This window comes from Pelodiscus sinensis, chromosome 13, assembly GCF_049634645.1.
Source record: "Pelodiscus sinensis isolate JC-2024 chromosome 13, ASM4963464v1, whole genome shotgun sequence".
NCBI classification, from domain to species: domain Eukaryota; kingdom Metazoa; phylum Chordata; order Testudines; family Trionychidae; genus Pelodiscus; species Pelodiscus sinensis.
Genome location: NC_134723.1, coordinates 22,794,411 through 22,938,589, shown reverse-complemented (window position 1 = coordinate 22,938,589; position 144,179 = coordinate 22,794,411). Strand labels below are relative to the sequence as shown.

Genomic DNA, 144,179 nt, shown 5'->3' with positions numbered 1-144,179 from the left:
TTCCCTGATCCTTGATTTGTGACTAGATGGGTTCATGGCCGGTGTTTGTCCCCTTCAGGAAATAGCAAGGGAAAAATGAGACACTTATGTGGCAAAAATGGAGTAACTAAGTGTGAGTCAAAAGCGAGTCAAAGCCAATGACATCTAGGTCCAGTACTATCCCAACTGCAGCCACTGCCATTCCCTGTCTGGGACAAAATGCAGCTTGACTGTAGCATCTGCATAAAGCCAGGTCTTTATTTTGTCGGGTTTTGCTGAGAGAGCGCTACTGGTTTACTACACCCACAATGGTATCCACACTACACTGGCAAAACTGTGACATCTTTTGCCAGTAGAGCTTATTCTAGCCCTTCCGACTCAAATAAACTGTACTGATAAACAGTTATATCACAAAACTCTGTATCTACACTAGGGCTATTGCTGGCTATGTCAGTTGGAGATTACACCTCATCATGCCCCTAACCAGCTATGCCAAATGAATCCTGTAGTGTAGACCTGCCATAAGTCTATTTAATAGGCAGGCTCTGACTCAAAGATAGTTGGCAATAGAATGGTAACCCATTGGCATTGTCCACTGCCAATTGGCTCTGCCAGCAGGCCAGCCTGGATGCCAATGTCTGCTTGGACTATGGAGAGAGCAGGTTTTATTTATTTAAAAATTTCAGACAATCTGATGCCAATAAACTGAGCAATAAATAATCAATGTACATGACAATCTCATTACTGTTACCATGTCTACCCATTCCCCTTCCCTGCTTCTCTTTGCCACACTCGCTTGGTGCATCTTATTCCAATTTCATTATTAACTCTTAGTCTTCAGGGCAGGGACTATCTTCCTGAGCCTTTGCAAAGCACTCCACCAATGGCGGCCCAATCCTGACTGGCTCCTCTGGACATTAGTCTGAAATAAGAGAGAAAAATCCCCATCCTGGGATTTCAAACCATTGTATACATGTTACTAGGGAGCGCTCTGATATTTCGTGTGGAGCAATGGTTCTCAGACTGTGGGTCAGGGCCCTGTTTTAATGGGGTCACCAGGGCTGGTGTTAGACTTGCTGGTGTCCAGGGCTGAGGCCAGAGTCCAACAACCCTTGGGCTTCAGCTTCAACCCTGAGCAAAAGCCCTGGGCAGTAGAGCTAGGTCTTTGGCTATAGCCCTTGGTGGCAGAGCTCAAGTTACAAGCCCCCTGCCTGGGGCTGAAGCCCTTGGGTTTTGGCTTTGCCCCTTCTGCCTCCTCTCCTCAATCCCGGGTGGCAGGGCTTGGTCTGGCTCATACTTAAGTTCTGCTCCCCAGGGTCATGTAGTAATTTGACAACTCAAAGAGGGTCATGGTGCAAGGAAGTTTGAGAACTGGTGGATTGGTGGATTTAATCATCTTTACTCTTATCTGTAAAAAGAATGGGTACAAAATATATTCAGACAGTAGTCATTATTTTTTTTAATTTGATGGTGTTCCTTTATAACAGAGTACTGTATAAACCGGGGACACAGCTGGGAGAGATGCAGGTTAGGGAAGCCAATTTGCCCCAGGTTGCATAGTGAGCCAGTAGCAGTCAGAAAAGAACCCAGGAGTTCATCTTCCTGAACCTAGGATTATGCTACTTTCCCAAACTTAAGATCATTCTAGCTAACAAATAAGCAGAAGGATCTTTACCATCACATCTTGTGATTTGTGTAGAGTACTCTACTCTGCTGACTTCCCTATCACTCATGAGAAGGGCATAATGATACCAAAAAAGAGATCCTCCTCTTGATTCTTGCCTTGCACCTCGTGTATCCATTAACACCAATGCAATGCAAGAACAAAATGCTGCCCAGTCAAAGTGGTACCTTGGTGCATTCACTTTATGACTTTGTGACGCAAAACAATGGCTATGGAGCATCAGAATTGGAGATCTCTGTGGAAAAGAGCAGATCCCTTTCCAACACAGAAATACTATAAGTAAGGCTTGTAGGAATCTGTTCCCAGGTTCCCTGAATAAATTACATATTTTGTGGTTCTTGTAACATCAACCTGATACTGAGCTTTGAAACATCTGCTGTTGGGGGAGAGGTTGCACTGATGATATTAGAGGCCTCAATGACATTATCCTTGCAGTTATTTGGAGCACAACAGCCATTGTTTGCATATTTCACCCTGTTGTATCATCTCAATATATAGTACCTACAGGCCTGTACATGTGGGCTGTGTCTACATTGGTGCGATCTTGCGCAAAAGCAGCTGCTTTTGCACCAAAACTTGCCGCCTGTCTACACTGGCGGGGAGTTCTTGCGCAAGAACACTGACGTCCTAATGTATGAAATCAGTGCTTCTTGCACAAGAACTATGACACTCCCGCTCAGGAATAAGCCTTCTTGCGCAACTGTTCTTACGCAAGAGGCCAGTGTAGACAGGCAACATGAATTTCTTGTGCAAAAAAGCCCTATGCTTAAAATGGCCAGCAGAGCTTTCATGCGGAAGAGAGCGTCTACACTGGCAAGGATGCTCTTGCGCAAAAGCACATCTCTTGCGCAAAGGCACATGCCAGTGTAGACGCTCTCTTCTGGAAGAGTTTTTGCACAAGAACTCTTCCGCAAAAGAGTTCTTGCGCAAAATCATGCCAGTGTAGACATAGCTGTGGGGTGTGTGTGTGAAGGGTGCAAAAGCACCCCCATGGTTTCCCAAGTAAGCATGTTCCCCAAGGGAAGGCAGGAGTGCCATGCTCTGCCTAGCTGGGGGAAAGCTGAGGCTGATTTCCCCACTTACTTGGGGACCATGGAGGGTGCCTTCACACCTTTGAGTCCACATTTACAAAAAACACCCCTCTCACAGAAATTCCTGCCTACGGGTCTGACCTAATTCTACTCAGTCAGATAAAATCCCCTTGAAAGCAGTGGGGAGCTAGAGTAATCAATGCAGACTATTTGAGTGTACAATATTTATATACAGATTATGGATAATACTGGATGCTTTAATACTGATTCCCAGAGATCTAGCTCTCCTTCAAGCTTGATAAGATCTATGGGGAAAGGACCAACTTTTGTTCACTTGTTCTACAATACCTAACATATTGGAGTCCCAGTCCATTATTAGGGCTCTTGAGTGCTACTGCAATAGAAATAGCAATTATGATTAATGAACAGTTCAGCGTGTGAGTAAACCTATAGGGATATGGACATAACATCCTTCAGAGAGCCCACAGGATTATGTACAAAAATACACAATTCTGGTAACACAAATAATTATACAACCTAGCTCTTACTTGTATCAAGAAGATAATTTTCCAACTGCAAGAAATGGAGACAAATATTGATATGTTACTATTTTTAGAAAGCTACAATAATGACAATTATAGAAATGCAAACTTAAATTGTATACATCCCTAACACTTTAATAAACCAGATGTGTAATGATTATTCACCCACCACAAAAGGTGAACAACTCTAGGGTGGAGCCCTATAACTATTCTGCTTGGGCGACACAATATGATATCTAGAACAGGAAGTGAAGTGTATCTACATGAAACTGCCAGGGGTGTTGAAGGAGGCAGAGTTAAATTATCCAAATGGAATATGGTCAGCACACTAAAGCTCAAACACAAAGTGCTACCGGATCTGTAAGGATCACAGCAGGGTTAGGAGCTTTGTTTTTTAGATCTCATCTGAAAGATGTGGTGGCGGAGTTCCCTGGGCAGTGGTACAATGTGTCATCGGAGAAAACAGCACAACCTCATTGGTGTCAGTTCTTGCAGACTTGGAATCTTCCCATGCAAGCACTGACTCAGCCCCTCTCAGAAGACAAGGAAATCAGAGCCTGATTTGGTACAGAAGCAACAGACAACTCATTGTTTCTCCTTATGCCTCTGTCAGCCTAGCTCGGTGGGAGGCTGAAGCTGAAAGAACAACTGTACAGTCAGGAGCCTTTAAGGAAATGGAGACCAGCTGCAGGCAACTTTCTTGGCTTTATCCTCCTTTGCACTTACAGGGACTTACACCAATTGAATGTCTCCACAGGAGGAATCTGACAGGATAGGACCATTCACCTGGGTTTAGGATTGTGAAATCTGTCTTTTTTTCCCCTGCTATTTCCCCAGGCAACTGTAATCTGATTTTTGCAAGCCTGCCAAAGGGGTGGTGTTTTAAGATGGGTCATATCAATTACTTCCAGACTGGGCTTGCTCAAGGTGGCTCTGAGGACTAGTTAATGCTCATCTGTCGTGCTGAAAACTCTCCTGAGCTGCTTAACCTACATCAGAGCAGGGCCTTGGCATGCCATGTTAAGTACCTAGCTGCTGTATAGCATTTGCACTTCTTTCCATTGGTTACTTGTGTCTTCAGGAAATGGACTACATTTCCTTGGGATGCTTTGGATAAAATATCTCGTGTAACCTATCCATTTTAATGTTTCAGTCTGCTGGATCTGTGTATCTTATATTGAAGTATGTATCACTCTTGCATGTAAAGTTAGAGATATGGGGTATGGAATGGCTTATGATTTTAAATGTGCAAATAAAAGCCAACAAGGGTGTTTCCTTCAATGTCTGGGTGATCACCAGTAAACAGCTCTTTTGATCCTTTATGTCTTAGCAATGGTTGGGCTTAGGAAGTCATGTGACCTACCTAACTGGTAGGGGCTGACCAGGTAACTTTTCCATGGAAGGGGAGAATGTAAAACAGAGAATTCCCACCTGAAAGGGAGGCTATTTGAGAAGCAAAGTTTTCAGTCTCTTTGATCTTTGGCTGGCATGACACACCCAAGAAAATGAACCAGAGACCCCAGGGAGAAGGGACTTCCTGGCTTGGAGGTTTAGCTGAAATAAGAACAGTTTTAGGGTAAGTTTGTACTGAGGTTTTAGTGTTAGAATTAGCTATGCATTTTCTGTTTCTAAATTTGGAATCTATTTTGCTCTGCCTGTTTTCACTTGCAACCACTTAAATCCTACCGCTTGCATTAATAAAATTACTTTTATTTATTATCAAGCCCAGTGTAAATAATTGTTACCTGGGGAGCAATCATTGTGTACAACCACCTTTCATTGTTAAAGGGGACTTATCTGAATAATTTACCTGGGGAGTGGTTTCCCTGGAAGCTGGGCCCAAAATTGCATTTTCCTTGGGCCTGAAGAGTTTCAGTGTCTGTATTGCTCGGGGGGGGGATCTTAGTTCTGTACTTTGGCTGGGAAAGATCAGGAGATCTGGCCCAGCAGCACAGGGTGCTGAGAAGCCCCAGAGAGCAAAGAGCCAAGTATCTGTGGCTTTGTCAGTACTCCAGGAAGCACCCCCAACTGCACCCCATCACACTTAGTGCTGGGTCAAAAGGTTGTGTTAGAACAGGCATACTCTATCAAGAGTAAGTGAACTAAAATGTTTAACGTGAAGGCGGGGGGAGGCACCATGTTAGAGACATAACAGACAAATGTCATAAAGACGTAAGAGCTACACAACCAGTCAGAGTTCAGAGTTACCAGACTGGGCCCTACCACAATACAGATAAGAATAGGAGTCGATTAAGGCATTTTTTGTTCTACATAGGTTCTTCTTATCTTTCACATCACTATGGAATCTAAACCTCTTGCTTTATTGCTGCTTTTCTCCCAAGAGTTTTGCCACTGATTTCAGTGAATGCAGGATCAAGCCCTAGACATGCAGAAATTAGTCCTCTAGCCTGTTGTGGCTTCCAGCCTGGGGGAATGAAAAGAGAATTACTGAACTAGCAATAGGCACCTTGTATGTTAGTAACTTTGGAAGGCACTCAGATATCACAGTGATAGGTCTGGTGAAGAGCTAAAGCTTGGCTCTACCAAATGATAGCCAGGTTATGGCAGTACCTCTTTAAATTTTAGTGTTTCTCAGTGCTCAGTTGATAACGAGTAAGACGTCGTGTTGTCACCCTCCTATTTGTGGATCCGTAGATGGCTGACCAGCCCGATTCTGGAGCCACAGGTCTTATTGCAGAAGGGGCAGGTGCTGGTGGCTACTGGAGGGATGCAGGGCAGCTTTTACCACTCTTTTCTCCTTCTCCACCTCTCCTAATGTGCACTGTAGTGGGACCTCTCAAATTGCGCCACTCCCTCACAGATTACTGCTCTCCACTGGAGACGGTCCTGGGCAAGGTTCTCTCAAGTGTCGACACCAATGCCGCACTTTTTCATGTGTGCCTTCAACATGTCCTTAAATCGCTTCCTCTGGCCCCAATGCTACTGCGTCCTTCCTTCAGCTTGGAAAACAGAATCTGTTTTGGGAGGTGCCGATCAGGCATCTGGACCACCTGACCAGGCCAGCGAAGTTGTTGGGAGATGACGATAGCTTCAATGATGGTCATGTTCAACTTTTCCAGGATGCTAGCGTTCGTGCGCCTGTCCTCCCAAGGGATATTTAGGGTTATCCTGAGGCAGCGATGATATTGTTCAAGTGCCTTCAGGTGATGCTTATATGCTGTCCAGGTTTCCCGTGCATACAGCGGTGTTGGAGCAACCACTGCATGGTACACAAGGAGCTTTGTCTTGGCACTGATATCACAGTTCTCAAAGACCCTTCATCTCAGGCAGGCAAAATCCAAGCTTGTGCAGCTCAGGTGATGCTGGATTTCTGTGTCAATGGCGACTTTGGCCGAGAGATGACTTTCAAGGTACGGGAAATGCTCCACGTTTTCCAGCAGTTCTCTGTTAACTTTAATAGATGGTACATGAGATTATCCCGTCGGAGAAGGTTGATGGAGCACTTTGGTCTTTTTGACCAGATTTTAGTACTCCCAACTCTATTATAATAAAATAAAATTATACCAGTAACTTTTCTTTTGGATAAGGACAATCTGTTTCCCTTTTGTGTTCAGCTGCACCTTCCTTGCACCTCTCCAAGCTGAAAATGCCTACTCATTTTCTGATTTTCATTTAAACTATTTCAGATTTTGTTGTTAAAAAGTAAGGTTTTTATGTAATGACGTCTTTATAAATAATATTTGAATGGGATGAGCTTGTGATTGAAGCTCGGTTCATGTTCTATTTCCAGCTGTCATAAATTGGCTCCTTGACCCTAGTCAAATCAATCAAGCCCCATGCCTCAGTTTCCCTACATATACAATGCTGATGGGGAATCTTCACCTGCCACATAACAGCAAAGGGAGGTTATACTACACTCAAGTTTGTAATATGTTTTGCAGTCCTGTGATGGAGGATTCTATAAAAGTCCAAAATACTATTCATTTAGTAATATATTACTGTCTGAAAACAGAGTTAAGTCCCCTTTTAAGTAGAAACAAAATCTGTAGAGGTTCTACCCTGGCCTGTTTGAAATGGTGGCTGACTGGGATATGGTCTGATTGCAGTGAAGCAATTATTGCTCCCAGAAAGTCAGTGGGAACTAGACTTGGTGGAATAGATTCTAATCTCTGTTAGAGTGCTGTAAATTCAGTGAAGTTATTCAGGATTAACTCTAGAAAAATTGAGACAAGAATCCAGACCTGTGGGTGCAATTCTTGCTTGATTTTTACATCTGAGTAGTACAGAGTTTGGCCCTTAGCCTTCATTTCTTGATAAGTCTCTTTTTGATTTAGTGCCCAGAAAAAGGACACTTCAATTCATAATCCCTGCTATATTTAGTGCTAGTATAACTTTTCAAGTGATCAGATCCAGTCCGTATTTGCCCTCTTACTGGATCCCCCGGTTATTGATTCAGCTGCCTTCATGTGGGAGGGATTGTGAGTAAGACATTCTTGTCCGACACTTCCTTGGAAAGCTGAGCATTTGGGAACAAGGCGCTGCCAAAACTTTTATGGGATGGAGAGTGAGCTGGCATATTTCAGTCCCATCCCTTCAGCTCATCCTCCATCAAACAACCCTTCTCGCATTTCAGCTCTGCTGCTGCAGCAGTCTGTGTTCAATATTTCATGTGGCTAAATGGTTCCCCTTTAGGAAAAGTAAAAGCAGTTTTTCCTGTTTGTGAAATCTCAGCATTGCCAAGACCAAGAAAGTCTTGGAAATCCTGCATCTTCATTGCAGCCCTGGCTTGCAGAGCTCCACTGCCTTATAGGGTCTGAAATCCTCTGGATTCACTGAAGGGGTGGACCAGGAATGCTGCCTTTTCCTCCTTCTGGGTGATTCTAGGAGGCCCTGAAATGATGTCATGGTACATTTTAGGCTACAATAACAGGAACTCATCAAGTGTTTACACTGGCAGACGGGACTGTGATGTGATTTCCCTCCCCCCCATTTCACTTCCTTGGTATATCTGTTTCCTCCGATTAAAATACTACACTGTGACAACACTGCAGGAGGAAAGGGGGAAGGGATATGGAAAGGCACAATTTAAGCAGATGGCTCCCCTCGTGTCATTTACACACTATAGTAGTACAGCTGCTTGGACACAAGAGGCATCAGCACATCCTGCTGAGAGAATAAAGGGCACAGATTTTTGAGCCACAGGAACAACAACAACAAAAGAAAATAAAAATCATCCTAACTCAGAGGCCAGGGGTATAAGTCAATTGGGAAGACACCTCTATGATATTTGCCCTATTTATCTAGGGAGGAGGAGTTAGGTACCCACCCTTAACCTAAAGAAGTTATGAGCATGATAGAGCTTGGTGCAGTAAAAATGAAAGTTCCAGAGGCAGGGCCAAAAGATGAACTGGATACACATCAGGGTGGCTAGGTGCTGTACCACAATATGAGGCTGAAGAGTTAAGTTATGGGCCAAACTTTCAGGTTAGGGTCAGGCAGGGTTGGGGGATCAGGCTCCATTTAGATCATGGTTCTTAGCCTGCCCTTCCCACACTGCTAACGGGCAGAGAAAATCCCAGCTAAATAGAAGGAGGTTCTAAGACCCAGGGATTCCAATGTGGAAGGATGAGAACTGCTTGGATGAGCTTCTTTGAAATCTTTTGAGGTGTTCTGGTAAGCATTTGGCCACCCATGGCAGAAATCTTCTGAGATCAGCAGTTTTCATGGGCACAGGTGAGCTATCAAAGTTTGGGTTGCAATGAAACTAGGTCTGCAAATAGGCCCCTTCTAGTTTGACATCTAAATCCAAGCTGCACGGCAATGTCTTTGGATTGGGGTATTGGTAACTAGAGTATCACAATTAAAATTTGAGTTCAGATTTTGGCCAATTGCTAGATTCAGGTAATTGTTATCTTGAGCCTAATTCTCCTTCCTCCTACACCAGTATGACTTCATTAATGTCAGTGAAACTGCTCCTGACTTACACCAGGATGAGTGAAAGGAGAATTAGTCCTTTTAATTCAAACTGATTTATTAAATTCATTCTATACAAACTATTGGCGTAGCTCAGATTTCAAGTAATAATTATTTTTACTTATATAATAATAGATCTTTGCAATTTGCCTTTTCTGTAAATTATTTATTTGCAGTGTGAAATAATTAATTACTTTGGTTTTCTGGGGGTGTAACTGCAGGAATGGCCCCATAGCATGTGCAGGCCTTTCCAGTTCGGCCTGAATCTATTCTCACTCATGCTGATGTAGTTCAAAGATAACTGCAACAAAATCGATGATGTTACACTCAAGGCACTTTAGAATGGGATTCACAGAAGCTGGGGTGCTGCTATCCACAACCCAGCAACTATCAGGTTCTATTTTCATGTCTCAACATTTTAAATTAATTAATCAGTTGCCTCTTCAGCACAGACTGACTCTTCCGGCCTTGGACCAAATTCATCATCATCGTATTATTCCACTGACTTCATTACAGTTATATCTGGGATGGATTTTGCCCTGTGTGACTCCCTAGGAGGAAAATTGTGCATATAAATAATGTTACATTTCCTATAAATTAACATCAGAAAACTCTGTCTTTATCCAACAGAGTTTTGCACTCAGAGTGACGGATTTTTTTAGGCTGAGCAGCACTGCAAAGATGAAAGCTGCTTAGTTTAGAGAGGAGAAACGAGAGAATTCTCTTATGAAAAATGCCACATAGTAGGTATTGTGGGTTCTCCCATTTATCTTCTCTCATAATGCAAGGACAAGGGAACATCCAATGAACCTGCAAGGCAACATATTTAGAACGCATAAATGATATACCTTTTTGCACAACTCAAACACCTGGGCTGTGTCTAGACTGGCAAGTTTTTCCGCAAAATCAGCTGCTTTTGCAGAAAAACTTGCCAGCTGTCTACACTGGCTGCTTGAATTTCCGCAAAAGCACTGACGATCTCATGTAAGATTGTTGGTGCTTTTGCGGAAATACTATGCTGCTCCCATTTGGGCAAAAGTCTTTTTCTGAAAGACTTTTGCGCAAAAGGGCCAGTGTAGACAGCAGAGATTTCTTTTCCGCAAAAAAGCCCCGATCGCGAAAATGGCGATCGGGGCTTTTTTGCGGAAAAGCGTGTCTAGATTGGCCACAGACGCTTTTCCGCAAAAAGTGCTTTTGCGGAAAAGCGTCCTGCCAATCTAGACGCTCTTTTCCGAAAATGCTTTTAACGGAAAACTTTTCCGTTAAAAGCATTTCCGGAAAATCATGCCAGTGTAGACGTAGCCCTGTGGAACACAATCCCACAGAGTATCACTGAGGCCAAGTTCTTAACAATAGTTACAAAATAATTGAATCTCATATGGATAATATCCACAGAACATACGTGTATAAAAATCTCATGCTTGAGTGTATAAACAAACTATTAACGGATGGGATTAAGAAGACATTTTCTCTCTGAGCAGGTTATACATAATTGGCCATTTTAGCTATTTTTGCATCTTCCTCCAGCCTGGCATTAAGTACTAACTACTCTCAGGGACAGGATATTGGATTAGATGGACCATTGATCTGACCCAAAAATGGGGATTCCTGAGTTTCTATGTACAATGAAGGTGCTCCACTTTTATAGAGAAAACAGAACTATGTGAAGAAAACTGATGTACCATAACCTTCAGCTGCATCACCATTCCCAGCCTTAGGGGTTGTTTCAGCAGCTGGGAATATTGGTACACGGAGGCACTCAGGTTCTTTCCCCAGCCACTCTCCTTACGCTGGGAGCTCTGAGGCACAAAGGATCCAGAAAGGAACATGGATTAGGATCCTTTAAAAATGCCCTATTCAGCCTACAGAATTTCAGCTCAACTCACTATGGAAAAGCTAGAGGAAAACTCAGTGGAATAAATCAGTGCAAGAAAAGAAGCTGGATGGTTAAAAGGACTGTTCAGAGATAAATGCTGTTATTGGGTTCAGTCTAGTCTGTATCCCCTATAAAGCAGAGCATTACAGGAATGGAGACTGCACAGTAGAAAGCAACTACAAGTCTCTCAAGCATCTTAGCTACACAAACAGGTTAAACCATATAATACTACCTGGAGCTCTAATTAAAGTGCTTTTCATCCAAGGGCCTCAAAGCACTTCACAAAAGATAGTACTGTATTGTTATTCTTATGTAATGGATGGGGAAACTGAGGCACATAAAAGCATGACAATTTGTTTAAGATCACCCAATAAGTGAATGGCAAAGCTGGGTAAAGGACCCAGAAGGGTCCGCAGGTCAGAGTTCCATCTACATGTGGCCTTCCAAAAAATGTTCTGTGGGTGAAGAAAGAGAAGACAATGGGCTCTCAAAGAGGGAACACACTGCTGATGAACAGAAAGAGGCTAACGGTCTGCTTGAGTGAATGTCAAATGCAAACTAAAAGGTGCAGGCTTAATGTTAGAGTTGGTCAGACACAATTAACATTTGGGCTACATTACTCTACGGTGTCATTAATGCATGGATTGAATCTTAGTAAAGTTACGGACCTCAAAAACTATTGCAGCATCCAACTGCCAACTCAGAAGAGGGGAGTATGCCAAGAGAAGCTTACTGCCTCAGGGTACATCTAGCCTGCAGGGTTTTTCCGGGATACCAGAGGTATCCCGGAAAAACTCTGCCGCATTCAGGGAATGTGTTTGCTCTTCCGCTTTTTTTTTGTGGAAGAGCAAATGTGCTCTTCCGGAAGCTCTGTCTTCCTCATTCTACAAGGAAGAAGGGATTTTCCGAAAGAGGAGGATATTCTGAAATTTGACCCAGTGTAGATGGGCCAAATTTCGGAAAAGCCTCTTCTGAAAAAAAAATTGGAAAAAGGTGTAGTGTAGACCTAACCTCTGCCTGTCCTATAATATCCCACCTCCCTACTGCATCTTCCTTTCATTAAAAGAGTTCATTCGGTCAGACTGTTTGAATGGGTCCAAACTGATCTATCAGGCCTCATAAGTTTTCTTGTTTGCTAACAGTAGCCTGGGAGCCTGCTTTGTATTGTTGCTTTGGCATCCTAGGGGATGAAAGATGTAAGTGTAATCAATGGTGTGGAGATAATGGGAATCCCCCCATTATGGTGTGCAAATGAGTGTGGCTGGTGCTGTGTGCGATTGTGGGTGAGTGTAAACAGCTCTTTGTGAATGACTCCTAGCCATGTGATTTTAGGAATGTGCTGTGTATGGAGCTCTCTGGGCAATCTCTGGGCACGAATGTAGCAGGTAGGTAGTCAAAACCCTGCTGAGAGATTACCTCAGTCTAATATGCTTTACCAATCAATGTGTTTTCAAAAGGAATCAGAAATCAAACAAATTGGGATCAAATTTGGCTCCACGCTATAGCCTTGTAACCCCACTGAAGTCGATGGGCCAGATTTTGATCCCTGTTCCTCCCTTGGATATCTGGATTTAAGTTTATCATTAAAGTGGTGTAAAATCACTGTAAGGTCAAAAGTAGGCCCAGGAAGTTTACACAGGTGTAACTCAGGGAAGACTTTTGCATTTCAGCTAATGTCTGTTATGGTTTTGTGTATATATTTGTATTCTGGTCAGTTTCTTTTGAGCCTGCTGCTCAGAGTTTTGAGGACAGCACATGGTTTTGCGCCTCCTCCTGGGGCTAATGAACTAATTTAATCCTAATGGTTGGTTGTTGGTGGTGACTTCTTTGGCATGTCTGTTATATTTGCATATGGATGAATCATAATATCAGGGCGCACATGGTGCAGGCAGCTCCATGTACGTACCATATGTATCTCCAGTTACATAAGAATCTGCATCTTCATGGAAAGCAGGAAAAAGCCAAGGGAAGCAAGAGTGTTTCCTTTGCTGCTGCTTCGTAATGTCATTCTCTTTCTTTGAAGCTAATGTCAGCAGTCTGCCCATGTGAGTCAGCATTTGTGTCTGTGTCTGTGCTGGGGATGGGCCTGACTTTCAGAGATGTTGACCATCTGTAACATCCAGGGATGAAAATAACTTACATTTCTTACAGCTACAGTCCTATAGCAACCCCCACCTTGGGGGATTCAGAGTGAGGGAAGGTCATGATAGGATAGTTCCTGTAAGAAATTTAAGTGTGTGTGGGGGGGGGGGGGGGGGAAGGGGGTCTGAGAGCAGGAGGCTGGGGGTTTGCATGGGGGAGCTGAGAACAGGAAACTGGGGATGTCGAGGGTGGGGGAGCTGAGGACAGGAAGTACAGGAGTCAGGGCAGGGGTTGGGTTGTAGTGGGTGCAGGAGTCAGGGAGGGGGGTTGGGGAGGCTCAGGGAAAGGGGTGGAGGGCAGTGGCATAGCCAGGTGGGCCTGGGTCCTGACTTTGCATGGGCAAGAATGGGCGGGGGGAGCAGGACAAGAGGAATGTGGGGGGTAAGGCCTGGCCCCACTCCCCCGCCAGATCACCGGGGGAAGCAGGAAAAGTCCTGGCCCAGCTCCCCAGCCAGCTCTCTGAGCAAACGTGGGTAAGCCCCTGTGCTCCAATCCTGCTTCCCATGCTCCAATTCTGCTCCCCGTCTGGATCACCAGGTGGACCTGGGTGCTAAGTGGGTGGCCCACTCAGGCCCACCCATGGCTATGCCCCTGATGGAGGATGCAGAAGTCAAGGTAGGGATGAGAGCCCAGGGCAGGTATAGGGTGTGCAGGAGTCAGGGCAGGGGATGAAGGTGTAGAGAGGGTTCAGGACAGAGGGTTGAGGGTGTGTATGGGAGGTTGGGGATAGGTGGGTGGGGGAGCTTGGGGCTGGAGGTGAAGCTGCTGGGTCCCTGGGGTGGCAGCCACCTGTGTACTAGGACTGGCAGCGGTGGATCAGGCCAGGTTGCTTGTTCACCCAAGCACTAGAAGAACGGCTCTTGAACAAAAGGGGGGTTTTGTGCAAAAAGGTGCCATCTACACAGCGCTTTTTTGCACAAAAACCTCTTGCGCAGAAGGGAAAGGAAGAGGAAATGAAAATGAGAGCGCTGCATATGCAAATGAGCACTGCATTTGCATTTGCTCTTCCACAAGAGGCTTGCAGTATAGACATAGCAGTGTTGTCATGGACCAGCACCTCTGAAAATATATATACCAGCACCTCTGACGTATATCCATACTGGACCAGAGATGCTGTGCTGGAACAGCTTGTTTAGAGGGGGTACTGAGAGCCATTGAACCAAACTATAAACTCTTTATATGATGGAAAACACTTTAAGTCAGGAGTGCAGCAGCACCCCCACATCCTCTAGTTCCAGCATCTGTGCTGGACTGCACAATACATTGTTGTATGTGTATATAAGGAAGAAGATCTTCTGTCCTGAAAGGTCCCAAAGGTCAGGCCAAGTCTCCAGTCAGGGAGTGGAGCTTGCATATTCTGGGCGTTGTGCCATCTTGACATTTCATTGTCCTACTGCACGACACAAATACCACAATCAAGACATAAGCCAACAGGATGTTATCTACATAAAATCGTGCAGCAGGCTAATGTAACATATATTTGTCATTACTATCCTGAGACATAAAGGATTACGAGGCGTTTATCAGCCACCCCCTTAGTGATCATGACCCTATTCTTATCCTTGGCTGTCTCTTTTATTTCTTCAGATAAATACTGTTTGTTTTCCTCGAACAGTGGTGCCAGGGCAAATGAATGTAGAAGAGTCAAGAATTCATGCACTAGGGCTCAGATAGGAAAACTATGTGAAACATGGAAATAATGAATCCTATTAAATGTGGCTGAATGGGCAAGAGTCCCCAGTATCCCGTAGTTCACCTTTCACATCACAGGATCTCAGCATGCTTTATGGACTCCACTGGATATAGTCATTCTGCTGTCCCCTGCTAGCAGCTCCAGTCCTACCAAATGAGCCAGATAGGGTAAGTAACACTATGACTAGGCACTTATCAGCTTTTTTCATCCCAGTGGCTCAAAGCACTTGATAACTATTAATTAAGCCTCTCAGGCCATGTCTACATTATCCTAGAGCACTAGAACTAGAAGGGACCTTGAGAGGTCAGCGAGTCCAGTCCCCTGCCCTCACGGCAGGACCAAGTACCACTAGATCTCCCTGATAGATGTCTGTATAACCTGATCTTAAATATCTCCAGTAATGGAGGTTCCACAACCTCCCTAGGCAACTTATTCCAGTGTTTAACCACCCTGACAGTAAAGAAGTTTTTCCTAATATCAAACCTAAACCTCCCTTGCTGCAATTTAAGCCAATTACTTCTTGTCCTATCCTCAGAGGCAAAAAAGAACAATTTTTCTCCCTCCTCCTTGTAACACCCTTTTAGATACTTGAAAACTGCTATCATGTCCCATCTCAGTCTTCTCCTTTCCAAACTAAACAAGCCCAATTCTTCCAGTCTTCCTTCATAAGTCATGTTCTCTAGATCTTTAATCATTCTTGTTGCTCTTCTCTGGACCGTCTCCAATTTCTCCACATCTTTCTTGAAATGTGTCCAGAACTGGACACAATACTTTAATTGAAGCCTAATCAGTGCAGAGTAGAGCAGAAGAATGACTTCTCATATCTTGCTTACAACACTCCTGTTAATGCATCTCAGAATCACGTTTGCTTTTTTTGCAACAGCATCACACTGCTGACTCATATTTAGCTTGTGGTCCACTATGACCCCTAGATCCCTTTCTGCAGTACTCCTTTCTAGACAGTCGTTTCCCATTCTGTATGTGTGAAACTGATTGTTCCTTCCTAAGTGGAGTACTTTGCATTTGTCCTTATTAAACTTCATCCTATTTACCTCAGATCATTTCTCCAGTTTGTCCAGATCATTTTGAATTATAAACCTATCTTCCAAAGCACTTGCAACCCCTCCCAGGTTGGTATCATCTGCAAACTTAATAAGTGTACTCTCTATGCCAATATTTAAATTATTGATGAAGATATTGAACAGAACCGGTCCCAAAACAGACCCCCTGTGGAACTCCACTTGTTATGCCCTTCCAGCAAGATTGTGAATCATTAATAACTACTCTCTGAGAACAGTTATCCAGCCAGTTATGCACCCACCAAATAGTAGCCCTATCTAAGTTGTATTTGCCTAGTTTATTGATAAGAAGGTCATGCGAGACCATATCAAATGCCTTACTAAAGTCTAGGTATACCACATCCACCACTTCTCCCTTATCCACAAGAGTCGTTATCCTATCAAAGAAAGCTATCAGATTGGTTTGACATGAATTGCTCTTTACAAATCCATGCTGGCTGTTACCTATCATCTTATTATCTTCCAGGTGTTTGCAGATGAATTCCTTAATTACTTGCTCCATTATCTTTCCTGGCACAGAAGTTAAGCTGACTCGTCTATAGTTTCCTGGGTTGTTATTTCCCTTTTTATGCAGAAGATCAGTTCTGCAGTCAGTTTTCCAGGGTTTGATTTAGCAGTTCTAGTGAAGACTCGCTAAATTGAACTCAAAGGGCCCCACTGTTGGCGCTGGTACTCCTGCTTCTCACAAGAAGTGAGCGAAGCTGAAGGGAGCATTTGCTCTCTTTGGCCTGCCACTGTGTGGACAGCGCAGATACTCAATTTAAGATACATCAACTCCAGCTACGTAATTAATGTAGCTGGCGGTGAATATCTTAATTCAACCTTCTACTGTAGTGTAGAGTAAGCCTCAGAACCCTGGTAGATCAGCATTACTTTCCTTATTTTACGAATGGGGAAACAGAGGCATAAAAAGATGGTGTGACTTGCACTAATTCTTTTGGTGATGAATGGTCCATTGTTTCAAAGCATCTCATAGTCCTAGAGAGAATGCAGCAAACCAAAGATGACATTTCCATTTCATGGTGTAATGGAGGTAGCAAGGGCTATAACTTGGAGTTTTGTTTCAGAAACCCTTTATGGGTTTTATATTGTGGCTATGAAAGTCCCTGGTAACTGGGCAGTCATTGCAGTCTGTTTCTTCACACTGGGCCAGGCATGAGTGGACTAGTGCAGATTTACACTGGTGTAACTGAAATGAAAGTCTTGCCCTTCAGACTCTCTTATATTAATATACTGACATTTTAAATAATAACCCACAAGGACATGATAACTAGTGGTTAAAGCAGGGAATTTTGAGTCACTTTATCTGGTTTTTATTCTCTACACTGCCATTGACTTCCAGTGTGCCCTTAGGTAAGATTCTTCACCTATTTTCAGTTCCTGAGAGAAAAGGTACTATGGATAAAGTATTACACCAGTTTCGCTTAGTGAAGCCCGGGGCACAGCCATTTATTTTGCTGTAGCAAGCTGGTGCAAGACAACTTAATGGTGTGGAAATCGGTCATGCCCACAGGGCCTTATTCTGCCCTTTCTGATCTCCAACCATCTCAGTGGAATGGAGTTGTATAGGTTACGTGAGGCATAATTTCATCCTTAGGATTTAGGGGCGAAGTTAAACCAGCCTCCCACTTGCCAGCTTTGCTTAGGTCTCTGGAAGGAACTTTTTCTCACTCTCCTCTCCTTCCATTCCCATGTCCCATCTTGCACTGGCTTCTTCTCTGTCCCCTTTTGCACTCCTGCCTCTTTGTGATGTGAAAGCTGCTTTCTCTACAGCTTGTGGCATCTGAAAAAGCATCTCAGTATCATCCATTGCATTGACCTTCCATCTCATTTCATATCTCAGCCATGAACATCTTTCTTTTTCTTTTTTTTTTCAGGCCTGCTGCTGTTTAACCCTTTAAAACACAAGGGCTACCGTTTCTCTGGAAGATACTATAAAAAGCAAAATCCTATATGAAATCACCACTCCCACAGCCTCAGAAACCACTGCTGATCCATTCCTAGATGGTGCCAAACACCTCCTGCACAGCTCAAGGAAGTTGGAAAGTAACATATTTGCAAGAATGGGCCCCATATACATCCCATATGTGCACCCTGTGGTTTGAAGGGATTTCCCTTATATACAGGATTTACAGTTTGGTTCCGTGGCTCTCAGCACCCTCACTATACAAATTGTTACAGTGTCACTCACACACCTAGGCTAGATTTAGATGGAGGCATTTTTGCAGGAAAAGCTATGCCAATGCGTGGTTCACTGTCCCGTATCATGGCACTTTTTTCTAATCTCTTCTTTGAGTGCTGTGGAGGGAGCCCATTGTTCTTCACCATCCTATCAACAACTCAGATTGCAGAATAATCTATAGCAAACACTGTGGTGCTAAGGTTGAATGAGAGCAAATAAACAAAGGAATAATGGACGTGTGATTTCTGCTCTCCTTTCTGTTGATTTTTCCTAACTCCAGCCAAATAAAAAAAATCCTCAAAGATATGCTCTAAAAGGGTGTGTATTCCTATATACTACTACAGAAGTGCTCCTAGGTGCATAGTTAAACTTTTCCCTGAGAGGTGGTGGCTTTCAGCAAGAGAAGCACTCTAGTCAACAGCATTGTCTATGCTCCCGAGCAAAATACTTATACTGATATAGGTGTAGCGCCCCCTCTCCACCTGGTTACCTTCTTTTAGAGCCAATCTCCTTTCAGGTTCGGATGGATAGGTCTGGGTTCTTCTGGATCCCGCCACCTACTCAATTTTATTCTGATTAATGTACTTGGCGGTGCCTCCACCCCCCTCACTCCTTCCTAGCAGGGTTGCCAGGGCAGCTTGGGAGGAAAATTCTAGCCCAGGATAATCCCCACGTATTCGCCAGATAGTTGGAGACTCCCAGAAAATAACACAAACACATACACTATAATAAACACAATTATATTAAACAGGAGACAATTATAACAGAACAGGGTAAAACATTATTTTTAGGGTCACCGGTGCCCTGCAACTGTGAAGTTAGTGTCCCGTTGGTACGCGTACTTTGTTGGGGCCCTTGATGACTGTTGACCACACAATCCTTCTCTGCAGTGGTTTAGCAGTGGGGCTGACTAGGTCCAGTACAGCCCAAAGGACTCACAAATGGGAGAAGGCAGCAAATCCCTCCACAGTTTAATAGGCTGCAGGTAATAAAATCCCCAAACAAATTCCCTGACTTACTAACTAAAAATTGGTGCACTCACACACTCCATGAATGAGCCTCAGGTTGAGAGATGACTCAGTCTCTGCAAAGGGGCTGCTCTCTTCTCACAGGGGTCCTCTTCAAGCAGGAACCAGGCTGCTTTGGTCCCAGAATTTCCCCTCACCGTGAAGGGGTGCAGGGCTCAAGATGCAGACCACACAACTGCACCAAAATTCAAAACTATAGCCTCCCAGGCCAGCCTCCAGACCCACACAGCAGGCAGCAGCCCTGAACTTGCTGCTCGAGCCCAGCTGACCATGCAGTGACTCTCTCACCCAGGGAGCTGGAGAGCCAACTCCGCCTGGCTGGGGAAGCCTCCCAGCAAACTCCACAACTGGGAATCAACAGTGGAGACATAAACCCAGCTGAGGGATCCTGCCTTCAGGTCCCTAGAGGCTAGCTCTCAGGGGGAACCCTGCATGCAGGCCTGGGGCTTACTAGCTCCCACACACTCAGTCCTCCCCTTTTCCTGGCTGGCTCCAGACTCCCCTCAACAATGGTCTCTCCTTCCCCCTGGGAGGGGCATCTCACTCCCTGTGGGTTGCCGGGCAGACTCTGGCCCTGGTAGGGAGGGGGAGCCAAGGCAAACTCAGAGTGCCTCTCCCTGAGCTGCCAGCAGACAAAGCCCCGGGAATCCAAGCAATCTCCTTGGGGGTTACATAGGTCTGCAGCACAGACCTGGTCTAAGAACTTGTTTGTGTTATGGAATGTTTGTGTCCATGAGACCGTACTGGTGTAAATAGGTAGAAATGTAAGCATTGGTTAAGCATTTTCTGCTGGTAGCTTTGGACTAGGAAACTACAATGTTGCAAAGATGACTAATATAGATATATCTCAGCTCTCCATGAATAATGCAGGAAAGGGTTTACACTCTTTGCCTAATAGATCAGTTTATTTCAACAAAGTTCATTTCTTTTAAGCCCCGATCCAATTCTTATAGAAATGAGTTCTCATTGACTTTTGTGGGATTTGATTCTTGTTTTTGTGTTTAAAACCCCAGCTCTTGGAATCACATGGCTACACCAAAATCTCAGCATTTGTTTTTTTAAAAAGTAACTTTCTAGTGCTCGTTGTGCTGGATATAAACATGAAAAATGTGACCCCTACAGGTGCAAAAGCTAGATTAAAAAAAAAAGAATTATTTTTTAAAAAACACATGATTTTTAAACTAATCCCTCATTTGTCAGGGAAGGGTCTGACTCATTATTCTGGAATACCTGGAGCAATTCTGTGGATCCAGCGGTTAATACGAATTCCCAATAGGGGAAAAAATTCAAAAGTGGAATTGCAATGAAATGGTGACTCCCTCCTATTCAAAAGCATGGAGACAGATTCGCTGCTATTGTAACTCTAAATTCTACCAACAGAGGCTATATCTACACTACAGAGTTTTTTCGGAAAAACATCAATTTTTCCGAAAAAAACTTCACTTACGTCCACACTACAATCACATTCTTTCAACAAAAAATAGAAAGAACAGAAGAGTTTTTCTGACATTGGTAAACCTCTTTCTACACGGAAGAAGCATTTTTCTAAAAGAGCTCTTTTGGAAAAAGGTGTGTGTGGACAGGGAAGAGGGAGTTCTTTTGAAAGAAGAGGAAAAAGCACAGGTGTCCTGGTGGCCACTCCGTCCATAGTAATCACAGCTTAAATGCAAGATAGTCCATTCAGTGTGATTGCTGTCTTTCAAAAAAGCAGATTGCTTTTTCAATGAGCTTTGGCAGTGTGGATGCTCTCTTTTAGAAGAAGCTTTTTCGGAAGATATCTTCTGGAAAAGCTTCTTCCAAAAGAAGCCTGCAGTCTAGATGTAGCCAGAGAATCTGGCCCTTATTGGTTTAAAGCAAAGCAGCACTGACAACTCTCACAATTTAATCATGAGTCTTACACTATTCATCTTCAAGCCCCAACTTCTGGAGTCAGGTGAATATGAGAATCTCTGTTTTCATTTAAAAGTAAATTTCTAACTCACTTCATTGTGAAGAAAAGCATGAAACAATGGTCTGCATGACCTAAAGTCTTGAAAGCCAACTTCCTGCCCCACCCCCAGCATTTGTTATCTTTTAATAACAATCCCGTGATTTTTCAGATTGGCTTGTCTCATTATTTTGGAGTGCTTATGACTGCCAATGCTACAGTACAGAAGAGACTTAGTGAGGGAGCATCCCTTACATATCAGTGTACCAAGTGAACAAACTGAGTTAGGTTACCCTCCCCCATGGAGTCACACAACAGCACCATAGGCAATGGCTTTGGGTACATCTTGTGAGGGCAGATTATGACTCCCTAATGAAGGAGCAGGGGTTTTGGCTTGAAGAATTCATGCTTGAATCCCCATCAAGATTCATACAGATCCATTCTGAAAAGGATTGTTTTACCTTCTGCAGTTTCCAGCGTCTTCCTTACAGGGAGGGACTACAGAGTCACAGCAGCTTCAGAGAGGAGCAGCATGCCAGCAAATCATCATTCCTTCTTGCCACTGCTTTGAGGGTGTCTTTGTTCCTTTTGACCATTATTTGTTCCCTTTCGTGCCAGGAAGCCGAGGAAAGGATAGAACAATGTATCTATCTTTTTCGTAACTGAAATGCAGTCATCTCTGGGGTGGAGCACAGCTGCTTTTATATAGTACACAGTAACTTCACACATTGTCCAGTACAGAAAGGATCTGTTGCTCTCTCTGGAAAGCTGCCCTCAGCATATCCAGTCTTACTGAGGGCTCCAAGTTTTGGACATTTTCTCAGCAAAAGCTGGTGGGTAGCATAATTTGCTAAAAGCAGCTGTTGGGTGATGGAAGTGTACTGCTTTCTTAGAAGTTTAACCTCTGCAGAGGAGGCACGGGGCCTCAACTGTCCCAGCACTACACAGAACCCAGAAAACCTTCTAGCTCCTGAATGAAAATAGTCCCAATACCATCCACTGACTTCCTCACTTACATTCCACAGAGTGTCCATCCTTGGCCTCCTTGCCTAACTGCAAAACTCCCAAAGATTTCAGCTTTCAGACTGAAGCCCTTGCAGCCTCGGTATAATGACTCCTTATATACAAAGTCTTTGCATATCCACTCTCCCTTTCAGTAGTAAATTCCCATTAGTGCTGAAAACTGCTTAATTACCAGCTCCATTGAGAATAGAAGGGCAGAGATTATCACAGGGAAAAGAGCATACCAAATTATAAGTATTTGAGCATACAGAGCCCAGTTGTGTGAGGGGCAGAACACTCTCTGCCCCCTTTGGAACTCAACACCTTCAGTTCTCGCTGAAGGCAATCAGAATCATGTCCAAAATTCCTGGGACTGATCAGTTTTGCTTAATGATCATCTTTATCTGCACATTATCTTTTGCTAATGGGAGATGTGGCGTCTTGCAGGCTGGAGGATTTCAGGGACAGAATCCACTGGAGAGCTTCTACTTCTTCAAAGCACTATGCTAACCCCAGCTAATTTGCCCTCCCTTTCCCCTGGGAGGCAAAGTAGTGCTGGGGATGAGGGAGTATTGAATTTTACCGTCTCCAAAATATGTTTGTGGGTGTGAGACTGGGAGCCTTTCCTAGTAGTATAAACCCAGGGGATCTTTGTTCAAGAGAGATTCTATTTAGTGAGACAATCCTTTCCCCAAAAAATCCTCCCCCCTCAAAACTCCCCACCATCAAAACCAACCAAATGTAGATGATGGTGGTGTTGTTAAAAGAGGAAGCCTGTGCTCTCTATTTAGGCTAGAAGAACCCCCAAAAGCAAAGCTGAAATTAAGTAAGTAACACTGAAATTAAATAACTTAAACCATGAAATTCAAGATTTTGAAATAGTTCATGGTTTGGTAGGACCCTGTGTTCCCCCTAGGTTCCATTATAGCTGTCACAATACCATGATTGTGTGAGTTGCATAGGGATCTAGAAAACCAGAATGTTTCTTCTGTCACATGTATGGGATGAGAGATGAATGTGTGATGTTTGTTCAGTCAGCCACAGAGGTGATACTGCTGTTCACTAATCTGTACCGCAGTACAATCCTCTGCATAATAAAACCATGTTACATTATGAAATTGTTTTAACCTAATTTAGGTTAGCATAATCCCCTACAATTATTATGTCCCTTGTGGATGTGCACATCTGGAGTGTTGTGTCAGCCAGTGCATGTCCTCACCAGGCATGTTTGTATTGATTATTACAAGTGTGGATCATTGTGGGATGGCTTTTGAAGGCTAATACCATATTGTTTCTGTCAATTGCTGTCTACGCTGATACTGTGATGACCCAATTACAACACAGTGTTGCCAACTCTCATGACTTTTATCATGAGTCTCATGATAATGGTTTTCTTTAAAATCCAGCTTCTGGAGTCAAGTGGATATGTGATGATTTCAGCCTTCACTGTTAAAGAAAATGTAAGTTTCTAGCTCTTGGGCCTGTGGAGGAAGCTTCAAAATGAGACCACAGGGCACCCTATAGCAGGGATGGGGACCCTTTTTTGGGGCAGGGACCACACACAAGTCAACAAACAAACCAACCAACAAACAAACAAAACAAACAAACCAACCTACCTTCACTGACATGGCCCCCGAGAAGAGAAAGGCACTCCCCACATTCCCCTCACACACCAGATCTTAGGGGGGCCCAGGCTACTATATTTTGTGTGCTCCGGCCCCACAAGTGAGGTGGCAGGAGAGCGAGGGCTGCAGCACCAGTACAGGCTCCCAAATGCGAGGGTGGAGCCTCAAGGGCCAGATCCAGGCAAGCCGGAGGCTGCATTCAGCCCGCGGGCCTTAGGTTTCCCACCTCTGCCCTAAAGGCTCAAAAAGCAGAAGGCAAATAAAAAACACCAAATCTACTAACTTTTTAACATAATCTCATCTTTTTAAAGCCAGCCTCATAATTTGTGGTGAACCTGACTCATGAGTGTTGAACATTTGGGGTTGGCGGTGCTGTACCGCCCATGATTCTGTGCTGCTTGGGGTGGTGGTGTTATTTATTGACACAGAGAGGCACTTACACTGGCAGTATCTGGATTTAAGAGGCACTCCCATTGCTAGGTTGATGCAAGGCAGGTTACATCGGCCTAACCATATCATATAGACCAGGTCCAATGCTCTGTTAATCTGTGCCTATTCCCTGTCACATCTCAGGACGTGTCTCTCACTGCTGTGATTGATCTACTGGGGAACGATTTAGAGGGTCTAGTGAAGATTGCTCTCCCATCAACTCTGGTTCTCCACCTGAGTGAGAAGAGTAAGGGCAGTTGATGGGGGAGTTCCTCCTGTTTTTCCAGCACAATGTGGACCCTGTGGCAAGTTAGGGTACATCTAGACCACTTCAGAGCCAACCCCACCTCCTTATCTTCCGGGCATCCCTTGTCCTGTTTTCCTAATGCAGGAGCCAGGTCCATTCTTAGGCCAGCCTCTGATGGTCTGTCTGGTCACTCCCAGGCTGTCTGGTCACTCTGTCATGTCCAAGGATCGCATCTGTGTTTCTGAAATTTTTTTGGAAAAGCAGATGTGTTTTTTTCAGCATCCCTGTAAACCTTGTTCTACGAGGAAGAAGGGATGTTCTGAAAGAGGCTTTTTTTCTGACATTTGGCCCTGTGTAGATGGGCCAAATGTTGGGAAAACCTCTTTAGGAAGAAAAGCGGGAAAAGATACTTTTTCCCGACTTTTCTTTGTAGTGTAGACATAGCCTTAGATGTAAGACACATCAGCTTGAGTTATGCTACTGGCGTAACTCAAATTGCTTATCCAGGGGCGATGTGTCAGGGTGTATGAGGGAGCATGTGCTCCCAAATGCCATGGGCAGGAGTGACAAAGGCCAGCTGCTCATGGGGCCATAGTCCCTGGTCAGCCAAAGGGACAAGTGGTGGGAGGAAGGGAAGTGGCACTGGTAGCTGCAGTCTGCCTTTCCACTCACTGGCAGCGACGGGGGAGATGGAGCAATGTTAGGGTGACCATATTTGAACTTTCAAAAAAGAGGACACCTGGTGCATGCTGGTGCCACTGTGGCAGCGGTTGCTCCACTTGCACAGGAGGCCGGGCTCGGGAGCCGTCGAACTCGTCCCCGCACACACCAAGCTTGGGGCTCTGGCCACCGCCTTGTTGCTGCCGATACTGCTGCCCCCACTGGCTCTCATGGTGCGAGGGGACGCCGCATGCCAGGCTCCCGCTTCCCCGCCACACTGCCCTGAGACGTGGCAGCGCAGGCTCCAGCAGCACCGCCAACCATCTGGCAGCCTGGGCTGCTGTGGGGTCAGGAGGAGAGAGTGGGGGGCCAAGGAGGCTGCTGGCTGGGGCCCATCCTTGGGCATGAAGTTAAAGACACCGACAAGAGAAGTGGCATGGTTAGAACAGGAACCCAGGAATCCTGCTTCCTAGAATCCCTTCCTTTCCCCTGCCCGCCCACCGAGCACCAGCTCCCATGGTCCTCACAGAGCTGAGACTGGAACCTCCAATCTAACCAACAGACCCACTGGCCACCTACAGGAAAGGAAAGAAGCCAGAAGTTCTAACGCCCAGTTCTCTGCCCTCCCCTAGAACCAGTCTCCCCACCAGCCCTCCTGCTCTAACCCAATGCTCTCTCTCTTCCCCCAGAGCCAGGCACCCCCAGACTCCCTGCTCTAATCCAATGCACCCACCCTCCCCCCAGAGCCAGGCACCCAGTAGCCCCCCCCTGCTCTAACCCAATGCCCCACCCCTCCCACAGATCCAGGCACCCCCAGAACCCTCCTCTAACCCTAAGCCCTTTCTAGGGTTACCAGATGGTTTAAAAAACATACCAGACACACTTGATCTCAGATCAGAGGGGGAGGGAGGCATTGGCCGGGAGGGGATCGGGGGGAGCGAGGCTGGCCGGAGGAGATGGGGTGGGGGGAGGAACCGGGGGGGGGGCGAACTGGCCAGTAGGGAGCAAGGCTGGCCCGGGCGCATGCAGATCCTGGGGGTGCTGCCCGTCCTGCGCATGGTCCCGGCAGAGCTCATGGGCGAGTCCGATCCAGGGGATTCCATCCTGCACCCCGCCCCCCCAACCACATAGTTGCAGTGTGAGCGTGTCTACCAGCCAGGCAGTACGCAACTACGTACTGATACTCATGATAATAATAAAAACTTAATTAGAAAATACTGGACATTTATATGCCCGGTATTTTCTCAATTTGTTTCCCTGACAGAAAGCTCAAATACCAGACTGTCTGGTTCAAAACCTGGCAACCCTAGCCATTTCTCTCCTACAGAGCCTGGGACATAAATCTAGTGGGGCGGAGAGTAACGTGCTGGGTCTCACCAGAGCCGCTGCCACAGCCACACACTTTTCCCTCCAGGCGCTGGGGTGCATGTTCAGAGCAGCTATGAATGGTCCAGGCACGCAGCTCCATTGAAGGCATGTGCTCTGGCCCCTCCCTGATTCTCTTTGCAGGGCAAAAAATCCTGTACATGTTATGCCTTTTAAAAGACCTACATATGCTAACCCTGAGCAATGCGTCCCTGGCTCACTCTTGGGGGGAGGGGCGAGACTGCGCCGCACTCACCAGGGAGAAGCAAAGTGATTGGCCAGGAGCCAAATGAGCTTGGGCCACATGGCTCCATTTCCCCCACCTCTCCTGGCACCAGTCCCCTGGGCCGCATGGCATGGGGGCGGGGGTTGGGGAAGATGTGGTGCAGAGCAAGGCCAGGGAGTGGGTAGAGCAGGGGTGGGAAGAGGCAGGGCCTGGGGCATAGAGAGTTGTCCAGGCCCTTCCCTGGCTTTGGGGGGGCAGTCACAAGGCTGGTCCTCCCCCTCCCCCAGAGCTTCCTCACCCTTTGCCCCCTGTGCATAGCCTAGATTTGACTTTTCCCCTCGCAGTATAGACCTGGCCTCAGTAATGACCAAATGTGGCCTGTTTTTATTGTGGCTTGTGTGCTTTACTGTTCACCTAGAATCCACTTTAAGCAGAGGAGAGGCCAGTTGGTTTAGGTCCTTTCTAAAATGTCTTTAGTAAAAGTTCCTGTATATGAAGCAAAGTAGCTGGCAACTCCCTGGATATTTTTAAAGCCTCCAAAAATAGATCCACGTCTCAGACAAAATGAATGGAGCCAAGATTGGGATGGAAAGAAGCAGTGAAGCGTGGTTTGTCTGAAGCAGTTATTACTGAAATCCTCCTCCACCCCAAATGCCACTACCTTAAAGCATGAGCCAGTTTTCATTCCCAGCTGTATAGGCTTCTGTCTGAGCCTTATACCCCAGCGGGTTTGTTCACCTGTCAGGTTTCAATAAAGGCAGCCCAGGAGGAGCTGGCTGCTCCCCCTCCCTGTGTGCGTGCTCTTTGGAAAGCACAGGGCTGGGAACTTCAAGAGTCAGCCCTGATTACCAAATCGACATACCGACTTGTAAATCAACACAATAGGCCAGATCCCAGGCTGGTGTAAATCTGCCCAGTTTCATTGACTTCAGTGGAGTTGGTCTGATTTACACCTGCTGAGATACGGGCCTTGCATCATCGAATGTCAGAAACTTGTTCTGCAAGGTGCTGGAGCCAGGGGAGTTGATTTTTGTAGAAATTAGGAGCCTAAATACTTTAATGGATCTGGGCCTGAGTGTGTCTCAGGTATGGGCAGTGGGTGAAGGTACGGGTGGGGGGGCAAGCGCTCAACTCTGTCCCTAGCCCCGTCCCTTCTGCCCAAAGCCTACACCCCATCATGGGGAGATGGGGCGGTGCGTGGCCCAAGCTTCCCCAGCCCTAGAGCATGGGAAGGGCAGGTGCTCAGGGGCAGCAACACTCCAGCCCCAGTATGCCTACCGTAGGCGTATTGGATTTGGAGTATGGGTGGAGCCAGGCTGGTAGCTTGGGAAGGCAATGCTTTCCCCCGCCTACCATACCCGCCAACCTTGTTCCCAGGGGGTGCTCAGCACTAGGGATGTGAATGGGTAACTGGTACTACCTAAGAGCAGGGCCGGACCCGCCATGTGGGGAGGAGGGGAGTAGCAGAAGTGGGAGGTGGCTGCTCAGTGCACTGGGCCCAGGAGTAGGATCCAACTCCCCTATGCTTAGGCCTGCCGGCTCCTGCTGCCAGCAGCGCAAGGCACAGGGGCACTGGCAGCCGCAGTGACAAGCATGGGGTGGATGGGCAGAAGCTGTCCCCTTTTCCCTGATCCCCCATGCTTGGAGCTGCTGGCTCTGGCTGCCGGCCCCCTCATGAAGGATCCTGCTTAATCAGTGAACCAGTTAAACCTAAGTTGTAACAGTTAACTGATCAACTGGGATTTTACACCCCTACTCAGCACCTTGAAGAATAAGAACCTTTCATACGAACTGTCTTCCCACTGCCTCTCAGAGTTAAGATACAGTACAGTAGAGTAGGGATTGTGGAAAATGCAATGACACAGAGCCTTCCATTTATTTTCTCCTTAGATCAGAGTGGCAAATTAAAAGGCCCAGGCAAGACAGAAGAGAAATCTTGATGTAATGCGGAGAGAGGAAAGATACTCCAAGTGGCAGGGGGTGCAAAGGAGAAGACTCTCGCACTGAAAGTGGTTGTATAATAAGCCAGTGACAGATGAGTATAGGGAACCACATCAGTGACAGAGGAGATGTCAAATTTAGACCTGGTGTAACTGCATTGATGTCAATGAAATTGTGCTCACTTATACCAGGGTGTTATACCAGAAGGTAAGTCTTGGCAAGTCTATGTCCTGCTGAACAAAAAAATGGCTCATAAAAAACAAAGGCCCTGTCTCTGGTATGCTGTTAAGTTGTGTGCTACCTTTGTGCCTTCTGCAGCATGGAGACAGCTGGAGCCCAAAGTGACCCTTGGTGTGAGCCACAGCAGCCTCAGGGGGCTGCTCTAAATTATGCTGTGCTGCTAAACAGCTGCATTGAGTTCTAGTCATGTTCTTCAATCCATCACCAACCACACCTCATGCCAAGCATGTAAGGAGAGAGAGCATCATGAAGCTTGTTACATTGGTTCTATATGAAAAAGGAGACCTCGCCTGAGAAAGGAGGATTCTGGAGGAGTGATTCCGGCTCTGTTTCATGACCAGCATGGCATCAACGGGTTATAACTTTTGAGGTAGAATACTGAAGTGAAGGGAGCTGGTGGATTGTTTGAGGATGAGTTTGTGCTTCTAGATATGTGTGAGAAGGTAGCCAGTGGCATTTTGCACAGGCTGCAGTCACTTTCTGTGAAACAAGGTCTTGGGACGCTGTCATGAGAGCAAGACATTACAGCTCACTGTGAAAGAGCTTTCTAATGTGCTCTGCACAGTAAGGGGGGCAAGCCCCAGGGAGGCCTGCCTCTCCAGGCTGGGTAGCACCTAGCAGTCGAAGGGCTGGTTTGTCCTAAGTTTTACACAGCCCCAGACTTCAGTAAATGAAATGCATCTTTGTGCTCAGAGTGGTGCCAGTATGGCAATGGCTTATTTAACGGTCTGTTGAAGCTGTTGCTTTGGCAGCAGCTAGAGATGTAGGAGGAGCTTACTCTCTGTCTCTGGACTCATGGGCTGTATCCTCACTGTGCTCTTGGAGCTGCTTGTGAGCTCTGGCTGGGGCAAGGAGCTCTAACAATCCGTGAAAAAATGTACAAATTCTCCTGGAACTATCCCTGAGGAAAAAGCATCCAGCCTGTTTGTACTGAGATAAAAAAACAGAAGATTCCTTCTGACATTTTACCTCTCTGCTCAATGGTTAGCTAACACTTTATCTCCTCACACACACAAAGCACTCATGCTATCTGGCACCTTTCAAACCCCTGAAGACATTTTACACGGTGACAAAGTACATAACTGTCGGGACAGTCACCACCAAGCACAGCCACCTCGGAGGTGGAATATGACCATGTACCACAAAAAGCAATTTAGGACAGAAAGTGAAGGCGAATGCTTTGCCCAATTAAAATACCAGAGAAACTTAGGTGGGTGGAATAGAATTCCATGTAAATTTTCACCTGTGACTGTCATGAGATGTTTCCAGGCTTTATTCTAAATCCCTCTGATTCCTTTATTAGTCTCCCAAGTAAAGTTGTAAACTTAACATACTGTGCCACCTTCCATGAGTTGATCAATAGGATCCACAGGTGGATCTACAGTTTAAAGGTTCAACTAATGGAAAGTGCTATAGCAGTGAGTCACTCCCATTCTCTGGTAATGAGGGCCAAGGTTGAAAAAGCAGGTCTGATTTGCTATTGCCTTGCCTCTTGTGCCAGTTGGATCAGGTCATAAAGGATGAAAAGTGAATAAAGAGCTTTATTCCTCACTTCCTTGCACCTTGTGTCATCACTGATATCTGTGCAAAGTGCTTGCCACATGTGTCCCACTTAGAATGGCGGCATTTTACTTGCATTGTGTACTGACTTGGCAAAGGTTTGGATGATGACACAAGGCACGAGTAAGTGGAACTAAGGCTAAGTCTGTCCCAGTATTTGTGGCCACACTTTCAGTTTAAAGTGCTGCTGCTGCGGTTGTGCCTTAAACTTCCAAGTATAGATGCCTAAGTCTCATTATTCCCTTTTAATCCTTAATGACCTGATCCAACTCTAGCAGAAATCAAACATCCATTAACTTTCATGGAATTTGGATCATGCCCTTGTGCAGTGTGATCGCTTGCTACATTTTACCCTGTTTGGACAATGAAAACAAAGCTACGACTGTCCCTCTTTTCTAACCTGTTTCACTCTCTGGTTCTTGCTAACTAGCATGGTGCTGCAATGCTTGGCTTACAAAACTGCAAGGAAATGTTTTGCCTTTAACAATAAACCACTTGCACTGATAATGAGAACAATTCTCTCTGGGTCTTTTTTATTTATTTTAAAACATTATAAAAAACTTAAACGTGGCTTTAAACTAACCTGGTAATGTCCCTTTAACTAATTAATCCTCCACGATGAAATAGCTCAGAATTATGATGCTCATTTTATACATGGGGAAAGTGACGCATAAAGAGATCACACAGTCAGTTTACGATAAGGCCCAGAGAAGTCAAAAGACCTGTCTCCTGGTACTTGTCACATATCCACTAGAGGACTCTGCTTTAATAGCCTGATTTTTCAGAGCTCTCCCACATCTTCACTTTCCATTCAGTTCTGGATGTGGGTGCTCAGCAGGTCTGAAAACTGATCCACAAACTACTTTTGCTCCGGTCAAGCAGAGAGAAATTGACCAGGAGTAGCTCTAACAAAAAGAAGGTTACAGCAGTCGCAGTGCCAGGGAACTAACTGCAGCTAAAGCGTTTGTTAAGAAATTGGGTTTGTTATTGCAGCCTCTCCAGTGCTTTCATTTTCCTGTCTGACACTTCCTATCTCATAAAGCAGCCCGTTCTTCCCTCCCTTTCCAACCACAGCAGCTTTAGCGTAACTTGTGGGTCAAAGACTCCCAAGGGCATGTTTTATGCAGATACTTTCGTGGTAATTGATGCAAAGTCAAAGGGAACCGTTCCCTTGGCTAAAATGGGCTTTGGAACAGGCCCGTCATTTAATTTCACTAGTAAAAATAGGAATGAGGATCAGATAGTGGTTTTTCACACATGCCCCTTTTTAAATTATTTACTAGAGGATTTACCTGGTGTTGTCCAGGTCGGGGGGAGGGGGCTCAGAGCAGGAGGTGGGGGGACTGAAGGAAGAGGGTAAGTAGGAATCAAGCAGGATGGGGAGGGGAGGCTCAGAGCAGAGGGATGGGAGATATGATGGGGGCTTACCATGGCTGGTTATGGCAGCAAGGGTGGTGCTGCTCCAGCTGCGGGTCTCCCCGGGGGGCCAGGGTTGTGCTGCCCTGGCAGCTCCTCCCAGAGAGGGGAGGAGGAAGACTCGTGGCTTGTCAGAGGGAGTCAGGTCTGCACTGCTCAGGCCCCCTCCCCCTCCCGGCTAGTCGTTCCTAGAGTGGGGAGGCTTCCAAGACCCCCACCCAGTGGCTCCTGAGTGGGGAAGGGCTGGGCTGCCCAGCCCCCTCCAGCTGGCAGCTCCTGGCGGGCGAGGCTGTCTGGTTCTCCCAGCCAGTGTGCCCACCCCTCCCAGACTGTACCCACGGGGCAGGGCAGGACTGAGTCTCAACCGTGGTGTCCCCCTGGTCCCTACTCAGTTAGGCCCAGTCCAGCCTGGGTCCTGGTTCCCCTCCCCGATGTTTAATGGAGGGGGCAGGGAGTGGGGCCAGGCAACAGTTTTCAGTCCCCCCGGTCTCTACTCATGGGGGGTCCCAGGCTCTACTGGGTGGGGGGCAGGCTGCAGTTCCTGGCCCCTGTGGCATTTTCTCTGGGGAGGGGCAGGGCTGGGCTGTGGTTTTTGGTTCCCCTAGCATCTCCTGCAGTTCCCAGCCCCCTGGCATCTCCTTTGGGGGAGCAGGGCTGGAGTTGAGCTGCTTGGCCCCCCCCCAAAACTTTACTCATGGAGGGGGCAGCGCCAGGTCTGGACCATGATGCTCCCCCTGGCCCTTCTGCAGTTAGGCCCGGGCCAGGGTTGGGCCACAGTTCCCTTCCCTGACCTCTAACTGCGGGGAGAGGACCCGGGCTGGGCTGCGGTTACCAGCCCCCCTTCCCTCTATTTGTGGTGAAGGTGGGAGCGGGCCAAAGTTCCCAGCACCCCAGGCATTTCGTCCCAAGGTGTGGAGCTGGGCCACAGTTTCTGGTCTCCCTCCCAGTGTCTCCTGCAGTTTCTGACACCCCCCCCCCCCCCGGCCAACATCTTCTTGGGATAGGTGTGGCCATGCTGTGGTTTCCACACCCTCCTCCATCATATCCTGGGGGGTGGGGCTGCATTACCTGGCCCTGGGGGTGATACTGGGGAGCCACAGCAGTAGGGCTGGTGGCTGACGGGACGTCCTCTGCCTCCCATCAGGCACTGCAGCCAAGGGCTGGAGAGAGGCGTTTTGGAGAAGGGGGTCACTTATCTGGTCCTACAGCCGGCAAGATGGTGAGCCCGGTCTCAGCTGCTGACTGTCTTCCTGCTGTGGTGACCTTAGTGGTCACTTTGCAGTATAGCTCTCCTCTGACCAGCCCCCTCTCTTTCCATGTTCTGGAAAACAATTGAATTCCAGGCGCATCCCATTTTCCTGGCAGTACCAAACACTAAGCTGGCTTTACAGTAGGATAAGAGGAAGCTGCCTACCAAATTTGGTGGTCCTAGTTCTTACAGTTTAGGAGGAGTTCTTGAACAAACGGACTCACGGACGGACAGACGGGCAGATGCACATTTCTAAAATATATAGGTAGATGAAAATTTAACTCCAAGGCAGTATTCATCTTTGCAGACACCTCAATGTCATGGATTTGTTCAGTAATCAACATTTATTAAGTCATTTCCACACTTTAAAAAAATGATTTATAATCTTAGTAAAAAACAAGGGCTAGCGTCAAAGCTGGTCTAGGCAGGGAACATTGCTGCAGGCAAAGCTATTGTAAGTCACTAGCATCACTTGCGCCAGATCTGAATATTGTAGGGTTACCACATTTCAGGTTCCCAGAAAGAGGACAGAACAGGGACAGGATTCCTGCAGCAGGGGTATTCTCTGGAGCTGGGGGTCACTGTTGCTTCCTGTCATGGTGGAAGGTAAGGTGGCCAGGTATTTGGTCCAAAAGGGGAGACAACAGTGTCCAGTCAGATTTACTGACCGGAAACCCAATGTCTGTCAGGAAAGGGAGGCAGGTACATACCAGATGGATCATCACCTGTGCCAGCCCCTACTTAGTGAGGGTCACTTCCTACGTATCGCCAGCAGTTGCAGCTCCCAGCCCTGGCTCTACAGGCGAGACCCCCCCGACCCCGACCTGGAGCGGGGGATGGGAAAGCAGCAAGCTATAGGAGGAGGGGGAAAGAAGATGGATAGGGGCGTGACCTTAAATATTATCAAATTGGCAAGTGACAAGGCAGTTGGCTCTGGGGCAAACCTAGGACACATTGACAGCCTTCATTGAGCGCTTCCTTGCCCACCTTCCTTTGGGTGACCTGCTTTTAAAGGGACCGTTTCATTTTTGAGCCCTCCTGAAGGTGTCCCAATTTTTTTTTAATGGGCAAATTGTCCCATATTTTCTGTCTCTTCCCTCCCATCAGTACTGGTGGATCCTGCGGCTGGCCGGATCCTTGCTTGCCAGCCACTCACCCACCAGTGGCTGACGATGGGGATGAGTGTGCAAGGCTGGTGATCAGGCAAAGCTGGAGCATGTGCATGGGAAGTCAGTGAAGGCAGGGCTGGGGGAGGCAAGCCCCCAGCCACACCTCCATCCCTGCCCCTTCTGCTAGGCCCCATCCCTTCCCCACTCCTGGGAGGTGGGGTGGCATGCTCCCCCCTTCCAACCATGGGGAGGAAAGGGGAGCAAGCGCGTGCTTGCCGCAGCTTCCCCAGCTCCGGTGGAAGGCACATCGCACCACGCAGCCCGGCCAAGCCCAGCCCACCCTCTCAAGCACCAGAGGAGGGAGGTGGGTGGCCCAGGCCGGACTGCACAGTGCAGCATGCGCTGCCTTGTCCCTTTCCCAGTGCTCCGGGGCTGGAGAGGTTGGGCCAGGTCGGGCCACGCAGAGCACCGGGGAGAGAGGAAACAGGGCATGTGTTGTGCAGCCTGGTCCGACCCAGCTTCTCCAGCCCCGGAGCACTGGGGAGGGAGGAGGGCACATCACATGGCCAGGCCTGGCTTCCCCAGTCCTAGAGCACCAGGAGGGCAGGCTCAGGGGGCAGCAAAAGGCAATGGTAAACTAAAGGCAAACTAAAGGCAATGGTATGCAGGAAGGGTGCGGCCGGTTTCTCCCAAGGAGTACTGCAGCCCACTATAGCAAGAGTGGCCTGGCCAAACTTTTTTACTGGGGGGGGGGGGCGCAGTTTCTTGTCTCTAACACAGTGGTCCCCAACGCGGTGCCCGCGGGCGCCATGGCACCCGCCGGGGCATTTCTGCGCACCCGCCGACAACCTGGGCTGCCAACCCCAGGCGCACGACATGCACCGGTGCCTGGTGTGCGGCGCTCGGGCGGCCCCAGCCCCGGGGCACATGCGGGCGCGCGGCACTGGTGCCGGCCCCAGTCGTGCGGCTCGGGCGGCGGTGCCGGCCCCGGGTCCACGGAACAAGGCGCTTGGGCAGCCCCGGCCCTGGGGCACATGCCGGCGCCGGGTGCAAGGGCATCCCTGCCCCTGGCGTGCCCCAGGACACGCGGCCCCACCCCCTAGGCGCCCGGCGCGTGAGTGGCCGCGCACCCAGGCGCCCGGGAGCCTGTAAAGGTTGGGGACCACTGCTCTAACAACCTGAAGCCCATGAGGCTGTGGGACCGGCCACTCCTCCTGCTGGTCCATGAGTACAGTCCCTGCTGGGTTCTAGCTCTTGGCCAGCAGCCTCCTCCCCTGCATCCTCCATTTCCAGCAATTACTGGCTGCTTGCAGCAGTGGCTGGTGAGTGTGGGCAGGTGGTGGCTGGTTACACGTCACCTCTGCTACCCATCCATCGGCCCTTTACATGCTTCCCCTCTCCCTGTCCTGTCCCTGCTGCTGTGCCAGTTCTACCCCTCCCCACACACACCCATTCCCCTGCTTTTCTATATCCCTCCTGTGAGGGTGCAGCCTGCCCTCTGCACTGTGCAGAGAACCAGCCTCTGGTCATCTCATTCAGCTCACTAACAGCCTGACTAGTAGGCTGCTTCCTTCCCCCACTGTCGTACCAGCACCCAGGAAAAGCTCAAGATCTTCTGGCCTAGGGTGTTGGCCAGGAGGAGCCAAGCCCTGCATGAGTCAAAGTCTCCCATAGCACTGACATGGAGAAACTTCTCCACCCCTGAGGTAAGCTCTGGAGTGGCAGGGAGGAAGCTATTTCCAGGCTGTGCTCAAACCTGCAGGTCCCCAAGCAGGGATACTTACTGCTTAGCACCCTCTTCACATGCTGCCCCCATTCTAGATCTTACCCCCAGGGGCTGCTCTGTCCCATAGTCCCTCCGATCCCAGCAGAGAACCACTTCTCTGCTGGGCTTCGCTGAAGCCCCTGCAACCAGGTTCCTGGGTCCTGGTACTCAATGCATTCTTAGGGTTTATCCCCTTCCTGCCTGCACTGTAGCCAGGAGACAGGAGGCATCTGTATTATTCTGGTGGCCAGCAGCAGCTTGGAGGTGTTAGCTGTAGAACAGGGGTGCGGAACCTCTTTTTTGGGTTGGGGACCACTGACCCATTGAAAAATCAATCAGGGGCCACACATAAGTGAGAATCAAGAAACAAAACAAAGCAAAAAAAAAAAAAAACAACAACCCACAACTCTCATGGTCTGGCTCCCATATGAGAAGGAGAAAACCCCCCTCACAAATGTGGCCCTCTGCCGAAAAGCAGGAAGAAAAAGACACTCTCCTCAAGCTTCAGCCTCATGGGGAGGAGGGTGGAGGCACAAAGATTCAGGGCTTACCTCCAGGAATAGATTAATTCTTCTTAGGGCCTGGGGCTAGTACATTTGTGGCCCCCCCGGGCTCGGGGGGGGGGGGGGAGGCAAAAAGGAGAGGCTCACTGGTGCAGGATCAGCTGAAAACAATTCCCATCCTTTCCCTCCCATACAGTCTCAAAAGGCTGGTATTTGCCATATTCTGGTGTGCACCCTGACAAAAGTCTGGGAGGAGCCTGTGACCTTGCGTACCTCCCCCCCCCCCAAACACATGTTGCCTTGAGAAGGTGTGGCACCAGGTTTATCCCTGGGGCCCAGCCAGGCATGGAAGGTGGAGAGCACTGGGCAGGGAGGGTTGGGACAAGTTGATCAGTCACTCTTGAACGCATGTGTGTCATCTTTCCCGGTACAAACATTAAAGATAAGGTGATAAACAAAAAGACTCCAAATACGCAGTTTTTCTTTTTAACAGGCTCAGTCAACTTGATGTCAATTTGAATATTTGCACTGCATAGTTCTGATGGATTGTCACTGAACTTGCTTGAAGATGAGAATTTTACCAGGAGTCCTATATTCAGCAAAGGGAAATATGGTCACCCTAGGGCTCAGAAAAAAAACAGCAAGCAAATGGTCTGGTAGCACTTTATAGACTAACAAAACATGTAGATGGTATCAGAGTCAGTGTCTCAGTGAGCAGGCAGGTTCTGGCAGCTGTAGCTGCAAGGGAATGGACCAATTAGCTGCAAATGCAGATGAGAGACCAATCAGGAAGTGGACCAGTCAGGGGTCTTTCTAAGTTGCAGTATCTGCTCTTCAACAATCCAGAACATTTCCTGTGGTCTATTTATAGGGTACAAATAATGAGCTATCATCATCTCAATGTGTTTGGTTCCTAAATTCTGGCAAGATCAGACCTCACTTTATTTTGGTCCCCTAAATGTCTCCATGTGGCTAAAGGGGTGCGTGTGTTAATAAACAAATTAAAATGCCGCGAGAGTCAGCATTTTCCAAGTTTCTTCAAAACCCTGTTTCACAGCCCTTGTAACTGCAAAACTGGCAAGTTAGTGTATCATTTCTGCACTAATTCCAAGTTAATACATGATTCCACGCTCCCCCACCGTGCTGAGCACTAAAAACCTGGAAAAAGGAAAACGAATAGAAATAGACTCTCTGTAAGGGCCCTGTCTTCTTGTTCCTAAACCAGCAACACTTCCTTTCTAATCCAGATAGGAAGTGCTGGATTAGACTCTCGATATTAAACCCAAATGGGGTGCAAACATGAGCAGGTCATGGAGCTTTCGGAATGGTCATCTGCAAGGCATCTCACGGGGAATAATAATTCAGAGTATGTCTGTTTGGGGCCACTACAACGTGGCTACGTCTAGACTGCCATGATTTTCCACAAATACTTTTAACGGAAAAGTTTTCCATTGAAAGCATTTGTGGAAAAGAGCGTCTAGATTGGCACAGACGCTTTTCCGCAAAAGCACTTTTTGCGGAAAAGTGTCTGTGCCAATCTAGACGCGCTTTTGCGCAAAAAAGCCCCAAATCGCTATTTTCACGATCAGGGCTTTTTTGTGCAAAACAAATCTGAGCTGTCTACATTGGTCCTTTTGCGCAAAAGCTTGTGTATGAATTTATGGCCTTATCTTCGCTGCTAGAAAAAGTGTATTTTTTACCTCAGAGTAACAAACGTGCATGAGTTATCTTGAGGTGAAAGCACAGTGAAGACAAGGCACTTTAGTTTTATTACAAGGTAAACTAAGCAAGACCAGTATTATACCCCTGCCTACGGCTGGCCTCTCCTTCACAGTAAAACTAAGGTGCTTTGTCTTCACTGTGTTTTTTGCCTCAGAATAGCTCCTTGGCTACTTACCCCAAGGTAAAAACAAACAAACAAACCACCCAGCAGGCGGGGAGGTGGTGGTGGTGGTGGTGGTGGGGTGTATGGGTGTGTGTTTTCAAGAAGCAGGGGACATGTTGGTTTTACATGAGCAAGAAGCAGGGGATGTGCACTGAAAGCTTTATTTCCAAAGCTGAATGAAGAAGAGTAGATTTGTTACAGAAATTCAATGTACCTCTCCTGCGATCAGTACAGAGTTTCAGTATAAGTAACCCTGGACTGACCTTCCCCTGTCTTATCTTAAAGATCCAGCACACTCATCTCTCAGACTCAGGTCAGATCCAACAGGCTTTTTTCCCTACACTCACTGAGTCAATACTACCCCATTATAATTCTACCGGGGGGGGGGGGGGGGAAATAGGGTCAATAAATTCACCTGCAGGATGAATTTGGTCCAGACTTCCTATTCTAACCTGCTTCTGTGGAGCTCTGCCTCAATGCCCTGCTTCTGCATGCTATGCAGTAAAAGTGTGAGGAGCAGAGTCTGTAGCCACCATTTTTAATGATGTAAATCACCACTCCCTGCCTAACCTGTTTTAGCACTTCTGATTTATCTCCTCTAGCCACTGTGTTTGCAGTGAGTAGCTGCTGCCACAGTATCTCAGCACTGCCATTGTATGCTATTAAATCATACTGATGTGAAAAACATTTTCAAAATCAGTTTAGCCCCATGGCTTCTTTAGTTGGGGTTATATTAATAGAATTGTAGAAACATAGAGTTGGAGGGGATCTCAAGAGGTCATCTAGTACATCCTCTTGCTCTGAGGCAAGACTAAGTAAACCTAGACCATCCCTAACAGATGACTGTCTTACCTGTTCTTAAAATCCTCCAGTGATGGGGTTCCTCAATTTCCCTTGGAAGTCTGTTCCAGTACTTAATTATTCTGATAGGATTTTCCCCACTAATATATAAACTACATCTCCCATGCTGCAAAGTAAACTCATTACTTCATGTCCTGTCTTCAGTAGACGTGGAGAACGGATCCCTCTTTTTGCTTATAACAGCTCTTAGTATATTTGAAGACTATTATCATGCCTCCCTTCCCCTCCCCCCATCCAGTCTTCTTTTCTCAGTACTAAACATGCCCAGTTTTTTTAACCTTTCCTCATAGGTCATGCTTCCTGAACCTTTTATCATTTCAGTTGCTCTGTACCTAGGTATTCTGCACAGCTCCCTTCTCCCAACTCCCTCCTCCTTCCAGACTGATTCTCTATGCTGTCACTCATCATCCCATTTAAAGTCCTATCTGCCCACTAAACTCCCTGTATCTCAGCTAAACTTATACTTGTTCTTTGAAGTCTTGAGAAATCTCAAATGTAAATACAAGCATTTTTGACATATTCCTGTCCAATATTTACCAGTACAATGGGACACCCAGACCCAGAGGTTGAACTATGCATCAGAGTTCTCAGCGTGGGGGTGGGGCACTATCCTCTACCCAGAGCTTGGGAAATGCAGTATGGTCATTACTTAAACCCCTGCCTAAGTCAGAAATGCTGCTGGCTCTTCATAGTGATAGACCCAACAGCCTTGTTGTCCCTGCTCTGTGTTAAATCCATGTGCTAGGATGCAGGAAATCCCCAGAGAGCCCAATCCACTGGCACACCGGGTGGGAGTGGGGAGGAGGAGCAGGACGGAGATCACTAAATGTACTTGTGAGGAAATGTTAAAAATTATGAGCACAATATTTTAAAATTCTTCATATTTTATGTGTCAGAATAACACAATATTATCACATCAGTTTCAGTTACTTTGGTAATTTTATTTCAAAATATCTGTCAAAATATGTCAGTAACAATATGGGCAAAAATAAATCAGGATTTTTTTGCAAATAAATTCAGCATATTAATACAGAACAGTGAGTAATTCATTTAAACTACAATAGAGAACTGTATTTCCTACACCCCTAAGACGCAGTGCAAAGGCTTGAGAGAGGGATAGTAACAGAGGAGTTGAGGGACAGGGAAGGAGTCTGGCAGTGAACCTGGAGGGTTATTGTGTGTGGGTAAGACAAGGATGGAATAGGGGGTGGGGGTTGTTGGGGAGTTTGGGAGCCTCTTCCATGCAGACCCTGACTAACCCCTAGCCTAGGGCTACTCAACTTTGGAAGCCCTGGGGCTCACAATGACACTCACAGCACATGCCGAGGGCTGTAACTTAAGTGTGGTTGCCTATACATGCAAATATATATGTAAATATATACAAATAGCTTATTTCACATTGATGGGCATGAATAAAAGGTTAAGGCAAGGTCACACAACACCCAGGCCCCATTTAAGTCAGTTCTGCTGATATTCATAAAATGTAATATTTACCCATGATAGCACTTTTAATGAGCAATGAAAGTCCAGGAATCTAACTACTAAAACACATATCAACAGAAGACCATTATACTGACTTACCCTTGTGGAGCATGTTCCCAGTGGAGAGGCCATATTCAAAGGATCCCACCTGTAGGCCGTGTGTTGAGCCCCACGTAAACCCAAACCGCACTGCGGGCTGCAGACAAACAGGCCAAGGGCCGCATGTTGAGTAGCCCTGCCCTTGCCTCTCTCATTCACTCAGGCACATTTTGCCCTGTCCTCATGTGTCTTTACATCTCCCATGTATGGGTGTCCCTGCACCTCCTGCTCTCATCCCCATCTGTCCCTGTACCCCCACGTGGTCTTGCACCTTCCTCCCATTCAGTCCCTACCTCAATGTTGTCACCCCATTAGCTCCTAAGACCATGCTCCAGTCCTGTACTAGTCCTTCAGAGCCCACGTCTGTGACACTTCCCCCAGCAGCCCATGTGTCCTGTTTGGTCCATCCAGGGCCTTCTCACCTTGCCCTGCAGTGAGGAATGCAGCCTCTCTGACTGGCTGCTCTTCTGGTGCCACAGCAACTCTTGGTGGGTGAAAGGTGAAACTTCAGTGCCTCTTCAGCAGAATTCATAGTCTGCAGAGAAGAAAAATCTGGAGGGAGGGGGCATGAAACTGTGTATGTGCAAGGGTGACGAATTCCCCCAGGAGCATAAATTGTGTCTCCACTTTCTGTAGCAATATCATACTGGCTCTGCTGGATCTAGGACCCCTGCAACAATAGAGGAGGAAGCAGTTTTGGGCGCTATAAAATAAATTGTTGGTTAGATTTTATGCCTACCTGCCTTAAGAGCGTCTCTTTAAGTCAGGGATGGGGGGGGGGGGGCCTGTTTTGGGCTGGGGGCTTCTGATCCACAAAAATATCAGTCCAGGGCCACACACACAAGGGAGAAGCAACAAAACAAAACCAACCCCCTCACTGACTTGGCTCCTAACTGAGGAGGAGAAAGCTACTCCCTACATTCCCCTCTCACACCAGAGCCTGGGGGGCCCCACCCTAATCGATTTTGTGTGTTCCAGTGAATAAGGTTGAGAAAGAAACTGAGTGACAGAGACGCATGAGAGAGTCAGGAGTCTTCATTTCATGTATGCGGGTTATTCCTTTGATTGTTGTTTGTTTAGAACAAAGTGTCGCTAGAATGGACAGCAGTTGTGCTTTTTGGCATGCCTCAGAGGGCTGGTCACAGGCTATGGAACACTTAACATTTTGTTCATTGGTCACAATCTTCCCCAGGTTGATTGTGGCTTTGGTAACTATTTGTCAGCCTGTCTTAAGTAATGTGGGAGTGTGTATATATTTGTTTCAGTTCCTACGGGTCATGTGCCCAGATCACAAAAAGCCACCTGCACTATTGATGCCATGGGGATTGCGTACTGGGAATGTCCTAAAAGATCAGGGGTCAAAACTGAACTCCCCTTTCACTGCTATGGGGAGACCCTTCTGGTGAGGTTGAGGCCCATTGATGGGCTAGAACGGGGAGGAAGATTGCATTGTGCTGTGAATAGGGGCTTTCAATCTCCAAACTTGTCAGTTTTGAATATAGATTGTTCTATTTCATATAGGTTCTTATACCATACTTGTCACTGCAGTATCTGGCACCTGTTCCCCACACTGCCCCAAAATGGCCACTTTGTCCTTACTAATGATGTTATATCTTACTTTGGCTGCAGCATACCAAGGAACAGAGGGAAAGCTACATTCTACAAGTGCTGCAGCTTCTGGCTCAGTTTTAAAGGAAGCCTGCACAGGAGTCCAGTCCATTAATCTAGCCTGATGCTGAAGGCATGAAGAGCTATAGCAAGGGCTGGATTAGGCAGAAAGGGCATTTGTGACTAACTCTGGAATACTTCGGAATGAAAGATGCTGTAGAACATGTAAAATATGATTGTCACTGAAAATTGTCCACCCTGTGGGCTCATCTACACTGGCCCCTTTTCCGAAAGGGGCATGGTAATTTCAGAGATCGTAATAGGGAAATCCGCGGGGGATTTAAATATCCCCCGCGGCATTTAAATAAAAATGTCCGCCGCTTTTTTCCGGCTTTTAGAAAAGCCGGAAAAGAGCGTCTACACTGGCCCCGATCCTACTTTGAAGTAGGAATAAGATCCTCCGGAAAAGGGCGCTTTTTCCGGAGGATCGGGGCCAGTGTAGACGCTCTTTTCCGGCTTTTCTAAAAGCCGGAAAAAAGCGGCGGACATTTTTATTTAATTGCCGCGGGGGATATTTAAATCCCCCGCGGATTTCCCTATTACGATCTCTGAAATTACCATGCCCCTTTCGGAAAAGGGGCCAGTGTAGACGTAGCCTGAGTGTTCAGACCTTATGGAGGAGGCAGACCACTATGCAGAGGTTGAAAATAATAGTTTGTAATAGCTCAGTTAATCATCAGTGAAGAACAGCCCAAAATGGGTACATGGTAAATACAAAGGTTCTCACTTTAAGTGATTTACTGCCTGCACTTCCAACTTGTTCCCAACATTTCCTCCACAGCAGCAATTACTATGTTTTCTAACAGGGATTCTACACATTTTCTTTGTTGCCCTGTGGCATGTTTGATGGAATCATTAGCTTTCCCCTTGCACTTTTTGGTGGAAATTCTCCAACATTCCCATCTTGTGCACAAGAGGAGTTGACTTACAGTTCTCTTCCAGGAAGCTGCAAGCTGAAGCGACATGTTCGGATTAATCCATGATTTAAAATGAAATCTTTACCTACTTCCTTACACTTAAAAGAGGATACTGCTAAACTGCTTAAACTAGAAACAATAAATTATCATTACATAGGGAATGTCCTGCACCATCCAGGAGGATGCTCAATGCCATCCAAGTCTAATGTAATTTTTAGACTGAGCAAACTGGTAATAACAGTATTTTGAGGACTCTGGGCAATGCTATTCAATCTTTTCTATTTGGGTCCTAACAAGTGACAATTCTTCATTAAAACTCAGCCCATAGGTCTATAGACCAGATATCTCTTCTGTACCTTGTATGTGACTTTCACAGAATCCATAGAGGTGCCTGAGCTCAAGTCCCACTGGGCTGTGCTCAGCAAACAAACCAGAGCTGCAGGAACCCATTCTCTTCATTCTCAGTGGCTGGAAGGGTGGAAAGAAGGGGGAGGGAGACTCTTGGTGCAGCGTCCTAACTCCTGACATTTTTTGTGAATTTTTTTTGTAGGATTGTGGGCAATCCTACAACACAAGGCTGCTAGTGACTACAGGTATCTGTTCAGGCAAAGTTGACCCCAGCCCTGGGAACCCAAACAGAGAGAGGCTCATGTATGTGCCTGGCTGGACAGTTAGGCTTGGACTCAGGGGTGAAAATAAGCACCAGGACATACCAGTATACAGCCTAGGGCAACTACGGTCCTGTGCAAGATGAGGGGAGTGGCTTTGGACCCCCAGAATGTGCAGGGCCTCAGGCAGAAGGGGTGGGGCTAGGGGGCAGATTCCTCCAGCCAGCCTTTCATGTCCACCATAGCAGCAGTGGCAGACAGGAGCCCCAGGGCTCTGGTGGAAGTTTCAAGGTCCCAGTGCCCCAAGGCAGCTGCTCCCTTCTCCTCCGCATTAGCGGCCCCACCAATGGGATCCAGCAGCGCTGCCATACCCTACTGACAGGGCTACCAACAAGGGGGAGCAAAAGAAGCAGCGACACTGAAAGTGGCTGCTTCTTGCTGGTATGCCGCACCAGTCCACTTTCACCTCTGCTTATTCAAACCTGGGTAAGAGTCCCAAGTTAGGGAGCAGTATGTACATACCCACAGTGCCTCCTCACACACTGTGGCCTGTAGGTGGGAAAGGGAATTATACATTTGCGTATATATGTGAAATATTCCTTGATGGTGTTTCTTTAAAATCTGGAGCTACCTGTTTGATTGTCCTGGTGGTATCATGGGTGTCTTGCTCTCTAGGGCTCCCAACCACCCTGTCTAAATGGGCCAGATCATCTGGTCTCCCCCAGACAAGGTACAGAGTTGGAGCTACTGCCCCGCAGCACAGCAATGCAGACACTAAACCACTTCAACTCTGGGAGGACACAGTCTCAGGCTCAGCACCCAGGAAACAAACCCCCAAAAGGGATTAAATCCCCAAATAAATTAATCTTTCTCTGTGTAAAATTTTTACACAGGGAAAGTTTACAAATAAGATCCCTTTATCAATGAAAGGCAGATATGCACAGTAACTAGTTGCTCCCCCCAAATAACAGTTATTTACACTGGTCCTGATAGTAAACAAAAGTATTTTTTATTAAGGACAAAGAGTATGATTTAAGTGGTTGCAAGTGAAAACAGATAAAAGTAAGTTACTAAATTAAAATGGGAACCCCCTCAGCCCTAGTTCTAATTCATTAAGAAATTTATTACATACAGATTCTTACCCTAAAGAATTGTTCTTATTTCAGGCATAATATTTAAGTCAGAGACAAACTCATTTACTCTAACTTGGGTTTCCTACCCTCTTTAAAGTTATTTTCCTTCTTTGAGTGTGCCAGGTAGTTCCAGAAACCAGCTGAAGATAAAAAGCTAGTAGCTTCCCATTGCTTAAACAGACTGTCCCACAGAGTGGGAATCTTTTTGTTTAGCACTCTCCTCCCCCTCTTCCCATGGTAAAACACCAGATTCAAAACAGATTTCAGTACTAGGTGCTATGGTCACATGTCTTTCTAGCACCAATGGCCTTTGAGTTGATCACCAAGTTATTAGCCTTCTGGAGCATCAATAATAGTTCTCGTTAGCACATTTAAAATTATAAACAGATTCACACTTCATATTTCTAACTCCACATACGAGAATGATACATGCACAAAAATAAGATATATAGATTCAACAGACTGTAACATTCAAACTGATAGATTACAAGAGGTATTTTGTTTAAAGCATCCTTGAGTTACACATATTTATAATCATAGGTCAATTTTCATTAATCATGGGGAATAACCATCACAGGATCTACAAGGAGAGGCAGCAGATCCAAGGAAGGGGTCTCTCAGGAGGTGTGATGAAATATGAGACTTGGGGCACAATGGAATGAGTGTGTATGGGGGATAGAGCCAGGGAGAGACACAGAAGAGACATATGAGTGAGGAACACATGAGGTTACAGGGAGCTGGGGAGGGCGACACATGGACACACTGGGTGTGGAGGTCACAGAGGGGACTGGGGCAGATGAATATGCAAGGATGTGGGGGGCAGACAAGGAGGGATTGGGGCTGAAGGACATGAAAGGCATGGGGCAGGAGAATGTGGGAGCCTATGGGGATTGGGGCAGGAAGACACACAGAGGTGGCAGGGGCAGAGGGCAATTAGAGCAGGAGGATATGTGGGGACTTGGAGGGCTGATGGGGATTGGGTCAGGAGGACTGAGGATGTGGGTGCATACAGGAATTGGGGCAGGGGAACACACAGGGAGGTGTGGGAGCTGATAGGGATTGGGGCTGGGGCATGTGGGAATGTGAGGGACAGAGGGGAGTTGGGGTGGGGAACACAAAGTGTGGGGGGCAGAAGGGGATTCAGGCAGGAGGAGGTGGGGATTTGAGGGGCAGAGCAGAGGGGGAGAGGGGCAGAGGAACACATGAGGTGTGGGGGGCAGAGAGGGATTCAAGCAGGAGGAGATGTGAGGGGGTGAGGGGCAGAGGGGAATTGGGGAGGGGAACACTCGGAGCTGGGGGGCAGAGGGAAATGTGGGGACAGGCTGCGGACTGGGGGCACGGGAATTGGGCGGGACTTGAGAGGCGAGGAGACGGTGATCAGGCAGCGGTTTATGGACGGATTAGGGGCGCATGGGGCCCAGGAAGCGGAGCAGGCGGAGATCGGGGTGGGGTTGAGGAGACACGGCTCGTGGGGTGCCGGGCCCTGTGCTGGCAGCCTGTCTCCGGGCCGGCGGCGGGGCGCAGGCAGCGCCAGCCGGGGAGGCAGCCAGGGGCGGGGGCTCAGCAGCACCAGCCCAGAATAAAGGAGGGCGGCGGGGCCGCAGCTCAGGGGTGGGGTTTGCGTCGCGGGAGCGGCAGACGAGTCCCGTTAGCAGGAAGCGCGGAGCCCGCAGCAGAGGAGCCGAGAGCGCCGTGCCCAGCCCGCCGGGAAGATGCCGAAGACGGTGGGTGCCGCCGGGCCGGGTTGGGGGAGCGAGCGGGCGGTGAAGGGAGGCAGCCATCTCCCCTGCGGGCCGCTCCCTGGGCAAACCTTCCCCGCTCCGGCGGGCGCCGGGCTGGGGGCTCGGAGCTGGAGTGGAGCTAGGGCCTCTGGGGTGGGGGGGGCTGCACCCCCCTTCCCCGTATCCCCTCCCTGGGGCCGCTATCTGCTGTGCGGAGCGCCGGGAGAGGGGCCCTGCCGGGGGGGGGGGAGGATTTCCTTGTGTTTTACAAAAAACTTTTCCCCAGTTGAACTTCTGGGGGAGGCCGGCGGGGGTGTCGGGCCCGATGCTCCGGGCGCAGCTGTAGCCCGGAATTGCGGGGGCCCAGCGGCGGCAGAAATAGCTCCCTGTGGCTGCTGCTGCCCTGCCCCCGGATTCGTTCAGGGGCGAGCTGTGGGGCGAAGCTATTTCGCCTTCGGCCCGGCTGCCCGTTCCGCCGGCTCGCCTGTGAACGAGCCCATTCATAGGCGGGAGGGGCTACTCTGAGGCGTGGACACGAGCTAAAACGTGGGTCGGGCAGCCATGGTGGAGTAGGTGCGGTTCCTCCCGCCGGATGGGTTCATTTGCAAACTAACCAGCTGCGGTGACAAGAGTGGCTAGAAGTGTTCGGTGGAGGTGGTGGAAACTCCCTTCCCCCGCCGTTCCTATCATGCCGGTCAGACAGGCTTCCCAGAAGAGCGGGGTGGGGGGAGACGTTTCTGTAATGTAAATGAAGGAGTGAATCTCTGAACAGTCGGGCTGTGTTGGCCCAGTTTCCATTGGATGAGCTGCTGACTGAGATGACTGTCAATGAGTGATGGGGGTGGTCTGTGGGGTGGAAGTCAGGACTATGAGACTTGTTTCTGGTTGCCCTTGGTGGAGGTAGCTGACTAACTGCAATTCTTATCCTGAAATTACTCACAAGTACCGTATTCATTCTTTTCACAAAATATCTTCTTTCTGAATTAGACTTTTCTCCATCCCCCTCCACTGAAAGGGCCTTGCTTTGCTTACACAAGTGTACAAGCCTTTCCATAGTTCAGGGGTGTTAATTATTTCCTCAATACAAATGTACTGACTACTTTAAATGGAAGTATAGATCATTAAAAATCCATATTGGTACAGAGCCTCCAAGTATAGCTATGTCTCAGCAATGAGGAAATGTACCAGTTGGTGTCTTTATAACTCATAATTAAAGTCTCTGTTTGAGTTGCTAGGGAGCCTGGTCTCAACTTGATTCAAAAGTATTTCTTGGCTAGAAAGAACAGATTACTTGAGAGCATTTTGTCAAGTCTATACTTGACTTTTTTTTAAATTTATTTCTCTTGTTTGAACTCAAAACTTGTTCTTACTTTCCTCTATTGGAAAATGGCAGCATCAAGCTTGAGGTTCTAACCATTTTCCTGTAGCTAAAAATATAAGTTTTAATGTAGCTTGTAGAATTAGCCACTTTTTAACAAATTCAGGTATTGCATGTTTTTCTAGTTAAACTATCCTGAGCTTTTGAAGATGATGTGATTTGAGTTGAGTTCAGGTGCTTTCATAATACTTTAAGGCCCAGCAAATTCTTGACCATCGGAAATGTCATGGACCTTTTGTCTTGTACTACAAAGATTTAATGGGGGGACTCAGTGATTCCCAAATTGGGGGTCCTGACCCAAAAGGGATCACAAGATTATTGTGGGAGTAGTCAGAGGGTTGTCACCCTTACTTTTGCATACTGCTGCTTGAAGAGTTGGGCCTCTGTCAGCAGCTGCTGCTCTCTTGACTGCTCTGAAGGCAGCAGTTCAGAAATAAGGGTGGCAATGCCATACCATGTCATACTTGCTTCTGTGCTGCTACTGACACCAGCTCTACCTTCAGAGCTGGGATCCTGGCCAGCAGCTGCTGCTCTACAGTAGCCCAGCTCTGAGGGCAGCATTGCTGCCAGTGTCCGCTCAGAAGTAAGGGTAGCAATGCTGTGAACCACCCAACTCTTTTTTGGGTCAAGACCAGTATAATTACAACATTGTGAAATTTCAGATTTAAATAGCTGAAGTCATGAAACTTTAAAAAAAAATCTTAACTGGCCACTTTGATCAATTTCACATACATTTGGTAGGCCCTTATTGTACTGCATGAGTTCTTGTTTGGTATGGTTCACCTACACACAAGCTGTATCCAGATTTGTGCCATATTTTAATAAAGGGCTGTTGCAGTTTCAGAATTGCACATGTGCCCTAGACTGAATTGATATGTTCAGTCTGTTGCTTTTCTCTTTGCCCATGGGCTTGGTTCTAATTTCAGAGCAGTCAAATAGATGCAGATAGGAAAATCCAAGCACTTCATTGTAGTGCTTTATATAGTTAAGCAGCAGTGGTCCTGTAACACTAAAACAAAAAGCACTTAAAGCACCAAAAGGGTTGCCATGTTAGTCTTTAAACTTTGTTAACATCAACACTGAAGCAGATTTAGAAGCTAGCTGTTTAAACATACATGTAGCTTCCAATGAGCCTACAATTGCTTGCTTTGGTATGAGGGGGGTGAGAAGACTAATAGAATTTCACCAGACTCTCTCACTGTGCTGATGTGGTCGCTGGTCTAAGCATCTAAATACAGTTGGGTTACGTCTACACTGGCCCCTTCTTCAGAAGAGGCATGCTAATTTAGAACTTTGGAATAGGGAAATCTGCGGGGGATTTAAATATCCCCTGCGGGATTTAAATAAACATGGCCGCCACTTTTTTTCCGGCTTGGGGGAAAAGCTGGAAAAAAGCATCTAAACTGGCGCGATCCTCCGGAATAAAGCCCTTTTCTGGAGGATCTCTTATTCCTACTTGATTCCAGAGGATCGCGCCAGTGTAGATGCTTTTTTCCGGCTTTTCCCCAAGCTGAAAAAAAAGCGGCGGCCATGTTTATTTAAATCCTGCAGGGGATATTTAAATCCCCCGCAGATTTCCCTATTCCAAAGTTCTAAATTAGCACGCCTCTTCTGGAGAAGGGGCCAGTGTAGATGTAGCCTTGTTGTTGTTTTTTAAATTTTAGCCTGGCTGGTAGATGCTTAACAGAGCTATATAGAAATCACTGTTCCTTCAATTATTCCATCACTTTTCAGAATTGGCCAACTGGCACTAAAGTTTAGTGCCCCATATTAAGACGGAAAGCTCTGCTCTGTTAACCTTTGAACCATTGCTACCTGTGACCTTTGAGATGTACGTGGGATTTCTTTGTCAAGCATTCAGCACATTTCTGATCAAGGGAGAGGTATGGCTCCCAAGGGCTGGTCCCAAGAAGATTTCTTACAGGGGAGTTGTACAGGATATGTAGAAAGGACATTGTGAATGTCATTTGATCCTGCTAGACTTTCTAGGAGGAGTAGGGGGACTGCATCTGGCTTCACTGCTGAATTTGAGAGCTATCCTAAAGGAGTGTTGCTATTGACTTTTTTGTTTCACTCTGGCTCACCATTGTTCCTTGTTCTGCAAGATCTGTGGGATGCATGCAGTGTAAGTAGTTAGGATTATATGTGTGTTTAAAAAAAAAAAAAGGGCTATATACTCTTTTGTTCCCACATATTAGTAGATAGTTGGACTGTGTTAAAGTCTCCTTCTGAGTATCTTAAGCACTGAAGTCTGTTCCCCTTTTGTCAGTGGAGCCTTGCTTATTGGCCAAGAGTGGGAGCGGGTTTCATTGTGACTGGATGGTATTCCTGGGTTTCACTCTGTCATGCTTGGTAGAGCTGAACACTACACTCTGTTCCAGATCCCAACTGAGGAGAGTGAGCTGTCACTGTAAAAGTTCAAAACCTCCTTTAACTTTGAACTACTAGGGGTTGGGGGAAATCAGCTTAACTGTGTGGTAAGCTTTGCTCCATAGGGCTAATTTTGTGTATAGCCTTCTACTAAAAGGGGATAATAAAGAGTTAAATTTACTGTTGTTGACCCTATCTTGTAAATAAGAGGAAAGTAATCAGTGAGGGGGCAACCATGACTAGTAAGTGGGCCACATGTGGCCTGTGGACCCCTGCCCCATCAGCTCCCCCACACATGTCTTGTGCACTGGAGCTCCTCACAACCTACTCCTCCCTGTCCCTCCCAGAGCTTAAAAGCCACAATGGGAGAAGTGTGGACAGAGCGTGAATCAGCAGATTCTTGGCACTCAAAGTTCTGGGAGAGAGTTGGAGGAGTAGGTAGTGTGGGTTCCAGTGTGTGGGAGATGCATGGGGGGGGGGGGGGGCAGACTGAACCCCAATGAGCTGCATTTGGCCTCAAGGCTGCAGGTTGCCCACTACTGCTTTAAGTGGATTAACAGGTCTAGGGTGTCAAACATAAGCATTGATCCCACATGAAAGATTGATTTACCATTGGATGTTTTGATTTTTTTTTTTCTTTTTAGTCTGTAAAGACAGGCCAATTAACTTGTTGCTCATGACTGTTGTAAACAGCTCAGTAGTTAATAATTCTAAAACCTCTTATACTGTAGAGAAATTGGATTAGCCAGAATTTTCCTTTAATAGGAAGGCTTTATTTTTTTGTAGACTGACCACAATCATTTTCTGAAGGCCTGGGCTAGTGCTCCTCTACTTTTAGTGCTGCTAACACAATGTTGCTGGCTGATGAATGGAGTCCAGAGTACTAGCCTGTTAGTGTCCTCTAACCCAAAATGTCCATGCAAATAAAATTATAATGTGACAAATGTGGAAGCTTTTAATAAAGAAAATGGGGGTGGGAACACTTTCAGTACTGATTTGTCAGTCGAAAAATCCCCCCCCCTTTTTTTTTTCAAAGAGGAATTCAGGTTGTGGTCTTCGGATCACGATTTTAGATTTTGTCTAATCCAGTGGTTCCCAGCCTTTTCAGGTGGGGATCCATTTTGACAATTGAGGAAGACTTGGTGGCCCAAGGCAATTAAAAACAGGGGGAGGAGGGAGGGCAGAGCTACCTGGGGAGACACTTGGTGACCCTTTTGAAATGTAATGGAGACCCATATTTGAGTCCTGACCCATAGGCTGGGAAACCCTGGTCTAATCCAATGTAGTAAAACTGCTGTTAGCCTGTGTTCCTTTTGATTTAAACTGTTAATCTTTGACTGCTATCCTTTAATATCCTTGTGCCTTCTTCCTTTCCTTGCTGTCTTCCAATATTGTATATACTTTGTTTCCTCTTGCTGCCTCTTTTCCAAACAATACTGACTACATTTCTCCTAACCTTTCTTTGAAACACTGAATTTTCTTGCTCTTGCATTATACTGATACAGTAACTGCATACATTGTTACATATGTGCTAACTATTTTCTACAGTTACAGGATTTGTGACTTGACTTCAGGATCTAGTGAGGCAAATGTATGAAATGCACAATTAGAAAAATTCTCTGAACCCCCCCAGAGATGGTCAAATCCTGATGTGTTGCCAAGGAACATGCAAGGCATCCCAAATATCTTATTTGTGTGTGTTCTGTATTAGTTTCCATGATGAGGCTTCTTACAGGATGGGGAATATTGTCTAACTTTGAAAAGTGCTGTCTAAGCATTGATCCAGCATAACTGCCTGAAAGACTGCAACTTTAGTTTGCATAATGAGCTCGTCAGTTGTTTCTCTGCTCTGCAGTCTGTCTGATCAGACCTAAAATGATAAGGCTGCATTGAGAGACCCCAAAAAACTGCGCTTTTTTTTAGGGAAATCTGTTGGATTGCTTGAGTAATCTGGGAATTTCAAATATTTTCTCACTTTTGTAGTTTAAATTGTATCTAAAACAACATCCAGATATGGTACTTTTACCACTATATGCCCTGGGAAGCTGGAGGCAGAGCAGCTCTAATTGTCCAGCTGGCCAGAGCACTTCTGGGTTCCAGCTGGTGCCGGACTATCAGGACCACTGGATGCCAGACAGTTTGCGTTTTACTGTATCTGGAGATAGAAGTAGTAAGAAAATTGGGATAGAAGCAAACACTAAATCTTAATGTTACTCACAGCCCTTAATAGTTGTAGTGGGCAGAAATGTGGAAGCTACATGGTAAATGGTCAGATAAGCAAGGGCTAACTAACATTTCCAATTGGAACAACAGTTACTGTGATTTCTGGGCGCTGCAGGAATATTTGGGTTTTGCTCTGTTTCTGGTATATAATGTGCACAGCGTGGGTGAGATGAAACCGTATTAACTAGGACTGAACTCTGGCACTTAAGGAATTAACCCTTGTGTATTACAAAATCCCATTGATGGGTAGAAAAACATAGACTTGATTCAAAAATTTGATGCATTGCTCTACGTGAGCCAGCAGCAAGCCAAACTTTCCTTTCAACCTCTAGCCTCTGCCAGAGTGGCAATTTAGCCATTCAACCAAATTGTTGTTTGAGCCTAACAATAGAAGGGCTATTTTTTAGGGATAGCCTAACATTGATCAGATGACTTGGAAAAATAATTTTAAAACCAAGTCCAATGTCCCCTTTTTGGCAGGAAGGGATTGAAGGTTAACAGGAGGGAGAAGTGGCATTCCAGGAGCATTCTTCAAAACCTCCAAAAGACTGACAAATTGGTAGTGGTTTTTTTTGTGTGTGGCAAATGACCAAACCAGCTGACGCTACATTTTTGTTGTACATCTAACTTGTACTATCCAAAAGGAAATCCTTTTAAGAGACTATCTGGCTGGCCATGTCAAGCAGAGACTAGGGATGTCAGTATGCAGTTGACTACACAATTAACCGACAAGCCTGGATTTACTGGTTAATTGTGTAATCTGCTCTATCCGAGGCAGCAAGTGTGCAGTGTGGGGGAGGGAGGAGGAGAGGCAGGACCTAGCTTTTAAACCAGCTCCCCATAAGCACCAGATCCTACAGACCTGCCCTTCCCTCTGCCCCTGCACTGCTGCCTCTGATAGAGGCAGCAGCTAGGGGGGCAGGTGGGAGCTGGTGCACATGGGAAGCTGACTTTTAAGCCCCCTAACTGCTGCCTTGATCAGAGGCAGCAGTATGGGAGGGAGGGCCAGGGGAGTCTTCTGTGGAGCAGCTTCTGTTCCTGGCAGGACCAGCTTTGCTACAGACAGAGGCTGCTCCATGGGATGTTGTTGCAGCCTGTCTGGGGAGCTCAGGGTGGAAGGGGCACTGTCAGGGGCTGCTGCCACCCCATGCTGCAACCTCAGTATCAGAGGTGTCAGTGTAGAGTGGTGTGGGGCTCCCTGGGAGTGGTGCTGGGAATGCACTGGCTGCAGGCCTCACCCCTGGGGACTATTGAATGATCAAAAAAACTGCTAAGTTTTGATGTGGTTTCATGGTTATTTAAATTAATCGATATCTAACATCCCTAGTAGAGACCCTCAGTGCTAAAGCAGAACTTCAGACCTGTCCTTTTTGGGTAGTGATCAAAAGCTATCACCACTATAACTGATTCCATCCCCCCCCCCCCCCCCAGCCTCCACAGAAATGGTGAAAAATAGAATGGACAGAGAATGAATTCGTCTCTTCCCGCCTCCCCCATTTCTCTACTGTGGCTACCACAGAGTCAATTCTAGGTTTAAGAATATGAATGGCAGGAACTCTGAAGCATCCTTAAAAAGAAAGCATGGCTATGCTTTCAGAGCATCTGTTTATACCATAATTCTGTGAAGAAACAGAAAACTTAATTCCTCAGGATTGCTACGCCAGCACCTTTTTGAAACACGTCAGTTTTTTTTTCCCCCCTAACTGAATTGCAGCTCCAAGGAACTGACTGCAGGGGTTGAAGTGCTTTCTGTGTGTTGACTATTGCCTCTTCATTCACACCCAATTAATCCCCTCTGAAGTAAAGAACAATCTCTGTTTAAAGAAAATGAAGTGCCCCTGTTTTAAGATGTAAGATGACTTAATATGGGTTGGGTTTTTTCGGGGGAGAGGGGTCAGGAAATGGCACATCTGCCTCAAGAGGAAGCTCTCTGTTTCAGATGTCTCATGTCTGGTGTGAAGCAAAATCTTGCTGCACAGCTCTGCATAATTCTTTGCCCTGTGCAACTAGCAGGAAGTACAGCTAGTTAGCCAAAACTTTTTAACCAGAAGAACTCCTTATTAGTTTATTGTGACATTATGAAAGAACAGCTTTAAAAAAGAGCTGCTAGGATCTGAGCTTCTCTTCCATGTGAACTGACGTTCTGTGCTGTAAAACTTGTCTGAGAGGTGTCTTCTGGCCCCACTCCAGTTTCTGAAGGAAACTGGTGACTAAAGGCTTCCTCTGAACGTCATCTCCTGGACCCTTTCCTGGCTTGGTACCACTCAAACAGCCTTATTTGGCTGACTTTTTTTTTTTCTTCCTCTGTGCTGTGAAAGGGCCTCCCTGACATTTTTGCACAATAAAATTGCTATTTGAGTCTAATCATCTGTTGGCTACAGAGAGGCTGGCTTGGAGAAGGGCTCAAAGATTCTCACAGCCCTATGTCTGCACAGCAGTCAGACACCCATAACTGGCCTATGCCAGTTAACTTGGACTCAGGCTGTGTGGGGCTGTGTTGTTGCTGTGTAGACTTCCAAGTGTGGGCTGGAGCCCAGGCTCTGAGACTCTCCTGCTTTGCAGGATCCTAGTGCCTGTGCTCCAGCATGAGCCCAGAAGTCTACATAGCAATGGAACAGCTCAAGTTGACTGGTGCAGCCAGCCAACGGTATCTACCTCCCTGTCACCTCAAGCTTTCCCTCCTCCAAGAAGTACCATTCATATACTTTAAAAGTGGTCTACTGAATCCTTTGGGGGCCTCTCAGTGTTAGCCAAATAAGCCCACACCTTATTCAGGAATAATTCATGCCAGTTAAGTGGTTTGATTTTCCTAAGATGTATTAAAACAGCAGAAGATCTGTGGATAAGGTCCACTAAATGCCTTATTGGTGGCTTGTATTTTTACATTCATCTTAAAATTCAGGCTGCTCTACAAATACAAGTCTTTGGTTTTTTTTATTGTCAATTTCACAAAAGCACTTCTGTCATACCTTATTGAAAACTGACTTCAGCTGTGGCATTGCTAAAAGTTCTGGGTGTATATACACACACCCATCTGACTTGAATAGCTAATGCCGATTCTCTTGCTGTAATGCTTAATATATCTTCCAACTCCACTGCCAAATATTTGTGGAAAATAGGTCATTGGAGGCTGGTGATAAAACTATAGCTCTGGAGAGGAGGAGAATTGGCGGCAACTGTTCTGAATTTTAGTAACTGAAATTAAACAGGATTTTTAAGCTTTGAAATGCCATCCTACCCCATGTGTAGCTGCAATACCTTTTGGGGAGATTGAACTCTTACTGCCCAGGCATAGGAAACTTTAGTCTTCCTCTAGCTTGGTAGGTATCTCTTTATTGCATGCAAAGTTGGGTATTTGTAATGGCAATCTTGGTTTGGGTGTGTTTAAACTTGGTGGTACATGCAGATGAAATACCAGTCTGGATCTTTTGAGGGCTATGGGATGACTCCTGCAGGAATCTGCAGACTCCAAAGTTGTGCTAGTTGCCAAACAAACTTGTAAGGACAGTCTCTGTCCTTGGACATTTACTCTGTAGAACAGGGGTAGGGAACCTCAGGCCTGGGGGCTGCATGCAACCCCTGGCTTGCTGGATCTGGCCCCCCAAGGCTCAGGGCCATCTCCAACACTGGGGAGCCCAGCTAGCTGTCTGGCCTTTTGGCTGTGCCCCATTATGGGGCTGGAGCACACAAAATCTACTAGTCTGGGCTACCCAAGGCTCTACTTTGTGAGGGGAATGTGGGGAGTGTCTTTCTTACTCTGTTGGGAGCCACTTCAGTGAGGGCTTTTTTTGCGTCTCACTTGTGTGCAGCCCCAGACTCACTTTTTTTTTCTGTGGGTCAGTGGCCACCAACCCCAAAAAAGGGTTCCCACACCCAGGTCAGAAAAACAAATGTGGGGAAAGTAGACTGGATGGGAGTGTGTGGGGCAGTATTCAGCTGCTGTTCCTTCCACTAGCCATTTAGTAGCTTGAGAGGAGGAACTTGAATCAAGAGGTTAGTAGCTATGCAGCTCAGTGAAGGCGAGTGGTGGGGAAGAGAGCATGAAGACAATTGGGGGGGAGGATGGAAGAGGAGAAATTAGGCATCAAAACTGTCATCCTTGGATAGAGGGACAGTGTGTTTTAAGACCTAAGTTTAACATCAGCAATGCAAAAGCAACAAGCAGTCCTGTGGCACCTTATAGACCAACCGATGTATTGAAGCATAAGCTTTTGTGGGCAAAGACCTACTTTGTCAGATGTATGTACATCGGTTGGTCTATAAGGTGCCACAGGACTCCTTGTTGCTTTTGCAGATCCAGACTAACACTGCTACCCCTCTGATATCAGCAATGTAGTGCCATGTGAATTGCACAATATAGACTGGGCTATAAATGTGGTAAATGACACAGACCTCTTGACTGTTACAGATCCTTAGTAAGCAACAATTCAAAATTCCTCATTGAGAGTCCATGCATGCTGTAATGAAAGCTCTTAACTCTGTTCCAAAAACAAACTAGATTATTCCCTGAAGCTGAGACGTGTCTCGTCTGGCTCTGAAAATCACTAAATAAGCCTCTCTCCTATCCTGCGTGGTTCTCCATAGTCAATCACTTAACTAGACCTTCCTTTCCAGAGGTAAGAAGGTAACTTGAGGAATAATTCAATATAGGAAAAAATCTAGCCACAAGTATAGTCTGATCAGTGTTATAGTATTTTTAAATGCACTTTATGGTTTCATGTGGCATTATATAACAATACATTAAAAGCTGTGACAAAGTCATCTTAATGTAACTTTGTTTACACCAAGAATGAATTTGTCCTTTTCAATTTTATTGTCCTAGAGCTTGTCAGTTACCTCTAGATGATGTAGCAGTATAATTGTACTACTTAATGGGTAGCAAGCAACACTGACCAATTTAGATAGATACTTGACATGGCAACTGAAGCAATTCCAGAATCGAGCCTTTTAAAGAGGCTAATATAAATGCTTGAATGCATTTATATGTTAGGTCTGTCTGGAGCAAATTGGAAAATAGGAAATCTTGCAACCTAAAGTGAAACAAGGCAAATGTCAATGCACTTCTGGAAAGTTCTCCCAGTTTTCCTTTAAAGTCAGTCAACTTTAATTTGTATTCAGACTGCTTTGACCAGTACAGATCCATAGGCTCTTAATTTAAACAGCTGTCTTATAATGCAAGCATTCTTTTTCCTGTTTAACTTATGTGAAATATGCAGATGGGTTTTGACTATGCTCTCTGAAGGAAATAGATAAAGTATATCTGATAAACCAGTTAGCACATCCCTCATTAAGCTCTGATTGCTCAGATAGAGCTGTTGGTGAACACTTCCCATGGAAATAAAATATAAAACAGTGTCCAGACTGAGTGTTAATCCAAAGGATGGATGGGATTTATAGTACTTCATAGAAACTTACTGCTGAAGTCTTAATTTTATCCTGGGGCCCATGATAATACAATGATTGATAATTTAAAATGCCCTTTCATTTTGACATGAAAAATATGGTGACTGAACAGTTCATTGGTTTAACTACAAAGAAGACCCTTCAAGGATTACTTGGAATAATACATTTAACAAAATGGGTATTATACCAATTGATCAGGCTCCACATGGATTTCAATAATCAAGGTCAGGATAATGAACATGCAGCTTTATTGCAGTAGTCTGTGGCAACTGGAAAAACGTAAGTGTTTTTTTTTAAAAAAAAAAAAACCCAACCAAAACAAACCATTTTGTTTGTGCCTCTTACTTTATTCAATTGTTGGAGTGTTTTTTTTTTTTTTTTTTTTTTGGGGGGGGGGGGGAAAGGAGGGGAATATTCTATCCCAAGGAACAAATAATTTCTCCTTACATGTTACTACTATGGATGTGAATGTTTAACTGGTAAGCCTCACCTGTTAACTTAACCAGTTGGGGCTGGAATAGTTGCCCCTTCCCCTCCTCCTGCTGCCTCAGGCCTGGGCTACTCCAGGTGGGTGGGAGGGAGGGGGCCATGAACAGGGGCTGTTACAGCCAAGCTGGAGCAGCCTTTGATGGTGGACGTAGTGCCTCACAGGCAGAGCAATAGCACCTGCTTGTGGTGGGGTATGTGTGCTTGCTAGCTGGACTGGAGTGGGCCCCTCTTAATTGGTTAATCATTGTTTAACCAATTAAACAGGGTTTTACATCCCTAGCTCCTGCTGCTCAGTGGAGGGTGAAGATACCCAAGTAGGATAATCTTATCTTGTGGTAGCACAGACCTTTTACTACTTTTGCATTTTACAGTCAGCCATGGGTTGCAATCAAACTTCTGATGGCTTAAAAACAGTTTTGGTGTTTTTTTCGATTATAACATTTCTGTTTAAATTCTTAATTCCCTCCTACATGTTGCATTCCTGCAAAGAGGCTTAGTTCATGGTTTTTTTTTTTTTTTTTTTTTTTTTTCCAAGACACATGAATACTGCAGAGTTTGGATTATAGAAACTGTTTGGATGGCAACAGTAAGTGTCTGGGGGGGAGGGGAGAGAAGCAATGATTGCTGGCTGGGCAGACAAGTGTTCACCTAAAAGAAAAAATGGATTAAGCTCACTGTTTGCCAGCCAATAGTGTAAAGATTCATTTCACACTTTGCACAATTAGGCTATGTCTACACAGCTTCTCTCTTCCGCAAAAGCCTTATGTGAATGAAGTGCAAATTAGCATACTGCTGTGCAAAAACAGCTCCTAATTTATTATGCAAATGATGTACAAGATGCTTTTGCACGAGGGGTTTTTGTGCAGAAAGGCACAGCAGACAGCACTTTGTGCAAAAATGGCTCCTAATTATGCAAATGAAGTGCAGCAATATGTTAATCCATGCTTCATTTGCATAGGCTTTTGCGGAAGAGGGAAGCTGTGTAGACATAGCCTTAGGCTACATCTACATTGGCAAGATTTTGTGCAAATACTTTTAATGCAAGAGTTTTTGCGTTAAAGTATTTGTACAAGAGAGCGTCTACACTGGCATGTGCTTTTGCGCAAAAGCATCCATGCGAGTGTAGACACTCTCTTGGCTAAAATGGCCATCGGAGCTTTCTTGCACATTGGACTTTGTTGCGCAAGAAATTAAGGTGCCTGTCTACTTGCGCAAGAGGGCCAGTGAACACTTACGCAAGAGGGCTTTTTCCTGAGCGGGAGCGTCATAGTTCTTGCGCAAGAAGCACTGATTTCACACATTAGAATGTCAGTGTTCTTGCGCAAGAACTCGCGGCCAGTGTAGACAGGTGGCAAGCTTTTGCACAATCTTGCCAGTCTAGACACACCCTTAGTGTTTACTGTGCCACTTGCAAGGATTTTAAATATATATTAAATCTAGTGCTGCTTTTTGAAAGTCCTCTTTGACTACATCATGTGTACTTATATTGTATCTTAGGCAGTGGTGTCCAACTGTAAATCTATTCTGTAATAGATTCACTAAACATTTTAAAAGCCATTTTACATCTTAACATGTTAAACTAATTGGCCAACTGATTAATTGCCTGCTGCATTATGGGCAGAGAGCTACTCAGGCAGGGCTGGGTGCCAGTTAACCAGAGTAGCACTCTGCCCATGATGCAGCTGGTAGTTAAACTGGTTATCTGTTTTTAAATCCCTAATATTCACCAAAAGCGGAGAAATGGATCTGACTTATAAGATAATTGTCATCAAGTGAGGGAGCAGAAGGTTTTATTGTATCAGTTAAGTGATCACTCTTGTAACAAATTATTTATAACTAACAGTTTTCAAACAAGATGAAATTTGATTACATTCCGGCTACGTCTACACTGGCATGATTTTCTGAAAATGCTTTTAACGGAAAAGTTTTCCATTAAAAGCATTTTCGGAAAAGCACGTCTAGATTGGCAGGATGCTTTTCTGCAAAAGCACTTTTTGCGGAAAAGCATTCGTAGCCAATCTAGACGCAGTTTTCTGCAAAAAAGCCCCGATCACCATTTTCGGGGCCCTTTGTCTACACTGACCCTTTTGCACAAAAGTCTTTTGAAAAAAGACTTTTGCCCAAACAGGAGCAGCATAGTATTTCCGGAAAAGTACTGACGATCTTACATGAGATCGTCAGTGCTTTTCCGGAAATTCAAGCGGCCAGTGTAGACAGCTGGCAAGCTTTTCCGCAAAAGCAGATGATTTTGCGGAAACTTGCCAGTCTAGACACAGCCTCCTAGTATTCACTGCCTCCACAGACTACTCAATCTGGCTAAGTGTGTGAACAGAAGGAAGGCTAACTTTACAATGAATATACATTTAGGCTGCGTCGAGACTGGCATGATTTTGCGCAAATACTTTTTCTGTTAAAAGTATTTGCGCAAGCGCGTCTATACTGGCAGGTGCCTTTGTGCAAAAGATTTGTGCATTTTAGCCATTGGGCTTTCTTGTGCAAGAAATTAACTTGGCTGTCTACACTGGCCTTCTTGCGCAAGAGGGCTTATTCCTGAGTGGGAGCGTTGGAGTATTTGCACAAGAAACACTGATTTTTGTACAGTACAAAGTCAGTGTTCTTGCGCAAGAACTTGTGGCTAGTGTAGACAGGCGGCAAGATTTTTGCGCAAAAGTGGCCACTTTTGCGCAAAATTTTGCCAGTCTAGACGCACCCTTATATTATAACTTGATCAGCTTTGCTGCTCTATTAGGGAAAGTAAGCATCCTCTCCAGGACTGTCTCAGGACCAGTACAGACTGGCGTCTCATGAAAACTGGAAAATAGTAAAATTATATACTGTAGTCCTATAAACATCAGTGGCTCAAGATGATTTTGAGGGTTGTGATTTTGAGGGCTGTTTCGTTGAGGCAGGTTTGTGAACTGTAAACTGTTTTACTTGTTAAGACCACAGTTCAGTATTTAGATCAGAGGTCTCAAACTCAGTCTGTGGGACATGCTCAGCGATTGTGCAATCCAGCCTTGGACTCATAGGGCACGGGGCCTGTCTGTTACAGCTCCCAAGCTTTTCCCCTTTTCACCATCACCCTGCCCTCCATCTCTCTCCCATAGCACCTGTCTTTGCAGATGTGGCTTCAGGGATCACTGGGTGGGTCTGATGCATTTTGTGGGAATGGGTGGAGGCTTGGGGCTAGTAATAGACAGCACCCCTAGGACCTCTGGGAGCCCTGGTCCAGACTGGAAATTGCTGTGCCCAGGCATGGCCTGTAGGCCATGAATTTTGTTTAGACTGAAGATGTTATGGAGCGGGTATACATTTTTTTTTTTTAAACCAATGCAACAATTAGTCGATGAGGGGGCTCTGCAGAGCCACAATGGGGGTTGCTCCCAGAGCCTGCACAAGCTGGGACTGAGCAGTCCTGGCTCGCACTGGCTCCAGGGCCACTAGATTTTAAAATGGAGAGCTGCAGCAGTTCCAGACCAGCATGAGCTGGGACAGCTCAGTCCTGGCTCATTCTAGGTCCAGCAGCCTCTGTTTTGTGGCAGCCTGGGTTGGTCATGGGCAGAGGTTGCTCTGGCAGCAGTCCCTGTCTGCAGGGAGTGTGTGTGTGTGTGGGGGGGGGGGGAAGCTTCCCACTGGGACCAACGGAAGGGCTGCTACCAGAGCAGCCTCTGCTCATGGTGAGCCTGGGTCTGGTATGGGCAGAAGCTACTTCATGGCAGCCTCCCCTTAGCCCCCTTCCCTTCCCCTCTGATACAGAGGTGTGGGGAGGGAACACAGTGGTTGAGTATTTGACTTCTCTCTTACATCCCTATTTCAGACCCCTGCTCTAGATTTATCCTGCTGCAGTTAATTTCATCAAGCAAACACTTGACTAACAGGAAGCAATATTTTTTTTTATTTTAGCATCAGTAGCATGAAAATCCTGAGTTTAGACAATATATATGGAAACTTACAAACAAGTATCATTTTTAAGCCGAAGCATGTTGTCATGTGGCCTAAGTTGTACTGGCAGTTTTTGGTGTTGAACTTTTTACTTATAAACAATTTAAAGCCTTTTTTTGAATTTTTCTGTAAGCTGCTCAAAAACAGAAAACATGGAGTTCCTTATTTCAATCCTTAATTTTTAAAGTGGTGCATTTGTGAGATTTCATGGCATCTATCTGGGTTATCACTTGGTGCAGTACCCACGGGCAGCCCTAGACTAGCTGCCAGCAACTGGCACCCTAGGCTAACCATGCAGTAGGCGTCTCTTCTCCCCCTTCCTCCCCCAACCCCAAGGGCAGATATCGACTGAGGGTTTTGGTTCTGTGGCTGGGGGGCCAAAGGGATGGAGTTTGGGGGTTGGGGACTGGGGAGAAGGAACAGGGTGCCAGTTGGGGGGGGAGAGTTCCCTGCACCCACCTCCTCCTAAGATTCTCCTCTTCTTCCCCCCCTCCCCCCGAGAGAAGCCAGCATGCGCCTCTCCCAGGGCAACCCCCCCCCCCGTGGCCCAGGGGAACCCCCCGTGTTCCTTCTTCCCTGGGGCCGACACCCCTTCCCCTATCCTGTGTGCTGCCTCTCCCAGGATTTACCCTCCTCCTGGCCGAACGGAAGCCGTGCTCCAGGTAAGGCACCAGAAAGGGAATGGGAAATGGAAGGGGCAGGGTTTGGAATTTGGTGCCCTAGGTGGCTGCCTAGTTTGCCTATAGGCACAGGCTGCCCCTGGCAGTACCAGTTGCTGTGGTATGAGTGTCTACAGTACACTTGTTACAGGTAAGTAGATGAAAGGAATTACAGTAGACTTCTGATAATCCGGAACTTTGGGACCTAGGTGGTGCCGGATTGTCAAATATGCCGGACTATCAGGCGGTACTATAAGATGGTTTTATTTTTTATATATATATTTACACACACACACACACACACACACACACACACACACACACACAGTATATAAAGTGTTTTTAATGCTTTTATTGTAGCACAAGCACTGTCCAGCATCACACAGTGCCAGTGGCAGACTGACTTGGTCCCGTCCGGTTTCGCTCGGTTCAGCTGCTGCTGCCATGTGACTCATTTTTTGCTGAAGCTCTCTCACCAGCTCTTGCCATTTTGATGCCAGACTATCAGGAGTGTCATACAATTGGATGCCGGACTATTGGAGTCTTACTGTAATGCTAAAATGGGGAAGCTGTGTAATGCTTTCAGTCTCACTGTCTCGTATGGCTTGGCACTAACAACCTTTGGCACTTTGGGTATCATCTCAAGTCCATACTCAAGGGAGTGCCACCAGAAATGGTGCATCAGTTTGCATACCCCTGTATCCAAATAATATCAGATTAGCATCTTTCATAATCCTTTTATGACAGTCTCCCCCCTACCCTTCTTTTTTCTTTTTAGCTCTGTGTGCTAAAATGCCTGTCTTGAGCTGTAAGTGCCTGTTCCATAACATGAAAATTTAACAAGACTCTGATCAAATGCTTTTTGTTTTAAAATGGGAGGAATAATCAACCAAAAATAATTTGAAATGCTAACAAACTCCACTCCTTATTCAAACCCCAAAACTCTATCTGAAACAGGAAATGGTTGAGACCAATTTTTTAATACAGCAAATAGCTGACAAATGCAACTCACTAAAATGGAGGAAATTGGACACAATCCTGGCAATGTTTCAAGCTCTTTACTACCTCTCTGGGTTAGCTGTAGCTACTACTGTTTTGTGGTGGTGGTCTCCTTGCTCCTACTATGAAACAAGTTGAATTTGTTTTCTGTATGACTTCTAAAAAATTCTAGTACAGAGTTTTTAAATTTAACTGTACAAATCTAAATTGGTTTCACATCATGAGCATAAAACCACCCAGCAAGTAGGCTTTTTGTTTTTTGTTTTACTCCTTCCCTTCAGAAGCAAAATGCAGATCTTTACTTAGTGAAGATTACCTTTCAGACTCCAGTTGAAGCTTTCCTTTCCCAGAAAAGGAAAGATAAGTATTACAGTGACCATATTCTGCCAAAGCTTTTGCCAGCAGACTTACCCTAAATTTGGTACTGGACATTCATGTGTAGCCTCTTCTGTCCCCCCCCCCCCCAAACTGATACTTGGATTTTGCTCAATGCCATTGTAGCTTTCACATACTATACAGGCAGTCCCCGGGTTACATGGATCCGACTTGCATCGGATCCCTACTTACAAACGGGGTGAGGCAACCCCGCACTAGCTGCTCCCCCCCAGCAGACCAGGGAGACACGGAGCAGCTTTTCTCAGCAGACACCTCAGCTTGATAATAAAGGACTGAAGGAAGTGAGGTGTGGGAGAATAAAACTGAGCTCTGGAGAAATGTTTGGCTAGAGTTTCCCCTACAATATGTACCAGTTCCGACTTACATACAAATTCAACTTAAGAACAAACCTACAGTCCCTATCTTGTACGTAACCCGGGGACTGCCTGTAGTGAAATGTACTTCAGGGTGTCTAAGCATTTCGGTTCACATGCCCTCTTTCAGTTAGTTGGCAAGCTTCTGCATATATTCACTTTCTTGGAAATGAAACGTTCCCAGTTTTGATACCTGTGTGAGTGACTCTTAAAAGGTATAATGAAAACAGCTGAGCCACTTGAGGCTAGGGTTGGAGGGGGAGAGGGCAGAAGGTGGGATAGCTGGCATTGCTAGAAGTAGCCTCTTCAAACAGATCTAGTACCAAAATGATTGGGGCGAGTCAACATTTAGCAGAGAACTACCTTGAAGATGGGGGTGGGTGTGTGTGTGTGTGTGTGTGTGTGTGTGTGGGTTTTGTTCCAACAGTGGGATTTTTTTTTTAATTTGGCCCTGTTGAAGGTTTGAAAATCATCCATGACTTATTTAGGGTGAAAAACTTGAACAATATAAATTCTATGGGCATTTTGATGAAATAGAGGGTGTGAGCGTGGAGAAGGACTGTAGCATACATTCATATGGACCAAATTCTGGTATGTGATGTGTTTAGTTAAAATTAAGTGATTAACTTTCTTTGGAAACAGCCAGATACTGAGCAGGGTGCTCCTGCTGTGCAGTTCACTTTTTCTCAGGACATGGCTGCACTCCAAACACAGCTGCAGTGTTCTAGTTAATCTGCCTCAGAGTAGATACATCCTACATCAATGGATAGGATTTTTTTTTCACCTGTAACTCTAGGGTAATCCTGCTCCCTAAGGGCATGTCTACACAGTAGGGCAAAAGTCAAATTAAGCTATGCAATTTGAGCTACATCAATTGTGTACCTGAAGTCGAAATACCTTAATTCTACTTTTGGTGCTGTCTCAACAGAAGAAAGTTGAAGGAAGAATGCTCTTCTTTTTGACTTCCCTTACTACTTGTATAGTGAGGGTTACAGGAGTCAGAGTAAAAAGTCTTCCAGCTTGACATTATTTCAAAATAATGACTTGCTGTGTAGACCTGATTTGTTACTTTGGAAAACATTAGTTATTCCAAAATAACACTGCTGTGTAGATGTCGCTTAAGTAGCAGTAGTTAGGCTAACAAATCAAGTCTTCTCTTGACTAGCCACTGCCAGGCTTCAGACTGACTGGTACTTCAGCGTTACTTCTCAGACCTCTCCTCCCTGCCCCAAAGTTGGACCTGAATTTTTAGGTATAGGTCAGGGCTCAGTTTTTTTTCTCTCCTACATCTCTTGTCATATACCTGGTAGAGGCTGGAGTAACAAGTGGGGGCAAAGATGAGACTTGCTTTAACCTTAGAGTGGTAGCTGTATTAATTGGTATCAGCAAAAACAGGAGTCCTGTGGCACCTTAGACTTATTAAATTCGGTACAATCAAATTAGGACTAAATAAAGATTTAAATTAGTTAATGCCCTACAAAGGCAACTTCCCAGCTACGTCTAGACTGGCATGATTTTCCACAAATGCTTGTAACGGAAAAGTTTTCCGTTAAAAACATTTGCAGAAAAGAGCGTCTAGATTGGCATGGATGCTTTTCCGCAAAAGTACTTTTTGCAGAAAAGTGTCCGTGCCAATCTAGGCGTGCTTTTCCGCCAAAAAAAGGCCCCGGTTGCCATTTTTGCGATTGGGCCTTTTTTGCGCAAAACAAATCTGAGCTGTCTACACTGGCCCTTTGCGCAAAAGCTTTGCGCACAAGGGACTTTTGCCCGAACGGGAGCAGTGTAGTATTTCCACAAGAAGCACTGATTTCAGACAGTAGGAAGTCAGTGTTTGTGCGGAAATTCAAGCAGCTGATTTTGCAGAAAAACTTGCCAGTCTAGACATAGCCCCCCTGTTTTGGTATTCACATCTCCCATCTGCTGCTGTGAATGAGCCACATCTATCCGGACTTGATGAGCCTCATTATCAGTGGTCTTACACTAAAGAGTAACTCTCTCTTGTACTTGCATACCCCTGCCTCTATAACTTCCACTCCCACCCACCTGAAGTGGATTTTACCCATGAAAGCATATGACCTAACAAATCTTAGCCTCCAAGGTGCCGCAGGACTCAGCATTTTTTGTTTTAACCTGTGAGTCAAGCTAAAGGTCAAACAAGGATATTAGATAAAATTTTAAATCTGGCTGTTCTTTATGGATTTTGAAACACTGTGCAGTTAAATTGATACATCCACTTCCGGTTGTATGACCCTGTTCTAATGGGGTTGTCAGGACTCTTAGCCCCAGAGCCCAACAAACCTGAAGGCAGGGCCCTACTGCCTGGGGCCCTACTGCCTGGGGCTGAAGCCAAAGCCCAAGGGCTTCAATCTGGGGCAGTAGGGCTTGGGCCTCCATGGGGCTGGGGCTGTGTCTCTGCTGCCCTGGAGGGGAGGGATTGCTCAGGCTTCAGGCCCCCTTCTGTGGTTGTTAGGGATGTGAATGGGTTACCAAGTAAGTATCCACCTTAATGTGTGATGCTTACCAGGTACTAGTTAATCCTGCAGGATCCCACTTAATTAGTTCAACCTCAGTAACTGGGATTTTACATCCCTACGTTACATGGGGCTTTTGTCAGAAGGGGTTTGCAGTGCAATGAAGTTTGAGAGCCCCTGGCCTAGACATAACCTGCTCCTTTCCCTAGGTGGTGGAAAGGCATTTTTAATAGCAAAAACTTTGTGTAATCGTTCCACAGTACTAATGCAGTGGTCTGTATCACTCCAGATTGGAGAATTACAGTCCTGTAGGACTGTGGAAGTGATGCAGACCTTTCCTCATGGAAATAGCTCTTCACTTTTTTTAAAGAGTGTTCCAGTCTTTCACAGACATTCTCACTGAGTTCTGTCTAAACTGCTTCCAACAGAATCTGCTCTGCAACATGGTGTTTATTCAAATACAGTGAATGAACAGACTTCACAATGACTCATGCAACAGGGGCTCCCCCCCTCTTATTGTCCTGAAGTGAGTCTTGCCCAGGAAAGCTCATGATACTATATATATTTGTTAGTCTCTAAGGTACCACAGGACTACTCGTTGCTCTTGTCCATCTACTAGCTTTGATGCCGGATTTCCCTTCAAGGCCCCATGCAACTGTCTTTAAGAATTTATAGTTGGTTACACAAGAGGAGCGCTTCATCTTCTCATCCATGGAGGGGTCTTGAAACACTATCTCAGTCCTTGTCAGGAGCAAGGAGGGGAGGGGGAAGAATTCCTTCTAATTGTCAAAATATACTCTATGGTGAACATCAAGCTTCTTAGGACAGTGGTCCCAAATGTATTTTTATACTGGGAACGGCAAACATTTAATTTGCATATTCATTATGAAAATGAATATGCAAACAAAATGTTACCAGCCCACCAAAAGCTCAGGCTCCTAGAGCTAGCCCTAGTCCCTAGATCCCCCTCCACTACCCCCCCACCCAGTGCCAGCCTCCTGTTTCCAGAGTCCCCTACCTCCAGACTCGCCAAATATCCAGTCTCCAATATTTGCCTTGCCCCCCAGAGTCCTCCAGTGCCAGCTCCCCACCCTGGATGCCCCAGTGCCCTCCACTGTCAGCCCCTAGCACTAGCCCCACCCCTGGAGCCCCAGAGCCTGCCCCACCCTCACACCTAGCCCTGTACTGCCTGCCAGCTGAGCACTGTGCTGCCCTTGTCCCAGCTGCTCTAAGGCTGCCTTGCCGGACTCCACACAGCCCTCCCACCATGCAGCAAAGTGCTTTTCAGTGTCCTGGGAGAGACCTTGCCCCTTGGTGCTGGCTGAGAGGCAGGGCAGGACACACCTCTCCCAATAGCTGTGGTGGGAGTGGTGTACCCCAGCAGCCAGAGGTCCACAGCCCAGCGGTTGGGAACCACTGTCGTAGGATACCAATAGAAGGGAGATGTGTATCCACATGTGGGGTGGTGGGCAGTACTGCCGTCACCAAAAGTTCCGAACTTTAGTGTGATCGCCTCTTTAACTAGTCAGATTTAACTTAATCTTAAGGGGGGGGACACCACACGAGAACCTACTTGCCTCTTAAAAGGTGCCTCCAACACTCTATCCTGGGATTCTTAGTACCTCTTCATCTTCAGTCCATGTGGATGGCATTGGGTGACTTGGCATCCTTCATGCTGGAAGACAACTAATACTCTTGGTTGGGTCTAAGGAACCTCTAGATATTACTACATGTGCAGACCTTTGGATTATGAGCTCAAGTATTGCCCTGAATTCCCCGTTGTCTGTACTTTGCAGTACTGTATAGCTCATCTTATCTTTAGAAAAAGGTACAGGTATTTGGGAAATAAGTGGTAGCTTGATTTGTATGCTTTCTGAAGGGCACTCAGAGGTTCTCTTGCCTACAGTGACAAGACAGAGCTGAAGGGGGAAATTAGCTTTGAATTTTTTAAAAAATTCTTCTTGTATCTAATTCTAGCCAACTTGTAGAGTGTCCCAGAAGATGCAAAAATATTAGCAGTTCCTCAAGTAATTACAGCAACATTTTATTTTAGATTGTTATAGTTCATACCCTTCCCCCAAACCATATACACTTTGAATGATCATAAATAGCTCCTGAGCCTTTGGGCAAAAGTAGTCTGTAGCCACAATTCAGAGGTAGGTAGGAAGAGTATTTAAGTGCACGTTAATTACGGAACCAGGATGAACTATTTCCTACTTAGTGACTGAAGTGATATAACCTCTTAACATACCTGTTCTTATGAGAACCAGTATTCTCTCTTTACTTCTAGGCTTACGTTATAGACCAGTTTAAGCCAATTGCTAGGGAGAAGTAAATAACCAATCTTGTCTTACATGTGGAAACCTAGGACTTGTCTATATTAACCCCGTAATATCTATTGAATCTGTCACTTCAGCTACACAAGTAGTAGCTGAAGTCTGTGTATTTACTGCAGTGTCTTGTGTGCCATAATACCTGTGGGGGCTGCTTTCCCATTGATACTGGCTACTCTTCTTGTTGTGTCACAGCTGAACAAACATGGTGAATCCGCCACTGGTAGATCAGTCGCTGTAGCATCAATCCCAGCATCCTGGAGACAAGCCCCTATATGTACCTGCTGAAAGCCCACTATTCAAAAGTCGCTGTAATGTGGCACTGGCAGTTGGTTTCCTGTATTACGGAACTTTTACTGGTGTCCCAGAAGTTTACAGCAGCTGTGGCTGGAAGTTTCCTGGGGGAGGAGTGACTATTTCATATTGCTTTGTCCATTCAGACTTATTGTAGAGTGCAACCCAGCCCTGGCAAGAGGGAGTGATGACCTAATCCAGTGTTTCTCAACCAGTGGTATGAGTACCCTTAGGGGTACTCTAAGTCTGAGGGGGTACATCAACACAGCTGCAATTTGGAGAAAACAAAATTTTTGTTAAGTTTTACAGTGCTTTAGTTTTGTACTCTTTTTTTTTTTTATACCCAAATATTTCATCACCTGCTCGGCTACGATTAAGTTGTTTAAACCAATGTGTTGCAATGGTAAAGAGAAAAGGCTGAAAACTGTAGGTACTGGGGATACTTATTTTTGTAAGGGGTACTTTATAAAAAAAAAATTGACACTGACCTAATCTTCTCCCACTTCTACCAGCCACTTAGCTCTTAGTCTACACTAGGACTTTACTTTGAAATAACTCTTCCCTCCTCCCTCCTCTGCCCCCAAGGTCAAACTTATAAGCAGAGCATCCACACTACCAAACCTGTTTCGAAATAACAGGCCACTAAACTTGAAATCTGTATTCCTTTTCATCAGGAGTAATGCTAATTCCGAAATAGCTATTTCAAAATAGCGGTAGCGTGGACACTCTGGTGCCGCTATTTCAAAATAATTACTCCCAATGCTTCCTGGGGTTCTAAGACCAAGGTAGCGTGTCCATGTTAATGGAGCTTGTCTTAAGTTCATTTTAATTCTTTCTCATAGGTGGAGATGCTAGTTCAAATTTACTAAATGTAATTTAACTCCAGGTTTAACAGTTCAAATACCTTGCTAGTATACACATGGCCTCAAAGCTGCTAATCCTGCTTGCTTCGTTTCACATTTGTAAAAGGCTGTATTTAAGTGTTTCTTAAATGTTACCAATTTGACTTTCCAACTCCTTTCACTCTTTCTAGTGTGGGTGTGTTAAGAACCTTGCAAATCCCTATAAGATACCTATAAATTGCTGCTTGTTGACAGAGCTGCCCACCAGTGCTGCTCCTGGACAGTCACAACAGCTGACAATGTATTGTTTCAATATTCACAACCCTCTTGACAGTTCTGGATCCCAGAAATTTTTTTGGTAAAGTGGGCAGCATAATTCAGACTAACTATACCTTCAATAAAAATATATCCCTTTGACTAATTTTTTTTTTTCAGAGCCCTGAAAGTCTGCAATAGAAACGTTGTATCTGCACTATGCTCTAGCTATTCAGTCCATATATGGTGGCAGATCAGCTATACAGTAATCCCTATTTAACACTATAGATGTTTCAGAAAATGATTGTGTTTAAGTGGAAAAATGTATTGTGGGGTCAATTTTCCCATTGAAAATAATGGAAAAGGTGGGGGTTGCGTTTCAAGCGATGGTGTCTGTTGGGACTGGGACATAAGGTTGGGGGAGAAAGGGGACTGGGTTACAGCAGGGTGGGGGGGGGGAAGAGGTGTTTGGCTCTGGGGAAGGGGAGGAGAATTGGGTTGGGAGTGTGCTCCTGTGACAAGTTTGCTGGGACCTGCACTGTGTCTGGCGAGGGGGGGGTTGCCGGGGAATGGTGCGGCGAACCCTCTGCCATTTTGCAGGGAGGTGGGGGAAGCCCCGCACAGCCACTGGTGACAAGCTGGCTGGGGAAACCCAGCTGCTGGCCTGCAAGCGGGGGCAGAAGAGAGGGGGCAAGGCATCCAGCTAGGGGGAGTTAGCGGGGAACTGCACGGCGAGTGGCACACCCTCTGCCACTTTGCAGGGAGGCGGGGGAAGCCCTGCGCAGCCACGGGCAATGGGTCGGCTGGGGAATTCGTGTTATTTTGGGGATGGTTGTGTAATTCAAAAAATGTTCCCCCCCCAAAAAAAGATCGTGCTATCATGAGAACGTGTTAAGTGGGCACGTGTTAAATGAGAAATTATTGTACTAATTAGTGTAACCTCTCCCAATCTTTTCTCCACTCATTCAAATACTGCATAATCGTAAGGTGATGTACTGAGGACCTGCTCTTCAAATGTGGCTATTTTAATAGGCTATGTAAACCAGCATTTTGGCTATCTTTTAAAGCCCTTAAATGAGCATTTCATGTATCTGATAGCCTCTAGATGCTATTTAAATGGTCTACACTTGTCATCTTCGGAAAACTGGGCCTGGCATGATTTGAAGGGCATATGAAGACCTCTCTGAGGTCTCAAGAGGGAGCCATAACCAATGTTATAAGCATGTTAAACAATTTCTTACGTGAAAACCAGAAAGCTTTATTTTAAATAGCAATTAGGAGCATATGTAGTTACACCAGCATGTTTTTTTTTTTTTTAAAAAAAGCCCTACCAGTGCAACTCTGAGTTAAGAGTACTCTACCAATGAAATCTCATTGTTACATTGCTGCAATTGTCTACTTATGGGATTTGTACCAGTTCAACTATCTCAATGCACTTTTATATAACAGTGCAGATGATGACCACTTCTAATGGTGAGCAGGCACTAAAATATAAAAGTAAGATGTGGTGTTGCAAATCTATTTTAATAAACTATAAATTTTGGTGGGATTATACAAACCGAAGTTAATGGGTGGGGTGGTTGGTAAGTGAAGGTGGTGAAACTTTTTTTTCCATTAAACAACATAGTCTGTAACACCATGCTTCTTGGTGTTTCAGTGAAATCTTGCCTTATATGGAGCCACACCCTGAATGGACTGATGAATCACTCCTTTTGAATGAGACTCTAAAATAAAGAAATTAGACTATATTTAACTTTCTCTGGCACTTTGTATCTATTTCATCTCCAATCTCAGAATGATCAACCACTTTACCTTGGGTCTGACTGCAGACAAATCTGGATATATGCCTCATAAACTGCACAGGCATATGCTCACAGTGAGTAAATCTGTGTTCATGGCTCCTAGAAATCTGACTATTAGACTGTTCCAATGTGTACTGAGAAATTGCACAAATACTTAATGTGTGCCACCCACGTGTTGCTTTAGATCTTTGGTGTCCAACACATTAGCCACATGTGGCTATTTGCTCAGTTAAGTGTGGCTAGCTTGCTATAGCAGAAGCCTCTAGAGTGGCTGTTGCTTCAGAACTGGACACTACGGCTTTAGATATCTGGTACTATTTTCAACTAACTAACATTCAGCTATGAAGACCGGAAAATACAATGGACATGCAATAAATGACTGCCTCTGTCAATCAAGAGATTCAAACTACAGCCGGTCCCTGAGTTGCGAACGGTCGACTTACGACCGTTTGCGGTTATGACCAAAAATGTCATAAATGGCGGACCCAGAGTTACGAATGCAATCCGCGCTTACGAACAGCGCAGTCACATGTAACTCTATGGGGTCCGACTTACGAACAAACTGAGTTACAACCAATTGCTTGGTCTGTAACTGTGTAAACCACCTTTTACAAAGTTTTTATCTATAGCCTGTGTCCGGCTTAGGAACCAAACTCTGTAGAATTTTATGGGGAAAAAATGGTCCAGGACATATTTTCCCCCTCCCTAATTCAGAGCATGTTGTATGCACATGTTTGTCTTCTTTACAAAAGCCTTTTTGGAATTTTGAGTCTAGAAAACTAGCGAAGTTCCCCCACTGCATTTCTTATAAAAAAAAAAAAATTTTTTTTGAGCTTATGAAGCTAGGATTGGCCATCTAGGACAAATATCGTACAGTTGGATAGTGTGTGGCTTTTGTTGCCACATCAGTGTACTTCAATCTTCTAAACCCTACAAGTGTGCCTTGGCCTTGATGAGAGAGGCAACATCAAAACACATGCTTATGAACTGCTGCTTGTTGCAATCTGGCCAGAGGTCACTGAGCAGTAGACTAGTATCCTGAAATCTTAGTTCATGAACTGAATCCAGATTGAAATTTGGGAGTCTCTAGTGATCTAGAAGGCTTGTTTTGAAATATATCCTCTGTCATCCTAGAGATGAATGCTGCACCAGATGAACTAAGCAAATGGAATGCCCCTAGTTAGGGGGAGGGAAACCTAGCCTTTTTTACTGGCTACTTCAGGGCATCTGAAGAAAGTTGCCTAGTGTTTACATAGCCCATTTTTGTTTTCCCTGCATTTTGATTCTAGCTGTTACTAAAGCATACCCAATATACTCGAGAGTTACTGGGTAACGAGAATTGACTGAGGTATGCAGATTGCTCATGGAGTGTGGTAGATTATGGCTCTTCAGACACTTGCTTCCTTCCTGATCTCTTCTGAGAACTGGGTCACATGAATGGTAGCTGACCTCCCCAGTGCCCGCCTGTGATCCCAAGAGAAATCTCCTCCTAAGAGGCTGTGTAAATTGGATTGTCAGTGGAGATTGGGCTAGATCACAATAGTAATCTCCCTTTTGGTCCTCTGAGGGAGGTTAAAATCATGCCCCAAATGGCACAGTTCAGTGTCTTTCCTCAGCACTCCTAATTACAGTAGAAATGAAGATTCAAAACCTCACAATGTCACCCAGAACACTTGCCCTGCCTCTCGGGTCTTAGCTGCAAGGTCTCCAGTGTCAGGCCAGGTTTCACAGGCAGTGCCTTGGACAGAAGCTTTGACAGCGCACCAGCAGGGCACAACAGGTACAAAGAGCCTCTTCCCATTCCCATGTCCTTTCCTGACTGACCTTTACCAAAGAGGCAGGAAGCCTTATGTGACTTCACCTAGGCCACATCTATGCTCTTAAACATCTTTTACTTGCCAAGGGTCATATTAAGCACAGAGCCTGAAGCGTGCTTTGTACATACTGGGAATGTGCACATATAACCAACCCAGACCGTTTTCTCATGTTACAAATATGGAAACGGAGAGAGACTGTAACTGCCTTGAGCTGGATTTGGCTCTCCTGAGCCTGATGCTGAACATGCAGTAGCTCCCCTCACCACATGTCCTCTCTTCAGATTCTGATATTCATGCCTCTTCTGGATCTTTGACTGAAAGTTGTGGCAAGTCTCACAACTAGTTGCTCTCTTTGCCTGCTGAGAAGCAGCTTTTTAGAGAGCTTATTTTCAAAGCCTAGTGGCACAGGAACTTCAGACATCAACTCTATCACTTGAAACAGTTACAGGAAAGCAAAGGGAGTGTGTGCATGAAGGTTCTATTTATGAGGGAGGAAATGGCAGAAATAGAGGAATTGACCTGTTACACAAGGTTGTGAATAACGTTCACAATAAGTGCCGCCATAAATATCTGGTGTCAACTATCACTCAGAGGGATCCACCCATAACTTTGATTTTAGTGGTTTTAGTTTGCAGTCCTCCTCTGGGGACAGGGAATTGCTTGTGTCCTTCTCAGATGGCTAGCCAGTGGCCAGTGCTTGAAAACAGACTGACTGCAAGAAGAGGCTAATTCTGTATTGCTTGTTTGGGAAGGAAGGAATTTTTGCCATTAACTCACTCATTAGACTATCTAGACAAACTAAATGCAGTAAATTGTTATCCTCAACTATATGAATTTTGCATATCTGTTGAAAGGGGGAATTCCCTGTGCTGGTGGCTAACATTGAATGACTGTGCTTTAACCCCGGCACAACAGAATCTAGAAGTCATCCTTCCTGAAAGGAATAGGGAGTAATTGCGGATTTGAGTACTAGACATCCAATAATAGGTATGTCTCCAAGGTTGTAAATCTGTACGATTCACCTTTGCTGAGAACTAATAAATGCTGAAGTAGATGCTCTTCTTGTGTTGGTGGTTCCCATTGCAGCTTCCTGACAATATAATCACTATCATAGCTTTGACATCTGTGTTGTTAGTATAAAAAAGGGAAAAATAGTATTACCCATGTTGGAGTATAAGGAAGTAGGGAACCTGCCTTTAACTGGATGGGATGAATGAGGGAAGCTTCCTTCTCCCTCATTCCTGATTTAAAAAAAAAACAAAACAAAAGGGGGTCCTTAACACAGCCTCAGATGTTCTTGACTTCTCCATTGGACTGGTATGTGCCTGAAGCCTTAGCCAGCTATCTCTAGCGTAGGGAATTGAGAAACTCTCCTCTTAAATACTTCACATGTTGGTGCCTGCTGCAAAATACAAACACTGTGGACAGACAGATTTGCTTTAACAGTGGCAATGGTTATTTTAGGAGGAAGTGCAGGAAAGACTTGCCCAACATCCTAAGATTGAGCTTAATGAGGGTTCTAGGGGCCTGATTGTCATAGGTGCTGAGTGTGTACAACTCAAGACTTGCATTTTCCACTGACTGCCTCTTGTTTTGAGAGCATAGCTTGGCTGTGGAGGAGGCCTCTTAAAATGGCAATGTCTGCAGAGAAGTATTTTGCTTCTCTGTAGGAGGTGGGAGTGTACACCCCTATAGTGGGAGGTATGTAGTGATTAACTTTAGACTCTTATCTTCCAGCTGGAATGGTGAATTAAATCTCTTCACATGATTTAAGTACCCGGAGTTCTTCCCTCCAATGTTATGTGAACAGTTTATCTGGGCCAGGAAAACTGGCAGCACTGCTGAAACAGTTTTTCCTCAAACTTTTGGTCATACTAGTGAAAACTTGGGAGACTATTTCTGGCTGCTCGTATAACAGACTTCAGTTAGTGGAACCTCATACAAGTTGTCATTATCAGTGTAATATTGGAGTGATGTGTTGTATGAACACTGCTTAGCTGCAGCCCTTAGAGTTCTTTTGAAGATGCTGCACTGAATTATCAGTAGTAGAATATTGTCTTTTTTTCAGACCATTTTGGAACACATCTGAGTCGATCAAGTGCTGGAGTGCTAAAAGCATAAATGGCTTGTGAGTTGATGACTGGGTTGTGAATACAATTCAGGTGCACACTCTGTCCTATGTTTAGCTTGTATCTGTTTCTCTACTTACTACTATTCTAGTGGTGAGAGACCTGGTAACTGGCCACTTGTGTTACTGATCTGGGCTATCACTTTGTAATTACAATTACAGAATAGGGGTCTTAGCTGATAACTGAATAGTAGTGTAATGGCATGAATTCTGATCAGTTACACAACTATTCTATAGTCCCTGGAGGTGGAACTGGCAGCAAGTGCACTCCAACCCCCACTCCTGTGGAGCCCTCTACCACCCCCATGCTTCTGCTTTAGATACAGAGGCAGTAGCACAGGGTGGCAGCAGGCCCAGGCTGGCCATGGAGAGAGGCTGGTCCCCGGCAGCCTCCCCTGCCCCCTCTCTCCTGTCAGAGGCAGCAGCATGGGGGGGGAGGGGGAGGAAGGAAGAGGAAGCGTGTAGTTGACTAGATTAGCCTAGGTTTATCGGTTAATCAGTTATTGTCACTGTGTAGTCTATACTACATCCCTAATGTAGAATAAGATTATTGCACCAAAAGTCTGTCATACTTGGAACACTTATGGATACTTCAATGTACTTACTTCTTTGCATCTCTCCAGTATTGCTAATACAAGTCCTTGGGGGGGGGGGGGGGTGTGTCCCTCCTATCTTCTTGCCATGTCCTCCTGCTTGTACACACCATCGCAATGAATCAAAGTAGAAATAGGGACCACTGGTCTAACCAGGGACTAACACTTTTACACCAAAGATGCCTTTCTGATTGTTAAGGACAACAAGATCTTCCCTGTCCATTTTCCCAAAGCCCAGCTCTGCTCATTCTATTTCTGGCGCCCGCCCCCCCTTCATAGCACTTTCCCACCCTCACTCACTTTTACTGGGCTGAGATGGGGCTCAGGAGAGGAAAATAGGGTTTTGGATCTAGAAAGGGGGTGATGCCCACCAGAAGGGGTTGGCAATGCACCTTCCATTGGAAGGCACTTTACCCTGGTAGCTCCTGGTTGGCAGCCCAGTGAGGCTGGGGCAGGCTTCCTGCCTGTTCCAGCCCCATTCTGCTTTCAGAAGGGGCCAGTCAACCCTATGGGTCCCAAGGGTGGGGGGGGGGGCAGGTTGCATGTGACTCTGTGCTGCCCACCCCCTCTGCCAACACTATCCCTGTCATCTCCCGTTGGCCACAGTTCCCTGTTTTCAGCTAATGAGAACTGCTGGGGTCAGTGTTTACAGGCAGGTGCATGGTGGGAGGTTGGTAACTGTGCTGGCCACTCCCAGGAACAGCTGGCAGCATGGAGACAGGGCAAGCTGGGAGGCTGCCAAGCGCCAATCACAATCAACTGGGAGACCCCAGGACTGACCAGTAGATCACTGGTGAAGACTGACTAGTTCTAGGAACACCTAATATGGATAGTTACATGGTGAATATTGGCTTCAGAGTCCTTGCTGTGGATTCTTCAGCACAAGTACAGAGGAAGAGGGTCAGGCTGGAGGCCTCTTCATATAATCTTCAAGACTGAAAACTGTATTGAAACTGTATTTGCCAGTTAACTGAATTCCTCCCTTGTTTGCATCTGCCTAATTCTAGTCACTCTGTCTGGTATCCCAAGGTGAGAGCGGAGTAGCTGAGACACAAACCATATGTACCAGTTGTCACTTTGCATCAAATAGTATGGGGTGATGAAGTCCTGTAGGGAAAATAAAAATATCCAAGAATATTAAAGGGAATAGACACTTGTCTTTCTCCAAAATAATAATTCTGTCTCCCAGCCCTTGTAGGGTTGAAGAGGGGACCATGTTGCCTCAAGCGAGTCAGAATGAAAACTTCCATGGAGCCTCTTTGACAAGCAGTTTAACTACAAACCAGTGTCATTATGACAAACCAAAGATAAGGTGGGCTAGGCATACAATATAAGCCACTGCAGTATGAATGCTGCAGAGTTTTTTAGCAGATTTTTAAAGTGCTTTTGGTGAGTTCTGATTCAATGAGGATAAATTATTGTTTTTAAAGTAGGGGATTGGAGACTGGGCAATTTGGCAAAGGATGTTCTCAGCATGTTCTGACAATCATTGAAGACTCTGATCTCTGGCATTCCCTGTTGAATGCAATAGGGTTTTGATGGACATTAAAGTGTAAAGGAAACTTTTTCCTAAAACAACCTAGAAAACAAACGCAGGATTGGAGTTGCACTAAAATCTGTGAGATGGCCAGTCATGTACCAAGGCTGGAAAGGAGTAGCTTGTTAGCAGTAGATCTTGTGTAGTCGTTCAGAATTGAAAACTGAGATTCTTGCAACTGGTACAGTTTCCTTCTTGTAGATAAGGCAGCGATTCCTGTTAGCACCCAATAAACAGTGTTGGTATTCTGCGAGAATGTGGCCTACATAGAATGAGGGCTGTCAAGAAACCATTCATGTTAAATAGGCACCCAGTACAGATAACCTAGTTGTCTTCAAACATCTGTATCCCTTACTTCAGTGGCCAGGATGCTCCAAGTAGTCCCTCCTCCTCCCCCAATAAGAAGGATGACATTCAAATTTTGCACATACTTCATTGTTGCTATAAATTGCAGGGGCACGGACCCTCAATGCTGATAACATTCAAGTGAGAATGTTAGATACTGAATGCCTGATTTGCATGTTCACTTCCTTTCAGCCACTTCCCTTCCCCCACCCATCTTTACTTGAAGTAGATCTGAGAGATTGTTTTCAGATGTAGTCATAAAGTTCTCGAGACGGATATGGTTCACTTCCTGTTATAGTGGCTTGGCCCCACCATTCTCTTAACTACTCGGTCCTCTGGAAGTTGCTTTAAAAGTGCTGCTCTTGCAGCAAGGACAGACAGTTGAAGAGTAACTGATTCTTATCAGTTAATGGTGTTGGTTACACTCTGCCAACTAGCTGGCTTCACTGCAGCAGGGCAGTAAAGCCTCTTCCCACAGCAGTCCGGGCGGGCAAGAGCTGACAGCTCTGCTCCCAGGGAGGCTTCATTGTGGGCTTTGTAGTATAAAGCCTATTTAAGCTTTATGCCGCAGAGCCCATAGCATGTAATCATGGAACAGCTGAGATTTTTCAGCTGTTAAAAGTTAGTTAAATTGTTAGTCAAATTGTTAGTCGTTTATAGGGATGTTAAATGATTTAAACACACTGGTAAGGGCTCTGGCTCTGCTGCTTCTCCACCCTGTGACCAGGAGACCACCCTTTACTCCTTTTGTAGACCATCCTTTTGGATAAGGCTTTATTATTGGGGTTGAGTTCTCTTGTAATATATCTTAACGTATATTCATGTCTTTTGAGTTGCAGCTTTATTTTAATGACTGAAATTGTCACTGCAACTTTGATTTCCTAAACCTGATGTTGCCTCATACTGATCTCCTCTTAAGGCTCTCTAGCCTCTTGATTTAACTCTACGTTTTACAAGAGCTGTTTCTTTTGACAGTGCTACTTACATAAAATAGTCAGCTTGACGCTTTTATAAAGAAGCAGATGTCTACTGGGACTTTCCAAAACAGCTCAAGGTGCTTATTGTCCCATGGCCACATGTCTGCATCTTCAGATTTTTAAAGATATTTAGGTACCTGTTTCCCCAATCTCTTTTTTACTAAAACTTCTGGGCTATGCACAGATAATACACATGTCAGTACTCTCCATAACAGAGTATAGTTAGAGAGAGAGTAATTTGAAGTCTGGTTTTGAAGTACTTTTTAAACTCTAACTGATCTAGACATAACACTATTAACTGTGCAACAAACAATCTCTCCTCCTTTCAATTATTGAGGGGGAACATGTGTAAAATACTAGCAGACTTGCCTGCTTGTGCCAAAACAGATCACTATTTTTGTGATCTCTCTTCTCCCCTCCCTAAGGTTTATGGAGAAGCAATCCTGTTTCAGGTTAATCCTATTTTTCTGGCTCCTCTTAGTTCAGTCTCAATATTTGTTCACTTATGTAGGGTTGCCAGGTGGTTTAACCAAAAATACTGACACCCCCCCAAAAAAAACACCACGGGGGGGGGAATTCTGAGGGGTGAAAAGGGGGCGATCAAAGTAGTTGAGCAAAAAAAATAAAGCATGGCCCCTTTAAGAAATGCTTTTGAGGCTCTTTGGCCCTAACAGGCTGCCAGTGGCCATCCACCATCTTGTCTTCCTGCTTCGGGCCAGATCGCTCCCTGTGGAACCCGGTAAACACCCAGTATTTTCACCTCCTGGCCAGGAAAAAAATCATAAAATACCTGACCTTCTAGGTGTCCAGTACTTTGTGAATTTTTTTTTAACCGACAGGAGATGAAAATACCAGGTGGTCCGGGTCAATACCGGGCACCTAGCAACCCTGCATATTTGCTTTGATTCTTCCTATATGGTTTTGAGAAGCAGTCCCATTTCAGGCACATCCTATCTTCTTGGCATACCCAAACTCTTATTTTGCTTTAACATATGATCAGAGGAAGCTGTATATTGAATTTGGTGGTCCTCGCTGTTTAGGAGGAATTCTTGATCAAATAGAGCAACTCTCTAAAATACATAGATAAAACAGAAGGTCACCTTCAGACCATGTTTTTAGCTTTCAATGTCCATTTAATTTCTCATCTGAATCTCAATAAGCCACTGTGTAGCAAAGAAGCTAAATCTTCTGAGAACATTAGCTCTTTGTCTCCTGTGTCTGCATTAAAGTGGTTGGGGTCCAGTAACCATGAATTTCCATGTGCTGCAATAAATAAGTGAAAATGGAAAGGAATGACTGTAATGGAAACAGCACAATAGATGTGCCACTTCTACAGTGATCATAAATATCAAGGTGCCTTAGCTTATTCCACTAAGCAACAGGAATGATATTTGCCCACTTTTCTAAGACCCAGAGGCAAACTCATCTGAAATAGCTCACTCATTCTGTGCTGATGGCAAAGCTGGAGGTGGAACACATCAACTGATCTAGTTTGGTGCCCTTCTCATAGAGCCCAAGGTCTTGGAAGGTACGTCTAGACTGCAGAGTTTTTCCAGGTTACCGCTTTGCTGTGTCCAAGGAATGCGTCTGCTTTTCCCAAAAACAATTTGGAAAAGCAGATGTTTTTTTCGGCATCCCTGTAAACCTCATTCTACGAGGAAAAAGGATGTTCTGAAAGAGGCTTCCCCCTACATTTGGTCCAGGGTAAATGGACCAAATGTCAGAAAAGCATATCTTTTCCCGCTTCTCTTCTGAAAGAGGCAAGTTGCACTTCACAATTTGCGTATCTTTTTCTGATAGGCTGTGTCTAGACTACAAAGGTCTAAGAAAAGACCAGTGTATGAAAGCTAAATGAAGAAACAAATGCCAGATTGAGCAGGCTTTTCTGGGTGGCCATTTGGAGGGTTAATCTCTTCTTGCAGGTTGCAATGTGGCATGGTTATGCTTGGAACCCTGGGTGTGCCTGCCTGCTGGTTTTCTGTTCCCCGATTAGCTTAATAATATGAAAAGCCCCTTTAACATTGCTAGAAGGGGGTTTGGTTTAATTAAATGTAATCCCTTCAGCAATTGCAAGCGCTTTCATATGACCTAGGTCCAGCTTCACTCTGACACAGAGGGAGGTTTGAGAGGGAAGGGCTGGCACTCAAAGAAGCCAGATGTCTGTAAGTATCCCTGGTTCCACAGGTGGAGGTTGGGTGTCTTATCTCTAAAGTTTGTAGGGCCTGTGGTAAAGAGAAGGACTGTGAATTCAGTCCCCTGGCAAGGAACGAGGCGCAGCTATGTAAGGTGGCAGGCAGGGCTAGGCTAGTTGTTTGTTCCTTCCACCCCTTGATAAGAAAACCCACAAGTAGCTTTGGGGGGTAGAATTTCACCAGGACACCATGGTGTCCTGGACCCCCTGTAATTCTTTACAGCAGCAGTTCCCAACCTTTTCCAGATGGGGACCCATTTTGACAACTAAGGATGACTTGTTGACCCAAGGCAATTCAAAAACAGGGGGAGGAGGAAGGGCAGAGCCACCTGGGGAGACACTTGGCGACCCTTTTGAAATGTAATGGCCACCCATATTTGGGTCCTGACCTATAGGTTGGGAAACTCCGGCTCTACAGAGATCTCCTTTAGATGCTGCTGTTAAAGTCCTCTTTAGCAGCTTTGCCACCTCGTGAATTGCTGCTTGCTTCCCCATACAATTTCTGTTGGCTGTGGTATGCTTCATTTCCTGCCCTAAACTGTGTGTATTGCAACATGATGTTGTTCTGACAATTTCCACCCCAGAGGTGACTGCATTTCACTGGGATTCCTGTCGGTGTCACTCAAAGGAATTCAGAACTTGTATGGGTGAAAGGATGTCAGAAAGGTAGCTCACTCAACCTGTCCAACCAGCAATTGGATGACCCACAAATTCTCCCTCCCCTCTCTAATTAAAAAAAAAAAGTAATTTTCTCCAGGAGTAGTTTGAAATGGATTTACTATTAACTTGAATCCAATAGCTTTAACATTACAGGAGGTATGCAGCCTATATATATCAAACCAACAGCATTATATCCTGTGCATTTGGAGGAGCAATCTTCCTGCATTCCTCCCACCAATTAGGAATGGCTTTTTAGTAGTCCAAGAAATAATCAGTCAGGCAGTCTTGACTAAATGATACGCTCATGTCCCTCAAATTTACTGATTAAAGTAAGCACACTATATAGGGCTCCAGTTATACATACAGAATGGACAGCTTGCCACTGGAGAAGAAAGGTATTGTAAAGCTTTGAGGCTTTAGTAATGACCAAGTCCATAAGGCTGCTTCAGTGTCTTTGATAGCGTGAGGTATGAGGGGCAGTGAGTGTCCCAATTGGGAAAAACTGCCATCCCAAACCGAGGAATAAATGGCAAGATTGTTAATGCCAGCTTAATTGGGTATTGTAAAAAGCCCGGTGGGTTGAAACTTGCAGGTAGAGAATCTGCATTGTGAAAGCTTAGTGTGACTTATATTTATGCTGGCAGTGCTGGAACCTGGGGGAATATATTGGTGTGGGGACAGGCATTCATCAGTTACTGAAGGAGTTGTGATAAAGCAGTGGCATTCAATCTGTAGGACATCTTAGGCATCATTTGCAGACCCCCAAGGGGGTTGGCACCTCCATATAACTTTTTTCTTAAGGGTGTGCAGCTTAAAAGGTTGAAAATCACTGAAGCAGTAAGCTCTCTTACTATGCCATATACCTTTATTTAATTTCTCACTAGCCGTTGTTGTTAGATCTGTTTTCAATGGGCAAAACTGGCTGGGAGAGCTACCCTTACTTGGGGTACTCAAAGACAAAAGTGACTTGCATGTATCTTTGATAGTGTGGCTTGCCAGGTTCTCCTAGGGTTCTTGGGATTGCTTAATTGTTCATGAGTACCCAGCTGGATGTTGGAGATATTTGTGCATGTATTAAAACATCCTAAAAGTTCAATGAATTTCAATAAAAGCACTTCTGGAATGAGGTTTTGAATAGATTTGGTGGGCTTCTGGGATTGTCAGAATCACAGAAATGATCTCACATCCCAAATGGCATAGTTGAACGGAATAGCTTACAAATAAAATGATAGGCTGGAATTTGTTTCCTAAAGTATCCAGCAAATACTTGGGAATAATGGGTATATCTGTAGAAACTAATTCCTTTCATGTGTGAATTAAGAGCTAACCTTGCAGCTGATATGCAGTACCCAGCATTGTACTGGATTTCCCCCTCCATGTGAGCCCACCTCTTGAGGAAATGCAGATTGGCAAAACATACTGACTTATCTTGCTTGACTTTGACCTCGATACAGCTGTCTAAATGTGGGATCTGTCCCAGTCTACAGATCCACTAAATTCTCAGCATACCATTTGAATGTGGTTCATTTGTTCTCAGGGTAAGATTAAAGGCTCTCTGGTAAAAGCAGCTGACTCAGGATATAGTGGGGGGGGTGTGTGTGTGTGTGTGTGTGTGTGTGTGTGAGGTTTTTGGTCACCCTCTTGTTTACCATACTGAACTGGTGGCATGGCTCATTCACCAGTAAGAGGTGAATAACACAGGACCGTTTTAATTATCTGACTTTCCTCAGGTCATTCGTGATCCTGGGCTCAGAGGAAGCAATCTGAGAATCAGCTAGACCAATCGTGGTCCTGTTGAGCAACTGTACCTATTCTCTTGCCCTTCCTTACAAGCAAGTATTGGATAATGAGTCTGTACTCCATTTTTTGCCCCATGTGTAAAAAAGGTGTAATATTGCTGGCCATGTGAGATTACTGAAATCAGTTCTTCAAAATACCCTTTTTTGATAAGCAAGACTTCAGAAATTCTTTGAAATTGGTATGGTTAGTGTGTGGAACAGTGACACAGAACCCACAGTATTTAGAGGCCAAAAACTTGTATTGTGAGAAATGCATTTTAAGCCCACAATAGACCGCTTAGGGAGGCCGTTTGTTAATACCCTGAAATGATTACAACATGGAACACTTTTTTTTTCCCTCCCACTCTCTTCCCCCCCCTTCCCCCCCCGCAGTACCTCTTTACTTGCTGTTGCAGAAACCCTGATCTTCAGGCGTGGAAGAAACCCCTTCAGCTAACTCAAACGGTGTACTTGGAAGGATCTGACCAATTCTTGTACTAACCATCATTGCACATAGGCAGGGTCAACCTAATCATCTGTAAGGAATACAGCAAGTGATTCTGGGATGGATCTTTTTTAGATACAGAAGTCCCTCTCTTCTCTCCTCCCCTCTTCCCCCCTCTCCCTCCCAATCCACTCACATGGCAATGGAGAAGTCAACCCTGAGTACAGTGGTATTTCCTACGAGACTTCATACAATTGTCAGGCCAAATTATGGCTGCTACATTTATTTTTCCTGTTTGCCTTTCTTCTAATGTAGCTACTATCCAAGCCACTCTGGTTAGTTTACTGTTCTCAGAGGAGAGGATTATTTCTACCCTCTTCACATCTGAGAATAATTGATGCTTCTTTCCAATGCTCTGGCGCTTAGTAGCAAGCTTGTCTAGGAGTTTTCACCCCCTCCTTCATGTAGGGTGGGTATGGAAGGCATACAGGGAATGTTAAACTGCTAAAGGTCTGTTACAAATAGATAAGTGATACAAGATGCCTGGTACCACTTCCCTCCAGTTTGCTGCTGCTATGAGAGGAGGTGCTGATCCCAGAAAAATTTCTGAAGCTATATATTAAAAGCAATCTTGCCTGATGCAGCTGTGGTTTTTTCCCCATGTCAGAACAGTACCTGTTCATGTTTGGAAGGCTTGGCCTGTGTTGGAGGCCTTGCCTTCACTGCAGTGCTGTCCAGGGCAGGAGGAAATTGTGTTATAGAAGCAATTTTGCAACTAACTGCTTTAATTATAGCGGGAAAACCAATGCCAACTGCTTTCTAACAGATGGAGAGAAGAGGAAGAGTTGCTGGGGATCTGTTTTCTCCTTTAGGAGATATTGCCGATTATTGTCTCGTGACTAGCATCTTCTCCCTTCTCTTCATGTTTGATGTAGAGGTTCTTGAGAGTCGTGTTTAAGAAGGAACACTGAGGCTTCATCTACACTGCAGGGTTTTTGCACAAGATGCCTTTTGAGGAGGAGTTCTTGCGCAAGAAGTTTTTGCGGAAAAGGACATCACAGAAGTGGTGTGCTCTTGCGCAAGAGAACATCCACACTGCATGGACACTCTTGCACAAGAAAGCTCTGATGACCATTCACAGAATGGCCAACAGAGCACCTGTCCTTTTTTGGAGTGTCCACAGTTGCCTTTTTGCATAAGAACTCTGGCACAAAGTTATTCCTTGTGGGGAGGGGAATAACTACACTGCCAAAAGCCTTCTCTTCTACTGATTTACTTGCACAAAAGCACGCTTGAGGTGTGGACGCTCTGCCAGTTTTTGTGCAAAAACCTTGTAGTGTAGATGTAGCCTAAGGGTATGTTTATGCTACAAAGGAAGACCGAAGCTGCCGCTGTTGATCTTCCAGGGTTCAAATTAGTTTAAGATAGCTAATTAGAACAGAGGGGGACACTCCTTTTGACTTTCCTTACTCCTCATGAAAGCAGGTTACCAGCATCAACCAGAAAGTGTTCTTCCTGTGGAGTAGACTGTGCCAAAAGCAGAGTTTAAGCTACTTTGACTTCAGCTAGGTTTGTTGCATATATTAAATTGACTTTCTCCTAGTGTAGACATACACTAAAATCCCACAGCTATCTTAGAATAGAAAGCAAAATTTAAAATAGTGGACATGTTCAAAAGTCCTAGGGTAGCTAGCTTCGTGTCTCCCTGGTCTGTTGGGGGGAAGCAGCTAGTGCGGGGTTGCCTCACCCCGTTTGTAAGTAGGGATCCGATGTAAGTCGGATCCATGTAACCCGGGGACTGCCTGTAATTACTTTGAATGGCCTGGGGGAGGAGTAATTTCAAAATAGCAGCAGTGGAACGTCCATGCTACCGCTATTCAGAAATACATATTTCAAAGAGACATTATTCCTCACGAAATGAGGTTTGCAAATGCTGAAATAACAGGCAGTTTATTTCAGCAAAATTATTTCAAAATAATGGTCTAGCTGTGTAGATGCTCATATAATTTCGGAATAACAAGTTATTCTGAACTAATGCTGCTGTGTAGACATTATAAGAAGTGGGATTATTTTCTTAAGGTTAACAAGGAAAGATTTTTAGCAGATAGCAGTCTCCTCAGAGGTTATGTATGTAGTGTATGTTCTAATATACACTTACAGTTCTGTTTTTATCACAGTAGAGTACACGAGGAAAAGAGTTCTAGCTGTTAAAGGAACTGTTGGGATAGAACCCCCTCCTGCACATAGACAATGTCTCATTAAGGAGCCATGTCCCCATCCTTCTTTTTAGGTCAGGCTTGTAACAATACTTATATTTGCTTACTGGGAAAATACAGAGAGATTCCACTCTGTTTTAAACAGAACTTTTGCTGATGCTCTCACTACCAATCCACATCCAATGCTCATGCACACAAACTAGCTTCTCTGCAAAAATGTCCCACTGTAGAGGTACAATATTTATCTCTACAAAACTTAATACAGCATGATGGTTTGCATAGTAGGAGATGATAGATAAATGAAATCAGCTGCACTGTTACCACTAGTTGACCAGTATGTCATAAGAAGCTCTCTCCCTCTTGATCAAATGCTAACTCACAAGTCTGTTACTCAGTAAGTCCCTCAATTAGTACAGGCAAGTGATGCCTAAATACAGTAGGGTTGCTTTCCAGAGCACCTACTTCTCAGTTAACTGGCCAGTAGAATCTACATTAAGTTAATTAAGCAAAACTGCGCAGGTCTCAAGATTTTATACCTGTTGCATTTGCCTCCTCTAAAGCAGAGTTAAGTAAATGAAGAGGTCAGCAAGTATTTTACTTACACACACACACACACACACACAGGTCAGCAAGTATTTTACACACACACACACACACACACACACACACACACACACACACACACACACACACACACACAGAGAGATTAGTGGTAGAATAGGCTTTAATGCACTGAATTAGGGCCCTTTACTGCATGCCCAATTATTGCGATAGCAGTGTTGAGCATTGCATCTTAACTCATTGTGGGCTCACACAGGTTTAAAAAGTTACACAATCTTGGATGTAGGGCTGGTACTACCATCCATCAAGACCATGTCACTTTAAAGCCTGATTTGGGAAGCAACTTCAAAATACTCAGTTCCAGGATAATGAATGGTACAATTATGTCTTCACCTGTTTAATTGGAATTGTGGGCTGAAGTATCGAGCCAACATGCAGTGTCTCTAATATCAACACAAATATCTTGCCCCAAGGAGGATGCCTTCAGTAAGCAGCATTTTTAAAAACCTGTAAAAGGGAGAGTGAAAAGGATTGTTCCTTCACCAGTGATCAGCAGATGCCAGCCTGCTTCCTGGCTACCTAGTTCATATGTTAACACAAGAATGCCTAGTTAGACTGTATTTATTAGCCAATTAAAAGCAACAATTGCTCTCTTCAGTGAGGGCATGGAAGAGGATAGAGATGTGAACAGGTAACCAGTTACCTGGTAAGCATCAAGCTAGGGTGACCATAGCACAGTTCTCAGTATTGATACATTGGATATCTTCTGCATAATCCTGAAACTTTGGTTTGGGTGTTCTGGCGGGGAAAGTACTACAACATCTTGTTTTAAAAATACCTTGCCTACAAAATACTTGAAGTACAGTGCACATAGGCCTTAGAGGTTTCCCCCCTCTATATAAATGGATAGGTGCAAACAAATGTGTTCTCAAAGAACTTACATTGCACTCCTTCACTTTCTTTTGTCTACCAAACCCCCTAAAACTAGCTCAGCTCATACCCTTATTTTCATAACATCCTTTCCACTTTCAAGCAGGATTTTTTCCACTCAGATCTACAAGGAGCCAATTGCCTTTAACCCAGGAAAATACAACTTGACACTGAATTTATTTCTTGATAGCTGCTCCAAAGAGGTCTGAATGGACTCAAACCTCTGTCATACAGTAGTATTCAAAGGGGAGCCCTTCCCACCTTAGGCAATGGCTACTTAGAGCTTACAGCAGAGCAGCTGCATAATACAACCACCCTAAGCCAATGGGGGAGAGCTCCTCTGGTAGCTTAATTTTTCAAGCTATAGTAGCTGCGTAGGTGGGGAAAAGGGCTATGTTGGTGAGAGAGCTTAAATTTCCTTACATCACTTGGGAGTGGCTCTTTCACACCCAATGGGAACTTGACTTCATAGTGCAGCAAGTTCTAATGTAGCCGTAGCCATAGCCTTAAGTTCTCTAGAGGTAACCCTATAGAATTCATGTAGCTCTGGGGATGGATAGAATCCAGTCCATCCAATAGCTAGTCTAGTAGTGGCTCTAGTGTGTCTCTAACTTGGAACTACGAATTTCTTCATAGCTCTTCCTGTTTCCCCAGTATATCCCAAAATCCAAGCTAAAAAGGCCTCACTCTTACTATGAGTAATGTGGGCCCCCTCTAATATAGAATACCACCAACTTAGCCTTCAGCGCCTCATGCTCTTATCCTACCTGTCAAAGGTTTAGTTACAGTCAAAACTTAGTGTAAAACTTAATGATTGACAAATATACTGCAGAGCATTTCATAGAAAGTATTTCTTGCAGTTCAAAAGAATGACAAGGTAGCTTGTTAGTCCTACAACTTTTATGAACTGTCTATACACTTGCAAGGGATCCTAGCCGACAGAGGTGATGTGTGCGTAAGCTTCTGCATTGGTATCCTCACTATTCCCAAGATTTGTGCATGGGTTTTGGCTACACAACTTGCTTCAATCCAAGGGAGTTGTAGCTCTCTAACCCCCTTGGTAGGCTTATCAAGCAACTTATACAGTTAAAATTTCATGAGCCAACCTGCTCAGTGGAATCTCTTCGTCTGAGTAGTGGGTCTTGGAGAACACAACCAGCAGTTTAAAATGCTTTCCGTTAAAGTTAGTGCTCTACAGAGAACGTCAACTGCTTTCACCCTATTTATCTGCTTACAAGCTGCAATATACCTTTTTACACATGGAAACTTTTATGTTTAGAATGGTGTCAGGACAGTTCCCCACTCTAGCACTCCCAAGTGTAGAAGGTTGGAGGCCTGCGAAAGACCTTAAATACCTTTCCTCTATAGGCTCTATACAGACACTACTCCCTAGAGTCTCAGATGAACCGCCTCTGGAAAATAGGTTGCTACCATCAAGTGATTTTTTTTTTTTTTTTAAGCATGAAAAAAACAGAAGGAACACTTGAATTCCTTCCCTGGGGTACCAAGTTCTCTTGCCACAGGAGGGCTTGAAAAAAGAAACCGCACAGAAAACAAGCTGAATCTCTGATAGCTAACCTCTCCAGGTAGGCAGACACACAGAGACCTCCTGTTACCTTCCAAGAGGCTGCCTTTAACAAGGGAGATTTTTATTAACAAAACAAACATACTTGATAAAGCATGCTTGGTTGATAGGTGTTACACAACAACAAAGAAAAGAACCGATCAAAACATAATTTCTTTGGGCTATAGCTTAAATATGGTGAGAGGGAAAGTCACAATACAGAAGCTTAACCAAACAACCAAAACAAAGAAATACCTGATGGTGACACTTTTCCCTTATTTACTCTCAATCACTTTATGGTTCAGTCCACTTCCATGCCCTGAATTCCTTGGATGCACAGTAGTCCTGCTTGGGTTTTAAATCTATTGTGTCTTCTAATTCCTGGCTTAAATTCACACACAGGAGGCAAATCTATATACAACTCAAATTTCAGCAGTGTATCCCATTGGTACTTCTGGCTCCCTGCCAACATCCTTAGCTACCTGAGTTTAACCTGGTAGTCACTGAGTGCTGGCCAGTGCTCTTTCTGTCCATCACATTTGGATTTTTTTTTTAAAGGGATGTAAACGCTCGTTTCATAGCAGAGGTCAACTATTCACCGACTTGGGTCGGGCGAGAGTACTAAGATAGAGGAACAACAAACCCTTAATGGGCGATCTTAAAAACTGCAGCATTGGCTGTTAGTCGACTGGGAGCAGGACTGGATAAAAGGGCCACTCATGATGTGGAATGGCCATTCCTGTGTTCTCTCTAATGGTATGGTATTACTAGGAACACCCATTGCAACCACCCTTCTTCCTTTTATCTTCCAGATCAGTGTGCGAGTTACCACCATGGATGCTGAGCTGGAGTTTGCCATCCAGCCCAACACCACAGGGAAGCAGCTCTTTGATCAGGTAAGGTTAAACTGCAGAAAACATGCACTTAGTACTGACTTGGCTAGCTCTCCCTCTCCATGATTGTCCACACCTGTTCACACTTGCCATTTATTTCTTTTGAGGCCTTTAAGAAACTCTACAGCAGCAATGGGCAACCTAAGCTAGTGAGTGGGCCGCATGAGTGGCCCTTCGTGTCAGTGGGCCATAACGTTGTAACCAAGACAATCTCCTGGAATAGGGTAGCTTTTTAATTTTTTTACTAACTGCACTTGCATACTTAGTTTGTGGGGTGTGCCAATTAAACCATAGCAACACTTTGGATGAAGAGGGAGCCCGTGGCTCTGTGCTGTGTGCAGTTGGCATCCACCTCACTTCATGTGCCTTTGCTTTTAAGCATGTTTCACTTCAGTATTACGAGTACTGGGGGAAAAAACTATGCAACTTTGCACATGGGCAACAGTTAACAAAATGTCTTGCAGGCTGAACTTAGAACTTGGATGGGCCAAAGGTTGCCCTGTAGAGCAGTGGAGGGCTATTAGACTATCTAGCATCAAGAAACAGTGGCTATGTCTATGCTGGCGGGTTCTTGCACAAGAATCCGCAGAGCGTCCATACTGCCCACCCTCTCTTGCCGAAGATGATTTACAGTATGGCGTGGTAAGAGGGCTTCTTGCACAAGAACCCTTGCGCAAGATGTTCTTGCACAAGAAGCCGCCAGTGTAGACATAGTCAGCATGTTTTCACTAGGGATGTAAGCGACTAATCAACTAGTCGCTTCCCCCTTTGCCTCCCCTCTTTCCCTGGTGTCTCTATCAGGAAGGGGTAGCGTGGTGGTGGGAGGGGGAAGAATGGGTGCTGGGGGGAGCCGGCTTAAAATCCGGTTCCCCTTCTCTCTGTGGGAGAGGGCAGGGGTGTAGCAGCAGTGTTCCAACTTTGAAATGTACAAGAGTCCAAGTGGGGGACTCTTGTACATTTCAAAGGTGAAATGCTGTGCTAGTCCTTATCGACTAATTGAATAGCCAATGGAAGTACCCGCGACTACTTGATTAGTTAATTGAAATTTAATATCCCTAGTTTTCAACCCCACCTCATTCTCGTGTGTGTGTGTGTGTGTGGGGGGGGGGGGTTGGGTTCCATTTTGAATGTATAAGAGCTATATCTGCCCCCATTGTGCTTCCACTGCTGGGCAAATTGCATACCAAGAGTAGGAGAGAGGCTAAAACATGCCTATATGGAAAAGAAGGAATGTTGGTTATTTTGAGTAGCTTTACTTTGTACATGTCAGTAAATAAGTGGAGGGAAATGACGTGCGCTGTCTGCCAAAGCTTAAGCAGATTGTTTCTACTGTAAGTTGCTTCCAAGTGTCAGCTGCCTTTATCTTGTTGCACTGGCTTTTCTCAGCATTCTATACTCTGACAGGGTAGATATATATATTCTCCTCCCCTGCCCCTCCCCACTCAGTTCAGGCTAAACAGAAGCAGAGACACATGCAGCCCAAACAGTGGAGCTGTGCAGCCATGGACATTATAAATTGCAGCTGCTGAGAAACTTTGACAGACTCTATTACATGTCTCAACTGTAATCCCAAAGGCCTTATCCAGGCTACTGCCCAGCAGTTCAGAGCCTCTGTTCAGCCTGTGGAAGGTGATGTAATTGTGTCTTGTAGACAGTGAGGACTTTGTCCAGTTGCAGTTGGGGAGATGGTGTGCAGTAGAGATGTAGAGGGGAAGGATCACAGGCGTTGGCTGCCTGCAAAAGATTCTGTGAACAATGAGTCTTATTTTCATTTTCTTAAATTAATCTAGCCAGTGATTCCTTCATATGTGTTTTTAACGTGGGTGTGGCTCACAAGAAACCCTAGACACTCTGGGGCCAGCCTTAGCACAGCATCTGGGCAGTGAGGAAAAATCAGTTATGGTTACTACCCATAAAGCTGACTCTCTCATTTCAGACCAAAAGGCTTAATTTTGTACCACAAGGTCACTTAACAGTTTTTTTTTCTATGCTTCTGCAGTAGCACTTGATGTGCCAGATGCAGAATGGATTTAAGAGCTTGATTTCAAAAAGTTTCTTCCTTGAAACTGCTCTAATGTCTTGTGTACTTTTGTGGTGTTTGGCTTTTTTTTTTTAAGGGAGGGCTAGAATGCAGGTTCACTCTGCCTTCTGTTTAAGGGTTAGGCTTCAGCACCTTACTCTGTGTGGTTAGAAGTATTTCTCAACAAGCACGGCCCCTGACTTGAGTGGAAATTCTTGTAGGTGTAACTGCTAACCACTGAACAGGGGGTTCAGTCTGGCCCACATTTGTCTGTGCTTTTCATGGCTTTGTGCTCCCAGGAGGCAGAACTTTTTCCCCACAAAGCGCACACACTGATGCCACATAGTCTAAGTTTAACTGTGTCCTTCATATAAGCCTCATTTCAATAACTGATTACAATCCTTTCCCATTCATAGCTCAGAGAAAAAGCAGTATCTATTTTTTGGTCAATGTCTCTTTTTTGGTGTGGGTTTAAGTATCTTAAGTTAGGTAGGGGGTTCAAATACTTTGCCCTAAGTCAGATGGCCCACAGGCCATGAGTCTAAGACCCTTATGGCCTGAGCACTTTTGCAATCCAGCCCAGGACTCCTGGAGGTCTAGAAAGGTTGTGTGTCTGCACCCCAAACTCTACCACTACTCCTTCCCTTTTCTCCCATTGCACTCAATCCCCAAGGCAGTGTCCCTCGGGAAGACCAGGGGGATCTGGTGCTGGGTGGCAGCAGGGGTTGGGGTTCCTGCTATGGTGGCTGGAATTGGGGTGATCTGGCCCCACCCCACCACTCTCTCAAGCCAGCTGTGCTCCACTTCCCCGTGGCTCCTGTTGCCACAGTGAGTGCAGGGGCCTGACCCCTGCTGCTGCCCCACACTAGTCCACTGCAATCCCCAAGGCAGTGTACCTTGGCAGGGCTAGGGGGATAGGAAGTGTGGGGGGGAACTCCCGGGACAGATTGTGAAAATGCTCAGGCCATAGACGGCACACAGGCTGTGAGTTTGGGACCCCTGCCTTAAGTGATTTGGCACATATTGAGCCCCAGGCACTGAGCATCCACAGCTGATATGTTAATGCTGTGCTATGCTAGGTGCTCCTGGAAACTGGGTCATTTTAGATTGTCCAGCTTTAACACACCAATCACTTTTGAAAATGTTGGCCACTATTTTTGATGTAGAAACTTTGCTTTTTTTTGGTCAAGGCTGGAGTTTTCTGCTTGCCTCCTTTCTAATCTCCTTTCCCTCCCTCCCATTACCTGAACTTTTGAAGGGCCTACTGTACCCCTCACTCCCATGCCCCAAAATAGGGATGGGAACATATGGCCTGCATCTTGCATTGATCTGGCCTTCAGGGCTTGCCTGTTCTGCTTGCAGGGGCAGGAGCTGGCACTCCAGCCACAGAGAGGGCACCATGGCTGGAATGCCAGTGCAGGCTACCCACAGCAGGCAGGGGAGCCCTGAGCCTCCAGGGGTCAATCCAGGCAAGCTGAGCCAGGTCCAGCCTGTAGACTTGACCTGGCAGGGGGAGGAAGCAGCACTCAGTGCAATAACTTCTGTTGGTTGAATTGTAGCCAATGGGAACAGCGAGGGGCTGTTCCTTCCAGCATACACAGCCATGTGTGCCCCTCCCCAGGAGCTACACCAGGTATGTGCGCCTATGCTGTCCCTCCTGGTTTCTCCCCTGCTCCTCGGCAACCCTGTCATTTTTGGCCTCTCTCGAGAGCCTGAGAGCCAACAATCTTTTAGTTCTGGTCCCCCTAGGCTCTGAGGTGGAGCTTGAGGGTAGTGAGGGGAATGTTGTTCGTTTTAATTGGCTTCCTGCTTCTCAGTTGAGGGCAACATCTGAGGATTTTTCTCATTTGTGGGCCAGGTCAGGGAGGTTTTTCTCACTTGGGTGTGGCCACTGACTCCTCCTCCCCCCCCCCCCAATAGATCAGTGGCCCTGGTCCAGAAAGTTCCCCACTCATGGTCTAAGTCTGAGACCATTGAGTCGGGATACCAGATCTTAAAGGCTGAATACTAAAACAGTCTAGAAATTTCACTAATGGGTTAACCTTATGAATGAATTGTACGTTTGACTTTCAGTGAGTAAGTGATGACTTGATCCACATAGAGACATTGGTATATGACTGTAGTGTGGAACACCTTAGAGCTATGATACAGACCAGTTCCTCTATCTTTCTCTGGTTGCATTGCCACTCTTGGAGATATAGAAAACACTAGAGGAGAGAAACTGCACTAGGTGGTGGTGCATGTCTGTCCATTTTGTGGCTTGACAAGGGCTAAGAGGACTCTTGTAGGTTTCCCAGGAGGCACTATCCAGGCACTGCATGACCTAGCTATACTGTGACACAATGCCGTCTGGAAGCTTGTCTGATGTGTAATCTCCTGTTGCTCTTCCCACAGAGCATGTGGAATGGTATAGTTAGTCCCTTAAACTGTGCACATCTGTATCACTGATTCTGTGTCAGTTGTAGGAATATGGTGCAGGAAGGAAGGGGAAAGAGCTAGGCTTTGAAAGTGCCATTTAGCCAAAACTCGAACAATGATGATTCCAAAGGAAGCTCTTGTGTTGGGAAGGTAAAGGTTTTTCTGAGGACTAGTGAGTAGTTTAGAATAGGGATGTATGAGTTGTTTACTACCTGATAAGCATATGCTTATCTGGTAGTCAGGTTGAGTACTCCCTCCCCGTTCTCCCCAGCAGTGTCTGGCAGGGAGGAGGCAGAGCTGCAGCATCCAAGAGCTGGCATGAGCCAGGACACTTCAGTCCCAGCTCTCACCAGCCCCAGGAACTAATGGCTGTGCACATGGCTCCTACTACATTTAAACTGCAGAGCCACAGTGGGGGTAGTGAGCACCCACCCCTTATTGACTCATTGATGGAATTTCCATTGACTCAATTAGCTGATTAACTGCAATTTAACATCCCAAGTTTTGAAATGCTTGGAGGTGTGAAGTAGGCATTGCACTTATTTATGCATATCAAGGCTGCCCTCCAGCAGTTCCTTTTACTCCAAGCTGAGAGGGGTTGCAAGTAATTTTGAGGTAGGGTAATTCAAAATGATCTGGAGAAATGGTCTGAGGTATATAGGATGAAATTCAATAAGGACAAATGCAAAGTACTCCACTTAGGAGTCATCAGTTTCCTTTCACTCCCTCAGCAACAGTGGGAAACATACTGTTCCTGTCTTAAAAATACAAATAGCCTTATTTCTTCTTAGCCAAATATTTTAGCCTGCAAAGGCTGCCCTGGTTGAAACTGGTATAGTTATCCCTTCAGAGGCTTGCACACAGTCTGGGGAGAGTAAAGTGAGGAAAATACTGTATTCTAGCCACCTGCTACCAAGTTTCACCAGCATGGGAACAAAATGAAACCTACCTGACCAATACTTATAGGTGTTTTGAGGAGGGCTGACTACAAAGCAAGCTGCTGTGCTGATCACTTGCACTAATGTTGCTTCAGGGCTTTGCTGAATGTACAGTAGAACCTCAGTTACGAAGACTTTCCATTCCCAAGGTGCTTGTAACTCTGAAATGTTTGTAACTGAACAGAACTTAATTCTTTCAAATTTACAACTGAACACTGACTTACAGGTTGAACTGCTCTAGTTGGCTCATGTCCCAGAGGTGCTGGTGCTGAACAAGATAATCTGCTGAACCACAGGAGGTCAATTTTGTCTAGCAGGATTACCAACACTTCCACTGCTTACTGGGCTCTTCAGAGACCGTTAGGGGTAAATTAGAGTTAACCAACTCAGAACTGAGCCAGGACTGGTGGCTGTAAGCAACTTTATGGGACCCTGGGAAATCTGGTGGCAACCATGATAAATGGACATCAGGATCATGGATGTTGCTGGACTAGTGCCAGAATAGCAAAGCTCAACCTATAGTAGAATTTCAAAGATGTTTTATAAAAAAAAATAGGGTTTTTTTTTTTTTTGTTTAGGTCTGCATTTGATTTTTTTTCTCTGCCTGATTGTGGACTTAGAGTTCTAATGAGGTGTGTGGTTGGGTTGACTGGTCAATTCATAATTCTGAGGATTTACTCTTTTTTTAAGCTGGTTCAGAACTACTAGTTATGAAATGTTCCAGCTGGCATTATATCACAAACATGGCAAATGAGTTCAGGACTACATTGGCGCACTCTGAACTGTAGCTCAGACTAGAACTGCAAATTGGTGAGTTGATAAAATGTAACCAGAAAGACCAGTGTGTGGCTGCAACAGCTGATGTAGAGAGTTTTAACAGTGGCCTGGAAAAAGTTTCACAGCAGATGTTAAACTGGGAAATTTGGAAACCAAATATTGGACTCTTTCCAAATGCTCTTAGTTGGTGGGGGATGGTGAAAGGAGGCATGAAATGGGTAAGAGCTATTTTTGGGTATTGATTTTGCTCAGATATGAATACTACTTGTGCCTTCATTCAGTGGACTGCAGCCAAATCATGCCTGCTTCGGTCTGACTGGTTACTTCTAGTTGGAATCCTTCTCTTGCTTTCACACTCTTCCTGTGTATCAAGTTCAAATGCCTCTACCTACTACAGTCCTGCATTGCTGGGCTCTGCCTTCCTCTTATTTCACCACTACTTGTGCACTACCTTGTCCCTGATCCCTTTCTCTCTTGTTCCTTTGCACTGGATGTATCCCCCTACCCCCCAAAAGCCTTTACATCTGCTCTCTCCATCCAAAATAATGCAGTTGCGTAATGAGTGAGGTTGTTTTCTCCCTAAAAGTTCTTCTTGCAGCTAACCATTCTCTCCTGTTCTTGCCTGGTGGGTCAAGGTTCTTTGACCTAGATCTGTGCTAACCCACAAGTGCATATTCAAATAACCTAAGCAGCATGCAGACAGGGTGGAAAAATGGCTAACTTGGGCAGTAGATGTTTATAGTAGGGGACCTATCCTGTACTCGTGTCTCAGTTCAGAACTGCATTTCTTGCCACAGCTACTAATGGACTTTTGGGCTACATGTTCAGCTGCAACTCCTGTTTTGTTAGCATTTGAGCTTTGGGGTTTGCTGTTGTCTGTATAAAAAGCTCATCCTACTATGCCTCCTACCTGAGGAGATATTCAGAGTGGCATGGGCAATAATAGTAAGGGGGGAGCAGTCCAAGACTTTTGGAAAGTGGTCAAGGGCTGCATTCTTCTGTGGAGGGGGTGCAGGGTCTAGGATGGAGGCTGGGTGCACAGGGTAAGGGACTGAGTATAGGAGACTGAGGTCTGAGAGGGAATCTGGGTGAAGGAGAAGGTTGTGACCTGATGCAGGGTCTGAGAGGGTGTTTGGGTGCTTGAGAGGATTCTGGCCATCAGGGAGGATGTGGGAGGGTTACAGGATCTGGGAGGGGATGGTGACCTGGGAGAGGGAGTTGGGATGCAGGGGTGCCAGAGACCAGCTTGGGCTGGGAGGCGGTTACCTAAGCGTCTCCAGGTCAGCAGCCCTGCAGCACCCCAAGGCATGCTGGGCTCCCTGCTTGCTGCAGCCCCAGATCATTTTAAACTGGAGGCTGTTCCCTCCAGGTGGCTCTCTCCTACTGGAGGGAAAAGAGGCTTGCACTGCTTCCATCCTCCTGACCAATCTGTCAGTTCCTATTAGCTGGTTATTTTGAGCCAGTAGGAACTGAATTGGGCTGGGGTGGGGAGATCACGTGAAGCCTGCCCCTCCCTCCAGAGCCGAGAGCCACACTGGTGCTGCATGCCTAAGGGTCTCAGCAGGGTGGTCTGTGGGCTGGATCCTGTGGCTTGGCAGGCTGGATCTGGCCTTTGGGCTGTATTTTGCCCAGCCATGAAATAGACCCATTGAACCAAGTTACCATGCTCTCTTTGGTGTAATTAGTACAGCTATAAGCACAGAAGTAACAGATGTGCCTGGAGTTGCTCAGGTCTGTAACTGTGGAATCTGTATATTTTAAAAATATTTTTTCCAAAGGCAGAAAACAAAACCCAAACCTGTTCCAGTGACTGTATAAAATGAAGGCTGGAGTGAGTTTAGGGGCGAGGGGCTGGAGGTAGCTGGCTTAGGGCAGAGGGTTGGGAAGTGAGGGGGCAGGGGAGAGGTGCAGGACTCTAGACAGGACTGCAAGGTGGGGGGCTTACCAGGGCCATCCATGGCAGCAAGGGTGGTGCTGCTCCAGCAGCGGCTCCTCGTAGGGGGCTGGGGCAATGTTCCACTGCCAGCAGGGTCTCCCCAGTTGCTGCCCTCTATGGCTTGCAGGCTTGTCTGGGGAGGGTCCAGGTTGTAGAGGATGCTTCACTTGCAGCTGGCCCCCTGCAGGCTGTTGTGGGGAGGGTATGAGGCTCCAGGGGCTTCCCCACTTCAGTGCCCACCCATGGTCTGCAGGTTGTCTGGGGAGGGGAAAGGCTCTGGTGTCTTCCCAGAGCCTGCAGGCTCTCCATGGTGGTGGGGGGGCTCCAGGTTTGGGGCAGGAGGGCTCCTTACTAGGGATGTAATAGCATAGTCGATTAACCGATGAACCTATGAGCTTTTGCTTATCGGTTCAACGGTTAAACGCTGTAGACTACATGCATTTCTCCCCTGCCCCAAGTAAACTTTTTTTAAGCAGACTGATTAGCAACCTGGCTCAGTTCTGGTTTGATACAATTCTGGGGCCTACTTCTGCTGCAGCTCTGCATTGAAAGTGTATTCGGTACTAGGCTGGCAGGCAACCCAGCTCAGTTCTGGCTCATGCCGGGTCTGGGAGCCCAGACATTTCTCTCTCCCTCCCTCCCCCCCCCCCCCCCCCCCCCCCCAGGGTCTGCTGCCACCCTGTGCTGCTGCCTCTGTATCAGAGGCAACAGCACAGCATGACAGGCAGCTGGTCCATGAGGGGAGCTGTTTTTTAAACTGGCTCCCCTAGCAGATGAGCTCCCACCTAGCATCCCACACTGCTGCCTCTGATACAGAGGCAGCAGCAAGGAGTGGCAGGGGGATCCTCAAAGTGGAGTCAGAGAGCATTGGCTGCTATGGGCCCCTCCTGTCAGGTACTATAGAGTAGTCAACTAGCCGATAAGAATTCATGAGGTTACTTGACTATTTAACATCCCTTACCAGTGTGGTGATAGGCAAGATGGTACAGCCCCAGTCCTGCTGGCCACTCTTAGAGCAAGGTCAGGGTTTGGTTATGCCTGGAAAAATGGGAAGTGACAGGAATGGAACTACTTCCCATAACAGTATATTTAGTGTGTTTTTAAAAAAAAACTTGCAAGCTGCCTCAAATATTTTAAACAGAGGCAGGGTAAAAATATTTTAAATACATAAAACATGGAAAGGGAAGGGCAGAGGAGAGGGATGCAATATTTGGAGTGACCACAGGGGGCAGCTGCAGCACCAAGTTAGGGTAAGAGGAAGCTGCACACGAGGGATGTTAATTAATTGAATAGTCGAGTAACCTTATGAATTCTTATTGGCTAGTCGACTATTCTATAGTCCCCTGGGGCAGGGCTGACAGTCAGTGCACTCTATCAGAGGCAGCAGTTCAGGGTGGCAGGGAGGAGCGGGTCCATGAGGGAAGCCAATTTAAAAACCAGCTCCCCTCAGACCGGCTGCTGTTTCCTGGTGCTGCTGCCTCTGCCTCTGAAAGAGGCTGAAGCATGGAGTGGCAGTAGCCCCTGTCATGGGGAGAGGGGAGGTCTGAGCTCCCTGAGCTGGAACTGAGCAAGACTGCCTGCCCACCTGGTTCCTAATGCACTTTAAATGCAGAGGGGGTGTGTGTGTGGGAAGAGGGGTGGGGGTGTAGGGGGGGGGGGGGGTAGATCCCGGATCCCACATGAGCCAGGCTGCTGGCCAGCCTCCTAAAACATTGAATGGGGAGGGAAATGTGTGTAGTCTTAGCATTGACCAATAAGCTTTTGCTGATCAGTTAATTGACTATACTATTACATCCCTATGTGTACAAAACTTGTTTGTCTGTTTGTTCATTAACTTTATGCTCTTCAGACAAAATTGGGTCAGAAGCCACTTCTGCACTGCTCCTGGCAGCCACATCTGTTACAGAACCTTGCTGAGAAACTTTTTGCCCGAACTGATAAAAGCAGACTCCAGTTTTTGTCTGCTCCTGATGTCAGCCCTAATCTTGATGCTCCCTGGAGCCTTGGCAAGGGGGTAACTTTCTGCTCTAATCTGAACTCGTGGCAGTCGTCTTCATTTTGAGAGTAAATAAGACTAACTGTAGGAATTGGTAGATCTGAGTTGAGCTGTTCCCTTGCTAAACTTTGCAAGCTGGGCACTAGTTTTGCTGTTATCCAGTATAGCTGGCTATGACCCTATTGAGTGTGTGTAGCTGACTTCATTTGGCCACATTCAAGTGCAGTCTATGTATAGCTAGCTCTGCCTCTTTTTGTGTGTATGTGCGCGCACATTGGACTTTTTTCTTTCTAGCTACCATGCTCACTTTATCTAAAAGTGCAGAAAACAATTGTTCTGTTTACATTAAATCACTTAATATGAATAGACACTAATTCTGGCATTGGTTTCATCTTACTCAAGAGCAGGGTGGAGTGTGTGGGTGTGTGCAGAGATGGTTTCACAGAAGTTTAATTAACATCAGCTGTTGGAATAAGAGGGGGCATTTATTTAACCTCTAAATGTCCAGGAGTAAAATAGGTGGCTTCCCTCAATTACAGAACAGCCTGAGACTGTAAAGGCTTCTCTCCTGCTTGCCTCTTTGTGTAATAATTAGGCTCTGAGTTAGCTGTTTCTATAATAAACTACTTTGACTAATGTATTGATCCACACAAGAGATGGGTGAGCCCTAACAGGTCTGTTTCCAATAGCTTCAGATGGTTCCTATTGCAGTCTTTATACATCTCTCAGGCTTTTTTCCAGAAGCAGAGACAGTTCTATGTAGGGATGGTAGTGAGTAGTTGATTACTCGACAAGCATAAGCTTATTGGGTAGTTGAGTGGAGTACTTGACTAACTTCTCTCCCCCCCCCCCCCCCCCATTGCTGCCTCTGTATGAGGGAAAAACAGGAGCCACTGCTGCAGGGAGCTGGCTTAAAAGCTGGTTTTCCCCCAGCACTGTCTTTGGGGTGCTGCGTGTCCCCCTCCTCCCCACCGCTTCTATCAGAAGTGGGGGAATGGGGGGGGTGGGAGGGAGTATGGGGAGGCTGTTCCAACAGCAGCCTCTTTCTATGGGGGTCCTACTGAGGAGCTGGGCCCCCCTGCAGATGGGCTGCTTGGAGCAGCCTCTGTTCATGGCAGCTAGGGGCTCCGGCTAGAGTAGCCCCTGCCCCCAGCCAGCCCTGGTGGCTGTGAACATGGGCTGCTGGACTTGGTGGAAGCTGAGACTGAGCAGTCTCGGCCTCTTACTACATTTAAAATGCAGAGCCACAGCACTGGTGGTTCCAGGAGCTACCCCGCTGAAGCTCTGCAGAGCAGCCCCTTATCAACTAATCCTGTAGTTGATACAATTTGTATCGACTATATGATGAGCTAGATAACTGATTTAACATCCTTAGTGCTATGCCTGACTCTAGTATAGAACTAGAGAAATTGCATACATGTATAGACCGTTTTAACATGCAAATAGTCATCTGGGTGCTCCTATAGCTTTTATATAAACAAGTCCTAGTTACTGATGCAGTATTACATTAGGGGCTGGGTGTTTTATATGAGCTTTCCCTCACTAGTCACTGCTTAGACACCACCAGTGTCAGCACTTTTCAGCTGAATAGTGAAACTAACACTACAGCTGTGGTCACCAAACTGTCAATCGTGATCAGCTGGTCGTGTTTTTTTTGGGGGTGGGGGGTGGGGCATGAACAGTTGATTGCAAGGTGTTCCAGTCTTCACCCTCAAGAAGGAACCTGCTCTGATGCTACCACCTGGGGAAAACGGAGGAAGTACTGGCTTTCTGCGGCATGGTGGGGAAGTCCCCCAGCTGCGCACCAGATCCGGTGTCTCAGCAAGCGCACTGCTCCTCCCCTCTCCAAAATAGCCAGTGCAGTTCCTGAAAAGTCGGATCTGGCACGCAGCCAGGGACTTCCCTGTGCTGCCTGCCTGCCTTCCTGTGTCGGGCGACAGGGTGAGAAGTCCCCGGCTGTGCGCCAGCTCCAACTTCTCTGAGAGTGTGCCGACTATTCTGGGGAGTACTGGGTTGTACCTGCCTGGCCTATCTGGGAGTCCTGGCTGCAGCTTCACTGACCAGGACTCCCCCTGCAGCTGGCTTGGACTGGATCTTCCCAGCGACTGCCACTTCCTCCTTACTGCTGGACTCCCAATAGGCCCTATTCCCAGCCACCTTGTTGGGCCACATATTGGCAGCTCAGTCCTGGATTTCAGAGCTGCAACCTGTATAACTGCTCTTAGGCTGACCAGATCCATTTCTTTCTACTCTGGCTATACAACTTGCATCATCCTTTTTTGTAAGAGCCCTGGTAGTGGCTAGGGATGTAAACCTGGTTAATTGGCTAAACAGATTAAAGGGAGCATGGTTGGAGGTTCTGGAGGGGGCCCCCCTGCCCATGCCAAGCTGAAGTGACTGGCGCAGCTCTTGTCTGCAACGTGCCCCCTACAGGAGATGAGCTACTCCAGCCCCCACTGGTTAATGATAAACTGACGAGCATCCTCCATTAAGGGTGGTGCTTACTGGTTAACCTTTCACATCCCTAGCTAGCTGCTCCCTATCCAAACTGACAGCAGCAATCCGTTACTGCTGAGTGCTTAGATGGCAACTGATTACTTCAGGCAGAGGACTAGCCGTGCATTAGATAGGAATTGTCAGCAATCAGTGTAGAAATTGGTGCTCTGCCCTAAATGTAGAAACTTAGGAGCACGCTCCTCCCTGAACTTTCGAGTGAAATTTCTTAGTCTAGAAAATAGTTTGGTTCCCCAAAACTGTCTCTTTGGCTTTGTACCCACACCTGCCTATTCACCACAGCGAGACCCTCTACTATTGTACCACAATAGTACAAGTGACTGTCTAGGAAGGAGTACAGCAGAAAGTGATCTAGGGGTTATATTGGACCACAAGTTGAATGAGTCAGCAGTGTGATGCTGTTGCAAAAAAAAGCAAACATGATTCTGGGATGCACTAACAGGTGTGTTGTGAGCAAGACACGAGAAGTCATTCTTCCGCTCTACTCTGCACTGGTTAGGCCTCGGAGTATTGTCCAGTTCTGGGCACCGCATTTCAAGAAAGATGTGGAGAAATTGGAGAGAGTCCAGAGAAGAGCAACAAGAATGATTAAAGCTCTAGAGAACTTGACCTATGAAGGAAGGCTGAAAACTGGGTTTGTTTAGTTTAGAAAAGAAGACTGAGGGGGGACATGATAGCCATTTTCAGGTATCTAAAAGGGTGTCATAAGGAGGAAGGAGAGAACTTGTTCATCTTGGCCTATGAGGATAGAACAAGAAGCAATGGGCTTAAGCTGCAGCAAGGGATGTTTAGGTTGGACATTAGGAAAAATGTTGGGGTAGTCAAACACTAGAATAAATTGCCCAGGGAGGTTGTGGAATCCCCATCTGTGGAGATATTTAAGAGTAGGTTAGATAAATGTCTATCAGGGATGGTCTAGACAGTATTTGGTCCTGCTGTGGGGGCAGGAGACTGGACTCTGACCTATCGAGGTCCATTCCAGTGCTAGTATTCTATGATTCTAATAGCATTATTAGGTCACACCACTACATTCCTCTCTCGTATTGTAAGCACAGCTTTACAAAAAAAAAAATTGAGTAAGAAACACTGGCAGTTCTTCTGTGTACTTCAAAGAAAAATCTTATCTTTATCTAGCCCTGATCGGGGGTTAGACCGGTCAGTTTAGTATATCTACCTCCTGAAGTTTTAGTAGCACTAAAACCCATCATAGCTTGCTATGTTTAATTTTTGGAGAAGACTTGGTTATGGGACTTAGACCATTACACTGGATAATACAGTGTTGGCCTCATGAAGTGAGGAAAGTAGGTATTGACGTAAGTACATGACATGATGAGTGAGGATGTGGGGGTCACAGTTGCATGATCTTCTGTAAAGTGGGGGTTGAACACCATAACCGAAGATGCCAAACTTGTGAGCATCTTGCATCTTTACGCTTTCTATAATCATACACAACTGTCCAATGAATCAGTGAATTAAGTCCCTAGCTTGGGAACATAGCCTGGAAATTCATAAACTCAAAATATTTTTGGTTTTAATTTTCATCCTCAGGGTTCTAAAGTTTTTAATTGATAAATCTGTAAATATAACTCATTTCATTTGCGAATTTTTGACAAGTTTGTCAAGTAAATGGTAACATCCCTGGTTGTAGGGAGCTACTTACTGGAATTTAGTAAGTATGTGCAGTGGACTGCCTGAAGGCTAGTTAAAGCTATCCTATCTCGAGTTCACTTTGCTTGTAAGTTAAACTTACCCCTGCAGAATCCTTCCACATAGCCAGTTAGCATTGAAGTAAAAGAGGTGGAAAAATGTCTGTACAGACTTCATGAATAGTTAGACCAGAGTACACTTGGCTTGAAGTCCACATGGTTTGAGGTCTAAGTTTAATGGCTACAGTCTGGGTATAACTTCAAAATCAACCACCCAACCTGCAGTACTCATTTTTGAGGATTGTTTGTTAAACCAAAACAAAACCCTTCAAATTCCTTAGCAAACCCTGGTGACTTTGTGCTTTGGAAAGACCTTTTTCGAGGGAGCTGCAAACCAAGTTTCGATCTCCCATAATGGAAAGCTGTGATTTTTCTAAGGAGTTAATGTATCCGCTTCTCCTCTACCTTAGAAAAAGGGTAGTTACTAGGGCAGTCAAGCAATTAAAAAAAAAAAAAAATTAATCACGATTAATTGTGCTGTTAAACAAGACTCCAAAGAGGCAGTGCAATTTGGAGCCTGGGGTCAGTTGAAGTGTTTCAAAGGGGCAGTGCTGTGGGAGCCTAGGATCAGCTATGTGACACTGCCCCCTTGAGACGCTGCAGCGTTTCAAAGGGGGCAGCGCAATGGGGTAAATGGAGTCCGCAGCTGACCCCGGGCTTCGTGCAGCGCTGCCGCCATGACATTTGAAAGGGGTATGCCATGGGAACCTGGGATCAGCTGGAGTCCCCAATGGGCAAAGAGCCAGTATGAATCTCTTTTGTATTGAATCCTCAGTAGGCTGATTTTGAAGTGACTCCTGGATCCTAGAGCTAAATGATGCTTCTAAGCCACCTTGCTGACAAACAGAGACTTCAGTCAGTAATAGGAAGAAATCCCACCTCTGTTTTTGTTCATGGTTGCTATTAGGGATGTTAAATTTATATTAATCAGGTAATCGAATGCAATTTGTGTCAACTATGCAATTGGTCAATAAGGGTGCCTCCACCTTTGAAGTATAGCAACAGTCCTGGGGCTGTTGATATACTTCAAAGGCAAAAGTGCTGTAGGGAGCACGGGTACTGCTGGGCTCTTACACTTAAAATTCAGAGGTGTAGCAATCAGCACGAGCTGGTCTGGTCTCCCCTGTAGGTGGAGACCATGGTGAACAGCACTGGCTCTGGTCTCCCCCTCTTCCTGTTGCCTCTCATAGGAGTAGTGGGGGACGGGGGGGGGGGAAGACGGGGGGAACGATGCTGTGCAGCACTTCTACGTTTAACAAGCAGAAGTGTCCGCAGTGAGAATTGGCATGAGCAGGGACTGCTTCGGTTTCCGCTTGTGGCATTTCCTCACTGTATCTCTGCCTCCCCTAGCCCCTCACAGAGATGGTGCTGCGGGGATCGAGCTTAAACATAGTTTTCCCCCATCACTGGCTCCTGCTCTCCCTCCCACCTCCTTGCTGCCTCTTTAATAGAGGCAGCAAGGGGGTGTAGGAAACTAGTCGAGTGGTAACTTGACTATCCACTAAGCATTTGCTTATGGGATAGTCGACTAGTCGCTTACATCCCTAACAAGACTCAGTTTCCACAAAGCCTTTAGATAATGGGTTGCTCTGGTTTAACAGCAGAGTGGGCCCACTCTGAGAAATGCTGCCATGAAGGATGTCTGGGCCTTTCTAGATATTTGCAAGTTACCCCTGGAATAGTGAGTCCTGGGTTGCCTCGCCTAGTGTGTGTGTATAATAATAATAATAATAATAATAATTAATGAGTTTGTTCAAGAACGCCTCCTAAACAGTAAGGTAGAAGTAACATACCAAATTTGTTGGTGTCAATTCTGAAAGCAAGGTAAGGATTTTATTGTGCCAGGAAAATAGGATGTGCCTGGAATGAGAGTACTTCTGAAAAAACACACAGAAAAGACAGAATCATCAGGCAAGTAAAAAAGAGGCTGGCTGGGCACATGCTCTCTCCCCACCCCTGATGCCCTCCAGTGAGCATGGTGGGATGTGAAGACCTTTTTTTTTTTTTTTTTTTTTTTTTTTTTTTCCTTCCCTCCAGTTTCATACAGGAACATTGCTGCTGTTCTTGCTCCCTGATTAAGGGGAAGTGCACTGTGTGCTCTCCCTGGAGAGCACAGGGCAGATGAACCTGGATCTGCCCCAGCTGGGCAACATGCACCCCTTCTCCCCACATGCCCACTGCTGCAGTGGCCATGGGGAGGTGCTTTTCACTTGGCCTCAAGATGCTGAGGTGAGGGAGGACTAGAGCAGTCTTCTCTTCCAGGGCTGCCTGCATGCTGAATCTCCCAGCCCCAGTCTAGAGCAATGATTTAAATGAAGCATGCCCATTTTATTTCTTCAAAAACCAAACATTGAGGTTTTGTCTGGACTGCAGGCTTCTTCTGAAACTTCTTCTGAAAAGAGTGTTTACACTGCCAAAGCGCATCAACAAAGTGATCTGCTTTTTGACAGTTGGTGCCTATTCAGTGTGCATACTATCTTGCATTTAAGCTGTTACTATGGATGAAGTGGCCACCAGGGCACCTCTATCAGAGGCAGCAGAGGGAAGGGGAAGAAGGGGTACTTCAAAGTGGTAGCGCCACACAGAGCCTGGGCTCTGCAGCACTGCCTCTTTGAAATGCCACCACAGCGTGGTGGGTCAGTGGGGACTCCCTAGCTGACCCTGGGTTCCCTGCAGCATTTCTGCAGAGTCCCCAGCTGATCCCCGGGCTCTGTGTGGCACTGCTGCTTTGAAATGCCAAGCAGAGGCCAGTCGAGCCATTTCAAAGTGCATAGAGTTCAGGATCAGCTGGGGAGTCTGGTGTCAGTGGGAGACTGAGTCTCTCGCTAACTCTAGGCTCCAAGCAAGTGCTTCCACTTTGAAATGCACAAGAGCCCCTGCTGGGGCTCTTGAACATTTCAAAGGAGGAATGCAGAAGTGCCTATTGAGTAGCCAATGGAAATTCCATCAACTACTCGAATAGTAAATTACTCATTATTTAACATCCTTATACTAGATGTAAGTTTTCTGCTTTGTCTAATTTATGCTTTGGGTCTCTGTAAAATAAAATGGGCTTACATTTGAATAAAACTGATAGTGTTTTATTAAAAGTAATAAACTATTCTGAAGGCTGCCTTCATAATCAGGAATAAAAGATACAAATGAAAATACAACTTCATCTCTGAACTTTAAGTTTGTTTCACAGAAAGATGGGTTCTATAGTTATAGCAGCTTTCCAAGGCTCTATTAGAGTAGAATAAAAGCTTTTTTTTTTTAACATGACTCTTGTGAGCACTAAATGAATCTGTCTACCATCTTCCTGTTGCTGCTGGGTGTGGTACTGAGGGTGTGGTTATACTGCTGTGAAGCTAGAATAACAAGTCAAAGACTAAACTGAAACTAGCCAGCTTCATGTATTTGAAGTGCTTTGTTCCCTTTTCACAGCATATGAAACAATGATAAACAAGGCTTTTTTTTTTTCTACAGCCAAAGCTTTTTTTTCAGTTAAGTTTCACTATTGCCAAATCCAAGTACTTAATGAGTCTGGCCCTCCAAAAAGTCATGAGATGACGGGGGAAAAAATTGGGGTTCTTGGTTTGCTTTCTGGGTTTTGCTGCTTTAAAATTCTGTAGCTTTTTTCAGCATCTCTGAGGGCTGAAACTTTGTGGGTTTTTTTTTTTAATAGTGGGGTTTGCCCCACAATCCCATGACTCAGTTTATGCCCTTAGGAAAAACTTGTAAGAAAATTGGGTTAGTAACAGTGAAGGTTAAAGGAGAGTGTGTCAGCCTGGTCCTTTTTCCCAGGGTCTACATTTGCCAATTTATTTCCAGAGCCCTCTTGCCCCTCTCCTTTTCCTCCCTTGAGTCAGGACTCCGGGGTTTCAGGGGTGGGGTCTGTCTCAGGGATTCAGCCCCATGGGAGAGTAGCTACTCGGGCTCCCATGGTTTTGAAAATCTTCACCCAGAGCTCTGCTTTGGATGGCTCTGGCTGAATTAAGCCCTGCTTTTTTCTCATTTGATTTCTTGCTGATGCTTGGTGGGGGAGAAAGCTGGGCGGGAGGGGGAGGTGTCTCCACCTTCCTGGCCAAATACTGTGCACTGATCCCAACCAGCAGTCCACTTGAGAGCCCCAGTAGAAACTACTTAACAGCAAGTTACCTCTGATACTTCAGAGTCTAGTCTAAGATTAGAAATGGGGGAGAAATCTTTTACATCTAACTTACATGTAAAGGCTCTTGCAAGAATCTTCCTCATCGCCCACCATCCTAAATTATACAATTAACTTTACTTCTGGAAAATGGCTCGACTTTTCCAATTCAGGATACCTAGTCTTCACTTTTTTTGTGTGTGACTTTCATAGGCTGGACAAGTGGGGTAATGGGGTTTATTTTTTTTCTTCTTCCCGGTTGAGTCGTCGTCTGCTGTTTTTTGTATTGCAGAATGTCTGAAGTAAAACATTGCTACTTTTAACAGCAGATTAAGTGTCTCAAAACTGTTTGACTTGCAGTTTTAACTAAGTTACAGCTTTGTGAAACTTCATGTTTTTCCTCCTAGATTGGCAGCCATGGCCATCAATTTAGAGATTCTTCCAAGAAAGGTGGTGTCCCTCATAGCTGATAAGGCAAAAACATTTTTATTCCATGCTGACAGAAGAAGGGGGAGCTTCCCACATTGATATCATCCTCTCCTCTCTACACTGCCCACTGATGCATAAGTGATCTTAAATTATTGGTGCTGTTTTCAACTCTTTGAGTGCATCTACACAGGGCTTAACTCAAAATAAGCTACACAAATTGAGCTACGTCAATTGTATAGCTTATTTCGAAATTGGGACATCTACACGGCACTTCTTCTGAAAGAGTATTCTTCCTCCTAACTTCCCTTACTCTTCATACAGTGGGGGTTACAGGAGTTGGAGTAAGAAACCCTCCAGCTTGACAGTATTTTGACGTTATTTCAAAACAACTGCCTGCAGTGTAGAAGCGGTCTAAATTATTTCAAAATAATAGTAGTGTTGCTGTGTAGATGTACCCTTTTTTGTTTAATTTTGAGGGAAAGAGGCCTAACTTCCAGAGAAGGGAACTTTTTTTTCCTTCCAGTTGTCTCGGAATAACAACTTCATAATAGAAGTTAATGGACCAAATTCAGGTAGTATATCCCCCTTGAAACTGGTGGGTTTGAATTGGCATAATTTGAGGGCAGAATTGATCTAGTAAGGTGTGGATTTGCCCTGATACTGCCTTTTGTTAGCTTTTTTTTTCGGTTTAGACTAGTTAACCAATCCGCAAAATAGCATCTGTGCAGCTCCTTGCGTGGCAATGATCCCATGTGGAAAGAGACTGAATAGGATGCTCGATTAGAATCGAAGCTTCCAATTGAACATGGTGAAAACTGTTACTTGGTGGCTGCCTGGTATCTGAGGAACACCTAATACATTGACCGCCTTCCTGCAAAGGAATGGGAAGACACCATAACTTAAGGGCTTTCCTGGGAAGAACTTGTATGTAGTCCAACATTTTGTTGTGTAACTAGACCCTAACTGACATGTGTTTAGGGTCAGAGCTGTTGGGGATACTGAGACTTTCTTCTAGCGAAATATCCACAGAACTGGAATTTTCAAAGCTGAAGGCAAGCTTAATTCTCTGAACTTGTGGTGTTGTAAAAGTGTCACTCTAAATGCTTGAGTTGGTTATCACGAGGGCAGCCCCAGGGATAGTGATGTAGAATGAAAAATTGAAAGAGTAAATGGTGAGGAATTCAGGAAAACTTCCCTAATGTAGATCTTCATACTTGCTTACAAGCACCTTTAGCATATTAATGAGCTCTAAAGCAATAGAGAAAACCTAGACACCAGTTCTCACCTAACTTTCATTTGGCCATGGAGCAAGTACAAAATCCCTTGTCTAGTGGTGGTGGTTCTCCATAGGGGTGTAAAAGGTTAATTGGTTAACTGGTAAGCATTCACCGTATCAGCATGCTTACCAGGTAAGTGGTTAACTTGAGGGCTGGGTGGGGGGCCCCACCCTCACCCGCTGCAGCATGGCAAAACACTGGCTGGCCAGAGCAGCCCATCCCCTGTCAATCTCCCCCTGCCACCTGCTGCAGCGCAAGAGAACCCCAGCAGGCTCTGGCCCCTAGCCCCTCAATTAACCAGGTAAATAATTACAATTAAATTGGGTAACTGTTTTACAGCATATTCATTTGACCCTTGTTCCCCATTGGTCAAAACGCTGGGTCTGGGAGCAGTGCCAAAGACTCCTTGGATAGCCTTCTGTAACTAGAAAGGGGGACCATGTGAGCAACAGGAGCCTTATAGAGAGCATGTGAAATGGGGATAAGACACACTGGTGGTTGCAGGGTACTGATACCAGTATCAGCCTAAAGACTCTGTTTCAGCTGTTGGCAATAACATTGGTGAATAGATTCACTCAAAGGCTGAATGCAAAGATGTCTAGAGCAGGGGTCAATCTGTGGCACGAGCCTTCCCGCCAGATCTCTATGCCCACTATATGGGACTGTCCTGACTTTAACTACCATTGCTCCTTGTACAGCACAGCAGCCCCTGCAGAAAGTGCATAGGTGGCCCCATTGGAGCTTTGCTGGCAGGCAGCTGGGCCGGCTTCTGGTGGCACTCTGCCACCCACTGCTACACACCCCCCCCCACCTGTCCTCCACAGGACTACCTCTGGCACATACGGGGGGGGGGGGGGGTGCGGCGGCAGTCTGACCTGCTACCACTTCCTCCTCCAGATGACTTGTTAGTACTGTGGCTTCCACTGCTGTGGGGGCTGGCTGGGTCCAGGGCAAAACACAGCAAGTCACTCCTGGGCCTACACACCTTGGAGCTGCCACTTCAACTCCAGGAGGGGCCGTGCAGAGCCCCAGTGGAGTGCAATGGGGCACGGCTCACTGGGGTGCAATGGGGCGCTGGGGTTGCCAGGTGTCTGGTATTTTTGCCTCCCTGGCTGGGAGAAAAATCAGGCAATACTGGACATTTTAGGAGTTCAGTATTTTCTGATTTTTTTTTTTTTTTTTTTTTTTTTTTTTGCTGGACAGGAAGTGAAAACACCAGACTGTCCGGGTCAACCTGGCAACCCTATCCATAAAATCCACTAACTCTGGAACCCAGAAAGTAAATCTGACTTATGGGAAGCCCTGAATCTCAGTCCTCCCTGTCCCTTTACCTCACCCATTGGGGCTGGAGCACCAGTGTGAGAGATCTTAGTTGAATTCCACATCAGTGAGGGTTGGCTTTTGGAGGGGTGTTTTGTTTTGTTTTGTTTCCTTTGCTTTTCACTTGAGTGTTCCCCAACTGATTTTTTTTTCCTGGGGGTCAGTGGGCCCCCCAATCCTAACCCTTCCCCCACCTCTGCCATAAATAAAGAAAACATTAAAACCTTTTGTGTTGGAGATAAACCTAACAGTTTAAAATACTTAAATCAGCTTTATTTAAAATAATTTGTTAGTTATGTTTAATAACTTAAATGAAACCATTCTCCATAGCTGCAGCTGGTTCAGAAAATGATTGTACACGGCCTGCCCCTGCCTCCCCCTCCTCCCTCTGGCACACAGATCTGTAAATAGAAATGAATAAGTTAAACCTTGGCACGTGAATTCTGAAAGGTTGCTGACCCCTAATCTAGAGCATGATCACTTCAATATAAGGGGGAAAAGGCTTGAAACAACTCGAGGCTGGAAGTTACTTGTGGCTATCAAGTGAAACTTAAGTGTCTGAGCTAGGGTCTTTATATAATCCTATTTTATTTTATTTTTATTTATTTTATTTATTTATTTATATATTTAAAAAAATCACATTACCCAGCGTTGCTTGGGCCTTAAGGAGGGTCATAGAGCTAGGGGCTTAGGAGGTATAGGAGTCAGGGTTGTGGATGGGCAAGGAGGAGTTGAAGCCCTCCCTCCACCAAGATTCATACCAGGGTTGCTTGCTTGCTCTTTGCTCTTGCTCTGTGATAGGAATGGAAAGGGGAAGTGCACCACTCTTCGGCCCCCGCACTTCCCAGCCAGAGTGAGGTATGTGGCCAACTGCACTTTGCTGGCTGATCCCCTTCCTCAGGGAGAAGGGAAATCTCCTCGTATGAATCTGGGGGGAAAGCTTCAGCCTCCCCTCCCTGAAGGGATCTAGGGAGTGGGCTTGGGGGCAAGGGTGCCCTTATCTAGGCCCTTTCACCTGCCTGGTGGTGGTGTTTTGGTTTGTTCTATGTAGTTTGAGAAGCAATCCCACGCCAGGCACATCCCATTTTTCCTGGCATAACCAAACCCTTATCTTGCTTTTAAGTTATAAGAGGAAGCTGTAGATCAAATTTTGGTGGTCCTAGTCCTTTCCATTTAGGAGGCATACTTGAACAGACTGACAAATGCAGTGGCTTGGCTAGAATACCATAGCTGGAATCCTGAGGATTGTCTGAACTTTCCATGTGCTACTTTTCTCCATGCCATAAGCCGATCAAAAACATGAAATCATTCCTTGTCTTGAACTTCAGAGTTCTGCTAGTCAGTCTGACTTAATATTACATCTGGTGAGGAGGAAAGATAGGGTTCTCTTTGTTCAACTTGCAATTACAGCACATCTTGTAATACTACATGTAATGAGTGGTCTTTCAAATTCATTGTCCCTCATCCTATGCATCTTGTGCCTTTGCACTCAATTCCTGCTCACGGCCAAACATTGTTTGCTTGCAGAGGCCAACATAATTAATCAAATCTGCAAATGCTGCACACCCCTTTTAACAAAACTAGATTGATAATCAGGCTGCTAGCTGTCAGGCAGACTCTTCCCAGCTGTAGAGATCAGTCTCTGCTTTGATAATGCTTTCCCTTTGCCAAGTGGAACTAAACAAACTTTAAGTGTGGTGGGGAATGCATTTGGTAGAGGCTACCAGCATGCATATCCGGTTGGAAAGCTATTTCAGATATGAATGAGTACATACAGCCTGAGCACAAACATGATCTAGCAAGCTGGAACATGCTTGGCTTCACAGCACTAACCTTGGCTTCTGTGCAGCAGTGTCCATATAGCTTTGCAAAAAAAAAAAAATTATTTGCGGGGTGGGAGGATGAGTGAAAGGTATTGAGTTTGCATAGCTGGCTTTCCTTCTCTTATACTGTCCATAGTTGCTGTTGCTATTACTGTGCAGACTTCTCTGCTGTTGAATAAAAGTCCTTTTGTGCTTGGGCCTCAGTGTGATGCCATTCAGTTCCTTTTTGGCAGTTCAGTATGCTGAACTCCCCATACTTAAGCTGCCTGCAAATGAAATTGAGGCAGGCAAGCAGACACATGCAGCAGTGGGGGTGAGCCACCATCCTATTCAAATGTTAATAATGCCTGAGAACAGAGCTCTCATTTTTAGGTCCGTTCCAGACTGGTTCCTTCCCCCACCCCACACACTTCAAGCTAGATAGTGGCCTGCAGTCTTAATACCCTTCTGATAGTCTCTGCAGCAGCATGCATTCCATTGCACGTGATAAACATTTGTTTAGGTTCTTGGGACCCGCAGGAGTCTGGTCCAAATGTCTGGACCAACTCTTAAGCAAGTAGTCCTTACTTAGACAAGTCCCACTGAAGTCAGAGGAACTAGGTACATGGGTGTGGTCCAATATTTACTACTGGTGTTATAGCTACCAGCATTGCTGTTAGGCCAGCGTAACTCTAACTCCACAGCAATGTAGACACAGCTGACACTGGAGGGGATTCCCCTTGTGTGGGAACACCCCTGCCCTGCAACAGTGATAGTTGACAGACATGTTTTTCCATCAACCTAGCTGCTTTCTACGGGAAGCTGTAGGTCAGAATGGTTATCACAAGCAATGCACACGGAGCCTGATGGGAGGGGCCAGCTAGCAGCAGGAGGCTGCAGTGTGGGCTTCCTCCCTCCTCCAGTCGCTGGCAGCGATGACAGGGAAGTCACAGGCTGGACAGCTTCAGACCACATGGTGCTGCTCTAAGGCCACACTGCTCTGGGGAGTGCTAGGGAGGGGTGGAACGAGTGTGGGGCAGAGCAAGGGAGCACAGGCTGTACTGATGCTGCCGCCCCCCTCTTCCTTCCTCTGCCACACATCACCACTGTTACTATATTGGTCAGGGGTGTGGATTCTTCACATCTTTGATCAAGTTGAACTAATTTAAGTGTAGACCAAACCTGGTAAATACTGCCTTGCTATTTACAGCTAAGCAGCAAGTGTACTGATGTCTCCGATCCAGCATTTTTTTTCTGGTCTTATAAGCCTTGGGCCATAAAACCAGTAATAAAAACTATGCAGCATCCCTTGAGTGATAAAACAAGGTGGAAGGTTGCTGAAGACTGAGTGATTTTGGGGGAGGGGGGGAAGGAGTGATCAAGTCAGCACTACTGTTTCCTTATCAGATTGTTGCCCTATTAAGCACAGGTTGGAGGAGAGCAAGTAATTCTGAATTCTGACAGGTAGGATGGGGAGTGAGTGCCTGCAGTCTTGAGACTTGTTGGATGCATTGTTGAGGGAAAGGAGGGCGGGGAGATCATCCACAAGTCTTCCAGACTATTCTATATAAATTATGAAGTTCTGATTAAAGAACCTCATGAAGGTGAGGAGGTAGACGGGAATGTAACTTTCTGAAGTGTAGAGTGCACTTGAGGATATAAAACACTAACCATGTAACCAACTAAATTCAATTGGTTACACCAGTGGTTCCCAACCTGTGGTCTGCAGACCCCTGGAGTTCTGCAGCAGTACTCTAGGGGGTCTGTGCAGTGCCTCCTGCAGCCAGCAAGTCCCTTAGCCTGCACTGCTTTCCGAGCTGCAAGAAGCAACCGGGGTTGAAGACTGTGCTGTCAGCTAGCACTTCCTTCAGCCTGCCCTGCTTCCCCAGCAGGATGAGGGATGCCACTGGAGAAGCAGCATGGGCTGAGGTGTGTGCAGGCTGCAGGCACACTATATTGTTTTGGGGAGGGGAGGATAGTCCATAATCTTTTAATAGATTGAAAAGGGGTCTGTATCCTCAAAGGTTGGGAGCCACTGGGTTAGAGTTAAACGTTCCATGGGCTGCTGGCTCCATGGGACATCTAGTGGCTAGAGGGAGCCTGCTTGGCTCTTGCTACAGTTCAAAAGCGGAAGCCTCATGCTCCCTGTAGGGCTTTCTTTTTAAATGTATGTCACATTTTAAAAGCTCAGGTGTCACTGGGGCTCTTGTACATTTCAAAAGCAGAATCGCAGCAGAAGTGGCATGTGTGGAGACTGCTTCAGTCCCCATTTATGCTGTTTCCCACTGTGCCTGGCTCCCACCCCCAACGGCTCCTGCTCTCCATCCTTGCTGCCTCTCACATCACTAGTTGACTAGCTGATAGTCAACTATCTGATAAGCAGAAGCTTAATTGCTTACATCCCTAGTCCTGTCTTACCCAAAGCAGTGCACTTCAGTGGAGCAACTAACTAAACAGCAGGTGGGTGTGGGTAGTTGTCATGTACCTATAAGGTTGTGTGCAGTGCAGATCTTAAGATATGTGGCAGGACTGAATCTGGTCCACAGAGTTCATGGTGTACTCAAACAGAACCCTTCCATGTGAAAATGAGGGATGGTTCTGGAACTGGAGCTGAGGCCTATACTGTCTATTGCTGTAGTTGCTGCTAGGGCCTTATCCAACCACTATGAATCACTCCTTACTGCAGTCCTTACTGCAGTCCTTCTTGCTCATTTGAGAACTAGTATCTCAATTTGCACTGTAGCTGTCCAGGCAGAGACTGGGAAAAGGTTGGGTGGGGGAGAGGGGAGATGGCAGTTGTATAGCTTTCCACCTGCAGACTAGACTGTCTCTCTGGAATCTACATAAATGGGAAAATCTGGCATTTACTATGGTGGCAAAATCTTAGTGTATCAGTAACTTAGGGTTGCTCAGTGCTCCAGCTTTTCCCAGCAGGAGTCCTGGTTCAAATGGCTTTATCAGGCAGTTGAAATGAGTTTGTTAGGTGCTTAGTTTTCTGATTAAGACCTACAGTTAAGAACTATTGTACAAACCAGGGTGGTAGTGATCTGCACCTGCATAGCTGCATAGGGCTTTGTTACTACCTACCTCCAGTTTGGCATAATCCAGTTGCCAAGTTGGAGACAGTGATGGTAAACTTCTTAGAGACCCCTCTTTGCACTTCTGCAGAGTCTTTTGTGAGAGAGATGAGTGAACAAGGTTAGTTTTGCCCTGTTCTGATTGAGTCAGTAGGTGAAAGCTGGTTTGATTCTTTCCTAAACTTGCCCACCTTATACAACACCACCCCAATGCACAGTCAATTAACCAGTGTGCCCATGGCTAGTCAGTTTACTGATGCTCACATTTCTCTGACTTCTTTTGCAGGTTGTGAAGACAATTGGGTTGAGAGAGGTCTGGTTTTTTGGACTTCAATACCAGGACACCAAGGGCTTCTCAACGTGGCTGAAGCTTAATAAAAAGGTATATGCCTGCTTATCTGATTTGTCCACTTGAGATTTTAATGTATTTATTCTAGTCATTTTTTTCCTGGACTTTTGTTTGCAGCTGGACAGGATAGGATGTTCAGTGTCTCACTCCTGCCAGGGACTTTTTCTTATACCACTCTGAATAGTAATAATTGATCGTTCTTTAGCTAGTCTGCGCTGACTGTTTCATCATAGCTAGATCTGCAATGTACAGTCATGCCAGCCAATCTGCTGTCCTGGCCCCCAGTAATCCTGTGCTTTCTCTTCAGGCAGATCTAATGTAGTAGATGAAAGAAAAGACTATCCATGTGTAATACATATGGTGAATAAGACTTCTGGTGCCAACTGTGTTGTGTTAGATGTACCGTTAGTCACAATAGTTTTTGGTAGCTGATAAATGAAAGAATATTGGCTCACTCTTGCCAAGTTGGCAGTTTCCAATTAATTGCTTAATGGGAGGTTACCTTGTGCTGCTTTGCTATGTGCTTGCTTTGACAGAAGGGAAGTGGGTTTTGAACATGCTGCTCTTGTTACTCCCTCTTTTTAATTACACACTGCTCCACTTAGCCTGCAGGCTAGTTTTAAAGCCGTATGCTTCCATCTCTCACCAGGTGACCGCCCAAGACGTGCGCAAGGAAAGCCCACTGCTCTTCAAGTTCCGTGCCAAGTTCTACCCAGAGGATGTGTCAGAGGAACTGATTCAGGACATCACGCAGCGCCTCTTTTTCCTCCAGGTGAAGGAGGGCATCTTGAATGACGATATATATTGCCCTCCAGAAACGGCTGTCCTCCTCGCTTCCTATGCCGTCCAGTCTAAATACGGAGATTTCAACAAGGAGATGCATAAGCCTGGCTATCTTACTGGTGACAAACTGCTTCCTCAAAGGTATGTAGAGTTCACCGTTATGAGGTATGCAGAGTGCATCTTTCCTTAACAGGAAGGCTGTTGCACTTCATGCCCTTCCTCAGTTCTCCTTGGGAGATGCATTTTGAAGAGTCCATTTCAATTCTGTATAGAAACACAGGTAAAAACTTAAATTTTTGAGCTAAAGGGGAGTACATCTGGCACCGAACTGCATAAATGGGTATGGTGTACAAAAGAGAAAATGGATATAATTACTTTGGCTAAATAGTCAGGGCTTCTGTCACATGACACCAGAGTCTGGCTTGCTGAACAGTACTTCTACAGTAGTTCTCCATATCCAAATTGTTTTAGTGGCCCTAACCAAATTATTTGCTCTAAGGCCAACATTTATGATAATTTTTGTTGACGTTGTTATCCTGTGTATGAATCTAGACTGTATATCACTTCATATGTCCAGACTTCTGGCTTTTCTTGGTGGACTCCCTTCTTACTGACCAGTTCTGCTTCTCTTTTCCTTTCTAGAGTTCTAGAACAGCACAAACTCAGTAAGGACCAATGGGAGGAGAGGATCCAGGTGTGGCATGAGGAACATCGGGGAATGCTCAGGTAATTGATCCAGGTTTGACCTCACTCTGCTATAGTAGATTAGTGTGGTCACACTAAATGGTAGTTCTCAAATTCGGTAGCTGAGTGTAGCTGGTCAGTAGGGCAAAAGCTTATTGTCACTGCTCTCTCTGTGTTGCTGAAGAGTAAGTACCATCTTATCTCAGTCAGTATTGGCTATCAAGTGTACAATATCCTTAGCAAAAAGAAACCAAACTCTCCAAATGATGGTGTTTGAGAACACTCCTACTGGACCAGATCAATGGCCCATCTAGCTGAGTATCCTGCATCTGACAGTGGCCAATGCCAGCAGCTTCCGACAGTGAACAGAACAAGGCAGTTTTGAGTGATCCATCCCCCTTGTAGTCCCAGCTTCTGGCATTTGGAGGTTTAGGGACCTTATCAAAGGGTTTCTGAAAATACATGTACACTATTGCTGCCTCACCCTTGTCTGTTCTTGTTGACTCCCCTTAGACTGAGGCATTATTTCCCATTTATAAAAGCTGTGGCCTTTCCCCAACATGTTTGTGTTCACGTGTCTGATGCTGTGAAATCTATAATTTCAGTACCAGGCAAACTGGTTGCAATTACCGGCCTATAATTGCCAGGATTCCCTCTGGAGCCTTTTTTCTAAAAATTGAGTTGCTCAAGTCATCTGGTACAGAAGCTGATTTTAAGCAATAGGTTGTGCTAATGGATCTAAAAGTGACTATTACAAAGCAATTTCAAAAACCAGCTTGAGAGAGAAGCTGCAGAACTTGGTTTCATTTAAAAGTTTGACACCTAGAATCAAGGTCTGAACAAACACCTGAACTGGATGGGCCACTAATGACATAAAAAGCTAAGCACTGGGTACTTAGAGCCCACTCTATTTGCCTCGTTTTGCATGGATGCTCTGACTATTTTTTCCCTTTGCTTCCTCCTATTTATTTGTGCCCTAAATCCCTTAATTCCATTCATCTGAAGTAGTTGTACCCATGAAAGCTCATGATACTATCTGCTATCTCTAAGGTGCTTCAGGACTACTGGGTTTTTTTTTTAAAAAAAATTCAGTTACAAGTTTCAGAGGGATAGCCTATATACCACAGCCAGTAGTTCAAAGAGTTCCGAAAATTCAACCTCAGAAGACCTTTGGCCATGGTGACTTATCAAGGTTTTAATGTGTCAATCTGTACTAGAGGTGTCTGTTTTATCTGGTATAGTTACTCAGATGTTATCTCTTAAACAAAATGGTTTGGGGATCTTCCAGAGATCTTCTGCAGTAAAGGCTGACTCAAATAATAATTTAGCTTCTCCAGTATGGCCCCGCCTGCCTTGAGAAGGTTATTTAATATGTCTAGAAATTCTCTGCTATGGTTCCTGAGGTGACATACCCAGACAATATGGGGATAATTGAAAATCTATTTCAAGTACCTAAAAGGGTACTGGGGTCCTGTCTTTTGAGGATAAGACTAGGAATATAAGTGAGTAGTCGACTAACCAAGAAACCTGGTTCTCCCCAGCAGTCTTCAATGGCTGCTCTGGCAGCAGCCCCTGTCCTTTGGGACCCCCTCTTGACAGGTGGTGTGGACCTGGCATGAGGCAGGACTGAGCTGGGCTGCTTTCCCTTATCAAAGTGGTCGATAGAATTTTTATCAACTATTCGATTAGTCAATTAACTGCATCTTAATAGCCCTAGATAGGACAAGAAGCAGTGGGCTTAAACCTACCTTGCTTTATAATTTAGGTTGGACATGGCAGGCAGTGGAGGGAACTTCCTAACTGTCAGGGTGGTTAAGCACAGGTAAAAATTGCCTAGGGAGGTTGTGCAATCTCCATTTTTCTAACCTGTTCTTAAATATCTCCAGACATCTGCCAGAGGTAGTCTAGATGGTGCTTGATCCTGCCCTGAGGGCAGGAGATTAGACTTAACCTCTCAATGTCCCTTCCAGTTCTAATGTTCTAGAACTGTTTCCAGCCACTGTAGTGTTTCTAATGTCCCTAAGCATATCATCCTGGCCAGGAGGTCAGTGATAGTTCTACTGCTATCCTCCTATTGTTCAGGCATAAAATTTACCATAGAATCCTTGTGGAGACTATTTAGTTAATTTAGGATTTTTATGTTGACTCACACTGGTTTTTAATTGACACTGTGGGACATACAAAATATTTAGGAATGAAAATACCTTGGTATTACTAGGTATCCCTCTCCTTCTTGCAAGTTTCCAAACTGCCTATTTTATCAATGTTCTTGGATAACGCCAGGCACGCTATTTGTTACATCTTTAGTTTTTAGACTGCTAGCATTTGTTTAAGTTCTAGCATGCTGTCAGTGTTCAATTGCTTGCCTTTGTGAATTACTAAATGGGACTATTGATTGTTCCTCATTAGCTTCTAGTGCTATCCTACTAAAGATCTAGGAAAAGTTGGTTCCTCCTTTAACGGAGACATGCCACCTGAACCATGTGCTCCATTTGGCTTTTACCCATCTCTTTAGTTTTGAAAAATCCTCTAGGGCAGTGCTCTGAGGTACTATCAAACTAGTTGCCATTGATACAGTAAATACTCTATTCTTGGCTTATATGGTTTCAAACAAGAATATCTACTCTCCTTTGCGTGCTTTAGGGAAGATGCCATATTGGAGTACCTGAAAATTGCACAAGATCTGGAAATGTATGGTGTGAACTACTTCAGCATTAAGAATAAGAAGGGCTCTGAACTCTGGCTAGGTGTTGATGCTCTTGGACTCAACATTTATGAGCACAATGACAGGTAAGGAAAGGAAATCTCTCCGTTTACTGCCCCTTTAGTGGCCCTTCATTCAACAGTGTGTATACAATAAACACATTTTCACATGCTGGAAGAGCTTCCTTCTCTAAAGGAAAGGAATACTTTTCAAGAACCAGATTTTTAACTGATTGAGCTAAACAGGAAGCTGGTTCAGTTTGTTGGGATGATGCTCTATGCCAGGGGTCTTCAACCTTTTTAAGCACAAGATCACTTTTGAATTTGTCAGTCCAGGATCTACCTCCCACTCAAATACCCTGCCCCACACCTTCGCCGAGGCCCCAACTTTCTCATTCTGTGAAGATGAGATACAGGGGAGGGGCACAGAGTGACATCAAGGCGCCCTTGCCTATGTACCCCACTCTGTACAACGAGCTGGAGGCTCCCAGGGGGGCGGCTCTGGGCAGGGGGGCAGCTGATAAGCCAAACCAGTCAGGATCACCTGTCAGAGGCTCCAAGTTCTATTGGTAGATCCCGATCTACTGGTTGGTAACCACTACTCTATGCAGTCTGGGCACAAGAATTTGTGACTCTTGGCCACGTCTGATGTAAACCTTGTGATCTAGTACTTTGCATCTCCTGTATAAGAACAGTTGAAATAAAGCTGTCCACTACCACAGGGATGAATGGGATAAGAAATGGAAGTTAGGCATTGATCAAATCCCAATAAAGGGAGGCTGCTTAATGACTCCGCCTTCAAATCTTAAGGCAGGTCTAAGCTGAAAACCCTGCAACTGCGCTGCTGTAATGCGCAAGTGTAGTGGCTCTCACAGTGCGAGAGCTGGTTCTGTTGGCATAGCTAATTCATCTCCTAGAGGCAATGACTATATAGACATAAGGTGGTTTCCTGCTGATGCCATGCTGTCTATAGAGAGTTGGGGAGACTCAGGCCAATGTTGTTTGTGTGTGGATTTTTAACATCCTGAATGAATAGTTACCAGTATATCTGTAGTTTAGACGTGACCTCATTCTTTCTCTAGTTGGGGAAGTGGAGCAGGGGAGAGATTGAAAAGCTGTCAACTCTTGCTCTTGTGTTGTCTTGTTTCTGGAATTGAAGTACTGAAATACCATGAACCAGTTTGGGTGAGATTCTCAGCCTGGGATTGTAGACCAAGAACTTTCTACACTTTGGGATAATTCCTTTCTTTGTCATTGCAGATTAACACCAAAAATTGGATTCCCCTGGAGTGAGATCAGGAATATTTCATTCAATGACAAGAAGTTTGTTATCAAGCCTATCGACAAGAAAGCACCAGTAAGAAACAGTAGTCAAACGTAAATCTTAAATGTGTAGCACTCAACTGTACATGTAAGCTCTAAATAGGAGTCTAGTCTATTTCAGTAACTTCGGCAAGATAATACACTAATCATTGCAGAGCAGATTTAACGGTGGGAAATGGTTAGGTGTCCTGGCAGAAAAGAGGTTGGAGTTCATACAATAGCTGTTCTTGTACAGTTGTCCGCTTCTGTTTGGGAGCAGACTGCTACATACTGAGAATCTCAGAAGTAACTTTTCTGCCTTCTTGTTAGGAATTAGGAAGACTCTTACTCTTTCTGATAACTCAAATTAATCCTGTTCACTTTAAAATAAAATCCAGAAAGTAGATTAGAAATTCATTTTCTGACATTCAGGAGAAAGTGAAATGAGGCTATAGATCCTTGGGTTCATGTACCTATTTGTATCTTCCACTTTCTGTGCCTGGATGAATTGTTGAAGTCACCAATACTTGGAAACAACCTTCTATCAGCTCTTGTAGCTCATTCACACAATGAAGATATATTTCTCTGACATCACATTCCTATTTTTCTGGCATAAGAGGAAACCTGGTTGACATGAAAAAAACAGAACTTCAGTCTTAGCTGAATAGAAACAGTAAGGGTATGAGACCGGTTTATGACAAATAGCATTAACAACTTGTAGAATGTCTCACTGTAAAAACTATTCCTTAAAAATAGACATTGAAATTTGATAGTGATGCTTTGATTAACTGGGGTTTGAGTATTTCTGTACTGCATGTGTATGCACATAATCCAGTTTGAGTATGCATTGGGTAGAGCATAAACCCTATGGGTTTTCTAAGGCCAGAGACTTGAATTGCATTCCCAGTCCTATATGGTTTCAGGAAAACGTGCTAACACTAGTTTCATTGTAATCTCCAGCATGTGTGTATGGAGATACTTACTCCTATACAACTTCTGTCACTCTTCAAAATCTAAACCCACTGTTTAGTACTCCTAATTCAAGGTGCCTGATCCATGTCATCAGGCACTAGTCTCTACTGAATATAAATGTTTGAAATCCACTCTTACTACTGCTAGTGGGCTCTTTCAGTCACTTCACATCTCTTCTGTATCTAATAGCTTTGTACTTAAAAACCTCTTGGAAAAGTGTGTTTAGTGCATCTTGAGGAACAAGGAGTCTAACGCTGTCTCCCATCTGTCCCAAGGACTTTGTATTTTATGCCCCACGATTACGGATTAACAAGCGAATCTTAGCGCTGTGTATGGGGAACCATGAGCTTTACATGCGCAGACGAAAGCCAGACACCATTGAGGTGCAGCAGATGAAGGCACAGGCTCGGGAAGAGAAGCATCAGAAACACATGGAGAGGTGGGTATTACAGAGCTCTGAGGTGGCTAGTGTTTTTGAGTCCACTGTTAGACAAGAATCCACTTTGCTCCAGAAAACCTAAAGCGATGACATAGATGACACTCCTTATGAGTGACTGTGTAGGACTCCTTTGATCTGAAATGCTTGGAAGTGTTCTATTCACATCAATACCATGATTCTGAATATTAGTTCTAATGAATTTGGATAGCCCAAATAGATCATGTAAACAGGGCAGTAATTAAATCTGTGTAATTTCTACAAATGAGAACCTGAGTTCACTGATGTTGTTGCTGGTGTCAGTCCCAGGACTGGAAAGAGCTCTGTGTAAGCAACACAGCTTGTCTCCAACAGAAGTCGGTCCAATTGAAAACATTACCTCACCTATCTTGCCTTTCAAGTTCACTAAATCAATGCTGCTTGCATATTCATAGGTCTTTTATTATAAAGTATTGATGTCTTTGAATTGTGGTTTAAATTTAACTGCTGTACTATCACTTTTTTTCCCCAAATCAGAGCTCTGTTGGAGAATGAGAAGAAAAAGAGGGAACTGGCAGAAAAGGAGAAAGAGAAGATTGAGCGTGAGAAGGAAGAGCTGATGGAACGACTCAAGCAAATTGAGGAGCAAACCAAGAAAGCTCAACTAGGTATTAGGAAGTGTGCATTGGGAGAGACTGGGATAGTCTGGTTCTACAGGGCCTTAATTTAAAAAAAAAATCCACAATTATACCAGCAACCATCTTACTTTCTTGAGCTACATAATCGCATTGTTCTGGTTCAACTAGTGCTGGTGGAAAGACTTTCCATGGTACTCCATGGGGGAATTACAATAGACTTTACTATCCTTCCTGTCCTTTTCCTGAACTTCTAGCCTCCTTGTGTGGTGGTAAATGTGGTGCTGCCGAAGCAAATGGCTGTGTATGTTTGTTTCTTGGAGTTAAAAAAAAAAAAAAAAAAAAGGCAGCAGTTTGAGTTGTCTGGTGCTTTTGCACAGGCAAGTGGTTCTGACTAATAAGTAGATGGTATTTGAAGCTAGTTAAAATACTGCTGTAATTTGGGTAGGACAGTGGAAAGCCAGGCTGTCTAAACTGTGTATTCCTAATGATCTTGTACTTTATTACCCATTTCCCTATGTTGGCAGTGTAAGGAAAGGGCATGTCTGTTGTGGGGAGGGAAGCTTGCTTTCCTCACTTTTTAATTAAAAAAAAAAAAGTGGGCTTGGAGGATCAGAAAGATCATCTTGGCCTCATACTTCATTCTAATTTTAGAATTGGAAGAACAGACTCGCAGGGCATTGGAACTAGAGCAGGAAAGGAAACGAGCCCAGGAAGAGGCAGAGAAGCTGGCTAAGGAACGCCGAGAGGCAGAGGAGGCAAAGGAAGCCCTGCTGAAAGCATCCCACGATCAGCAAAAGACTCAGGAGCAGCTGGTAAGTAGCTTTCCTGAAAGCTTGTAGTGGGGGGAGTAATTTTACTGGTGTTGTAGACTGCTGGCCTCAAAACTGGATGAAGAATGTAGCAGTGTCATAAGGGATCTTAAAAACCTCTTGGAAAAATGCTGGTGTTTACTGTGCTCTCCATTTGAGCTGCCTTTTGCATGTAGTGACTGGAGAATAGCTTCCAGTGAAGTCATGTATGTGCTAACTAGTTGAGCTGTGTACTGAGAACAACTTCATGGCCTTGTTTTTAAAACTCATAGAATTAAGGGAAGACCAACTATGAAGCAGACAAGTTAACTAACAATGTATCCACAAGTTGCTTAAGGCATCTATGCTTTGCATCTCTGGAAATCTGGCAAAAATCTTCCCCTTTAGGTTCTGGTCCTATTATTTTTTAAGTGAAATAGAACTTCCAGGTTCTTCGGGTCTAATATCAGGAGAAACAAAACACCAAATTGCTTCCTATTTCTTCTACAGTCAGCTGAGATGTCAGAACTCACAAGCAGAATCTCACAGCTGGAAGTTGCCAGGCAGAAGAAAGAGAGCGAAGCCATGGAGTGGCAACAGAAGGTATCAGTGGCGCCTAAATACAAAAAGCAAAGTGTCAGGCTTCTTACTGTGGACTGGTCTGATGCTCTGTCAACCTCATTGTTTAATCATGTGACCCAAACCTCAAATCCATTAGCATGCGGCAAACTCTGCCGCATCCTGTTACCCCTCCTTTCTGCTGAAAAGCTGAATTACCTCCAGTTACCAAGCTACCAGATATTTCCTAGTTCACTTTGATCAGTTTTTGGTCCAAAAAGTGGCAGGAGTGACTTTAAACAAGTAAAATTCAGTTGTGCGCACAGGTCTGAATTGATTGTTTTCCTAAACTAATGCTTTTGAACAATTTAAGAATAAGCAGAACATATTCCCTCTGCAACTTTAAACAGACAGACGTGGGAACTATCCTGTGGGAAGGCTTCCAAAAGATGGGCATGCTTATACCTCTATTCATGCCTAATTTACGTACAGACAGAGGGTGCTTAAAGTATGAGTGTGCACAGTGCAGAACTTGCATAACCTGAAGCTGTATCTGATCGCAGTTGTGTTCATTTTAGGCACACACCCAACTCACCAGTACATGTGTGTACACAACTGCCTAGATTGTCCAAATAGCCAGTCTAAGTTGTCTCTGGTCACTGAAAATAGGATATGACTGGGTTGATTAGATTTGTCCATAACCTAGCTCACTACTGTGTGGGGATGCCTGGATAGCCTATGAATTCTCTTTAAAATGCTTGATACCCAATGGGCTTTTTATGGACATCCAGGAAAAGCATCTGGATTCAGATGCATCCCTTTCCTGGGTCCCTTGGATTTAGGGAAGCCTTTAAATGGGTCTCTTTCCCCTTAACCCACTGAGGGATGTTTGTCTGCAGGCTCAGACAGTGCAGGAGGACCTAGAAAAGACCAAAGAGGAACTGAAGATGGCCATGAGCACCCCTCACGTCACTGAACCTATGCAGTCTGAGAACGAGCAGGACGATGAACAGGATGAGAATGCTGCTGAGGCCAGTGCTGAGCTGAGGGCAGATGCCACCATCAAGGACCGCAGCGAGGAGGATCGCACTACTGAGGCGGAGAAGAATGAACGGGTTCAGAAACACTTGAAGGTAATGCAGGGATGGGGGCGGGGAGCTGCTTCTGGGCTGCTGTATCCCTTCTCCCAGCCACGCTCATAGCTGCAGTGGGGATTAGATGCTTCTACTGAGCAGTAGGGCGCCACAGCCTCATTCTTCCAATACATAGCAAGATGTTGGGGGAGAAGCTTGCCCCTCCCCCACCCACTCCCATCCGATACCATTCAAATCTCTTGCTAATTAAAAGTGCTTCCCTTTGCCAAGAAAAGCATGTGTCCCATGTACTCTGCCCACTTGAGTCTTGCTGACTGTCTGACAGCTGTTTAGCACTTGTCTGGATCAGGCTGGAAGACGTAGTCCAGTTCTTGTCAAGCCAATGTCCATGCCAGTTAGCTGCCCCGTTGGCTGGCTTTGCTCAGTGGCACTGTGCACCCCTGGCTGTGGCATCTCAAAGGCAGGTTTGGAGGGTATTGTTGAAAGCAGCATGAGGAAAGCCAGCCTTGCTTTAAGAATGGCCATACTGGGTCAGACCAAAGATCCATCTATCCTGGTATCCTGTCTTCTGACAGTGGGCAATGCCAGGTGCCGCCGGAGGGAATGACCAGAAAAGGTAATCATCAAGTCTTCCCTCCCCTGTGGCCCATTCTCTGCTTCTGGCAAACAGAAGCTAGGGCCACCATTCCTGCCCATGCTGACTAATAGTCATTGATGGACCGATCCTCCATGAATCTATCTACTACTTTTTTGAATCTTGTCTTTGAAGCCTAGTCTTCACAGCATCCTCTGGCAAGGAGTTCTGCAGGTTGAATGAACATAATGTGGTGAAATACTTCCTTTTGTTTGTTGTTAAACTTGCTATCTCTACTTCATTTGGTGACCGCTTCTTCTCCCCCCGCTCCCCCGCCCCGTTCTTGTTATGGGAAGGTGTAAATAACTTTTTCTACACCAGTCATGATTTTATAGACTTCTATCCTGTATCCCTCCTTTTCTAAGATGAAAAGTCCCAATTTTATTATTCTCTCCTTATATGGGAGCTATTTCAAACCCCCTAATAATTTTTGTTGCTCCTTTTCTGAATTCTTTCCAATGCCAACATATTTTTTTAAATGAGGTAACCACATCTGCACACTGTATTCAAGGAGTTGGCATACCATGGATTTATATAGAGGCTATAAAATATTCTCTATCCCTTTTGTAATTATTCCTAACATTTTGGGTGTTTTTTGTTTTGTTTTTGTTTTTTTGATGGCTGCTGCACATTGAGTGGATGTTTTCAGAGAACTATCCACAATGACTCCAAGATCTCTTGAGTGGCAATAGCTAATTTAGTCCCCATAATTTTGTACGTACAGTTGGGATTGTTTTCTAGTATGCATTAGTCTGCATTTAACATGAAAATTCATCTGCCATTTTGTTGCCTAGTCACCTAGCTTTTCAGTCTGCTTTGGACTTAACTATCTTGAGCTGTTTTATATCATCTTCAAATGTTGCCACCTCTCTGTTTAGCTCTCTCTCCTGATCACTTGTGAATACAGGCAGTCCCCGGGTTACATGGATCCGACTTACATCGGATCCCTACTTACAAACGGGGTGTGGCAACCCCACACTAGCTGCTTCCCCCCAGCAAACCAGGGAGACGCGAAGCTAGTGGCCCCCTGCGCCTCCCCCCCCCCCCCCCCCCCCCACTCGCAGACCAGGGAGACGCGGAGCGGCTTTTCTCAGCAGACACCTCAGCTTGAGAATAAAGGACTGAGGGAAGTGATTTGTGGGACAATAAAACTGAGCTCTGGAGAAATGTTTGGCTAGAGTTTCCCCTACAATATGTACCAGTTCTGACTTGCATACAAATTCAACTTAAGAACAAACCTACAGTCCCTATCTTGTACGTAACCCGGGGACTGCCTGTATGTTGAATAGAATTGGTCCCACTTCAGACCTCTGTGGGACACCACTAGTTAACTCTCTCTAGTCTGAAAACTGACCATTTATTCCTACCCATTGTTTCCTATCTCTTAACCAGTTATCAATCTGAGAGGACATTCCCTCTTATCCTATGACCGCTTACTTAGCTTATGAGCCTTTGGTGAGGGACCTTGTGGCTTTCTGGAAATCTAAGTACGCTATATCCACTGGATTCCCCCTTCAAAGAATTCTAGTAGATTAGTGAGGGCATGATTTCCCTTTACAGAAACCATATTGATTTTCCCCAACAAACTATGTTCATCTATGTGTCTGAGAATTCTGCTCTTTGCTAGAATTTCAACTAATGTGCCCAATACTGAAGTTAAGCTTACCAGCCTATGTAATTAAGATCCACTCTAGACCCCTTTTTTGAAAATTGGTGTCACATTCACTATCTTCTAGTCACCTGGTACAGAAGATGATTTGAAGGCTAGGTTACAAATCAGTTAGTAGTTGGGAAATTTCACATTTGAGTTTTCAGAACTCTTGGGTGAATGCCATCTGATCCTGGTGATTTGTTCCTGATGACTTGTTACTGTTTCATTTATCAATTTGTTCCAAAACCTCCTCAAATGACACCTAAATCTCCAATTCCTTAGATGTCACCTGTGCTGTACCTACACTGGGGCTATATCTAGACTGCAAGCTTCTTTGGGGAAAGAAGCTTTTCTGGAAGAGATCTTCAGAAATACTTTTTCCAAAAGAGAACATCTACGCTGCAAAAGCGCAACAAAAAGTGATGTGCTTTTTTGCAAGATAGCATCCAATAAATGTGGATGCTATCTCTCATGTCAGTTGTGATTTCTGTGGACAGAGTGGCCATCAGGGCACCTGTACTTTTTCCTGGAGGCCTCTTTTGAAAAAACTCTTTCATGTCCACATGTGCCTTTTTCTGAAAGCTTTTTTGGAAAAAGACTTCTTCCTCGTGAAAGGAGGTTTACCATAGTCAGAAAAACCCCTCAGTTCTTCCTATTTATTGTTGAAAGACTGTAATAGCAGTGTGGACCTACGTGTAGTTTTTCCAGAAACTCTGCAGTGTAGATATACCCTGAGCTTCTGTCTACTGGATGATCATTCACTGGCACTAAACTAACACAGTGGTCTGTGTCCAGCTCTGCCACTGCACCTGTGACTTTCACTGTCTGCAGTTGAGTGCAGATCAGGGCAGAAAAAATAGTGCATGGTGCTGTGGTGATGCTAGCAAAGTGGCTAGAATCTGCAGTGCCTTGCTAGTGGCAGGGGGTTTGCGATTTTGTTTGCTATTTTGTTCACTAGTTAAGTATCTTTAATCTTGCCATTTTCTTCCTTTTCCCACCTCTGCACATTTGTGGGGAAAAATCCCCCTGCTGTCTACATATTTTGGAACCAGAATTTTTTCTCTCTCCTAGATAACATTATGCCTAGCTTTAGTCCAGCTGTCCTCATAGACAAGACAAACCTAGGTTTGTGTGCAAAGTGTGATGTCTTCACACTTCCTGCCCTGGCTGTATTGAGGGATGAGAAAATACCCACATTGTAGGCACAGGATTTTCCATCGTTAATGATAGCGATAATTTTTCACAGGAAATAAGGCCCACTTGACCTCTTGCTGATCCTACAGCTCAGGGGTGCTGCATGTGCTGGCTTGTAACCTTATTTCTGCCTTTCTCTTTCGATAGGCTCTTACCTCGGAGCTGGCAAATGCCCGGGATGAAACTAAGAAGACAGCCAATGACATGATCCATGCTGAGAACATGCGACAGGGCCGTGACAAGTACAAGACCCTCCGCCAGATCCGGCAGGGCAATACTAAGCAGCGCATTGATGAGTTTGAGTCCATGTAAACTCTTCCTGCATCTGCTGTCCCTGCACTCTCCCTCTTCCCCATCCTCTCCCATCATTCACGTGTAATCATGCTGCGCTGGAACCACTACAGAAGAGTGACCATGGTCTTTATTTATCAAGTTTCATTCAGTCTCTGCAGTTCAGCAGTGGAGGAACAAAATATCCATGTCATGAGGGGTGGAGACTCCAAATCTGAAATTTTGTTTTTTGCCTAACTGGGTAAAATCACAATTGCACATGGCTTTGTACTGTTTTACTGAAACAACTGCATTGCTCCCTGGGTCCACTTGGAGGAGATGCAGCCAGATACTTCCACTGAGTTACATATGGTAAAATTCATCAGTCTGACACATTTGCCTTACAACAGTAGTTCAGTATTAGAATTGAGTAGCGAGGGACTAGATTGCTGCTTTGTGCAAGGCTTTCACTTTAATTGAATTGGCAGGTGGGGTGTAGAGAAGGTTTGAGTGAAGTGGGGTTGGAAATGAAGTTTAGAATGTTTATTTCTGAAAGACCAAAGCTGCTTCTGCTCCCTGAATTTGAGCAAGCCAAACATATCCTGTGAACTGTCAGTGTTAAGACTTCTTGAAGGTCTATCAGACTTTTTTTTAATATGAAACTGTCTCCCATTCCAGAGTCCTTTGGAGTGATCTGGACACTTCCATTATAACATCTTGTTTTGGAGCAGTGGACTTAGTAAGGAGAGGGGTTCCTCCTTCACAGTAATTCTTGTACATTGCCATTTGCACAACAAATGGCAGGCAGCAGTGGAGACACTGTTGCTGGAGGGGCTTTAACTTCAAGTAGTGACCTGCAATTAGAAATCTAAAGGAATAGGCAGGGTGAGGGATGGGGTGGGTGGGGGGAGTTTAAAAATTAAGTAGTTCTAACCAAATGAAAACACAGCCACCAAAAATGACTTTTTTTTGCATTTATTCCTCTCATGCAGGTAACTTCCAGAAAAGGCCTTTTTTAAACATAAAGCATTGGTGCCTTATGACTTATGCACAGATACATACTGTAGTGTACAGTTTGAATAAGGTGTTGTCTTAGTTTGTGTTTTTTATTTAGTTTAAATTAGAGGAATGACCAGCAGCTGGGAACCAAAAATAATCAGTGACCTAAAGGCTTTTCACTTCACATCTGGTTCATCTGTTACAGTTTAAACTCCTCTCTCCTTTCCTGCCATTTCTTTGGGTTGGGAAGATACCTGACCTGTGGTCTATCTTACATGGAATCCTCTTCCTGTTATCTTAATTATTAATTGATAGGAATGAAGTTGTGTTCCTCACTCAAACCTCTCTCCTTCCCTTGGAATGATGTCCTTTATCTGACCTTGAGAACACACATGTTGCTTTTACAGGTTCTCTAGTTTCTGTCCCTGGTGATGTGACTTTCAGTCCTGAGCTTGCTGTCACTGATGTACAGTTCAAGTCCATTTGCATAACTGGACTTGGTTATGCATTCCTGACCTTGTTAGAGAGGTTTCAGTGTAGCAGTTGGCAGGAAATAACCATGTATGTTCAGGGTTGACTTGGATAAGGCCTTGGTTGTTTGTAGAAGAAAATAAAGGAAAATGCATCAGTTTTAGAGTCCTTTAAAATCTGAATCCATCTAAATGAACTCCTCCAGTTCTTCCCAGCTTAACTTAGCTGGTTGTTACTTAAATTTGCAGCCTTCAGGCAGGCTGGTGGTGTGTTCTTGCTTAATGTGTTTAAAAATCTATGCAATTCTTTCAGCCCTGTGGAAGCTCTCCACCCCCTTTCTCATCCATGTAGTATGGGCAGGATAAGGAAAACATCTGACCTTGTTAGAGCTACTCAAAACTCCTTCTACTAAGGCAAAGTAGAAGTGGTACAATGGAACGTTCCAACTCTGGTGGGGAGAGAAGACTCTCAAAGTTAGTGTTAATACAAGCCTGCAGTATTTCTCCAGAAATCCCTTGTACTTCTTGAGACCACCTCCTCTGTAGAAGTGACTTTAGAGAAGTAATATCTGTCTCTTTGCATGTAAATGCTGTCCAAATGTACCCCTGTTGGTGGCAAACTTAATGTAGATCCTTCCAAAGTCCCAGTAAATGCATTTTGAAGCACTTTGTCTTCAGACACGATGTGCCTTTAGGAGGGGAGGAAGAAGGAAACTTTCAATCAACCCAAAAAAAGCCCCTCACAAAACACCCCAGTGTTTGAAAGTTACAAATAAGACTGCAGTTAAACTTGTCAGAACGTATTTACATATTCCTTTACGGAAGAGTTATTGGCACTGATTCTATTTGAATCTCATTACTGGGAGAACAAACAACAATAAACTTCACTTCTGGTGCTCTAAAGCTGGTTTTCTGCAGTTCTGTGTCTAAAAAAAGTTTTATTGCATCTTCAGCAGTTTTCTAATGAGAAGATGCACAGTGTCTGAAGTATGCTTGTTCAAATAATAAACCAGTAAACCTCTTTCTGTTGTGATGGGTCACAGAACACTGCTGAGCTCCTGTTACGTTGGGTTTTTTGGTCACATTCTAATGGTCTAAAATAGGAATAGAACAATTTGTGCCAGTTAGGTGGACTAACTCCTTGTGTAGTTGTTTCAGCTGTACCCTTTCCTACCAGTATTATATATTCCAGTGGTATCTAATGATATTTGATTTCAGTCTTTCTAGCTATGCACAATTAGAAAATATTAGTCCTGGGAGGAGGAGATGTTTATAGTCCCCCCCCCCCACACCTTTTGAAAATGTATACTGTATTGTAAAGAGATGATATTTTGCAAGGAAATTTAATGTAAGAAGCTTTCAGTATTATGGTGAGATTTCTAAACACATTTTTTGTTACAATACATTGAGTTCATTTTTATTCTCTCCCCCTTTCTCCCAATTTGTTTACTACTTGGATATATAGTATCCTCTTCAGGGGGATTATCCTCCCAGGGGGTTATCCTATCAAGTGTTTGCCTGGCTTTGTTTTTTGTTGCTGTAAATTATGTCTACACATTTTTGACACAACTTTTTATTTGGTTATATTAAAACAGCAGTCCCTGTGAGCTAACTCATGGGGCTCATGTGGCTAACCACATAAAGAACCTTGGTATCAAGACACTTACCTTTAGAGGAATTTGTTGAAGTCCATTTCCTGTTTTTCCTTCAGTGCCAATAAAGTTTAGAGAAATTAAATCCTTGGTGTATCTAGATTGCTGTGGCTTCTGTTTCAAGTCCCTTCCCCTTTCCTGGTGTTCCATCACTTCCCCGCCATGATCACCTGCAGCACATTCTGTTCTCCTGGAATTCAACCTCTCTGCACTAAAATGCTGTAGCTCATTCTTGATGTATGCAAATAGAGGCTAGGATGGAACCCACCAAAACTCTTGACTTAAGCTAGGATGGGAAGTCAGGTCTTCAGAGATGGAAATAAGGACCATACAATGTGGGACTGTTTTTAACACCTTCAACTGATTGTGGTCCAGTCCCCACCCTCGCTCTGAAACTTCTTCCACCCTAGGGAAGAACCTAAAATGACTAGAATCAGTTTAAATTTTTCACTAAATTTGTTTCTAGTGTGGGGATATAGCTGCTGCTTAAATGTTTTTTTTTTAGTAAGTCACAAGAGGGCAGCATAGATTAGTCTGGGTTTTTTTGTAGCAAAATTTGCTATCTGCTGATGTTCCCCTGTAGCAGGATTTGAAAAGTTGGATCACCCCCTTCTTCCCTCCCCTCACCTACAGTTGCTCATTTCTTCTTCCCCACACATTTTTGGAAGTTATTTTTAGGTTTTTAAGGATGTGGAAATACGGAAAAAAGTGAGGGCTTTTTCTCTTAGATGAATGTGGGCAGTTTGAGTTTGCATTCCAAGAGCTGATTAGTAAGTGGGAAGAGACAATGATAATCTATGGGATTTGGATGTTACTACAGGTTGAACCTCCCGAAGCTGGGGCTCTCTGGTCCAGCAACATCCATGGTTCACCACAGGTGTTGCTGGACCTGGAGAACTTACGGTCTGCGGAATCCTGGATGGCCCAGCAACAGCTAGGCAGGGGAACTCCAGTGGCAGTGGGGCCACGTGTCCAGAGAACCCCTGGCACTGGGGCTGGCAGGGGCCAGAGAACCCCAAAACGCCCTTGCAGCAGGGCTGGGATGGCCAGGTAGTCTTGACCAGGAAACCCCCAGCAGCAGGCCCATGCAGTGGCCTGAGCGCTCCCGCTGGGGACTCTGGTGGTAAGGCCAGGGGCAGCTGAGGAGTCTGCCTCAGCATAGGAGTCCCTGGTGACAGTATAGCTGGCTTGGCAGCCATGGCTAAAGAACCCTAGGAAACCCCCAGCAACAGCAGAGGTAGCACGGTTCGTGGCAACCAGGTGACCCCTGGGAACCGCCAGAGGCAGTGAGGCTGGTGGTGGCCAAGTAGCCCCAGCTAGGAATGCTGAGGGACAGTGGGGACTGGTGGCTGCTGGGCAGCCCTAGCTGGGAACCCCTGGGAACTGAGTCTTGGGAGCCCAGGAGATACGAGCTGGCAGCAGGGCAGCTACTAGAGAAGCATTGACCTCCCCACGTCCAGCAGACTCCCTGGTCTGGGTTCGCTCCAGGCTTCAGAGTGCCAGACCAGGATGATCCAGCCTGTTGACTAACTTTCTGCACAACAAAGTTACCTCAAGTCTCCCCAGCTACAAAATCAGGATAACAATCCTTATTTTTATGTTTTGAGATGTATGGGTGAACAATCAAACATAGAGTTCACTGTTGCATTTCTGCTGTACTCAAGGAATTGGTCATGGCAATTTTGGGGATCAGTGACATTTCATATCCCTCATGGTGGATTGCAGGCTTGGCTCTAGAACAGCCCTTTTCCTCTATGGCAGAATTGGATGACAAAGGGTCATAATAGGTGGGGCTGCCAACTTAGAATGGAATTCTTCTATATTCAGTTTTCTAGAAGTGCTCCTAATTTACAGCTAGCCTATTGGAGTCAGTTAAGACACACTCAAGACACCAGCATAGTCTGGCCAGTTATCTTCATTATTTCTTACAGTGATTTTTTTTTTAAGTGCTTTGCCCACAGTGGTAGTAATAAATACTACTTACTGTCCAACCAAACATACCGCAGTATGGTTGCAGGAACAACACAACAATGATTTTTTTGTGAACAAGTACCAAATCTTTAATAAACATCTGGATTAAGGCTGAATGGAGCACAATGGGTAAGAGGCAACCTTGTACCGTACCAGGTCAAGTGTAGTTGATTAGATATGAGCATCAGCACAAGTGTAGGATTTAAGAATGGGGGTGGGGGATGAATGTACTTTAACATGTCAGCTTTGATACTCCACTCACACCAGTGTCAGTAACTCCACTGAAGTCTCTGTACTTACACAATGCATTATGAGTCATAAATCGCTTATCTTCACTGGGGACTAACTTACCGAAGTGAGAACTTTCACTGCCTTGGAATGGGAAACTAACCTTGAATTGTTGCTTGACTGCAAGCAATTATGTAGTTCCATCCCCATATTACGCATGGCCCTATTCAACTATCTGCAAGCTCTACCCATTGGGAGAAAAGACACCTACAAGCAGGTGTAGAGGAGTTGATACTAGAGTTAAGGCTGCAAAACTGCTTTCATGACAACATCATGTTTTCACATTCGAACACGCAACTAGGGCTTGTATAGTCTGCTTTGTAGTTCTTGAAAGTGTCAAAGCTTAACATCCCCTCCCCCATCCCAATCCATTTCTGAATTACAGATGGGATTGGATCTTTCTTGAGTAATTAAATTGTGCTTCTTAAATACTTATAGCAACATTAAATTTTCCAAGGGTAGTCTTTAATCATAATCCTTAACATTATATGCAGGGCTTTACTGTGGCACAGCACTGTATGATCATGGAACAAATGCTCTTTGCTCTGCTTGAAACAGGAATGAAGGGGAATTTTCTTCTCCTTTCCATTCCTCACTCTACCACTATAGAAAGAGGTGACAAAATGTAACTGACAAAGCACTGCACTATATTAATTTTTGTTGTTTGCTTTTTGCCTTCTAGGTTGTAAATCTCTGGGGGCTTGGACTGAGTTCAGAACAATGGGACCCCAGTCCTACTTAAGGCTTTTGAGTGCTACTATAATGCATAAATGTGATCTGAAATGTCCGTATACCTCCAAAATGTAGCATTCTTTGCTGAAAGCTAAGAGCTAGCTGATAAGGATGGTTATTGTGGGCTGTCTGAAAAGGTTTCCTATAGAGTTATGCATCATGTATTATATCTATGGTGACCATATTTTCTGAGCCAAAATTAGGGACACATTAGCCATGTGCCTGCCCCAAGAAGTCCCACCTCTGGAGGTAGTACTCCCAGGGTCAAGATGGACATGTGATCAGAAGTAAAGGGTGTCATGTGACCCCCTCAAAACTCCTTCTACTGTCCTACCAATAGGGATGGGATTGGCCCCCACGTAGGCTCCTCCTTCAACTATCCTGCAATTGCATTAACCCAATTTGCATTGCATTAACATAGGGGGAGAAGCTGGGGGAAATGTTCCCTCTAAGTTTTTCTTCCCATCAGCAGAGTGAATTTTGTCTTGTGCACCACTATTGAATTCATGTGTGCTTGTTTGGATGTGTGCCACTGTAGCACCCAAGTTGTTAATAAATATTTTATAAACCTCTCCCTTTTCCCTCTGCTGCCATGTCTCCCACCGTACTCTTGCCCCATCTGCTTCCCTGGTGCCTGTCCCCTTCCACCCCTCATCCTCCTCTGCTGTCCTGGCTCCTGCCCTTCTCACTCCCTCAGCCCTTTGGGGACCTGCTCCCCTCCCCTGCACCAGCCCTTCTCTTCCCCCTGTCTCCACACCTCCTCCTAGCTCCACTCTGATCTGTAGTTTCCCCTGTAGTTTCCCCTCTCCTAACATCTCCCTCTACCCACTTGCCCTGCCTTTCTCCTCTCTCCTCTGGTGCCTGTACCTCCCCTCCAGTGTCTGCCCTTCTGCTTCACCCCCACAATACCGCTAGCACCTGCACCTTCCCTTACCCCTGCACCTTCCTGGTGCCTCCCCGTTTCCTGACTACCCTTGCCCTCTTTCTCCGGGGTGCCCGTGCCCACACCACCCTTTGCCCCGCTTCTCACGCTCTTATTAACATCAGCAGAACTGACTTAAATGGGGCCTATGTATTGTGAAGCTAATAGCATATATATTTGCATGTATATGCAACCACTTAAGTTGCAGCCCTTGGCATGTGCTGTGAGTATCATTGTGGCCCCTGGGACTTCCAAAGTTGAATAGCCCTGGTGTAAAGAGTTTGATCTCACCCATTGTACAGTGCAGACTTACTCTACTGCTCTCTCTTAGGCTTTGTTCCTCAATTAGGGTTGCCAGATGGTTTCAATCAAAATACTGAACACCCCTCCCCCCAAAAAATGGGGAAAAAATTCTGTTGAGGGGAGGGGGAAAAAGAGGGGGCCAAAGTTGTTGAGCAAAAAAAACCCCAAGAGTTGAGCAAAAAAAAAAGTGGGCTCAGGTGCCAACTATACATGTTCAGTATTTTTACCTCCTGGCTGGGAAAAAAAACTGAAAATACTGGACATTTTAGGTGTCTGGTATCTTCTGAATTCTTTTTTTACTGGACTGGAGGCAAAAATACCGGACTATCTGGGTCAATACCAGACACTTGGCAACCTTATATTGCCAGTTTAAACAAGGCTTCTGTGGCTCACAGGTGCTTAAACCCCTCCCTCTCAGGGCACAAGCTTTGCCCTGCAAGTACTAGTGTAAGCTGTGCTTGATGGGAAGGAGCAGGGGAGCAGAACCCTGGGCAGGGTGTGTGGGGGCGGAGGGGCACCCTGGTTCTGCTCCTGGAAGGGGTGGGGCCTCAGGCTGAATAGGGTGGGGCTGCAATTTAAAGGGCTCAGGGTAGTGTCAACCTGAGCCCTTTTGAATCACTGGGCTTCAGGGCACTTGCTCCTTTTGCCCTTCTCCCTCCCCCACTCCTACTTGTAAGGAGTGAAAGATTTTTGTCTGCTGCTGACAGTGTTTATGCTGCCTGGTTTTTAGTGACATGGCTGTGTAGACACAGCACTGTCACTAAGTCGGCACGTGTGTATATTTTTTGTCTGCACTTCTGCCAGCAGAAATGTACCCCCAATGGGCAGGTTTTGCTTTGTTAGCAGGAGAGCTCTCCTACCAACAAAGCAGCATTCACATGTGCACTTACCCTGGCAAAGCCTTGTCATTCAGTGTGTGTGTGTGTGTGTGTGTGTGTGTGTGTGTAAAGCACCCATGAATGACACAAGTTTTGTTGAGTAAGTGTAGACACAGCCTTAGTCCCTCTGCACTGTCACGAGGTGACCTCTCCAAATTGCTGTCTGCCAGTCCTCTGTATGCTGACTTCACATGTGAACTATAATCTGTTTCCTTCCTTTCCAAGAAAACCTCAGTTTAAGCTCTTCTGCAGGATGCACACAGGACGTGGGGGCTCCACTCCTAGACGTCTCTCTAGTGCAGCTGTAGTTAAAGCTGAGGGGGTAGTTTCTCCCTGGAGGTGTGTGTTAGCTCCAGCTTAGGAGCAGCTCATGGCCAAGGCCATGGTTTCCTGATGTGATGTTAAAGATCCTCACAGAACTTGAGGCATCTGAATGAGTGATCTCAGGCAGGTGGCTAATTATGAGGGTGAGTCTGTAGCAGCAGAGGCATTGGAAGGTCAGTGAGTAAGCAAGGAATGAGTGGAGGGGAGAAATGACAAAGGGGAGGAAGAAAGGGAGAAGTGGAGGAATTAAGGAGAACTTGGAGAAGGCAGGGGGAGGGAGTGGGGAAACAGAGCTCCAGGAACAGGGAAAAAGGAGGAATGTAAAGTTCTCTCTCCCAGTACCTAGACCTATTGGCACAGTTCCTGGTCCCAAGAGCAAGCTGGAAAATTACAAATCCCCATCATTCCTTCTGCCTCCAACTCTGTAGCTCTAAGGAAAACAAATCAGGGTTGCGTTGACATAGAGATTGAACAGGACAGCAGGGGGCTTGGAATAGATTGAGCTGGAGTCAGCAGGTTCCAGCAAAGGCCATTTGTATCCCACGTGCAGTGGCATTGCCCTCTTCACTCATGCCAGCAGAATCCTTGAGTGACTGAAGAGCATTTGCTGCTGTAAGCAAGAGACTTCTTGCACCACTGGCGAGACCTTCACCCAGATGCTTTTGAAGGTGGTTGGGTGACAGTGATTTGTCACACAGGGCAGAATACCAGTGCTGCCCCCTTTTGCATCATCATAAATCATTGGTTGGTGTCTCTTCACTAGTGTTGGAAAAGTGTCCTGCTTCCCCTTTGTTGGGGACCATTTCTCGAGACATCTCACAACACTTGAGAAATCAGTGAAGCTGATAAAAGCTATTCCCATTTTGCAAGTGGGGAAACTGATGCATAGACAGGCTGGCTGTGGAAAGCAAAAGGGGGGCAGCAATGCAAAAGGCAGTGGCTAGAGCCCCGGGCCTTTTAAATTGCTGCCAGAATGCCAAGGCACATGCTCCTGGCAACTCTGAGGGCTGCCAGAGAGAGGTGTGGTGCTCTCCGGGCGGTGCTGAGGGCTACTTACGCCCAGCCCCCTTCTCTCACCCAGGGGCCACCCCTTCCAGGAGTGTGGAGCAGAGACCTCTCCTGCCTTGCCCTGGCGCCAGGCGAGGCTGTGCATAGAGTTTAATGGCTCTGAGTTGCTGACCACTTGCAGTGCTAGGTCTATAGAAGAGCTGAGGACCTACAATTCCCACATATCAGGCCATACATAACCAAGATACTGGACCTCCAAGAAGTCTGTTCTAACCGCTGTATCACATTATTTTCATTTGCTCTATTGAAGGTGTTAAATTTTGTTTAATCAACCAGTAGATGGATTTTCCATCGATTAGCTGGGGAGCCGCAGTGCGGTTAGCTCCCAGGGCTGGCAGCTAATCCTGCTGCAACTCTGCCTTTTAAATGTATGAAGTGCCTGCTGGCTCTTAATACATTAAAAAGGCTACAGTGCAGCGAGGGGGATCCGGTATGAGCTGGGCCAGAGGATTCCTGGTTCGTGCTGGTCCCACCTGCTGCACTTCTGATTTTTAAATGTATTAAGAGCCAGCATTTAAAAAGCAGAGGTTCAGCATCTGGGACTGAGTGTGAGCTGGGAATCAGATGATTCCCACCTCGCGCCCAGTCCCTGCTATCCCCCAGTCTCCCCTGTCCCCCATGGAGATGGTGCTGGGGAAAACCGACATTTAAATTGGCTCTCCCCAGCACTGGCTCGTGCTCCACCCCCTTGACTCTGACAGAGGCAGCAAAAGAGAGGGAGCAACAAGTTGAGGGACTAGTCGCTTATATCCCTATGCTCTATTTAACTTGCTCAGCATGGAGCAGACTTGTGTGTTTGGAGCTGGGTGATCATGGGTAGTACACAGATGATTCAGGCTGCAATAGTGCAATATTTTCCTGTGATACAAATAGTCAGAATGGGACAGGGGAGCTAAGTGGTTTTAATCTGGAGTTAGAGATGGTGAATTTGACTCTAAGCCAGTGGACACGGGAGCCTCTTACATGTGCTCTGTCACTGGGTTTGTATGCATGAGGAATGCTGGGCTGAGATGTGACAGGTGCTCTGGTTTTACTACATCAGTCACAAGTGAAGACCAAACTCTTCTCCCCCACCTTTCCCCATCTACTACCCCTGAGCATGTGTCTTTCTTTACTCTGATGGGATGTGTGCTACTGATCCTCTTCTGCTAAAGATAACAGGGGGGCTTATGTGTAGCTTCCTCCTTATCAGTACCTGGGGTATTGAGTTGCCAACATCCTTTTGAAATGAAGCCACACTTAACCAACATAACATTCATGGTGCTTTACCAATATTAGCTAATTCACCCTCACGGTCTTCTGGCAAGTGTTACCTCCCAGGTGAGTAAACTGAGGCTAAAGCAGAGAATTAACTACCAGGGCTCTGTCTGAAGGCCTGTGGCAAGCCTGTGCGGGGAGCTTCCAGATCTGGGGTAACAGGCTCTGGCTCACGTTACCACTCTAAAAACTGTTGTGTAAATTGCATCTCAGGGGACTCCGAGCCCAAGCCTGAGCTGGAACACCTACAGCATGGCAGCATGAACCTGTGTCTGTTGACCTGAGCTTGGAGGTTTGCTGCTGAAAGCAATGCAGACATACTCAACCATAGAAACCTAGGGCTGGAAGAGACCTCGGGAGGTCACTGAGTCCAACCCCCTGCCCAAAACAGGACCCACCCCAACTAAATCATCCCAGCCAGGGCTTTGTCAATCCAGGACTTAAAAACCTCTGGAGATGGAGATTCCACCACTTCCCTAGGTAACCTATTCCAGTGCTTCACCACCTTCCTGGTGAAATAGTTTTTCCTAATATCCAACCTAGACCTCCCCCACTGTAACTGGAGACCATTGGTCATTGTTCTGCCATCCATCACTACTGAGAACAGCCTCTCTGCATCCTCTTGGGAGCCTCCCTTCAGGAAGTTGAAGGCTGCTATCAAATCTCCCCTCTCTCTTCTCTTCTCTTCTGCAGACTAAATAAGCCCAAATCCCTCAGCCTTTCCTTGTAGATCATGTGCTCCAGCCTTCTAATCATTTCGGTTGCCCTCCACTGGACCCTCTCAATGCAGCCACACCCTTTCTGGGTGGGGGTGCGGGGGGGCAGAGCTGGACACAGTACTCCAGATATGGCTAAAAAAGCTGGAACGAGAACTCAGCAGCTCCTGGCTCCCAGCTCAGCCCACCGGCTCTATCTAGTAAGGTATTATTTCAGAATCCCTTATTGCTTGCTGAGCCTTCAGGGCACAGAACACCTGCTCTCTTCCCCTCAGCAAAACAAAATGGTGGAATTCAGCTCTCACACCCAGTCTCTTCCCCCTGTGACTCAGCTGTAGATAACAAAGGATCCAGTTCTATGCGATTGAGACCACTGTCTTCAATTCCGTCGCACTGCCAACAGATCTATCCATACGCAGATCTCCTTTTAATATTTACAAGCCATTAATTACTCTTAGCACAATTACAAGACTGGGCAGGGATACAGTATTAGGATTTTAGCTTCTAATAGTTGAAAAGGGAGACAATTTTTTTTATAATCTCTGTCATTCCCTCCCCCTAAGCCTAGTTCCAAGA

The 144,179-nt window shown here is 45.5% G+C and overlaps 1 protein-coding gene across 1 annotated transcript; it reads left to right on the top strand.

Annotated features, from left to right (window-relative positions):
* Positions 1–46,653: 46,653 nt before the first annotated feature.
* Positions 46,654–135,229, top strand: LOC102462316 (moesin). The gene is made up of 13 exons (XM_075940828.1): positions 46,654–46,811; positions 91,572–91,655; positions 118,275–118,370; positions 118,987–119,261; positions 119,763–119,846; positions 122,448–122,594; positions 123,768–123,864; positions 125,057–125,220; positions 125,734–125,864; positions 126,486–126,646; positions 127,133–127,225; positions 128,080–128,313; positions 131,901–135,229. The coding sequence occupies exons 1-13, from the start codon at positions 46,800–46,802 to the stop codon at positions 132,063–132,065; spliced, it is 1,743 nt and encodes a 580-aa protein (XP_075796943.1). The 5' UTR covers positions 46,654–46,799; the 3' UTR covers positions 132,066–135,229.
* The last annotated feature ends 8,950 nt before the right edge of the window (positions 135,230–144,179 follow it).

Bases quoted from the DNA above. Each gene is read 5' to 3' on its own strand.
- LOC102462316 (XM_075940828.1), top strand. The intron at 123,865-125,056 runs GTAAGAAACAGT...ATCTGTCCCAAG, and splicing joins CTATCGACAAGAAAGCACCA to GACTTTGTATTTTATGCCCC. The intron at 125,221-125,733 runs GTGGGTATTACA...TCCCCAAATCAG, and splicing joins CATCAGAAACACATGGAGAG to AGCTCTGTTGGAGAATGAGA.